The 144,179-nt window shown below is 40.7% G+C and overlaps 4 protein-coding genes and 6 pseudogenes across 13 annotated transcripts; 5 read left to right on the top strand and 5 right to left on the bottom strand.

Moving 5' to 3' along the window:
• Positions 1-7,124: 7,124 nt before the first annotated feature.
• LOC308556250 (tumor susceptibility gene 101 protein pseudogene) lies at positions 7,125-8,512 on the top strand (annotated as a pseudogene). Its single transcript has 3 exons — positions 7,125-7,261; positions 7,445-7,533; positions 7,639-8,512. The product of its transcript is annotated as a tumor susceptibility gene 101 protein pseudogene (transcript).
• A 5,894-nt stretch (positions 8,513-14,406) lies between these two features.
• APELA (apelin receptor early endogenous ligand) lies at positions 14,407-26,221 on the top strand. The gene is made up of 3 exons (XM_081135835.1): positions 14,407-14,670; positions 16,037-16,126; positions 23,844-26,221. Exons 1-2 carry the CDS (start codon positions 14,598-14,600, stop codon positions 16,123-16,125), a joined length of 162 nt encoding a protein of 53 aa, XP_080991961.1. The 5' UTR covers positions 14,407-14,597; the 3' UTR covers position 16,126; positions 23,844-26,221.
• A 12,424-nt stretch (positions 26,222-38,645) lies between these two features.
• LOC308556635 (tripartite motif-containing protein 60-like) lies at positions 38,646-40,064 on the top strand (the record flags this gene model as incomplete). Its single annotated transcript, XM_081136054.1, has 1 exon — positions 38,646-40,064. The coding sequence occupies one exon, from the start codon at positions 38,646-38,648 to the stop codon at positions 40,062-40,064; it is 1,419 nt and encodes a 472-aa protein (XP_080992180.1).
• Positions 40,065-48,327: 8,263 nt separating this feature from the next.
• On the bottom strand, positions 48,328-49,740 carry LOC308556249 (tripartite motif-containing protein 75 pseudogene; annotated as a pseudogene). The gene has a single exon. The product of its transcript is annotated as a tripartite motif-containing protein 75 pseudogene (transcript).
• A 6,008-nt stretch (positions 49,741-55,748) lies between these two features.
• Positions 55,749-57,119, bottom strand: LOC308556248 (tripartite motif-containing protein 60 pseudogene; annotated as a pseudogene). The gene has a single exon. The product of its transcript is annotated as a tripartite motif-containing protein 60 pseudogene (transcript).
• A 20,587-nt stretch (positions 57,120-77,706) lies between these two features.
• On the bottom strand, positions 77,707-79,080 carry LOC308556247 (tripartite motif-containing protein 60 pseudogene; annotated as a pseudogene). Its single transcript has one exon. The product of its transcript is annotated as a tripartite motif-containing protein 60 pseudogene (transcript).
• Positions 79,081-86,502: 7,422 nt separating this feature from the next.
• LOC308556373 (tripartite motif-containing protein 60 pseudogene) lies at positions 86,503-87,873 on the bottom strand (annotated as a pseudogene). The gene has a single exon. The product of its transcript is annotated as a tripartite motif-containing protein 60 pseudogene (transcript).
• Positions 87,874-101,285: 13,412 nt separating this feature from the next.
• On the top strand, positions 101,286-102,692 carry LOC308556246 (tripartite motif-containing protein 75 pseudogene; annotated as a pseudogene). Its single transcript has one exon. The product of its transcript is annotated as a tripartite motif-containing protein 75 pseudogene (transcript).
• A 5,323-nt stretch (positions 102,693-108,015) lies between these two features.
• LOC308556947 (tripartite motif-containing protein 75-like) lies at positions 108,016-110,526 on the top strand. Its single transcript, XM_081136743.1, has one exon. The coding sequence runs from the start codon at positions 109,064-109,066 to the stop codon at positions 110,468-110,470; it is 1,407 nt and encodes a 468-aa protein (XP_080992869.1). The 5' UTR covers positions 108,016-109,063; the 3' UTR covers positions 110,471-110,526.
• TMEM192 (transmembrane protein 192) lies at positions 110,489-127,036 on the bottom strand. 4 transcript variants are annotated; one of them, XM_081136745.1, is made up of 7 exons: positions 126,875-127,014; positions 123,982-124,128; positions 121,882-122,146; positions 117,960-118,094; positions 113,587-113,689; positions 113,110-113,257; positions 110,513-112,005 (listed from the first exon to the last, which is right to left on the bottom strand). In XM_081136745.1, exons 1-6 carry the CDS (start codon positions 126,899-126,901, stop codon positions 113,119-113,121), a joined length of 816 nt encoding a protein of 271 aa, XP_080992871.1. In that variant the 5' UTR covers positions 126,902-127,014; the 3' UTR covers positions 110,513-112,005; positions 113,110-113,118. The 4 variants fall into 4 exon arrangements, 3 of the variants coding, with proteins under 3 accessions (XP_080992870.1, XP_080992872.1, XP_080992871.1); XM_081136744.1 differs by having other exon boundaries at positions 110,489-113,257; positions 126,875-127,036; XM_081136746.1 differs by lacking the exon at positions 126,875-127,014 and adding an exon at positions 126,313-126,752 and having other exon boundaries at positions 110,489-113,257.
• Between the last annotated feature and the right edge of the window lie 17,143 nt (positions 127,037-144,179).

The following is a 144,179-nucleotide window of genomic DNA, read 5'->3' as shown; positions in this document are numbered from 1 at the left end:
GGGAGCAATTGGCAGCAGCAGCTTGTCCAGGCTTACCCCTTGAATCTGTCTCCAAGGTTCATGAACCTGTCTCTAAGGCGCCCTTCTCTCTTTCTGACTTCTCAGGGAGCCAAAGCAGCCAGTCTAGGCTCTTCTGTTACTTCTACTACGCACCTTCCTTGTTTCACTGTCCTAAGTATATTTTTGCTGTGGCCAATAAATTCTTGCTTTCTTTTCTACACTTTGTCTCTTGATTGAAATCTTTCCCCCAAGAAGAAAAGAACAGAGGTCTCATTGTCTCCCCAGTTACTAAGACAGATAGTTAAACAGCAGCTTGAAGCCACATAGTAAATCCTATCTTCCCTAAACCAAGGTCACTGAAGAGTAAATGGTTTGCATTTCTCCTCCCCAACCAGAGGGTCAGTAACTTAAATCTCCCTATTCAGGGAGACAGATAACAGAAATCCAATTAGTGCCATATGCCAACCACACCCAAGGACAGACAAATTAAGAATACACCTCATTTTGGTATACCAGCATAAAGCTGAAGAATATTCTACTGAGACACTCCCTTGAGACCTCCCCTAAGATTTCCCACCTTCAAGAAAGAGATAAATATACTCAGGACAAAGGACCCAGCTCTCCCCCCCTCAGTCCCCAGGGGAGCACCCCAGCACCATCTCCTCCCCTCCAAGGGGACCTCAATAGACTTTCAACCAGGGGAGAAATGGGCAGCGGCAGCTCATCCCGGGCTTACCCCCTGAACCTGTCTCCAAGGCCCCCCTTCTCCTTTCTCTCTCTGACTTCCCAGTGAGCCAAAGCAGCCCAGCTTGGGCTCTCCTGTTGCTGTTTCTGTGCCCTTCTCCTTGTTTCATTGTCCTAAGTATATTTTTGCTGCAGCCAATAAATTCTTGCTTTCTTTTCAACACTGTCTCTTGACTGAAATCTTTCCCTCAAGAAGACAAGAACCAAGGTCTCCTCTTCTCTCTGGTAACACTTTCACTCCCAGGTTGGGGAAGGAAAAAAACATTTGTGTGGAAATAAAAAACTTATTACCTTTCATTAATCAACAGTGGTGGGCAAATGAGAGCAGGAAGAAGCCTGCTACTACAAACCTTCATGACAACCTGAGAGATAAGTATATCTGGGCTATACCTAGCAATGATCTGTGCTTCATTTCTAACCTGTAGGTAGCACTGAAAAATCATTAAAAGTAAAGGAATATGGTCTCCAAAAGAGAGGAGAAAACCACCTCAATAATTCTGCCTTAAAATTTTACTTCCGGCCTATTTTTCTGATGAAAATCCTCCTGCATAAGATGGGAAGAGAGAGGGGAAAAAAAAAACGAAAAAAAAAAAAAACACCACTAAAAAGAAATCAGAAATAGAGCAGAGATTCAGCAGGAAACAAAGTGAAAATGTTGATCAACTTTGTCCATTTTATTTTTAAGGTGAGATTTTAAGAAAAATAACACTCCATTGTCCTTTACTACAATCAGGAGGAAACATCGATATGCTAACTACCTTCTTTGCCTCTCATGCTGAGGTGTGATTAGCAAAGTATTTTCAAAATTTAAAATTGTTTCCATGAGGGCTACCGGTTCGGGACCCCTTTCGCTGCTGCGGGAGCTTTTGTCTCTCCTCTCCTTCAGTAAACTTTTGCTTTCCCTTAAAAAAATAAAAATAAAATAAAATAGTTTCCATGAGATAGTAATTCCAGCTCTATGCTTTCCTTAAACGCCCATAACTTGGCATGGCTTTAATGTTACTTTTTACCAGGAGCAATCACATTGTGTGGTCATTAAATTTACAAAACAGATTTTCCTAAAAGTAAACAAATAAAGACTCCATTGAAATTCCGTAACACTCAAGCTCTCTCTTTTTAGCTTACCCTTTGTCTTACTCTCTTTCTCTCTTTACAGTTTCCCATTTTCCTCTTTCACTTTCTACTTTATTCTTTTCCTTTCCAAATGATTAGGTTCCCATAAACATTTTTTCCTTCACACACACACCATTCACCCAACTGCATCTGCTACTGATTGGCTTCTTCCAAAAGGACAAAGGACAAAGGGTCAGTTAGAGGAGCCATCCTTCAGTTTGCCTGTAGAGATCTGCCAGACTCACTGAAATGGGTAGAAGTAACTGTCATTACGACCCTGCAGACAATTAAGTAATTGGATCCATATGTGCTGGCTTACAGGATTTTAAAAAGAAATTAACTTCAATGTGGAGTTCTGATTTCTGTAAGGAAGGACACACCTACAACTATTAGTCTAGTTTACTTCCTGGAAAGTATACCAATCTTTTATAGAGACTTCTGCTTATGTTATAACATAGATTTTTGTGCTTATATTATAGAGTAATTGGATATTTTAAAGCTATTCACAAGAAAATAGTACCTAAGTAAAAAATGAAATTTCTATAAGTACATACACACATAAAAACATATTCTCCATATATATTTCTATAACCATCATATTTCTGAAAAATAGCATTTCACTGGGAGTTCAGCAGAGTCAGAAATCCAATGACTTGTTCATTTGAAGACAAGAGCGTGAACAAAACTTAAAATTCAAATAAATGTCATTATAAATATTAAGGAAGGCTCCACAAAGTTTAACATGATAAGGACTGTTTTATTTCTGCAGCTGTGAAGAGGTAGCTAGCAACTCAGAACAGGAACTCCAGGATTTCACTGTCTGGGTTCAAATCCTAGATCCGTTTACCAGCTATGCAATCTTGGAAAACTATCTCATCTTCTATACCTAAGTTGCCTAATTTGTAAAACAGGCACAAGAGGGTTGTTGATAAAAATTAAGTTAGTGCCCGACTGGGCGTGGCTCAGCGGTTAAGCATCGACCTAGGATCCAGGCGATCAGAGTTTGATTCCCGGTCAGGGCACATGCCCGGGTTGCAGGCTCGATCAATGACCCTCTCATCATTGATGTTTCTCTCTCTCTCTCCCTCTCTTTTCCTCTCTCTGAAATCAATAAAGATATATTTTTTTAAAAAAAAATTAAGTTAGTTAACTCAAGTATAATTCTTACAATAATGCTTGGAATATAGTAGGTGATACAGGGAGGATCTTTCACGTTAAAATTGTTTCTAACAAAAACCATTACACAGTCGTTCTATTACTAACTTGCTTTGGCCTTCAGCAAGCCATTTAACGTCCATTTTCTCATTTGTATAAAGGAAACAGATTGGACTTCATTTCTAACATTATATATGTGTATTTCTAGGACTTTATTGGACCTCAATGGCACATAAGCTAGTTTAAATATTGGGTGTGATATGGGCTTAACAGTCACAGAAATTGGATAATTGATACAAGCATTTCTAGTTCAGGTGCCAAATTTGGGGACTGCAGAGGTAACAACATAATAATAAGTACAAAACAGCCCTTCCAGCCAGGTCAAGAAGTTGACAGAGAACCATATCCAACATTCTTTTTTCTTTTTTTTTTTAATATATCTTTATTGATTTCAGAGAGAGGAAGGGAGAGGGGGAGAGAGAGATAGAAACATCAATGATCAGAGAGTAGTCATTGATCAGCTGTCTCCTGCATGCCCCCGAATAGGGATGGGGCCCACAACCCAGGCATGTGCCCTGACACAGAGTCGAATCTTCTGGATCCTAGGTCGATGCTCAACCACTGAGCCATGCCTGGCCGGGCCCAACATTCTTATTAAATATCTCATTCTTATTAAATATCTCACTGCAGGAGAGAGTTGGGAAATTGTTCTTGACTAGCTATCAGAAAGAAAGTCAAGCAAAGTAGAACAATGCTAGGCAACTGGACTGAGCATCCTGGGATAACACTAATTGGACTGGATTCTCTGGGAAAGAGAAATGATATTTTGCAGGATGTTACTAGGGAGTGAAATAAGGGTCAGGGTTGAATGGATGAAATGCTTGGAAATTGATCAACAAAGTTTTCTGTACTTTGTCAACCACATATCAATTAGCATGCTACCACCCTAGAGTTATGTTTGAGACATAGATGCTTTGGGCTTATATTTTTCTTTCTCATAACATGCAACAAAATTCCTGCATATACTAAGTGTTTAAATTTTGTATTTATTAAATGAGTTAATGAAACCTCTTAAATTTTCAGCCAAAGGAAATTGAAGCAGAGCCAAAAGTTAGGTTTTCAGAGAACTTAAGAATCTGTAAATTTAAAGACTAAATACCTCATATTTTAAATGAAGGATCTGATAAAATAACTTGACTTACTAACAGGATCCAGTACTAAATATTCAAGTTGCCTGACTCCTAAGGTCATTCTATTTTCATTAGGCCAAACTACCTTCACTTTTGGTGATGAACAAAATCATCACAAGCCAAGATTCAAATACCAGATTTCTATTCTTTTAATGTTAAACTCTAGACCATTCAAGCTTTGTAGTTTTAAAATGATTCAAAATTTCATGAATCTCAAAGTCTTAAATACGTCCTTAAAGAATTCCTACACAAGGTTACTAGCAGGTTTATATTATGTATAATTCATCCAGTTAACAATAATTGTTGCCCGGGAGTCACTCAGATTTATTATAAAAATTCCTGAGGCTGTTTTTAATTTAAAAAATAATAAGTATATAAACAAGGTTAAAAGCAGGGGTACAGAAGATGAACTCAAAATCTTTCACTTGTTTTGTTTTTGTTTTTTTAAATATATCTTTATTATTTCAGAGAGAGGAAGGGAGAGGTAGAGAAAGAGACAGAAACATCAGTGATGAGTCACTGATCAGCTGCCTCCTGCACACCTCCTGCTGGGGATTGAGCCCGAAACCCAGGCATGTGCCCTGACCAGGAATCTAATCTTGGTCTCCTGCATCCTAGGTTGGTGCTCAACCACTGAGCCACGCCCAGCTGGGCTTTCACTTGTTTTTTAAGTGGGATCTCCTACGTCAGTTGGATAAGTTTTACCTAATTTTGTCTTCATTAGAAAAACATGTAAAGATCACCAATATCTCTTTTAATGAATAACAAAAGACTTCTTAATGCCATTTGATTAATCACTTTAACCCAAGGTAAGAATCACCATAATGCAGTGGGGTATCTAAATGTTCCACATATATTGTGACCTCTATTATTTTTGTACTTCATATAAATGAGAGTCTACTATTCCCATGACCATGTTGTTGTTTTTCAAGTTTGCCAGGCATATGAGGGTTAGGAAGATATCCATCCTCTCAAAAGTGTGTGCCTTTTTTGGAATTAAGGTTTCTTGTGAAAATATGTTTTGGCTCAGATATCAGCTTGATGTATCATTTATGATCAGTAATGTTTTTTCAACCAGCACATGTGCCCAAGAAGATCCTGGGAAAATTTCTGAGTGAGCATTGTGCTTAATAAATGCTTTACCACACTCAACATTCTAATTTTATACATGTGATATCTGCAAAATGTCTAATTCACCATTTCCTCTAAGCAGGAAGAATGTCAATTTTGGTCACACATTTTCAAAACCAGTAATTTTTTATTTACTATGTTACAATTTCCTATAATTTTGGTTGTTAGTTTCCTCTTTGGTATTAATTTCGGGCCCAAGAATGGCAGTAGATAATTAAGGGAGCCCTAGGAGAACTAGAGTAGGGAATGAAAACTAAAAATCATAGGATTGATCTAGACCTACAAGTGGTTAAAACTGAAACCAAGGATCAAAAGAAAAATGATGATGAATGTACCAAAACCAAACGTGAATTAACGTATTGGTTTGAAATTCAGAAAGAGTCAGAAAGCAAAGAAATGGAAGGAACGGGAAGCAAGAAGGTAATAAGGCCTCAGGCAGATAACTGAGGTCAAAGCAAGGTGTTGGGAAGGGATAGTCAACAATATCCAAGCAGTCAGGAAATAAATAGGAAATATACTTGGGAAGATAGACTTTAAACCATAATCTGTCTCCACCAGATTAGTCCTAAATGTTCCCATCTGTGCACAGTATAATCCCATCACAAAGAGAGACAGAAATGAAGAGTAGATCCTGATAATATTAAGATCTATTTCCTATACTAGAATACTTAGAGTGGAATTATACTAATTCATTTATTCAATAATAAATTAGATAATGAAGACTTGGCAACGAAGAAAACATAAAATGTCCTACCCTTGTGGAGTTTATATTCTATAGAGGTATGTAAATCACAGGTTACAGAGCTTAGTTACAGACCCATCTTTCAAACTTAAAGGTTTTTCTTTTTTTAAATTTTTTATTTATTCATTTGAGAGAGAGGGAGAGAGAGAAACATCCAATTGTTGTTCTACTTATTTATGTATTCATTGGTTGCTTCTTTCACGTCCCCTGACCAGGGACCAAAATGAAAATATTGGTGTATCGAGACCATGCTCCAACCAACTGAGCCACCAGGCCAAGGCCTAGGTCAAGTTTCATGAACCACTATCCTTGTATTTGCTCTAATTAATTCCTGAACTTATCTAATTTTTTTTCACCTTTTCCAGGTAAATATTTTTAACATATTCCTTCTCCTTATTCAATATTCACTCTGGAGCCATATTGGTTTTAAGTTCTCACCCATTCATTTTTTAATATCTCATAATTTCCATATTCAATTCAATATGAATTTAATATTTCTAGGCTCTAGAGAAAACATCAACACAAAACAGGGCAAGTCTCTCCATTCAAGGAGTTTTTATGTCTGCAGGAGTCCATATGTCCTCAAGAAACTGTCAGACCAGGATGAATGTACTATGGCCCACAAGGGAGAAATTAAGTGCTAAGGTGATGAAAAGGCTATGATAACAGAGGAAATTTTCCAGATCTCCAGAACAGAATTAAAATCACTTTGAGCCCTGGCCTGGTAGCTCAGTTGGTTAGAGCATCAACTTGATATGTCAAGGTTTCAGGTTCATCCCCAGTCAGGGCACATATACGAATCAACCAATCAATGGATGTATGACTAAGTGGAACAGCAAACTGATGCTTCTTGCTCTCCTTTTCTCTCTCTCTCTCAAATCAATCTATAATTTTTTTTTTTTAAGAAATCACTTTCATTTGGCAGGAATGATGAGAAGCTTATAGAGGAAACATAGTGAATTTATTTAAAAATTAAATTAGAGGCAACCTGGGGCAGCCCGGGAGCTGCTGACCCTCTGCCTATGGGATTGAGCCACGAGGTGGCCGTCATGGTGGTATCAGAGAGCCAGCTCAAGAGGATGGTGTCCAAGTACAAATACAGAGACCTAACTGTACGTGAAACTATCATTGTGATTACATTATACAGAGATCTCAAACCTGTATTGGATTCATATGTTGTTTTTTTGTTTTGTTTTGTTTTTTTAAATATATCTTTATTGATTTCAGAGAGAGAAAAAGAGGGAGACAGAAGCATCAATGATGAGAGAGTGATTGATCGGCTAGCCCGCAACCCGGGCATGTGCCCTGACTGGGAATACGAACCCCGATCACCTGGATCCTAGGTCGACATTCAACCGTTGAGCCACAGCCGGCCAGGCCGGGATTCATATGTTTTTAATGATGGTAGTTCCAGGGAACTAATGAACCTCACTGGAGCAATTCCTGTGCTTTACAGAGGTAATACATGTAATATTCCAATATGCCTGTGACTGCTGGACATATACCCATATAATTCCCTTATCTATTTTGTTAAGCTGACTAGTTCAATGACTATTAAAACAGGAAAACATGTTGAGGCAAATGGGAAGATATACCTTCCTTATCTACACGAATGGAAACATCCACAGTAAGACCTTCTGGGGCTTATTCATTCAGGTCATGATTGTGGTTTTTGGAGATGAACTTCCAGTCTTCTCTCAACCTACGATTTCAGATTCTTATATTCCATACCAGGCAACAGGACCACCAAATACTTCCTACATGCCAGGCATGCCCAATGGAATCTCTCCATACCCATCTGGATACCCTTCCAATCCCAGTGGATACCCAGGCTGTCCTTACCCACCTGGTGGTCCTTATCCTGCCACAACAAGTTCTCAGTACCCTCCCCAGCCTCCTGTGACCAATGTTGGTCCCAGTAGGGATGGCACAGTCAGTGAGGACACCATCCAAGCTTCTCTCAGTCAGTGACAAACTGAGATGGTGACTGAAGGAGGAAATGGATCGCACCCAGGCAGAGCTCAATGCCTTGAAACGAACAGAGGAAGACCTGAAAAAAGGTCGCCAGAAACCGGAAGAGATGGTTACCCTTTTAGATCAAGAAGTAGCTGAGGCTGATAAAATCATAGAACTTTTGAGAAAGAAGAATGAAGAACTCAGCTCTGCTCTGGAGAAAATGGAAAATCAATCTGAAAACAATGATATTGATGAAGTTATCATTCCCACAGCCCCACTATATAAACAGATCCTAAATCTGTACACAGAAGAAAATGCTATTGAAGACACTATCTTTTACCTGGGAGAAGCTTTGAGGCAGGGAGTAATAGATATGATGTCTTCTTAAACCATGTACGTCTTCTGTCCCAATAAACAGTTCCAGCTGGGTGGCACTAATGCAAAAGCAAGAAAGACTACCAGTCTCAGTGACCTCTACTGACTTCTCTGATATCAGCTGAAGACTGAACCCTTCTTAAAGCATTCTTTTCTTCTCTTTCTTTCTCTGATCAGTAGTTGCCCAGAATAAGTTATTACAGTTTATCATTCAAGTGTAAAATATCTTGAATCAATAATATATTTTCTGTTTTCTTTTGGTAAAGACTGGCTTTTATTAATGCACTTTCTATCCTCTGTAAATTTTTTATGCTGAATGTTGGGACTGACTATACTAAATAAAATTTGTTGCATAAAAAAAAATTAAATTAGATAAAATTTAATGAGTAAAACATTAAATTCAAAAGTAGGGCCTATTTCTGATTCCTCATTTTATCCTTATACCTAGAATAGAGCCTGGAATATTGCAGTAATTTAAGTACTCAAAAGATATCTGTTGAACTGATCTTGAATGACTGAATTAAACCATAAATAACTAGTAGGGCTTCAATTAAGTAAAATTGGGACAAACAGAGCAGATGTTCCTAAAGAAAAGAAACACACAACATGAGTGAAAACAGGAAAAGAGGGAAATGTGAGCAGAGAGTTGCCTAATTTGAATGGAATGAAGTTTTGACAGAAAGGCCCTATTTGACAGTTTAATGATTTTATGTGAAACACACCAGTGTCAGCAGTGTGGTGAAAGCTGGAGTCCAAGATCAAGGAGATGTATCCTGAGAAGGTGGTGAGGGAGCAGAACAATCTTTATTTCAGGCATCTGAGTGAACAGTGGCTGAATGAAAATGGGCAAAAGGAGAGAATTTTTAGATTGGGGAGAACATGTTTGTAAGGAAGGAAAGATTAAGATGCAAGTGAGAAAGAAGACAAGGTGGATGGGGCAGGTTCTCTTAGGACAAATGAGGGCACGGGATCAAAATCAGAGTCAAAGGCCCAGGACTGGACAAACACAGGCCTTATCTTGGCTTTTTTATTAGCTATTTCATTTAATTTTGGGCAAGTCACTTAATACTGTGAGTTTGTTCCCTCATCTCTAAAATGGAAATGAAACTTACATCATAAGATTATGTCTACATAAAATAACTTCTGTTAAATACCTGGCATATATAGTATGCCAACATAAAATAAGTATATTTTTTTAGAATTACATACACAATGTATCTACTTATAGAATATATGCCCATGTACTGGTTTCCTAGGGTTATTATAACAAAGAACCACAAACCAGGTAGATTAAAACAACAGAAATTTATTCTCTCACTATTCAGGAGGCCAGAAGTCCAAATCCAAAGTGTCAGAAGATTTGATTCCTTCTTGGGGACTCAGAGGGAGAATATGTTCTATGCTTCTCTCCTAACTTCTGGTGGTTGCAGGCAATCCTTGCCTTATAGCAGCATAACTCCAATCTCTAACTCTGTTGTCACATGGCATTCTCCCTGTATGTCCCTGTATGTCACTGTGTCTCTTCTTTTGTTATAAGGACAACCAGTCATATTAGATTTAGAGCGCACCCTACTCTAGTGTGACCTCAATCTTAACTAATCACACCTGCAAAGACCCTACTTCCAAATAAGGTGAGCCTGGCTGGGTGTGGCTCAGCAGTTGAGCGTCGACCTAGGATCCAGGCAATCAGGGTTCGATTCCTGGTCAGGGCACATGCCCAGGTTGCAGGCTGGATCCCCAGTCGGGGGTGTGCAGGAGGGGGCCAATCAATGACTCTCTCATCATTGATGTTTCTATTTCTCTCTCCCTCTCTCTGAAATCAATAAAGATATATTTAAAAACAAAAAAAAAAAGAAGGTGACATTCTAAGGTTCTAGGTTGACATGAATGGGGGAGGGCACTATTCAACCCAGTATAAGTATTTTCCTAATTTATCCTTATTTTTATAATAGCTTTAACAGGCAATTATTATATTATTATAAGAACTAGAATTTTGACCTTTGGGGGATAGGAAAATGGATGAAAGCTCAGGTCATGAACTTTGAATTCCATCTATTCCTCTTCCCCGTTGTGTTGCCTTGGAGGTTACACTCTCCTTAGTTGATAGTTTTCTCATTTAGTAAACAGGGAGTAATGTTTCAGAGTATTTTGAGGATTGAATGATGCAATATATGTAATGCATTTAGCATGGTACCTGGCCCAGAGGGACAGTGCTTTACTCTAAAAGAGGCTGACTTTTGCTGTAGATGGGGTGGAAGTGAGGGTTTCTGTTCAAATAAACAAAGATGATTTATCATTTTAATCTAGTGGCAGGCTAAAAGTCCTGTTTGCAGAGCTACTTGCATTGTTTTGACTTGCCACTTTGCTACCAAGACTCCTCCATGCCTGGCTGTTCAATACTAACATGAATGATTTACCACCATTGTTGACTTGCATGCCATAGAAATGCTGGATCATTTGTCATTGTCCTTCAATGTCTAGAATTTCAGTTTGTGCATCAACTTTATAACACTTTACCACTATATTCCTGAAAGCAACTGCTTAAACATTATTATCTTCTTCCTTGTTTTTTGAAATAATTTAAAAACATATACATAAATAATGTCTTAACTTTCATAAATTTAATACATTATCTCACTAAACCTTTATAACTCTTTTAAGTGAAAAAGCAGGTATTTTATCTCAATTTTTTTTTTTCAATCCTCACCCAAGGATATTTTTTCCTTTTTCAGAGAGTGGGAAGGAAAGAGACAGAGACAGAGATAGAAACATTGATGTGAGAGCGAGACATCGAGTGTTGCCTCCCACTTGCACCCCAACTGGGGCCAGAGCGTGCAACTGAAGTATGTGCCCTTGGCCAGAATTGAACCTGGGTCCCTTCAGCCTGTGGGCCGACGCTTTAACCACTGAGCCAAACTGGCTAGTGCTCTCAATTTTTTTAAAGGAGAAAATTGATATTCAAAGTGGTTACATGACAAATACAACACTTTGCTGTACCCTGGATCAGTGGAGATGTCATAGATCTTGCACAGTACTTGATTACATTGGCCACATTCTAGTTCATTGTTGATCATTTAGTAATAAAATATAAACATTTTAATCAATACATGCAGTCTGTGGTTGTCATTATTTTATTCATAGAGAAAACTCACTACTATATCTTTGAATAGACTTAAAACTTGATTTGAGGTTATATTGTCAAAATTATACTGGTCTTCTATTGGTTTGCTTGATTTAACACTCAACCTTGTTAGCTTGCTGTTTTCCATTGTGTTGAACAGAGAACCCTGCAGAGGAAGTAACAGTCTGAAGCACTGTTTGCCATTCATGAAACACTTTTATGAGTCCAAACACTTATATTCAACTGATTGTATGGAGCGATGCACAAATACAGCACAGTAATGTAGTATCCTTTAACCCTACGTTTCCAGTCTCTAAACAGTCAAATATTCTTTGGATTTTAAGAATTTCTATATGCTATTGCCTGTAATGAAGTGCATGCATAGCTAGTGTCAACATGTTATGCATCAGGTGTTAGACCACTGGGGTCTGACGGACCTGGGTTCAGCAACCCTGGTACTTGAGTCTAGCTAGGAAAGAATTCAGAGTCAAGACTCAAACTATAAGAGAACATTTATTTGGAAATTCACAAAGGTAGAAGTAATTCATAGAAGAAATGGGCTTAGGAAACAAGTTATAGAGGCAAAGGAAGGGCCTTTGGAACTTAGAAGTAAGGAAGGTAAAGGTGACAAGCCTAGGGACATGGGGAGGAAGGGGAAGTGAAAGGCATGGGAGTGCTCCTGGGAGGGAAAGCCTCTGGGTCCTCATCCTAAGGGTTTTAAGGGTGGAGATTTTAGGGAAGGTCCCAGGAGAAGATCTCAGTAGAATATTCAGCAGCTTTCCAGGTATGTCCTTTCAGGGTTGCGGTCTCCACTGATTGATTAGTCAGTGCCAGTGAGAGGTCATTATTCAATTAGGCTCATCCTGAGGTCAGCCTTGGCTGGGGCATTGCCTGTCTGGTTTAGCTGCTTTTCTAGACTTAGAGCTGAAATACAACTGAGGCCTAAATGTTATCCCTAGGGAGGAAAAGACAGGGAGTCCAAACTGCATGACTAGTGATATGCTAGAAGAGGAAAGGTCACCCTGAGGATGAGGTCTCAACCTAAAATTATCCTTTCCTAGGCACCCAGGGTTTTCCACCCTGGTGACCTTCTGTACCTAGCCCATCCCATCGTCCTTGCTCTGCTCATGTCTGTCTAAATGCCTACCACAAACGTAAGAAATGTCCTAACCTGTAATAATTTTTTGTGAGTTTATATGAGCCAAACTGATGACAATTGCAGGGAAGCAAAATGTCAATGGATTGAGAAAATGCTCCAGAAAATGGCAGTTTTACCCCTTATTTTATACATCAGAATCAAAGGGGAAGACATAAGGCGATTACATGAAACCCACTGGTGATAGATTAGAGAGGCAGGAGAAAGCAAAGCAGGGACATCTCTGGGATTGGATGAAAAGGAAAATGGATAGACACATATTTCTTTTACATAGGTGGGTATAGGATAGTTAACTGTTTACAATTAACATGATAATAATAATGAGGAACTGGTGGTCCTCTGCTCTGGTGCAGTGGTTGTGCTCCGAGGGGTCCAGAAAAAAGGAAATTACTTCTATATTCCAGAGGTACATTATCAGGTATGTTATTGTAGATGCAAAAAAAAAAAAAAAAAGACAACAGGTTCGGTTAAGGTAAAGATTTACCTTTGTTAGGGAAAAATACTGGCCTAGGACATGACTACCTGCCATGAACTGCTTTTCTAAGGCCACAAGGCAGGCCTTCCTCTGAGTTTGTCAGGTTTAGTATGCGGCCCCTAGGCAGGCAGGGAATTTTACAGACTGACTTGTAAGATCAAGACAAATCATGCAGGGTGGCAGGGGTCAATGGGAAAAAAAACAGGGGACATTTGTATTACTTTCAACAATAAAGATAAATTTTTAAAGAAGGCAGATCATGCATTAATTTCAAATCTCAGGAAGCCCAAGGTTGTGTACCAACTACCTGAATCTAGAGACCAAATGCAACAAATTGCTGGTAGTTCATAAAAGCTGCATATGCTGTAGATTTGGTAATTTGGCTCTATATGTGTTTCAAAAGTATATCTACACGATTCTTTTGGTTTACTTTATAGTAACTACAATAACTTCCGTTTTACAACAGAGAAGGAAGCACTTTAAACAAAAGGAGACCTTAGCACATGTGTGCAGAAGACAACACTAGATGGTTTTTGTGTCTTCTGAATTTGTTGGGAGATCTCTAATTTCTGAGACTGTGATATTCTCTTAGCCTGGTATTTCACCACAAATAAAATTTTTAACAGAACACAGATTTCATGGTTTTGTGGCTTGTCAAACTTTCTTTTTTAAAAACCCTGAACATATTGCAGATAAAAATGATCATTTACTTTCTAAATTTCACTTTATAAAGTAAAAATATATAAATGCTTTTAAGATTTATTTCAGAACATTCTAAACCCCAGGAATGTTTATTGATATAAACCCACATAGATTAAGCAATTTAGAGATTTAAGATAAACAGGCACCACTTTGCAGTAGATTCGGTAATGAGAAAGCATTTCAGCAGGTTCTGCCACAAAGCATTTGGGAGTCTTAAGTTAGAGCTTCAGAATTCCTTCTAAAAAAGGACAAAAGAGAGGCTTCCTGTCATTTCCATTGGTTTCTGCATGTGGGGCCAATATGGGCAACACATAGTTTAAACAGATGCAAATGGTGAGGGGAGGAGGCAAAACCATACCTAGTTTTACATTTCTCCAAATCCAGATTGAATTAAGTCAGTCTCTCCTAAAAGCTTCCAGAGTAGACTTCCACTGAAGTTACAGCACACTTGAATGGTTTATTTCACCAATATTTGCTTATGGAAATAAAGGGGAGTGACAGAGGGGAAAGAGGAGGGGAGTGGAGGAGGGGTTTGGGGCTGAGGGAGGCTCTGACCACAGCACAACACACCAGTAACCCTGTCTGATGTGATCATTAACCTTTCTGGAAAAGGCAGCTGGCAGTTCTCCGAGGTTTGTCATTAGAATGTGAGAAGAGCCACGCAGATATTGCACAGACTGTTGAAAGAAGTTTGATTTACTTTGAGAGCTACTGCTCCATTTTAGTGTGGCAGAAAAATGAGATTTCAACAATTCTTTTTTGTATTTTTAATTTTTATGATGAGTCTTCTTATCAATGGACAGAGACCAGGTAAGACTTTGATATATTTGTACCAAGTAACTTGTTTTTATGCCTGTTGGTGTCCGTGGGGCTCTGAGCATGATTGTGTTTATGTTGAAAATCACCTAGTTGTGCTTGAGGGTACTGGGAGTGTGTAGGGTTTTAGAAGTATGCTATCTATCCTGCTAGGTCTATTATTTGGATGTTTTAAAAATAGCTGGATATTAAAATGATGATAAATATTTTACCACTATTTTTCTAATTTTAAAGAATATTGATCCCTTAGCTACTGTACATATGTCGTCCTTACAAGTAAAAAGGAATGGAAATGTTTGGTCTATTCATTAGAGGTAAACAAAACATATAGATTTTTAGATAAAATGCAGAATCCAAAGCAGTTTATTAAAAGAGCATGTTGCTGGCTGGAGTGGGGCAACATTAACTGAATTAACAACATATAAAAATCATAATGTGACAAATTGTAGATGAATTCTTAAAATGGGCCGATAACTATTATTTCCAGTTATGTAATTAGATGTGTCACTTAAAACAAAAAGTACAATTTTAGTGTTACTGTACATATAAAGCTAAAAATGTCAAAAATATGTATGGTCAAGATAAATATTAACTTGACATATTTTTCAAAGATGATATCAGTTGTGTTGTTCTTGTCCAATAAGAATTTAGTAAACAGCTATTCTAATGAGCTTTTACTTCAAAACCAAATAGCTAAGATTTCAAAGCACTGGCAAGTAAAAAAATCAGAAAGTTTTCTGACTCAGGAAAAAACAAACCCAAATTTACACAAAAAGGTAGTTATATTTATATCCAAATATGTTATATTATTGACCTGATAATATAATTCTCAATTTAGAACAGAAAATGGTAAGTAACTGGTTAAAAAGTCAGTCTCTGCCTTTTAGTTAAACAGAAGTTTGATCCTTGAGGTAATTTCAAACGGAGTCCCCTGGTGTGCCCTTTTACATAAATAAGAATAAAGTTCCAAATTAGCAACTCAGAAAGCATTCCTTCTTACCGGTCACAGGAATTGCCATTCAAACTACTTCTACTTTTCTGAAATATGGAACACCTTGGACAATGTTCTTGTAAAATATTTGTGATTAACTTACTACATAAAATAAAAGGTCCAGAAGCATTTAGGAAGAAGGCATGTAGGAGGAGGAGATTACTATTAGTTCCTGCTATTAACATGAACTGTTGGGAATGTACCTTGTGCATCTGCATCGCATTAATTTTTTATATCATAATCACATCTCAACAAATAGCAAATAATCACATTATAGTTTGGATCCTAAATATTTCCTTGCATTCCCCAGACTAAAAACCAGTTAATTTTCTGAAAAATGCTCCTAATATTTCTCTTTTTTCCCCTCAGCTAATTTGGCTACGAGAAGGAAACTACACAGATTCAGCTGCCATCAGAGGAGATGTATGCCTCTCCATTCACGAGTGCCCTTCCCCTGAGGTATTTCTGATGGGAAATAGCTTTCCTACTTTTAGGCAATGTTCCAGGTTGGATGTACATACCAAAGAATGTCTATTCTTGTTTTGTAACTTGTGATAATGGCTTTATGGTAATGTCAGTTTAAGCCGCAGGGGTGGAGAACCTTTCTCCTGCCAAGAGACATTTGGATATTTATAAAATCATTCAAAGGTCATACAAAATTATCAACTTTAAAATTACCTGTGGAAAAAAACTCCTAGATTTATTGAATTCCGAGTCCAGCCTGCAGTTGCCTTGACCAAAAGATTTCTTGGGCAATATATGGCCTGTGGGCCAAACATTCCCCAACCCTGGTTAAAGGATTCTTGCTAACAGATGAAACAGTGAAATGACATGATGATTGAAAGTAGTTTAATGGGATAGATGAGGAAAATCTTGATAATTGTTGAATCTGAATGATAGTTATATGGGGATTAATACTATTGTGTGTGTTTGACAATTATAATTAAAAAATCAGGCACCAGTAGAATATAATTATGAAAGTATCTTTAAATATGTGTTTTGAAAAACACTGAATAGCTCCCTATGTTATCCAGAACAAGCGTATTTCCCATTAAGACCACTATGTGCTTGAAAGCACTTAGATGTATTTGCCCAACACTATATGAATGATGTGCTATCCTCAATATACAGTTTATTTTTCCTGAAAATATTTCTTTTAATATGCAAAATCAACTTGATATTAATGGCATGGCAGCTTTACAGCCTCACTCATAGAATTAGTCTTTATGGTTGCATGTTTAAGGATAAATTCTGAATAGAATTTTGCTCCTACCCCCTATTTTTTGTTGAGAGAAAAAAAAAAGATGATTAAAAGACCAATGATGTTTTGCACCACCACCATCATCAGTAATATCATCTGAATCAATTAACTTCAAACACTGACCAAGTTTAAGTTATTTCATACTAAAAATAAATAACTTGGCATTCCATTGTAATAATTTTAAGCTTGTGAAGTCATAAAATATATTTTTCTTTAAAAAACGCCATAGAAATATTCCTTGGTTGTTAACATACACAGGCAATTGCTGAATTAGCGTATTCAGTTGGCCTAGAGACATTAGCATTTATGGCACTATTCACGAAGAAAGAATGGTTGCTATACCTATTGTTTAATACATGCTTTTCAAAACCAATGAGAGTCCTCAGTAGGACATTAAAAGAAGGTTCAATAATAAGCATTTCAGTAATAAGCATTTCTCATGAGGACTAAGACAAAAAGCCAAGTTCTCTATGCCTGTAATCTGTAACAAATTACTCTTTGCTATCAACATATGAAAAATAAATTTGGTGAAGAATCCAAAAAGATATAATAAGTTCTTGAGAAGACAATTAGTAGATGCTCAAACATGCTTTAAATGGATTTTATAGGTTTAAAAAATTATTTGCTGTGTCTTGATAATGCATTTCACTCTCACATCTAAATAAATAATGGTAAAATCTGTGCTGAGAAGTGAAGTTCAAGATTTTCCCAGCACTCCTCCACAAATAACAAAGAGGAGAAGAGGCATTTCACAATAGCAAGGGAATTCCTGCATATACAGAGCAAGATACCTTACATAACTTTGAATAAAAGCCCATAGTTAGCCACAGGTTATATTGACTTTCTCTACAAACCACCTGCCATAAAAACTAGTGTTGCAAGTAAACAAGATAGAGTTGGGAAATTTGAATTGTCAAAGTTAAGAAAAAATTCTGACCTACAAACCAAATTTGTAAACTAAGGGGAAATTTGAGTGAAGGCCATATGAACTATTTAATAATAGCAATCCTTTACAAAATTAGGCTGATCCACTTTAAAGAACTACTCAGCTTACAGCATTCATTTTGTCAGTAGACTAGTCCTACATTCCAGCTACAGTTCTTTGAAGAATGGTAAAAGCCTTATTTTTGAATCCAGAGATAGTATAAGAAACAATGCAAGATAAACATTAGATAATTTCCCAAGATCTTGCTGAACCAGTGCTATAACAACAAGTGCTACCTTCAAATTTGATAGCACAATTCTCACTGTCCTAAATATCTGCACATTTTTAATACATCTTGCAACAAAACATCTTGACAACTTGATAACTGGGTAACGGCACAATAGACCTAGGTAGTGGAACTCTGAGGCAGAACCACCCTTTCATTTATTCCCCTCTGTTTTCCTGCATGCTTTAGATAAAATCACACATGGTTATTTGATTCAGTTAGGGTCAAGTAAAACTGTAAAAGGATAGGTAAGGTAAACAGTTAACTTTGGAATTTTTCCAGATTAACCCGTTAGAATGGTTTAGACTTTTAACTCACTTAATAGAAATGTTCTATTACCTTGAATGTCAACTTTTCCAGCTTCTAGTCCTCTTCAGTGATCCTCAGGAAGATTTCCTAACAATTAAATAGAAATAAACTTAATCAAATAGAAAACCTATGCTGCGTACAATTCATTTTCTTGGTATTTTTCTTCTCACAGAAATATTTCCACATCACATTCAGCCCTAAGTGAATTAGACTGGAGGGAAGCAAAAGAAAAGGTGTCAGGAATTCCAAGCTTACAGTTCACTGTGAGAGGTATAGAGTAGAAAGTGGGGTAGGGGTTTTCGACTCTAATTTCCCCTTTCCAATAGTAAAATCTTACTATAGCATTGCTTTTATTTATAAATGTGTACTCTAGATAACTATAAATCCTGTTAGTACATATTCTATCTAGCTTTTTAATAATAATGGTAATACATTTTCATGGTGTAAACTTTTTTCTAACAATATGGAAGTATGTAAAGTCAAAAGTAAAAGTCTTCCCACCCTCTTGCCCATTTTCATCTACTAGAAGTAATGGCTATGAAAAGAAATTTGGTAAAGTTCCCTTTTATAAATTGAGACCAGCTACTATTCTCTTGCCACCCTTTCAAAAAAAATTTTAAATTTATTGCAGTGACATTGGTTAATAAAATTATTTGGGTTTCAGGTATACAATTCTATAATTGCCACCCTTGATTACCATTCAAAATGTAAGTTTTTCTAGTTCTCTATTTTCTGCCTTATTCTTACGCCTCAAAATCATGGACCTCTTACCTCCTTGACCAAATCTCTGCCCTGCTTCCCAACTCTTTCCAAAGTGTCCTATAGTCTTGGCCATTCTCATTCCATTCTGCCTTTTTGGCTGAGCAGAAAGCCAACTTTGCCTTCAGCACAGAATCTCCACTTTAGTGGAGCACTTGATGTCCAACTTTAGCAGGGCTCTCTAGACAGTGCTCTTCCGCTTATTCTTAGGTGCCTCTGATTCCCATTCATTTATATTTCAAATCTTTAATGACCTCTAGTTTCTTTAAACTTCTTAACCTCTTTTTCCAACTCACAGCAAGAGATAATTCCTCTTCTCAGAGAAAATGAAGATAATCAAGCTGCAAACTCAGACCCTGCCCACAAACTACAAACATCTGTATCTGCAACACTTCCATTTTATCTTCCTAGTCTTTCACTAACAGATTCCTCTCTTAAGAACAGTCAATCTCTCTACATCTCAGGAACTTTGATCCAGCAATTACTCCCTTTCTTCCCCAGAATGTTCCTGAGTCAAAACTGGCCTATTTTCTACAAAAAAAAAAAAAAAAGTGCACCATTGACTCTATTGTGCTCTCATGACCAGCCCATGCTTTATACACACCCAAATTTCTTGAAAAGATGGCTCTTTCCTGTCCTCCCATCTATTGTCAACACACTGTTATCCGTTATATTCTGGGAAGGGTTCCTAGTGACTTTCTTCTTCTCAAATCCAGTGAACGTATTTGGTCCTAATCTCAGTTATCTAGCTGTAGGTAATATCATAGAGTGGATTTTCCTTGGTTTCAATGACACCATCCTTCCTTTTGAATATTTATCTCTGGAACAAATCACTATTCCCTTCAGGACCAGTAATGGTGTCCAAATGCATCCTTGGAATCACCTTAGCTGTCCAGCTGTCCTATGGACTCTTTAAGCTCATGTTTATAGTGTATATGCAAATCTCTACCATGGCTTCTGCACAGCTTACTCCTATAACTCGGTTCTTGATTCCAATATCATAGATGTCATCAAGAAAGACTTCCCTGATGATCCTTTGTACAAAAAAAGCAATACCAAAATAAAGTCTTTTTAAAAAAAAAAAAAAAAGCATACCTCACTCCACCCTGGTTTCTCTTTTCCTGGTTTATTTTTCTTCCATAACACCTAACGCTACCTGACATAACGTATATTTACTTTGTTATTTGTTTAGTGTCTCCCTCTCTTCATTAGAATGTAAGTTCCGTGCCCGGCCGGGCGTGGCTCAGCGGTTAAGCGTCGACCTAGGATCCAGGCAATCAGGGTTCGATTCGCAGTCAGGGCACATGCCTGGGTTGCGGGCTGCAGCCGATCAATGACTCTCTCATCATTGATGTTTCTATCTCTCTCTCCCTCTCCTTTCCTCTCTCTGAAATCAATAAAGATATGTTTAAAAAAAAAAAAGAATGTAAATTCCGTGAGAACAGGGACTTTGCTTTGATCATAGCTAAATGCCCAGCGACTGCAGTAAGTTCTTCAGAAATATTTGATGAATGAACACTTAAAAGTAAACTTAATTCTCCCCACTCAGATATTTCTCCTGTGTTCTAAAAATTTGGAGAATTATAAAAATACTATATATTAGATGTTTACTATAAGATCCCAGATGCGATGAAATATACGTTACTATCTCGATGTGAATTTCCGAACACAGTGCCCTCTCATTTAGTACTAGGATTATCATTTCTACCTTGAAATACTTTTTTAAAATATATTTTTATTGATTTTAGAAAGACATGAAGGAAGAGGGAGAGAGAAATATCTATGTGAGGAAGAAACATCAATTGGTTGCCTCCTGCATGCACCTGGACAGGGGACCAAACCCACAACCTGGGCATGTGCCCTGACTGGGAATCAAACTGGAGACCTTTTGGTACACAGGACAATGCTCAATCAACTGAGCCACATCAGTCAGGGCTACCTTGAAATATTTTTTTATGTTCCCTTCCCTTCATCTGGATTACTACTATCTTAGTGCCTGTTACATCTCCCCAACATGACTTCAATATCTTAACTGATCACTCCAGCCTCCAGTTCTTGTTTTGGAAAGTCCATTTTTTTTATCATCTGATCTTTCCAAACTAAATCCAATCATGTCACACCATGATTAAAGTCCTTAAGTGTCCCTATAGCCTTCAGGACAGTGAGAACTCCCATAATTTAAAGAAGAGCACCTTGCCCGGCCGGGCGTGGCTCAGCGGTTGAGCATCAACCTAGGATCCAGGCGATCAGGGTTCGATTCCCGGTCAGGGCACATGCCCGGGTTGCGGGCTTGATCGATGACTCTCTCATCACTGATGTTTCTAGCTCTCCCTCTCCTTTCCTCTCTCTGAAATCAATAAAGATATATAAAAAAAATAAAAAATAAAGAACAGCACCTTATAAAATGTACCTCTTCAGCATCACCTGCCACCTCTTCTCCCCTCCCCTCTTTCAGAGGGAATAAGAAAGAATTAAGACTGTTTTGGACTTCCTGGATTTGAGCTCTGGCCATATAGTTCACTCACTGGTGATCATCAGTAAGTCATTTATCCTCTCTAAGCCTCCCTCCACTTCCAAGCCTATAAAGACAGAGCTAGAAATGGTACCTAACCTTATCATAGCCATCCCTAGCACAGAATAAGTGCTGAATAGATAGTGGTTACAATTATTACTATTACCATTACTTTAAAGTCAGTCAATTCTTCACCTCTTGCTACACTTCTGCCTGCAATGTCCTTTCTTCTTTACCTCACTATCTATTCATCCTTCAAGAATTGTTCTCTGATTTTGATACCCCTACCAATTGTATCAGATGCCCACTTTTTCCCTCAGCACCATTTGTATACTTCCATCAAAGTACTTGACCCTCTGCATTGTAATAATGTGCTGACTGCACTCTTCCTCTCTACCCTCAGCCTGCTGCAAATTTCCTGAAGACAGAATGTGGTGTTCTGACTTTGTTAAATTAACATTTGTTAAGTGGAGCACCTAGAGCACAGAATGGTGAACCTTAACTCAACAGCTGTCTACAGACAGATTGCAAAACAGAAGTTTATTACTCATGGCATGCCTGGAGGGTTTATTGTGGTTTAGGTGTCATATTAAAAAAAACGCTGACTAATCCAAGGTCACAAATATTTACACCTATGTTTTCTAAGTTTTAGCACATTTATGATCCATTTTGAGTTAAATTCTGTACATGGTGTAAGAAAGGGATCCAACTTCTTTTGCATGTAGATCTTCAGTTTAGATATCTAGCGCCATTTGTTGAAAACACTGTTTTTCCCTCATTGAATTATATTGGTTGGCACTATTGTCAAAAATCAATTGACGTAAATGTCAGGCTATTTCTGGACTCTTGGTTCTATTTCATTGATCCATATGTCAATCCTTGTGTTAATACTATATGTCTTGATGATTGTAGTATTGTACCAACTCTGTAAACTGAGACTGAATCCTCCAACTTTGTAGTTCTTCAAGATTGTTTAGATTATTCTGGTTCCCTTGAATTTCCATATGAAATTTTTTTTTTTAATCCTCACCCGAGGATATTTTTTCCACTGCTTTTCAGGGAGTGTGGAAGGGAGTGAGAGAAACATCAATGTGAGAGAGACACACTGATTGGTTGCATCCTGCACTCACCCCGACCAGGGCCAGGGGTCGAGCCTGCAACCGAGGTACATGCCCTTGGCTAGAATTAAACCTGGGACCCTTCAGTCCGCAGTCCGCCGCTCTAACCACTGAGCAAAAGCAGCTAGGGCTCCATGTGAAATTTAAGGTTAGATTGTCAATGTCTGCAAAGAGCCAGCTATGATTTGGATAGGGATTGTGTTGAATCTGTAGATCAATATGGGAAATATCATCATGTTGACAGTTAACTTTTCCAATCCATGAACATGGGATGTATTTCCATTTATTCATATCTACTTTAAATTTCTTTCAACAATGTTTTATAATTTTTAGGATACAAGTTTTATACTTCTTTTGTTTAATTTATCCCTACATGTTTTATTCTTTTGCTGGTATTATACATAACATTTTATTTCATTTTTTTAATTGTTCATTACTAATGTATAAATACATAACCAATTTTCGGCTATTGACCTTACATCCTGTAACCTTAATGAAATTATTGATTCATTAGCAGGTTCCTTAGGACTTGCTATGTACAAGCACATGTCATATGCAAATAGAGGTGGTTTTAGCTCTTCCTTCCTTCTTAATCTGGATGTATTTTATGTATTTTCCTTGCCTAATTTCCCTAACTAGAACCTCCAGTACAATGTTCAATAGAAGTGGTGAGAACAGACATCCTTATTTCACTCCTTATCTTAAATGGAAAGCATTCTCTCTTTCACCATTAAGTGTGATGCTACCTATGGGTCTTTGTAGATGTCTTTATCAAGTTGAAGGAGTTCCCTTTTATTCCTAGTGTGCTGAATGTTTTTATCATGAAAGAAGAGTGTTGGGTTTTGATAACTTTTTTGTCTATTGAGATTATCATGCGTTTTTGTCCTTTATTGAAGTTGTGAAATTTTCATAACTCTTTGTCCAGTAAAAAAATTAAGCATGGGTAAATTGGTCTGCTAGTTAGTATTTATTATAATGTTCTTTCTCCTTTGCCTTTCAAATATAGATCTTCTCTTGCTAACTTCACCCAGTCTGCCAGATGAAGAAGAAGAGTGAATGAAAAATATCCACCCACACAATAGTGTGCTTGCTTAGAAGTTCCTGTATGAAAAGTAATCCTTTGAAAGCACCTGGGATGTCTTATTAGTTTCACAAGATTCTCTTTTTTCTGTTTTCTTTTTAGAGGGAAAATAACATAAATTCAAAAGCAATTACAGTCTGAAGCACAGTTATTTACCTGCATAACAAAAATCTCTCATCTTTTTCTGCACATTATAATTCTTACTTGGGTTAGAAAGAAAAATACTTTGTAATATCTTGAGACTTTCCAATAGTAAAAAGTGCAAGAATTTAAAATCGGTCCTTCATATTCCTATAATTTTTCAAAACTATTAAAATAACTTTGTATATGTTTGAGTGATTATTTTTAAAAATGCTAAACCTGGAATCAATTTCAATGACTATTTGGCTTTGCAGAATTAAGAAAAAATAATTGGTTCTTCAATTATTTATATACAAAGACTAAGAAAGAAGCTATTAATTGCTACCAATTTTATAGTATAGACTTTCATGTTTATGAAAGTTTTTATTTTGAATAATATTCATTCATTTATACATTAATTGTAGCTCATTTTATTTTAAAACTGAAATGTTCATTTCTGAATCTTTTTCTCATCATATAATTATGAGAAGCCAATGTTTGATTTCCTTTGAAGTTCTGTTTTATGTCCTTGATTCATTTGTACAGTTTCTTAGAAAGGCTCACTTAAATTTGACATTTAAAATATAGTTATGTCACTGAAGTCCCAAGCTGGGCAATATCTCTAACATACGAGTGCTCATCATTCAGCTAGGCTCTGTTTTGGTGCTCTTCAGCCTCCTGTGGTGGTGAGACTTGGGGGGGGGGGGGGTAGAAGTCAGAGGAATTTAGGGATATGAATGATTACCCAAGAAGTGAACTATCCAGACTAAATCTGAATTGTATTGATAATTAAGTGTTCCCAAGTTTTAAATATGCTCTTAATTTGTATTTATTGAAAGACTGTTAGCTCAGTGTCATAAAGTTTCTATTATTTTACTGTAAGTTAATTCCAGGTATAAAATTTACAAATTCATATCCTGACTGAAAATTTTACTTTATAAAAAGGTAGAAGCCATAAACCAATAACTCTTATTTTGCAAAAATAAAAGGTTGGGATTGATATATAAAGAATTTGATATAGAAATTCTGACATCCTAGAGTTTGTCTCCCTTTCATAGCTTATTAATGGTGTCTTTTAGAATGGAAGATGTTTATAAAAAGCATTGTAATTAAATTTACATACAAACAAAAGATGTTTTATAAAATGTGTTACCTCGTTATTTCAATTGGGTATTTGGGAAAATTCTAAATGATTTTCTGGGTAAATTATAATTCTTTTACATAAAGTCATTTTAGTAGAAACATAAGCTATTATCAGTTATACTTATGTTTAAAACATGTACTTATTGATATGTTTATATATTTTGTACAAAAAAAGAAAAAAACAATCTATAGTTCAGATAGATCTCAATGAATACAAGCCTGTACTTTTTCAAGTAGATTCTCACATTCACAGAAAGTTAAAATCCACCTATACCACTGTAAAGTAATAAAAGGTTTATAGATTTCTGCTCATACCACTTCAATAATTGTTCATTACAACACTCAGTGATTTGAGTGTCTAGTTGTCCAGAACTTGTCCTTAGTTTGTATATGTTCAGAGTATTGAGCACAGCATGACAGAAATGTTCCTGACACTTGTCTCTATTCCATTGCTTGTTCCTTTTAATTGAAACATTTCAGACTGAATAGCCTAGTTATATACCCTGCCACGGCAGATTTTTTTACTTAATTCTAGATTATCAAAGTAAGGGCAAAGATTCTCGAAATCTATAAAAACTAAACCAGCAGTGGCATGTATGCTGAAAGTGGCATACTAGAACAAGTCTATGACAAAAGAACCATATTTTATTCTTTGGTGAGGGGGAGCAGTAGACCAGAGGAATGTCAAATATGTGTACTTAAAACTTAACCATCTCTACAATTTGGTGTTTATTATTTTACTATTAAAAGTTCCTTGTAATGTCTAATTTTTTCATAATATAAAAGAAAAAAGATTTTACATAGTTTAACCAAGATGGTTAAGGGGATCAGAAATAATGGTGTCACCCCAACTTGGGGCTGTGGGGGTAAGTCAGTGAAGTAGAGCAGATGTAGTAGTAGACAAAAGAACAATAGTAACCCAGCCGGTGTGGCTCAGTGTTGAGAGTCCACCCATGCACCAGGAGTGGGTCACTGGTTCGATTCCTGGTCAGTGCACATACCTGGATTGTGGGTCAATCACCAGTAGGGGGTGAGCAGGAGGCAGGCGACTGATGTTTCTCTCTTTCCTCTCTTCCTCGCTAAAATAAATAAATAAATGTATGTTGATCCCTTCTTTCTTTGGCTCAGTTCCTTCCAAACTGAAATCAGTCTCTTTGGTCACATTGCTGCATCATTTTCACTTTCTGAAGAGCCAGAACTAGAATGAGTATGTACAAAATATAAGAGTGTATCAAAAGCCTTAGTAATCAAGATTAGTAGTATTTTTATACCATTTAAAAAAAAATTAACACCAAAAAGAAGCATGATGAACAAAATACCAAACTTTTCTGAAAAAGACTGGGTCAGTTAAGCCATGTCAGAGCCTGAGGCAAAAGGAAAAAATTAGTAATGCTAATCCTCTCAGTAACAAGAGCCTTATTTTAGGCATATTGGAGCCTGAGTTCCAGCCCTTTGATTCTTCCCTTCTCACTTTCCAAAATGACCTCACTCCTAAACCCTAGATCTGTATCCCATTTTTCTTTCTTGGCTTCCACCTGGACGGAGTGTTCATGGAAAGTACACTGGATTCTAGCCCTGGCTTTTTACATCTGAGTTTACATCTTACTATAAAATCATATAATTGGATTCCAAGGAGTCCTGGTAAGGGAAGTACTGAGGTTGACAGAGGCTCCTGCTCCTGTTAATTGATCTACAGAAAAGTTCAATCAGTTTCATCTGAAAGTTTGTCATCTGATTGTACACCTAAGAACTACCTACAACTATCTCCTGACCCTATTCTCTTAGAATTATTATAATACATACTCTATTTCCGCAAGTTCTCATACCTTATATCAACTGTTTTGTGGCACTTGCTAGGTAAGTGACTATAATATTCTTCAAAGCTTTTTGTTTGTTCTTTTGAGAGTATATTTATTAAAGCTAGGGACAGTGAAACAGGGAAGGGCTTAGGATAGAGGAAGCAACAGGAGACCCTAGGCAGGGCTGCTCTGGCTCACTGGAAAGTCAGAAAAGAGGGCCTTGGAGACAGGTCCAGGGAATTAGCCTGAGATGAGCTGCTGCTGCTCATTGCTCCCCCTGGTTGCAAGTCGTGGGGGATACTTGCCTGTGGGGGAAGAGAAAGGGGAAGAGAAAGGCTTGGACTTGCTCCCAGGAGGGGAAGAGTGCCTTCTAAGTTTTCAACTGTAATGGGTAATAGTAAAGGAATATTTGGAATGTAGCCATTCCTCAGTTTTTCTATTTTTAATGCAATATTACCTGGTAGAATATGTTAGTATGTCAATTTTCACACTATTTTTTTCTCCAGTGAGTTGTAGACAGTGTGTTTCATAACTCAAATAGTGTTTAATGCTTAATTAAATATGACTTGTATAATATACTGAGCCATATGTGTCATAAAAAGTTCAAATACTACAATTAAACAAAAACAAAAATATTTCCAAATATTAGCTTTGAAAAATGAAAAAACAAAAGTTCTAAAATTGGAATTTGACCAAAAAAAAAACACAAAAACAAACAGGTGTTTTCTGTTAAGATACTTTTCCCTCTGATGAGATTGTGGATGGTACTGTCCATATTATAATTTTTGGAGTTCTGTTTTTAAAGTATCTGAGCCTCTCTTTTTAAATTATTCATGTTTGTTGTTGCTGTTTAATGTAAAAAGTGTACTTGTTAGGAAGAAAGGGAAAGGAGGGGGTGGAGAAAAAAGAAGGGCCTCAGCAAAGTGGCTTCCCAGTAATCCTGTGGGATTAAGTATTATTTTGACTGTCTTTAGATGAGAAAACAGGGACTTAGAAGAGGAACCTAAAATCACACGTCTAGTAAACTGATCTATTTGGGATACAGCTCCATGTGCCTTCCAAAATGTGCTCTTAACCACTAAGATATAAGAGAAGTTTTAAAGTTTTTATTAAAACCACATATTTTGTAATGGAATAAAAAAGTTTCCTGACCTGCACATGAAAAATGTGTATAGGTTAATTGAACAAAGCTTATTCATTCCCTCCCAACCAAACCTCTTTCAAGGAAACTTAAAAATTAGTTTGCTTCAACTCTTTTTTAAAGAGAAAAATAGTATTCATATAAAAGAAAATTCCTTTTTGTTTATCATATTTAAGCAGAATATTTCACACTATTCTAATAATGGTATGGGTGGTGGTGTTTTTTGTTTGGGGAAGGTAGCAAAATTTTGCTCCAGAAGCTATTTTTTGTCTTTGCCAACAATTAATTTAGCACAGGTTTGATGTGGGAATCATGATTTCACAAGCCAATAGCATACAGGATAATATCTCTTAATAAAGCCAAATGGAAAAATAACATACTCCAAGCAAATGACAGATTAATCACACTGGTATCCAGGCAAGGGGAGGTGAAGGAATGAAGTCTTAATTTAATATGAGGTGTATCTTTTGTATAAAGAGAAGGCTCTCTGAGAGTCAGCAACCACCAACCAAAGGGGTGATTTCCAGCTACCATCGAGAAAGTGAAAAATCCCTAATCCTAGATTATATTCCCAGTTACAAAGACCCCAATGCTGGTAGGTGGGCTAATCTCTCACCAGGCCAAGGTGGGTTTATCAACTATCTCTCTGAGGAGTACCTCCCCAGGATAGGAGCAAATGCCCCAAAGGCCTTCAGAGAGTTTTAGGTTAGTAAAGTTGCCTCATCCAAACCGAAACTCAAATAATCCTCACAAACTCTCAGTATTTATAGTCTAAATGTCCCCTTGCCATAGTGGCTTTTCTGTGTTCTTTTTTGTTGTCATTGTTTGGTAAAGACTTTTTTTTTAATTAATTTATTTTTAATCACCTATTTTTAATCCTCACCTGAGGATATTTTTTCATTGCTTTTCAAAGAGAGTGGAAGGGGAAGAGAGAAAGAGAAGCAGAATGTGAGAGAGACACATCGACTGGTAGCCTCCTGCACACACCCTGACAGAGGCCGGGGATCAAGCCTGCAACAGCGGTATGTGCCCTTAGCCGGAATCGAACCTGGGACCCTTCATTCCACAAGCAGACCCTCTAACCACTGAACCAAACCAGCTAGGGCTCCATGTGTTCTTATGATAAGCCCCCAGCAGACGCCCTCAGAAGCTGGGCAGCAGACTGCTTATTAACCAGAGATGTTAAATGATGATATCCTGGCACAACTTCATTCTTATATCAGAGCAACTTTTTTTCCTTTGTCATAAATGACTGGATTAAAACAACTGCGTGTAAGTCATGAACAAGTGGCCTTAAAATCATATAAACGAATACACAACATAGCATCAAAGGAGCCTGAAAAAAAAAGAAACTTATAAATGATATAAAACAAAATGTGACATACCTGCTCCCTCTAACTCTCCCTTCTGCTCTGACATTGTAGATGAATTTATAGGTAATGTGTATGTTCATATATACATACACAAATATACACATTTTCTATTACCTATTTTCACACATTTACTATGCCAGACACTGTTCCAAGTATTTAACTTATGAACTGTCATTTAGTACAAGAAATAGTCATCTAAGAGGCAAGTTGTACTATTATTGCCCCCACCCCTTTTTTACTAGATGAGAACACAGGTACAAAAAGGTAACTTGCCAAAGATCACACAAAGAAGAGGGCAGAGGTTGGATTTGAACTCCTGGGAGTCTGATTCCAAAGCCAGGAAGCTTTAACCACTGCTCTTTGGCTTCCTCAATACATGCAGCAGGACATAGACTGGGTGTGTGTATGCATACAGATACACATCCATATACATGTTTCATGCTACATTTTAAAAGTTTGCAGGTACCCTTGCATATAAGCTAAGGACAGGAAAGGAAAAGCAACTGCTAAAACAAGAGAGGGTAGTCAGAGACAAAGACTACAAAGCATGTCAGAGAGTAACAGGCCTGGAAAATATTCCTTGGCTAAGAAACTAGATCACTGATAAACTTAAAACAGTTTCAGTTCTTACACAAGGAATAAGGGTGAAAATAAGATTGATTCTGAACTAGTCTTGTAGGAAAGAAAATAACAATTCTTAAAGCACAATGGATCCAGAGGAAGAATCCAATGTACAACAATCATTAGGATAATTAGCATCCAGTAGGTAGTCTGGCTCCATCCTGTAAAATTATGCTATACCATACAAAGCACAGCCAGCCTTTCAGAATTCAGTGTCATAATGAAGGCACTCCTGTCTTAATTTTTTTTTCTTCAAAATATATCTTTATTGCTTTCAGAGAAAGGAAGGGAGAGGGAGAGAGAGATAGAAACATCAATGACAAGTCATTGATCGGCTGCCTCCTGCTCGTTGGGGATCGAGCCCACAATCCCGGCATGTGCCCTGACTGGGAATCAAACTGTGATCTCCTGGATCCTAGGTCGATGCTCAACCACTGAGCCATGCACGGCGGGGCCTATCTTAATTTTTTATGTCATGAACTATGATAGGGAATGACTCGTATTTTGTATCTTATAGTATTTAAACTAAAATCATACACTCACCCCACAGTAAATCAACAAACAAAAAGAGAGGAAGTTGCTGCCACCAGTAATTCAAAAGGTTTAGACATTACAACTTTAAAAATATCTGTTGAGGAGTCTCTAATTCACGCCTGTATTTAAATGCTCACCAAGTGTTACTGGATTTCTTTTTAAAAAAAAATATGTTTTATTGACTTTTAGAGGGAGGAAGGGAGAGGGAGAGAGAGATGGAAACATCGACAAGAAACATCGATCAGCTGCCTCCTGCAAATCCCCTACTGCGTATGTGCCCGCAACCCAGGCATGTGCCCCAACCTGGAATTGGGCCGGTAACCTCTTGGTCCATGGGACGACTCTCAACCAAAGGCACCAAAAGATGTTTTCTGAATTGTAGCCAGTAATCCATTCACATTTAAAATTTTATTACAGGCATGCTTTGTTTTCTCATGTTCAGTAAGTGTTGCATATTTTACAAACTGAAGGCAAGGCCCTCCACCACAAAGAAAAAAAAAAGATATTTTTATTGCAATACTTGCTTTACTACACTGGTTTGGAACCAAATCCATGTTATCTCCGAGGTATGCTTTTATATCATCTTAACTGTTTAAAACGCTTCACTTATTTCCTTTAAAGACCCAAATCCTCAGCTTTGCCTGGTCTTGCAGCAGCAATTCTTTCCTATCTCATCAGCCTCACAAAAACCATTTTTTCTTAAATGTCTTTATTGATTTCAGAGAGGGAGAGAGAGAGAGAGAAACCTCAGTGATGAGAGTCCTAGATCGGCTGCCCTGCACGCCCCCCGGGGACCGAGCCCGCAGCCCCGCACGTGCCCTGACCCGGATCGGAAGGGGATCGCCTGCCTCCTAGGCCGACGCTCAACCGCCGAGATCCCTGAAGACATTTATCCTCCAACTTGTCCAACTAAAATTCATTCCTCAAATTTTACCTTTTTAAAAGTATTAGCATTTTATTTACTTAACCCGATATACTTAAAATATTACCATTTTATCACGTAACCAACACAAAAACTCAAATTTTACCTGCATTGTCACTTCCTCGGGTCTCAGCGAGCGAGGTGAGGTGTGGCACAATTCCACGGGGTGGGCAGGCCCACCACTCGCCCACTCAGTTGCAAACTGACCCACAGCGGCGACAGCTCCCACTCCGTTCCAAGCTTGCCTACTTCCTCAGCAACCACCACCGACGAGCGAACCAGCTCCCCAGCCGCCACGTTCGGTTCCCTTGTGCCGAGAGGACGGTGTGGCGGTGAAGCTTTTGAAACCAACGTGGGCAGCTTACTTTTATCAAGGTGCTCAATAGTCAGAATTTGAAAAGCCTGCCATTCAGTGAGAATGAAACGACCAGTTTAAAGCCAACGACAGCTTGATCTTTGAGAGAAACGCCCCAAGCTGTGCTCGAGTTCCCTTCCCGAGCTTTCCCCTCTGCTAAGGGTCATTGAGCATGCGCGTATCCATTACCGGCCCACTTCCGGAGGAACCGCCAATCACCGCACAGGAAAAGTGTGCGCCTTGGACAAGAGCACGCCCGCCCGGGCTTTCCGGCTCTCAGTCCCCTTTGGAACTAGGCTTTGAGGTTCCAGCGCAGTCTCGGTCCTGAGCCGTCGGTTCCAGGTAAGCCGGGAGGCTGCAGAGCCGGGCCGGGCAGGGCTGCTGTAAGGCTTAGCGGAGCACCTCGTGGACGCTTCCTGAGCGTCCACCGTGCGGCTTGTTCACGAGTGGGTCTCCCCAGTCTGGCTAAGATCTTGTGAAATCTACAACTTACTGGTCCCAGACCTGTGGAATCACAATGAGGGTAGTGGGCCTTAATTTGAGAATTGCCATGTTACTGTCTGTTTGGTGGAGGAAAGCAGGGGAGGAAAGAGGAGAGGTGGGAGGTTAAGGGAGTGGAGTGGTAGCCACTATCTTAGAACCCAAGGCCCTACATTGCCCACACCTCCTGGCCAGGGGGGAAGAGAGAGAGACATCAATGATGAGAGAGTCATTGACCGGTTGCCTCCCACACGCCCCCGACTGGGGAATCCGGCCCCCATGTGCCCTGGCCGGGAATCAACCGTGGTCTCCTGGATCCGAGGTCCATGCTCAACCCCTGACCCACGCCCGGCCGGGCACCTCCTGCCAATTTAAACATCCCTTAATCCTCATAAAGATTACAGTTAAGAATTATCAATACAAATTCACAGATGAGCTGAGAATTACAGTTAGGAGTTATCATTACATGATAATTTCATGTTACTATACTGAATAGGTAGTTGTAACACAGTGGCATTTGTGTAATGCCCTTGCGCTATGGCTGTAGGAAATTTTCAGCTCCATTATAATCTTATGGGACCACCATAATACAGTGGGGCAAAAGTAGGTTTGCAGTTCTTCTTATGGAAAATAATACTATAAATAATACAAAGAGAAACTGTTTTACAGTGTATTCACAACTGTAAATTTACTTTTGCCATACCCTATATTTGCAGATTACAGTTAAGAATTATCATTACAAATTCACAGAGGTTTAGGCTCGGGCAGGTTAAGAATCATCCAGTATGAAATGGTTGAAACAGGGCTAGGAATCTACCACAGGTTTTTTAAGTTTTAAGCAGTGGTTCACAAAGGAAGGTTTCCGCGCCAGCATCATCACCTGGGAACTTAGAAATACTACACATCAGCTGAATCAAACTCGAGATGTGGACCAGCAATCTTTTTAACAAGACCTACAGGTAATATGCAAGCTAAGGTTTGAGAACGACTTTCTGAAAGAACCAGTGGAATGTTTTAAGCTGAAAAGGATTATATTTGTATTTAAAAAGATCAGTTTAGCCACGGAGTTAGACAATTGAATGGAGGCACCATTGTGTTTTAGGGTAGAAAAGGGGCTCCTACTGTAATTCTGGGTAGCTTAAACTAGAATGGTAGTTCTAGTGCCTATGAAACTAGTTGTGTTCATTTCATTACGTTTTCTTAATGGCCTGATTCTGAAAAGTAGGGAAGACTGATTTGTATATGTGCTTGCACAATGATACCTGGAGTGAATATCTTCTATGTTCCTTGTACAGTACCAGAATCCTTGTTTTTCTTTTTTGGTACATACTTTGTTAACAGTTATATATTTTTTTCTTTGATTTTAGATTTCCCATTATGCTATGCAGTTTACTAGCTGCATGATATTGGCCAAGTTTCATAAAACATCAAAAGACATTGAGGGGACAGTCAGTTATGGGAGAGTACAGTAAAAGAATGGGAAAAGCACCAGAAATGAGGGTAAGATTTATTGTGCAGATTTAAGTCATTGCTAGGAGATCCTAGAGATAAGTCTTCAGCCCCTTCCTGGCCTAGCCCAGGGAGACACACCTACAAATGAAGTTTCCCTTACAAATGTAAATGTCTTTTACAAGGGTAACTTATTTGGTTTCTGAGCGTCTCCCAACTGTGCTCTTTCTTAAAATTAATTAGCCTATAATAATCCTTATGCCAAAGAGGCATATTTTGGGGTGACAAATTCTGTTCCCCTACAGCTCCTAGGCTGTCAGCCTGTACATCATGTTACTATACTGAATACTGTAGGCAGTTGTAACACAATGGTATTTGTGTAATGCCTTGCCCTATGGCTACAGGAAATTTTCAGCTCTATTATAATCTTATGGGACCACCATAATACAGAGTGGGGCAAAAGTAAGTTTGCGGTTCTTATGGAAACCACTACTATAAATAATGATACAAAGAGAAACTGTTTTACAGTGTATTCACAACTGTAAATTTACTTTTGCCATACCCTATATTTGCGGTCCCTCATTGATCAAAATGTAATGTGGGGCAAGACTGTATTCCGCAAGGATTGAAAGTCACCCAAGCCTTAGTAGCCCACATAATGTGGGCAGGTAGAGTGGCTTGGAAGAGACTCATGCTTTATTTGATGTAGTTCTGTGTTGGAATTTATTAAAAATTGAGTGTATTTTAACATAAAATTAAATGTGTATTTTAAAATTCTGAAACTTGTCTCCTCATCTCCAAAACTAGTGTAGGGAAATTTCCTGCATCATACTATTACAGTGAGCCTGGTGGAAGTTAATACATTTACTAGTCACTGAGGATTTAGCAACTATACTAGACATAGTGGTTTTAGGTTAAATATCAGTGCTTTTTATATGTAAGTAAATAAATGTATATGTAATATACAATGTAATAAAGTATAACATTTTATGGTACAGTGTGTGGATTTTGCTAGATTTCATAGAGCTTTTGAGATTTTATTAGATAGTCTTACAATACTTTTTTTAAAATATGTTTTTATGGATTTCAGAGAGAGGAAAGGAGAGGGAGAGAGAGACAGAAACATCAGTGATGAGAGAGAGTCATTGATTGGCTGCTTCCTGCACGCCCCATACTGGGGATGGAGCCTGCAACCTGGGCATGTGCCCTGACCCAAATTGAACCGAGATCTTCTGGATCATAGGTCGATGCTCAACCACTAAGCCACGCCAGCCAGGATTACAATACTTTTTATTGTGCATGTCTTAAATGCCAGCCCTCTGACATGTGCCTTACATTATTTTCTTATTTAATCATCACAGTGATAGTTATTATGTCTCACTTTGTGTAAAACTGAAGCTCAGAAAAGTTAATTTGACCAAGATAAGTGATAGAGTTGGATGAGAACTCAGTTCTGTCTGATATTGCTACCTCTAGATTTGTGTTATATCTGTTTCACTGTTATAACCCTGGAGTCAATAAACCCTTGTTATTACCCTTAAAAATTTTTTGGAATACGTTATCAAATATGAATAAACATGAACATATCAATACAAAAATTATATGGTGCTTTGAAATAGATGTTGAGGGATGATAGGATGCTGTGGGAGTGAGGAAGGTTAGTGACAGAGTATCGTGCCAGGTTATACCAATTAATGTAATATTGTTTCAGTGTATTCAAATTATTGTAGACTCTTTTTACAGCTCTAATTGATTTTAGCTCCTAACTCATAAGGTTGTTCTAAGAGCTTAATTGAATTAGTGACTGTATAAAAGATCTACCCTTAGTGCCTGACACATAAGAAACCATCCTAGAGAGCATTTCTCTTGGTCTGAGACTCCCAAAGGAGCAAAAGTTAGTCCCAAGAAAGAAGTGAGGAAAGGATAAGCAGTGTGGTTTGTGAAAAGGAAGAACAGCGTGACACAGAATGGAAATAAGGTGGACAGAAAATAAACAGTTTCTAAAAAAATAAAAATAAATAAAGGATAAGTACTTCGAGTGGGCCATAGCCAGGTGAAGATAACAATGTAGGAAGGACTGAATGGTAAGCTGGGGATGGAGCACTTTGTCCTGACTTAGGTAATTGACAGGTTTAAATAAGAGGAAAGATTTAATCAGTTTAGAAAGTGAAGGCTTGAAGGATAAGTTAAATTATATCAAGAAGCAATAGGCAAATGTAAAACTTGAGTAGTTTATAAAAATATATACTATATAAAAAACTTGAGATAGTCTATAGAACAAAGGTGGAGGCAGGGAACACTTCTACACTGAACGATATTAAGAGCACTAATCAAATGCAATGTGTGGGCTATATTTGGATCCATATTCAAATAAATCTAAAATAGCTCCTCTTGGCCAAGAACAGTAGGCATATATTAGCTGCCATTTATATGATATACTTATTTTTTAAAGTCCTAATCTCCATTTTCTAGGTCAAAGAAATGGCATTTTAAAAAAATAGATGCATTTTCTTAAACATACTCAGTAAAAACCAGGAGTAAAACCTACTATCCTTTTACTATAACCCATATGTTGCAAAACACTGCCTCCTATAGCATGTTGTTATCGTAACTTTTATCAGTGGAGACCTTATAGAACTATTGCATTTTTCCTATTCTGCTGGTAGGAAGAGAAAGTCTGGGTAGTAAAAGAACTTGCCTGGTCACCAAAACAAAGCCAATTTCTTTTTTTTCTTTTTAAATATATCTTTATTGATTTCAGAGAGAGGAAGGGAGAGGGAGAGAGAGAGATAGAAACATCAATGATGAGAGAGTCATTGATCAGCTGCAGCCCGCAACCCAGGCATGTGCCCTGACCGGGAACCGAACCCTGATCACCCAGATCCTAGGTTGATGCTCAACCGCTGAGCCATGCCCAGCCAGGCAACAAAAGCCAATTTCAAAAGTCAAAGCCATGCCCATACTATTGGGTTATGAGGAAAGGGAGAAGAAAAGCAAAAGTCGAGAAAGTGTTGGTGTAGGGAGAAGGGAAAGAGTTCTGTATTAATGGTTAGGTGGCTCACAAGCTTGGAGGCATCTGGTTGGTTGAAAAAGGGGTGTGGATGGGTATCTTGAAAACAAGCCAGGACATTTTCTTTCTAACTTTTTATATTGAAATTTTTAATCCTACAGAAAAGTTGAATGAATGTCAATAAACATAGATATACCTGTGTTTACTTTTAGGCTAGTTAACCTTTTGCTATATAGTTGCTTTTTCTCTATTTCCAGAGGTGGGGAACGTCCGGCCAGTGTATGCCAAGGCAACCACAGGCGGGACTTAAAATTCAGTTAAATGTTTGACCAAGTACAGCAGGCTAATTTTTAAGTTGATAATTTCATATGGCCTCAAATGATGTTATAAATATCCAAATGGCCCTGAACAGAAAAAGGTTCCCCACCTCTCATTTATACAGTAAGACCTCACTTAACGTTGTTGATAGGTTCTGCGACTTGAAGCAAAATGTTGTATAACAAAAACAGTTTTTCCATGGGCTAATTGATATAAACAAGAGTTAAGTTCCTGTGGCATCTCATCAACATTATAACAATACAACATTAAACAAAACGATGTTATTCAAGGACCTTCTGTATATACATTTTTAAATTATTGAACCTTCTGAAAGTAAGTTTCGGCCACCAAGATGGTTCCCCCACTATGTTTCAGTATATATTTCTTAAGAACAAGGACATTTTACTTCTTACCTATAATAAGTTAATGTGATAAATGAAACTCAATTTAATACTGATACAATATATATATGTACTAAAATTCTCACATTTGTCCCAAAAATGTACTTTTAGTTGTTTAACTTTTAAGATCCCAGATTCAATCAGGGATCGCACATTTGATTTGTCATAGTTCTATAGCCTGAAATCTAGAATGTTTTGGTTTTGGTGTGTTTTTTTAATCCTCACCAGAGGATATTTTTTCCATTGCTTTTTCAGAGAGAGAGTGAAAGGGGGAGAGAGAGAGAAAGATCGATGTGAGAGAAACACATCAATTGATTGCCTCCCACAATCACCTCGACCAGGGCCAGGGATGGAGCCTGCAACTGAGGTACATGTGCCCTGGGCAGGAATCAAATCCAGGACCCTTCAGTCCCTGGGCCAACACTAACCACTGAGCCAAACAGGTTAAGGTTAGAATGTTTTTTTATTAGATTGAAATGGAATATTTTAGGCAAGAATATTTTATAGGCAATGTTATGTGCTTATTATTGCATCATATCAGGAAGCAAATAAGGTCAGGTTGCTCCATATTTAAAGAGATGTGTGAGTTGAATCTCTACAACTATGAATTCCTGTTTTTCCAAGAACTTCCACCCAATGATTTTAGTATTCATTGAGGATTCTTGTGGAATGCTTTATTGCATTGGTGATTATGGGATAATATTTTAAATTTAATGTCTTTTCTCATCCATAGGAAGGATTCCTTTTCTTGGACCCAAGGCTACTTTCTTGAACAAGAAAGCCGTTATTAAGCTTGATTTCACATCATTGAGTGGGAAGAGCAGCAGTCCAACTAATATGTTCTAATACGCAATAGACTGCACCGGTGATATATATTTGGCAACAGCTAAGGGGCAGAGGGAAGCAAGTTAGTAGAAGCTGCCATCCACATGCCAAGCCAGTGAAACAAAGCTGGTCAGTTCGTGAGGTCTGGGTGGGATATCCACTGCTTATTGTGTCTAGAGCCAGGTCTTACTAAAGGACGCATTACCTTATCTTCCATCACCTTTGTTCACAGCTCAATGGAGTTTGTAACAGCCCTGGCAGACTTTCAAGCAGGGGCTAGCTGTCCCATCTGTTCGGACTACTTGAAAGACCCAGTGACCATTGACTGTGGGCATAACTTCTGTCGCTCTTGCATCAGTATGTCCTGGAAGGATCTAACTGATATTTTCCCCTGCCCTTTTTGCCGATTTTGCTGTTTAGAAAGGAAATTTGCAAGCAACCTTCAGCTGGGCAATCTGACTGAAATTGCTAAGCTACTCAAAATAAGAAGAAGCAAGAGGAAGAGACAAGAAGAGAAGTTTTCATGTGAAAAGCACAATCAGGTTTTGACTTTTTTCTGTCAGAATGACTTTGAGGTTTTATGTTCACAGTGCATTTTCTCCGGGGATCACCGGAACCATTGTGTTTGGCCCATAGAGAGAGCTGCCCCCTATCATCGGGAAAGATTGGAGTACTGCATTGAACCATGGAAGGAGAGAGTGGAACAAGTTGAAAAAGTTATAACTATGCAAACCAGAAAATCATTGGAACTGAAGAAGAAGGTAGAATATAGACGAGAAGAAATAAAGTCTGAATTTGAGCAACTTATGCTGTTTCTCCAAAATGAGCGAGAGACTGTTCTTCAGCAATTACAAGATGAAGAAATGGATATTTTAACAAAACTAAATGAAAACCTAAATAATTTTTCCGGTCATGTTTCCACATTAAAATATCTATTAAAGGAGATAGAGAGCAAATATGTGAAGTCAGAACTGGAATTCCTGACAGATATTGGAAGTATCTACCATAGATGTAAGTCCTTAAAGGCCCCTGAACCTTTTTCATTCCAGTTAAAGGAATATGGCTACCATCTTCCTCCACAATATTCTGGCCTAAACAAAATTATCAAGCGATTTCAAGTTGATGTATTTCTAGATCCTGAAACAGCACATAGTAAACTTACTGTTTCAGATGATAGAAAAACTGTGCACTATGGACCTAGAAGGCAAAACTTACGTCGAAACCCAAGGAGATTTTATCTCGGCCCAGCTATTCTGGGTTCTGAGGGATATAATTCTGGCAGACAGTATTGGGAGGTAGAAGTGAAAGACAAATTTGAATGGGTCTTGGGTGTTTGTAAAGACTCTATTCCCAGAAGAAGAAAGATGCAGGATCCATTGATTTTATTACAGGATGGATTGTGGTGTATCAAGCGCTTTGGTCAGAGTTATGTTGCATTGGGTTCTAAAAAAATTTATCTTGTGCCAAAAGTAATACCTAGTAAGATCGGCATTTTTTTAGACTATGACTTGGGTCAGGTTTCCTTTTACAATTTGAATGACAGATCTCTTCTCTATATTTTTGATGATTATTTTACAGGAGCACTTTGGCCTTATTTTAACACTGGAACTGACTCAAAACCCCTTAAGATCTGTACAGTAACAGATTCTGAATAATAAACTTGTTTCTTCTAAGTCTGCAGGCAAAACTAAGCTAGTGAATAAGTCTCAACAGTTCCCTATATTTTTTCCTTTAGACAACCAGAATGGCTTTTATCTGTTTCATCAACTTCTAAAGAATTTTAACCATAAAATGCCTAGTTTACAGATAACTTACAGGATCCAATTGGAAAGTGGTTTAGAAGAACTTATATATTGTGTTGAATCTTTAAATCAATTTGGGAAGAACTGGCATCTTGACAATATTAAGGCTTCCAATCCATCAACTCTTTTATTTGGGTCTTTAACTTTCTTCTACAATATTTTGTAGTTTTGAGTATACATGACTTCAACATTTTTTGGCAGATTTGTCCTTAAGTAGAATCCATTTGATTTTCTGTAGAGAAGCTTGTGCCATTTGTAAGTAACGACAATTTTACTTTTTCATTTACAATCTAGGTCCTTTTTCTTTTCCTGCCTATTTGCACTGACTAGGACCACCAGTGTTGATTCTTATTTTAATTGGTTTTGCCCCTCATTTTACTGCTCACATTTACTCAATTTCTATACTTTTTTTTCTGTTGTTACTTTTATTACCTAACTTTGATAGCTCCAGTCTTCACATAAAGTAATTTCTTGTTTTCATTCTACTTCTGATGGATATTCAGTTTGAAACTTTCAAAAATGGCTGCTATGAAAATAATACATCTGGTTGTTTTGGGGGTTTTTTTGCAAAGTGAATTGCTGGACCGTCATCTTTATTGGATAATGCAATTTTTTTCCCCAAAGTGTTGTGCCAGTTCACACCCCTACCCACAGCGTATAGATGTTCTTGTTGCTCTGCACTAACAGAACTTGATTTTTTAAAAGTCTTTACTAATTTGCAAGAGGTTAATGTTGTTTCTGGTTTTAATTCCATGATTTCTAATAGAGTATATTTTCATCAGTTTAACAATCATTCCTGTTTCCTTTCTATATAATACCTGTTCTTACTTTTTCCCTTGTTTTTCTATTAGTCTGTTTGTCTCATTGATAAGAACTCTTTGCTGGTCTCTTTTCCAAGTGTTTTTCTTACGGTGTCTTGTATAGAAAAGTTCTTAAGTTTGATGTCATTGATTTTTTAAATTTTATTTTAGAGAGAGAGGGAGAGAAACATCGATTGATTGCCTCCTGTATGCACCCTGACCAGGAATGGAACCCATGACCGTTTGGTGTACAGGACAATGCTGCAACCAGCTGAGCCACACTGGCCAGGGTGATGTAGTTGATTTTATCGGTCTTTCAAGGTTTGGATTCTTGTTTAAGAAATCCTACCCGCCCAGCCGGGCATGGCTCAGAAGTTGAGCATCGACCTAGGATCCAGGCGATCGGGGTTGGATTCCCAGTCAGGACACATGCCCGGATTGCAGGCTCGATCAATGACTCTCTCATCATTGATGTTTCTATCTCTCTCTCCCTCTCCTTTCCTCTCTCTGAAATCAATAAAGATATATTAAAAAAAAAAAATACTACCCTACACCAATGCCATTAAAATACTCTATGTATGCTTCTAAACATTTTAAACATGTAATTGGAGTTGATACTGTTTTGGGGAATAAGATGGAGCCTGCCTATGTATTTAATTATATATAATGAATAAATATCCAGTAATCACAGCTTAATTTATTGAGCAGTCCATTATTTCCTCAACTGATTTGCAATGCCACTTATATCTGATATCCATTCTACTACTATATTGGTCTCTCCTTAGACCACTACTATACTTGGATACTATAGCTTTCTCTTTTTTTTTTTTAAATATGTCTTTATTGATTTCAGAGAAAGGAAAGAAGAGGGAGAGAGAGTTTACATCTCTTTAACTCTTTTAATAACTTATATAACATCCACCAGTTGGATGCCTTAGGTACAATTAAATTTTCTAACTCATATGACTTCCATAGGGCACACATGACATCAAGATTACTCAAAAGGGTTATTGTACAGTAAGCAGCTTGCCAGCAGGTAGCTTCTGACATTTTCGTGGAAATCCTTACAGTAGTCCACATAGCTGAGAAACCCAGGAGTACTTCTCTTGGGTTCCCTACGATATGACTCAAGTGAGAGTAAATGAGACATTGGCAGGTAAGGGACCTGCACTGACTTAAGGAGACCACTACGTCTTGTACCTTCTCTGACAAGTGAGTGGGCTCCATGGACTGAAAGGGACCTGAAATTATACTGAAAGTTGATAAGTGATCTCTGGTGGAAGCACGTATACAAGGCAGCAAAAGTTGCCCTGGCCAGTGTGGCTCTGTTGGTTGGGTATCGTCCCATGCACCAAAAGATTGTTGGTTCAGTTCCCATTCAGAGCACATGCCTGAGTTGCAGGTTCGATCCCCAGTTGGGAGCATTCAGGGATCAGCTGACAGATGTTTCACTCTCATATCAGTGTTTCTCTCCCTCTCTCTAAAACCAAAAAAATTTTTAAAAATAAGGCAGCAAAAGTTTTGGAATTTGAATGTGGTAGGTTTGGAACCAGTTTCCTTACCATTATAATAGAAAAATAATCTACCTCACAGGGTTGATTAAAGACTGAATACTCCCCATCTGCCACCCTCAATAATACCATGACTTCAGACCTAGTCTCTCATTTCAGTTAATGCAGCTAAGCATTTTGTGCTTTAAAAATAGTTCATTTGGTAGCCTTATGATAACTATAATGTTAGATGTTTCTTGCTTTATGAAATTGTGTATGTGTCTGCTTGAAGTGAGCCTTTCACAAAATCAAAGCACCTAAAGGGCAGAATGCTGGAAATACTGAGCTTACCAACAAGACTACAAATGTAGAGTGACTGCCTGCTAAGTAAATGGCTACTTAAAAAAATGTCCCCATGAAGGGCAGAAATTTGAGACTTGATTTTATTATTACCAATTTGGTTTTGCACAATTATTGCCTTCTCTGGGCTTAATTGAACATATTTATTACTCCATTTTATCCTGTATTAGCTTATTATAACTCTTTTTAAACATTCTTAGTGGTTCCTCTATAGTCTACAACATACTTTTTTTTTTTTTTAAACCTCACCCAGGGATATGTTTTTATTTCTTTTTTGGAAGAGACAAACATTGATTGGTTGTCTCCCATACGCACCCCTACCAGGAATCGAACCTGCAACCTAGGTATGCCCTGAACAGGAATCAGCTCACAACCTTTTGGTGTAAGGGACGAAGCTCTAACCAACTGAGCCACCCTGCCAAGGCTACAATATACATTTTTAAGTAATCTAGAGCCACCTTCAAATAATATACCACTTCGCTTTCAGTGTAAGGCCCTTATAATAGTATAGTCCCAATTCCTCTCACCCTGTGTGCTACTGTGGTCATATTTCACTTTTATCTTTTTTTTTTTTTTTTTTTTTTTTGTGAGAGGGAGAGGGAGAGGAACTGATTGGCTACCTCCTGCCCACACCTGGGCATGAATAAAACCAGCAACCTTTTGGTGCTTGGAATGACACCCAACCAACTGAGCCACACTGGCCAAGGTTTATTTCATTTTTATATATGCTAGAAACTATATGTTATTACTATTATTGCTTTAAGCAGCAGTTATCTTTTAAAGCCATTATCTTCATTTATTCCATTTTTTTATATTTCTTTGTGTAGACAGAAGTTGCTGACTTGGCCTGAAGAACCTTGATTAACAATCCTTGTAGTATAGAAGTGGCAATGAGTTCCACCAGTTTATAAGTATTTCTCCTGCACTTTTGAGAAGTATTTTCATTGGTTATGGAATTATGAGTGCAGGTTTTCTGTTTCAACACCTTAAAGATGACACCTTTTTTAAAAAAAATCACACCCCGAATTTTTTTTTCCACTTATAAGTGATACAGTTCAGAATTGTAAAGACTATATTCACTGGTTCAGTTATTCAGTATATAGCTTCTCTCCTAAATAAAAGAAAATAAAGCAGAATGCACAAGAGTTTTTAAATATCTCATCATTATCTATTACTGCACAGACTGTAAGAGGTCATGAATTCTGTCCAGTATGAAATAAGGCCTAAGAATTTTGGTAAAAATAACACTGGAAGAATAGGTATGAAACCTGGCATTCAAATTATAAAATTAAACCTTAACAATTTTAGTCCAGAAAATGCCAGTGCTGCTGGGTTTTACTTTTAGCAGGAAAGAGATTGCCACTGTAAGTACTGCAGGAAAGCTATCGGTTCTGTAGCTGAATTCTACAATATGAATCCTGTGTGGTGTCTTCCTCCTTTCCTGGGAGGATCACTTTTCCCAAATCTTATATCCTGTTCCCATGACTTTGCCCTCCCTCCATCTCCTATTCCTCATAACGCCAGGCTGACTGTCTTGATTAAAGTTTTGCAGTGTATTTCCAAACCTCAATGTCTTTCCTCAGAGTAAAATTTCAGGATCTGGAACCAGGTTTATCATGAATTGATAGTTTTGTAGGCTATAATGTTGTGACAAAAGCCTGTAGTCATCATTCCTTAGTTAAAATGAAAATGCCCTGGAGTTTTTCTCATCTAATAGCTATTGTGGATACCTTTAATATCAGTTATTATTGTCAGTCTGATGCAGTTTTTTCTGCTATCTCAGAGCTCTGAGTATGAAAACATGGTCTGAAATTTTTGTTTTCATTTAGTTAATAAGCATAAATTGCTCAAAACCAGTTTAATCTGTCCTCTAATATACTGTAGCTTTAATGTATTTAATGTATAATAGAATATAATAATACCCTTTACATGGCAGCTCGCTCTGTGGAACAATGGATGAGACCAGTGGGAAACTCTGTTGCAGACAAAAACCCTCTAGGTCCTCACAGAAAACAGTGGCTATCATAGTATTTCCCTTCCGGCCTTTTCCTCGTGCTAGTTCTTATTTGGAGATCAGTGGCCATTTCAGTGATCAAGGTATTGCTACTAAAATTCCTCTTGGCATAGTGAGCGACAGACAAGATGGAGAGAAAGTGCTTAGCTTCTCCCAGGACTGGTGATCGTAAGAGCAGCGGCAGTTGTGCCCAACAGTTATTGCTGGGTCTCTGAGAACGGGCCTAGTCGGGGTTGTCTCACCTCGGGTAAAGTCCATCTAGGCGACTGACGCAATGCCCTGAGCAGGGAACAGCGCCCGTCCAGCTGACCCTGCATGGCCAGCTCTCCAGGCACTGGGTCTAGGTTGGAGAGGACAGCTCTTCCGTCCATTCCGTGTACCTTTCCATCTTCCTGGCGCCTCAAGTTGCCGTCACTCCTGACCTTGTGTCACCCGGAAGCCCAAGTTGCCATCACTCCTGACCTTGTGTCACCCGGAAGCCCAAGTTGCCGTCACTCCTGACCTTGTGTCACCCGGAAGCCCAAGTTGCCGTCACTCCTGACCTTGTGTCACCCGGAAGCCTAGACCCAGAAGGCCCCGCGCGCGCGCCACTGCAAATCGCAGCTCAGCAGGCCGGAATTCCGCCCCGGGTGCCCAGAGCTGCTGGCCTGCGCAGGGCCTCTGGCCTTAGGGGCTGGCGCTGGCTGGAGGTGCAGAGTCCTCCGGGGGAGAATTCCTTTCTCAAGGAACCCAGGGTGGTTGGTCGTTTTCTGCCGCCCACCCCCATGCCCGCCGGATTGTGCACGCCCTCTGCCACCGTCCAGCCTAGCGCAGATTCCTGGCCCCGCCCTTAAGTCTTACTCCACCTACACAGTGACCCCTCCCCGCATCCAGCACGCCCCTCAATTTTTTAAAAATGTATTTCAGAGGAAGGGTGAGAAACATAAATGATGAGAGAGTCGTTGATTGGCTGCCTCCTGCACTCCACGGATTTGGGATCGAGTCCGCCACCCGGGTATGTGCCCTGACCAGGGATGGAACCATGATCTCCGGGATCCTAGGTCGCTGCTCAACCGCTGAGCCGCGCCTGCCCCGGGAGGGCTAACACAGGATTTTGGACATCAAAAGAGCAAAACAAAGTTTATGATACTAAGCCATAGAGATGTCGGGGCTTACTTGTTACATCAGCATAAACTAGTCAAATCTGACAAACATCTTTACCCTGTGGCTTGCCTCCTACTTTTTTTCAATATTGTTTTGTCTATTAGGTGTCTTGCAATACCATATAAATTCTAAGATCAGCTATCCATTTCTGTCTAAAAAGACCATTGAGTGACTCTCTCATCATTGATGTTTCTCTCTCTCCCTCTCCCTTCCTCTCTGAAATCAATAAAGATATATTTTAAAGTATTTAAAAAAAAAAATAAAAAGACCATTGGGGTTTTGACAAGTATTGAGTTGATTCTGTATATTGTTTTGCATAGTATTACTATCATAACAATATTAAGGCTTCCAATCCATGGAATATCTTTCAATTTATTTAGGTCTAATTTCTTTCAGCAATGTTTTATAGTTTTCAGTGTGTAAGTCTTGAACCTCCTTGGTAAAAACTTATTCCTAAGTATTTTATTCTTTTTATGGCTACTGCAACTAGAAGTTTCCTTTCTTTCTTTTTGATTGTCCATTGCTAATGTATACAACTGATTTGAGTTTTGATCTTGTATCCATCCTGCACCTTGGTCTCAGACTGCATACACCTCTTCTCAATCTGTTTAACAGTTTAATTTCCCCCTCTCAGAAGTGGGTCATTCCCAGGTTTCTTTTCCTGTCTTCTCAGTTGACATCTTTGGGTCTTCATCCTAAAGCTTCCAGGCAGAACAGGGTCTAATGGACAGTTACACCCACCATCACACAGAGCTGATACTCAACAGCAGCATGGAGGTGGTAATAGATTCAGGCTTCCCTATGTGCTTACTAGTCAAACCTTTTGGTTGCAATAGACAAAAAAACTCTGGTATGTTCTACCCATTGCTCCTGGTAACACAGATTCTAGGGCCATTTCTTACAGGAGACCCCATTAAAGGTGGGATGGTTTATAATTAAAAAAATAAATGCTTGCCCTGGTCAGGTCTCAGTTGGTTAGAATGTTGTCCCAAAACACCAAGGTTGTGGGTTCAATCCCTGGTCAGGACACATACAAGAATCAACCAATGAATGCATAAATAAATGGAACAAATTGATGTTTTTCTCTATCTCTAGCTCTCTCTCCCTCTCTCCATAATCAATGAATTTTTTAAAATTTTTAAAAAATAAATGTTCAAAGTGCACACTTCAGGCAGAGCCAAAGAAAGGAGAAACCCCCTGAAGATGATAGTCAAGATCTCCATAAACTGGCTCAGAATGCCCAGTGTTAAGACCAGGTTGTAGAGCCAAGATGGATCACCAACCAAAAATATGATTGTCAGGATTGATGATGCCACAAACACCGGAAGGATATGAAAAGGTTTACTACTCATGTATGAGGTTTATGGGGAGAGCAGGGTGGTTATCTGAGTAGGTCCAAAATGATTTGAGGGTGCAGGGAAAGGAGACAAGCTTTGGGGTGTTTATGCTGGTTACTCAGAGGTGGTGGTGGGAGGGTTCTGGCACTAGTAAGAGCTTGCTTGGTTTGAATTTCCTACCTGTACCAAAGGGTGAAGCACCTGGGCTTTCTCATCAGCTGTCCCAGGTGAGAAAAAGGGGATGAAAGAAGGGTGAAACCTAAAAGTCTGATAAAAACACCATCTCTAAAAACATCCTTAAAAATAGTTGGAAGCAATGAGTGCCTTACTCCCAACAAATGCAGAAATAAGAGAAACCCACGGAGTCTCCCCACAATTCTATCTTCTCTCCCACCGGGAATATATAAGGTACTTACGCATAGGACCACATCCTGAAAATGTACACAAAATTCGTAATACAAGTAAACATATCCAAAATTTATTGAAGCTGTGACTTACAATGAATACATTCTAATCCTAAAATATCAGAAACACTTCATTCTCCACATCTCCATTTGTTCCCATAACATCTCTTGCTCTTAAAGAAAAATGAGAGAGAGAGAAAAGAGAAAGAGAGAGAGAGATATGTCCTAAGAGTTCAAGTCATAGAAGTGTACTTTACAAAATTGTGGTGCTAGCCCTGGCTGGTGTGGCTATTAGTTGGAGCATCGTCCCATGCACCAAAAGGGTGGTGGGTAGGATTCCTGGTCAGGGCACATACCCAGTTTGTGGGTTCAATCCCTGGTTGGGGTGCATGCCAGAGGCAACCGATCAATAATTCTCTCACATTGATGTTTCTCTCTCTCCCCCTCTCTCTAAAAATCAATAAAATTAAAAAAAAAAAAAAGTTTTGGTGCTAGATTCACTGATAGTTGTACAAAACTCTACCTACTGTCCATAAATCACAGGAAGAAAATGAAGCAAAGTCACAATTCACCCTGCATAATCTCTTACAGCACTGACTGTAAGAGGTTTGGGATCACATCCAACACAGAAGTAAGGCTTTAGCACTTCAGAAAATGTATCCATGAAAGAATGGATGTGAGACATGTCATTCAAACTATAAAATGAAACCTGACCCAACTCATAGTCCAGATAGATGCCAATCCCTCTGGGCTTTTCCTTCAGCACAAGGGCAACAGGAACAGACCCTTGTGCCACATAATCACCATTCTGTAGCTGAATCGTCCAACATCTGTTCTGTCTTGGTGGAGACTGCTTTCTCTCCTTGGTAAGGGAGTCTTTACAAACCCCCACAGCCCACTCAGGCTTGTCACCCACCTGGACCTCCCAGTAATGTCGGCCACAAGCAAACCCTTCAGAACCCAGGACAACTGGATCAACCAAAAACCCCTTTGGATTCCGACGAGCTCTTTGCTTTTTCCTCATAAATGTCACAGACTTTTTATCCTCAGACACAAGCAGATTAGGATGTGCTGTCTTAGGATCCAGAGTAACTTCTTCTCTAAATTTCTGTATAATTTTCTGCAGGGCCGAGTACTGTGGAGGAAGACTGCACTCTTCTCTCCTTAACTGGACCCAATAGACAGCTGGGGGTCGCAGGGTTTCACAACGGTGGAGTAGTCTCTTGATATCTATTAGCAATTTCACATCTGACATCACACTCTTCTCTGCCACCTCCTTTAGTAGAGCTTTGAGGTTGGAAATGTGGTCTGAAAATGCAGTTGTGTTTGCAATGAGTTTCTGTTGAATGTCCTTCTCTTCTTCAGCTAGTTTTGAGAGAACTTCCTCTTGCTCATGCTCTACAGATTGTGTCAGATGCTCAAATTCAGAGGCCAACTTCGATCTCCGGTTTTCCACCTTCTCTCTCAGTTCTAATAGTTTCCTGTCTTGGGTGGCTACTAGTTTCTGAACATCTGCCACCTGCTTCTTCAGGGGCTCAATGTAACTGTTGAGCCTTTGCCTGTGATAAGAGGCAGCCTCCTTCATGGGCCTCACCTGGTGGCCCTGGTGGTTAGGGGGCTCAGTGCACAGGGGACACAACACCTCTTGGTCCTCCTCACAGAAGAGGGTCAGGACCTGGCTGTGCTTCTTGCACAAGCGACTCCCTTCCTGCCGCTTCTTCTTGCTCCTAGTGATCTGGAGGAGCTTGGTGATGTCAATCATCCTTCCCAGCTGGGTATTGCTTCTCAAGTGCCTCTCTTGGCATGGGTGACGGCACACAGGGCAAGGGAACCTGTCCTGTAGATCAGCCCAGGACTGCTGGATGCAGGAGCGACAGAAGTTGTGCCCACATTCGATGGTGACAGGGTCTCTCAGGTCATCCAGACAGATGGGACAGTTGATTTCTGCCCGGAGTCCTGCTAGAGCTGCTTCGACTGCCATTGGGCCCTAACTAAATGACTGGACTGAGATGAGTTTTCTTCAGGAGGTGGATCTTGGTGAGATCTCTCCAATAAGAAGCAGATGCACCCTTAGATCTCACTGTCCTTCCTGTCTAACTTATGTTTGGGAATTTAAGGGCAGCCCTTGATGTCCTATAAGGTCCTTAGCTACAGAGGTAGGTGCCCAGAGGAGCTGAGCTGTCCACCTGCAGCTGATCAGAGTAGTTGGAGAACTAGCTGCCCTTGGCAGCTCAGAGTATATGAATACAAGCTCAGCAATTATCTTGGTCAGAAAGCAGTCATGACTCTTAAGTACCTATTGGTTCCTGGGGATGAGAAAATATAGTTTCATGTAAAAATTTTAAAAAAGGCTACTTATTATTTGTCTTGCGGCCCTTCTTTCTCACTGCCACCTTTGAGAGAACCACAGATATCACCTACACCCACATTAACCACAGGGGGGTTGCATGGAACTGCAGAAAGTGAGTACTTTTGGTACTAGATTCTGACCCTGGGTTAGGTTTCAGCTTTAGTCACCTATTATCTGGAGGACTCTGGGAAAGTACTTACATCCTTAACATTAAGAGAATCAGGTTAACAAGTGTACAAATCCCAACTTCAATCATTTCAAAATTTTTAAAAACCTCAGAAGAATTTGGCACTTTTTGGTGTAAAACAGTTATTTGTGCCCTGGCCAGTGTGGGTCAGTGGTTAGAGTGTTGGCCCATGCACCAAAGGGTCTCCGGTTCAATTCCCAATCAAGGGCATGAACCTGGCTTACAGGTTCAATCCCCAGCCCCGATGGAGGTGTGTTCAGGAGGTAACCAATTAATGTCTCTCCATCAATATTTCTCTTCCCTACACCCCACGGCTCCCTCCCTGCCCTCCACTCTCTCTAAAAAATTAATAGAAAAATATCCTCAGGTAAGGATTAACAGAACAAACAAAAAACAACAGTTATTTCTGATAACACTGAATTCATGATATATCAAAATTTACTTGTTTTTCATTTACACTTCTCAAATGCAGGGTATATCCAACTATGTACATAAGTGGGTGGGATTTGGACCAGATTAGATTTACTCTGAACACCTCACCAAGTAGGAAAACTGGTTTATCACATGCATAGAACGCAATTCAAGATCAGGAATTCAATGTGAGAAAAAGCTGGGAAGCGCACACGCACTAGCCTTTGCAGTTAGTAAGCTACAACTAGTCAAGATTTTTTTTTTAATCCTCACCTGAGGATATTTTTTCCATTGCTTTTCAGAGTGGGGTGGGGGGCGGGAAACATCCATGTGAGAGAGACACATCAATTGGTTGCCTCCTGCACTCGCCTGATGGGGGTGGGGGGATCTAGCCTGCAACTGAGTTAAGTGCCCTTGGCCAGAATTGAACCTGGGACCCTTCATTCTGGGGGCTGGCTCTCTAACCACTAAGCCAAACCTGTTAGGGCCAACTAGTCAATATTTTTGAGAAGACAGTTGAGCTTTCCTGTGCAATCAGTCACTGACTGATCCTAGTAGCAACCAAGAAGAGGCTGAAGTGACCTCCATGTTAGGTCACTTTGCTTACCAGTGTCACAGAACAGGAAAGGCAATATCATGAATTTTCTTTCAATTCATGTTGCAAATTAACACACATTTTGGAGATCTCAATTCCCCACTACTGTAACCTCCATGTGATCCTCACCATGATTGTCTCTCCAATTATCTCCTCAGTCCCTGGCTAAAGCTGCTGAATGACTAAAATACTGGCCAGGCTGCCCTAGCTGGTTTGGTTCAGCAGTCAAGCGGGCCTGCGGACTAAAGGGTCTGGGGTTCTATTCCAGCCAAGGGCACATACCTCGGTTGCAGGCTCAATCCCCAGCCCTGGTGTGGGTGCATGAGGGAGGCAACCAATCAATGTGTCTCTCTCACATTGATGCTTCTCTCTCTCACCCTTCTACTCTCTCTGAAAAGCAAAGGAAAAAATAAAAATATCCTCAGTTGAGGATTAAAAAACAAAATAATAAAATACTGGTCAGGTCTGTGTGTCTCCTTTAGGGACTGACTGACTTTGGGCCATCTGCTCATACTGAGTGTCTGTCGGCGGGCAGATTAAGGAAGATCAAGTCAACACAGGGTGTGAGTACCTGGGATACGCGCCCATAGCTCTAATCTCTCCACTCCCTTCCTATACACAAACACTCGCACCTATCCCAACCACACGCGAACCCGCCCTCACTCAGACATCTTGGAAGGGATTCCACACCCCGCTCCCGGCCAGCACCGCGAGGCGCTTTGTCCCACAGATCTTAGTCACTCCCTCCGGTCAGGTTGGGATCCTGGTTTCTGAATTTTTACCAAGCATTTGGATGACTTAGTACGAGGCTCACTGAGGGACCCGAACCATAATAAAAGCATGTATCATAAAATAACCTGAATTCAAGTTAGGATTCCCTTACGAAGTGTGGCCCGGGCCCTCCAAAGGCAGCCGCACGGAAACCACGGTTTTTTCCGCGCCCTCCGCGTCCCTCACAGGGCGGCCCCGACTCCCCCGCTCACCTGGAACCGCGGCTCTGGGCAACTCCGTGAGGCCGGGGTTTGACGACACTCGCCTTGGCTTTACCTCATACAAATGTTCCGGTTCCTAACCCCTCAAGGGCCAGATTTGGATTTCTAAAATTTTAAAGAGCATTTGGGTGACAAGACTCCGAGAGGGGCCTCGGACACATAACAAACCGCATGTGTTTTAAAATAAGCCAAACCCGAGTTCGGAGCCCCTTCGGAGGTGTCCGTCTCTCAGCGGGCACCGAGCAGGCGCTCAGGAACCCACCGCTCTTACCTCACTCCCGCCGCCCGCACCCCCTCGGTCGCGGCTCCCCGCTCACCCGGAGCAGGCGGCTCTCGGCAACGCCGGTCGAAAGGCGGGCCTCCCGCGAAGATCTTTCTAGACAGTCCGGCTCAGGACTGCGTGACCCCCGACGTGACCCTGGCATAGATACTCCGCTGGGAGGGTGGAGCTATTAGGACCACGCCCACCGAGGCCCGGTGGCTCCTCCCCCGCGGAGGGAGGGGTGGGTCCGGGGAGGAGGCGGGTCAGAGCTTGCTGGTTAGCGGGGCGGACGTCCTGTGATTCAGTCAGGCCAGAAGGGCTGCCGCTGAAATAAATCTGAAAGGCTAAGGGAAGCCTGCTCTTTTTCTCACCCAAGAGTGCGCGACTCTGGAGCCCACTGGTTTCACCCTCGGCGCAGTCGGCCCTCTCTCCCCACTCAGGACGTGGCATCCCTTTACCCAGAGCTTTGCGCAGGCAGGTTTTGTCCACGGCGGCTCCTCGCCCATACACGTTGTTTACTCCCTTATTTACCGGCATTTTTCTTCAAATCCCAGCCTAACTGTCACTTGCTTTGAGCTCTAAAAATCTTGCATCACAATTTATTTTTGGCAGATTACTTATTAGGCAAATTGGTGTTCATATTGATTGCTAATTTACCCACATTCTTTTTTAAATTTATTTTTCAATTACAGTTGCCATCACCCACATTTTTGAAAATTCAAACATTTATTATATGCTACCAATCTATAAAACAGTGAGTCCCATTGAAGCGAAAAGCTAGTACAGAATCATGGTTGATTCTTGTCAATCTCATGTCAAGAGCAGTCACTAAGCAGAGACATAAAGACTGAGTAGTATCCAAGAGACTTTGCTGCCACATGACTAATGAAATTACTGAAGATTGTTTCAATAGAGCTCTAAGTTCAGGTGTAGGATTGGTTTTGGTTAAAGTGTGAAGAGAAGACCAAGACGTTTCTTCAAATCTCCTATTCTAGAAGATTCAGTCAACGTAGAACAATTCTTTCAGTCAGTTCCATCAGGATTCTGTTTTTCCCATGGTGTATTTCTGTATTCTAATCCATTGCAGGCAATGGAATTTACCAGCCCCACAGTGAGCCCGTTACAAATGAGATAAATCAACCCTACGGAAGACATATTTTCTGAAGGAATATATTGGTAGAAACATGAATGTGAAAGGTCCTCTGGTGACTACTGAGATGGAAATGAGAAACATGTTATACGAGATTGAAGAAAAGGTGATTTTTGTTATAGTGACAGAAAACATAGCTGAATTGTGTACTACCATTGTGTGGAAAGTAGAACTTATAAGTGATGAATTTGGATATTTAACTGAGGAGAGTGATCTGTGTCTGGAGACTCCACATTCTCAGTTAATATGCTGTGGTTAACTGAAATTTGAACCAGTGGGGGACTTGGATTACTTAACTGTGGCAGCTGAATTTTGTATGGATGGGAACCATACAAAGTGTGAACTGCCAGTGTGTGTGTGTGTGTTTCTGGTCTAAACATACCTCAACCGCTCTGCTGGCCTTCACATCACACCAGTCCTTCAAGTACCTCCTGAGCAACTATCTACAGAAGTCTTTCCCAATTGACCTTCCATCCCACCATTCATTCCATTGTGTTTAGACAATAGTTTCAGTTATTAATTTTCTAATGAATCAGTGAAACCGGAAAAACAGTACTTTACATTTCTAACAAATGCAGGTTTTAAAGCCTATTCTGCTTAAGAGGATTATCTCCAATGTTGGGGAAACAATTAAGCCAAAATAATGTAAATTTGTTAATCCCTTTACAAGTTCTAAATGCAGAGTTTTAATTCTAGCAACCGTAATAAATCTAAATTTCACCAAAATCTAATTGGATTCAGTAATTACAGCAAACAGAAACTTTTCACTTTACATATTCTTGTCTGCTTGTATTCTTACCTAACCCTTGGAGATAGTGGGACTTTGCAATTAGTTTTAGAAAATGGAATACAAGAAAATGTGTCAATTCCTGGTATTGGCCTTCGAGTTTTTGTGTGAATCACTCTTTTTTTAGTTGCCACGACCCTTTGCTTTGACATCCAATGACTGAGGGAGTTAGATTCCTGGGTAAGTATTGGAGCAGTGCCCTGGTGACCTACACTGCACTTTAATAAGCACTAGGTTTTGTCTTGATAAGCAACTGAAATTACAACATAGTATGGCTAGTCTGATCAGTGCAGGAGTGTCTCGTACCTCAAAGAAAATTTTCTCAAAAGCTCTGCTGAGCATCTTTTCACATTATAGAGATAGACAAATAGTACAAAGATATGCAAAGTAAAGCTCTATTTCCCAACACTATAAACAATACACATACAGACTTCCAAACAGAAGTATGTTCTAAAATATTGGCAGTTTCATATGTTAAACACGAGTATGTGACATTTGGAGGTTATAAATAAAAATGACTATAAAATATGGGACAAAAGAAAAAGAATTCAAATTCTCAAAAATTTATATGAAAAATGATTAAAAAACGAATATTTCTTATTGAAACTTCTGACTTAGGTCAGTTGAATTTACAACACAGCCTCCTTAGGACTCAGCAAATGCAGCACAAAGCTGAAAGGGACACACTTGCCTAAAGAACCAGAGCCTGTCACAACACAAAACTGGAGGAGAAACCCCTGGTGGGGGTGCTTCACATCTGGATAATCCTGCTCACAATGCCAATGGTGGTGACCAGGTTACATAGTCAAGGTGGAACCCAGCCAAATTCCTTTGAAACCGTAAGGCTGATGATGACTCACCACATTCCAAGAGAGTATGAAAAAGGTTATTACATATAAGATGAGGTTTTAAGGAGAAAGTAGGGTGGATCTCAGAGTAGGTCCCAAAATAACGGAAAGCATGTTGAAAAGCGGCTACCTTGTGGTGTTCATGGCGGTTACTGGGTGCTGCTGGTGGGAGCCTGCTGGCACTACTAGGGGCTTGCTTGGAACTTCCCACCGACACCCAAGGATGGAGCACCTGGGCTCTCTCATCAGCTTTCCTAGGTGCAAGGTAAGGGAGGAGAGAACGGTGAGTTCTAAAAGCTTTCAACAATCAAACATCAAAACTGGGATCAGAATCTTTATTATAAGCATTCCTTCCAATAACAAGGGGGAAAAAATAACCACATACTAAATTTCCTCCAAGTCATTCATCATTTGTCTCTGATGATACTGATTGTAAGAGATTCTGAAGCAGGTGCACTAGAGAAATAGGCCATAAGTTTTTCTGTGAACGTATCAGTGAATCTATACAAATATGACCTGTTATTCATATTATAAAATGAAACCTCTCCCAACTCATAGTCCAGAAAAATGCCAATCTGTAGCTGTTCTCTGGGGCATGGGCAGCCTGTATTAGTCCAGAGCTGATATTGCCAACATCCATTGCTTGGGGATGGTGATGTGAGGGTGTTTCTGGGGAAAGATTCTTTACACACACCTAAGAAGCACTCACCTGTGCCTCTTACTTCTACCTGCCAAAAATGCCTGCCAGCATCAAATCCCTCAGAACTCAGGACAGCTGGGTAAGAAGTAAATTCCTGGGGATTATGAAGACCATTGGCTGTCCTATACGTGACACTTTTTCTATCTCTTGAGGTAATGAGGCTTGGATGGGCAGTTTCAGGATCCAGGGTCAAATCTACCTGAAATGTGCTGATCATTGTATGCAGGCCCAGATAATGAGGGGGGAGAGCAAAAATCTTTTTTAATTCATATGTAAAGACTGCTGGGCTCTCTAGGTTTTCATACCTGTTGTGGATACTTTCAATACCTGTGAGTAAATCCAGGTCTGTCTGCAAATATTTCTCTGCTATTTCACTTAACAGATTGTTTAGCGTGAACATATGGTTTGAAATTTGCCTTCCATTTTCAGTTAGTTTTTCTTCAATATCCTTCTCTTCTATAACTAGGCTGGCATTAATTTCATCCTGCTCTCTTTCCAAGGTACACTTAAGATTTTTACATTCACAGTGCAATTCCCTCCTCCAATTTTCAATCTTTCGCTTCACTTTGAAAGTTTTTGCAAGTTGCTTCTCGCATACCATTTCAGCATCTTCAACATCCACCATCAGGGGCAGAATGTAGCTTTTGAGCTTCCTCCTGTGATGAGCTGCAGCTTCCTCAATGGGCATCAGGGGGTGATCCCTGTGGTCAGAGGAGACCCTGCACTGGGTACACAACAGCTCCAGGTCCTTCTCACAGAACAGGGTAAGAACCTCATGGTGCTTCTCACACAGGGCTTTTTCCTCCTGCAGTTTCCTCTGGCTCTCTATGGTGGGAATCTGCTTAACAATATCAGTCACATGACACAATTGGGTGTTCCTCCTGAAGTTCCTGTCAAGACAGGGGTGGAGGCAGACAGGACAGGGAAAGAAGTCCTGTAGATCTTCCCAGCGCTGGTGGATGCAGGAGCCACAGAAGTTGTGCCCACACTCAATGGTCACTGGGTCTCTCAGGTAACCCAGGCAGATGGGGCAGCTGGCCTCTACTTGGAGCTCGGCCAGGGAGGCTGCAGAGTCCATGGTGCAGTGAAGGCGTCTGTCTGAAGAGATTCTCTACAGTCAGTGTGATCCTCCAGGAGCTAGAAAAAGTGAGAAGCTGATGTCTGCCCAGTCCTTGTTCTCTGTGAAAGGCAGTAGGAGCTTCCAAGAAGAGATCGAGCCACTAGATGATGTCCAGTCTTCCTGTCCCCTTCTCCTTCTGTATTTAATACCAGGTTGCCCCAAGTGAAGATCAGCTGTGGACTCCTTGTGGTCAAAAACCGAGCACAATCCAAGTCATGTGGTTTCTGTGGACATAAAGATATTGCCATTTAAAAGTTCAATCAGCATTAATCTTTCCATCCCTCTATGAAGAGTGTCAGGTAGGATCAAATCATTTATCATGACAATACGTAAGGAAGAGTAAGCAGTAAAGCCTATTTTGCAACTCTAAATGAATTACTCAATTCATCAGCCTCAACCATCACAAAAGTAACCCTGGCAGGGCAGCTCAGTTGGTTAGAGCATTGACCACACGCGTCAAGAATGTAGATTCACTATGGACACAGACAATAGCGTGGGGAAGGCCTGAGGGTGGAGTGGATTCAGGGTGGAGGGGGTCATGGGGAGGGGGCAAGACACACAAACACACACACACACACCTGTAATACTTTCAACAATAAAGACAAATTTAAAGATAAATAGATATTTTAAAAAAAGATTGGGGTTTCAGTCCCTCATGACAGCACATCCAAGAATCAAGCAATGAATGTATAAATAAGTAGAACAAATCAATTTTTTCTTCTCTCTCTCTCCCCCTTCCTCGCACTTTAAAAATCAATAAATAGAAATAAAAGATGTCCCATAAAATGTATACACACTTTGAATAATTATAAAGTCTGTGTCTATTAACGTACTTCATTTTCTAAATTTAAAAGAACCTACAGAAATAAATAAATTTTTTGTCAATGCCTGTTTTCAAACTGATGACCATTCTGGACAAGGCACTGCTGATAATTGGAACCAATGGAATCTCAAACATCCAACCATCAAGATTCATTTCAGCCCTAGCCAGTGTGTCTCAGTGGTTAGAGCATCAGTTCAAACACTGAAGGGTCCTGGGTTCGATTCAGGTCAAGGGCACATACCTCAGTTTAGGCTGAATCCCAGGCCCTGGTCAGGGCCCATGCAGGAGGCAACCAATGGATGTGTCTCTCTCACATTGGTGTTTCTCTCTCTGTCTCTCCCACTCCCTTCTACTCTCTTAAAATAAATGGAAGAAATATCCTCAGGTGAGGTTTAACCAAGAAAAATATCCTTTCACTCAGTATTTGTGTGCCCTCGATTTGTCTACTGTTGCTGGTTTTATACCGTAAGCTTTATCTTTTTGTATTCCCATAAAAAAGTATAGTGGATAAATTTTCTTTGTTCAAAGCTTAGTCAGGCTTCACCCATTATTTCACATCAGTTAAACCTGATATGGAGTAAAAATGAAGTGAGTTAATCAGCTGTTAAAGTGTGTATACATTTTTTGGGGACACACTTTGAATAATTATAAAGGCAGTGTTTGTACCTTCAACTGCTTTTCCAAACTCCCAGTAGCATTTTAGTATGAATTTCTTTTGTTCAAAGCTTAGTCTGGCTGAAAAGAAACATCAGTTGAGCTATCAGCTGTTAAAGTGTTTATACATATTTTGGGTGCTCCTTGTATATATTTTTTTAAAAAAAGAGTGAGCCCTGGCTGGTGTGGCACAGTTGGTTGGACAGGGTTCCCATGCACCAGAAGGTCACGAGTTCAATTCCAGGTCAGGGAACATACCTAGATTTCGGGTTCAATCCCAGTCAGGGCACTTAAGGATAGCAACCAATTAATATATTTCTCTCTTTAAAAAAAAAAAAAAAAAGATGATTAACAAAAAAATGGATATTATAGAACTGTTGAAGGGACTACATAACACCATTTGTGAAGAAGTTTTGCCAGAAAAATGAACCTAAATTTCATCAAGCAGAGATCCAACCACCGATTTACAGGAAACCTAAGGGATGGAGAAACATGTGAAGAATGACCTGGTCCATGTAACGTGTGAACTTGATTGGGCCACAGATAGCTGGGGAAACACAAGTTCTGGGTGTGACTGTGAGGAGACTTCTGGGAGACATTAGTATTTGAATCAATGGCTGAGTTAAGGAGATGGACATACCCAGTGTCAGTGGGCATCATCCAATCCGTTGAGGACCCGAAGAGAACAAAACTTGCGGGAACAATGAATTCACTCTCTGCTGGACTGCATAAGCTAGCACATCCACTTTCTACTCTGGGTGCTCCTGGTTCTCAGCCCTTCAGGCCCAGACTGGAATCTGTACCATCTGTTCTCAGACTCTCAGGTCTTTCCTAGGTCTCCTGCTTGCAGACTGCAGATCATGGGACCTCTCAGGCTCCATAACCTTATGAGCCAATACTTTTAATAAATGTCTTTCTAGATACATACTATTGGTTCTGTTTCTCTGATAAACATTAGTAATACATTGAGTAAGTAACCAGTAAAATCTAGACTATGATAAGCTCTACTGAAAATTTGACCACATTTCTTCAACACAACTATAAAGAGAAAATAAAAAACACATGAAAAGAGGTTATATGAATTTAAATAAACTTAAAAGTCATAATAAACCAGTTATTATGTATAAATCTAATTTCATTTCATTTTGAAATATTAGATCAAAGTTCAATTGCAAAGTTGGATATTTGAGGATTTTAAAAAAACTAATGATAATTACATTACACTGAGATAATGAATGGCATTAGAAGTATGTAAATTGCCCTGTCCTGGTAGCTCAGTTGGTCCAATATGCCAAGGTTTCGGGTCAGATCGCGGGGCAGGGCATGTACAAGGAGCACCAATGAATGCATGAATGAGTGGGATAACAAATCAATCTCTCTCTCTCTCTCTGGAGAAACAATCAAGTAAAAAAATGAAAATAGTCCTCCCAGATGTGGCTCGCCGTTTAGCATCGACCTATGATCCAGGAGATTGAGGATTGATTCCCAGTCAGGGCACATGCCTGGGTTGCAGGTTCGATCCCCAGTGGGGGGACTCTCTCTCATCATTGATGTTTCTCTCTCTCTCTCTCTCTCTCTCTCCCTCTCCCTTCCCCTCTCTGAAATCAATTAAGACATATTAAAAAAAAAAATGAAAATAGCCAGGCCAGCATGGTTTAGCAGTTGAGCATAGGCCTATGATCCAGGAGATAAAGGTTCACTTCCTGGTCAGGGCACATTCCTGGATTTCAGGCTCCATCCCCCATAGGGGGTGTGCAGGAGGCAGCCATTCAATGATTATCATTGATGTTTCTCTCTCGCCCTCTTCCCTTCTTCTCTCTGAAATCAATAGACATTAAGTAAATGAAAATAATTTTTAAATTTTTAGATAGATCTTCCAGAGAAAAAGTCAACACAAAAACAGTAACTCTAAATGGCACAATAAATCAGATAGATTTAATTGATATTTACACAACATTTCATCCTAAAGCTGCAGAATATGCATTCCTCAAGTGAACATGGGTCATTCTCAAAGATAGACCACATGATAAGACACAAAACCAGTCTCTACAAGTGCAAGAAGATTGAAATCATATTAAGCATCTCAGATCACAAAGGCATGAAATTAGAAATCAACTACAGTAAAAACACTCAAAAACATTCAAACACATGGAGCCTAAATAATGTGTTATTAAACAATGAATGAGTTACCAATAAGATCAAGAAAGAAATCAAAAACTTCCTGGAAACAAATGAAAATAAACACACAACAACCCCAAATCTATGGGACACAGCTAAAGCAGTCCTAAAAGGGAAGTTCACAGCACTACAGGCCTACCTCAAAGAGCAAGAAAAATGTTTAGCAAACTAACCCTACAACTTAAAAAATTAGAAAGCTCCCCTGTGAAGCCATCTGGCCAAGGGCTTTTGTTTGCTGGGAGTTTTTTTATTACTGCTTCGATTTTCATCAGTTGTTATTAGCCTATTCAGGTTTTCTGATTCTTCCTGATTCAATTTTACATGATCTCACTCATATGTGGAATCTAATAAACAAAATAGACTGAGGAACAAAGTAGATCCAGAGACATAGAAGCATGGAACAGACTGACGAATCTCAGTGGGAAGGCAGGGGTGGGGAGTGGGTGGGGAGAGATTAATCAAAGAACTTATATGCATATGTGCATAACCCATGGACGCAGACAATAGTGTGGGGAAGGCAGGGGAGATGGGTATGGATGTGGGGTGGAGGGGATCAATGGGGGGAAAAGGGGGATATTTATAATACTTTCAACAATAAAGATAAATTAAAACTCCATCATCTTCTTCCCTGTTTCTATTTCCCATTCCCACACAAAACATCTCCCAAGTGGAGATACAGATTGAAGAAAGACCAAGGCAGGCATTAAAGTTCCAACTGCTTTAGGGTTGGCTTTTAGGTCTGACCTCAGACTACCTGTATCATTGGGATGGGTTTTTTTTAAAAACAAAAACAAAAACATATCTTTATTGATTTCAGAGAGAGGAAGGGAGGGGGAGGGAGAGAGGAACATCAATGATGAGAGAGTCATTGATCGAGCCCGCAACCCGGGCATGTGCCTGACCGGGAATCGAACCCCAATCGCCTGGATCCTAGGTCGACGCTCAACCTCTGAGCCACGCCCGGGGTGGCTGGGATGGGTTTTTGATCCCCTATTGTTTCAGACACACATGGATCAAGGAAAATAACATTCAGTGTCAGTGTCTTTCAGTTTGGTGTCAGCATACACATAAATTTAGATAAATCTCTTGGAAACTCTGGTTTTAAACAATAAGAATTTGACACCAAACACTGAGAAATTCTACAAGAAGATTCCCACAGGCAGCTTCAGACCAGCACCTCTAGGCACTTTGTACTGCAGATATTATCACCCCTTAGGTCAGACTGGCATCACAGTATCTGTATTTTTAGCAAGCATTTAGATGACTTAGGGCAAGGATAATTGAGGGACCTAAACAATAATAAAAGCTTGTGTCTTAAAATAACCTGAATCCAAGTTATGATTCACTTGGGAGGTAAGGTCAAGACCCTGCTAGAGAAGCCACACAGAAACCAAGGGTCTCACAATGCTCCAGCCTCCTGCACCAATATCATCTGGACTCCCAGCTTACCTGGAACCAGCTCCTTTGACTGAATCTGTGAAGTGGGTCTCCAAGAAAAGTCTCCAAAGCCAGTCTCGTACCAGTTGTGTGGTTAGTAACGTGACCCTGGCATATATATACCACTAGGAGTATGGAACTATTTAGGACGTCACCCTTGAGGTGGGAAATGTGGGCCAGGGTGGGTTAGGAGGAAGTTTAAAAGTGCCGGTTGATGGGATCTCCTGTTATTCCTTCAGGCTAGGAGGGACTCACCAGCCCTGTGTTAACCTGCAGGATCTAATTTGCACTTTTGTAATCCTCCCTTGACCTTCTCAACACCCTTTAATCCCATTTTTGCTGCTGAAGAAACTGAAATAAAAAGTAAAATCTTTACTTCCTTTCCCACTTGGGCCCTGAGTAATGACTCCCGAAAAGAAGGGTGGAGAGAAGGGCCTTTCTGCCATCAGCGAGGCAGTGGCCAGGTAACACACCATCCACATTCGCAAGCGCATGTGTGGAGTGGGTTTCAAGCAGCTTGCTGCTCTGGCGCTCAAGGAGCTCTGGAAATTTGCCATGAAGGGGATGGGAACTCAGTGTGTGAACTGACACCAGGCTCAACAAAGCTGACTGGACCAGAGGAATAAGGAATGTCCCATACCTTAGCCGGCTGCAGTTGTCCAGAAAACATTAGGAGGATGAAGATTCACCAAACAGCCCTGGCAGTTTGGCTCAGTGGTCAGAGCATCGGCCAGAGGACTGAAGGGTCTTGGGTTAGATTCCGGTCAAGGGCAAGTACCTTGGTTGCAGGCTCAATCCCTTCCACTCTTTCTAAAAAAAAAAAAAAAAAATCAATGGAAAAATATCCTCAGGTAAGTATTAACAACAACAAATGATTCACCAAACAAGCTCTATGAATTGGTTATACGTACCAACTACCACTTTAAAAAATCTACAAACAGTTAACGTGGATGAGAACTGCTGACTGTCGAATAAAGCTATAAAACTGCAACAACAACAAAGGTAAAATCTTTACAAAAAATGGTAGGAGTACAGTACTGTTTTTTTTAAAAAATCTGAAATGTAATCTCAGTTGGTTTTACACTGAAGAGGAAGAGAATGCTTACAGCAATACATAAAATATATCTATGTATGTGGGTGTGTAAAAAACTTCTAGGTATATTCTTTTGTAAAAAGCAAAGTGTAGGGAGCATTTGAGATCTTGCTTCCCAGCAATTGTCATTAGTTGGGGCTCAAATAAACTCTTGCAAAAATTGAAATTTAAAAAAAAGCTAAGTGTAGAACACAGCACATAGTAGGCTCATGTTTATTATGACAAGCAATATGACATGAGTATCTATGATTGTGTATTGTATAAGAATAGTTTTTTTTGTTTTTTTTTTGGTTGGTCGGAGACAGAAGACACTTAAGGATGGTCATGCTGGAAAGGAATAAGGAGGTTGGGTGACTTCTCTCCAGGGTGAGAGAGCAATTTGCTTTTTAGTGTGTCCTACTTATCAGGTGATTTTTACCAAATTTATCTATAGCATTCTAATATTTATTTATTTATTTATTTATTTATTTATTTATTTATTTATTTATTTATTTATTTATTTATATCTTTATTGATTTCAGAGAGAGGAAAGGAGAGGGAGAGAGAGATAGAAACATCAACGATGAGAGAATCATTGATCGGCTGCCTTCTGCAGGCCCCGGATAGGGGGTCGAGCCCACAACCATGTGCCCTGATCAGGAATCAAACCATGATCTCCTGGATCCTAGGTTGATGCTTAACCACTGAGACACGCTGGCTAGGCCCACACTTTTTTTTCAACCCTCACTCGAGGGCCTGCTTAGAGAGCAGAAGGAAGAGAAAGAGAGAGAGAGAGAGAGAAGCCCCAACCTGGGATCAATCCTGAAACCTAGGTGTAAGCCCTGACCAGGAATTGAAGCTGAATGGAATCACGCTCCAAGCAACTGAGCCACTCAGCAAAGGCAAGACATTTTTAAAACAGTACTTGTGTATTAACTCAGTAATGTTCATGACATATATATTATAGCCAGCTTACATGGAACCCTGAGCTCAATTACATTTTAAGTAGTAGATTCTAACCCAAAAGATCTGGTTAAAGAGCTTTTGTCTTGCCCTAACCAGTGTGGGTCAGTTGGTTGGAGCATAGTCCTGTACACTGAAAGGTCATGGGTTTGATCGAGGTAGTGTCCACGTTTTAGGTTCGATCCCTAGTAGGGGTGCATACGGGAGTCAACCAATCAATGTTTCTCTCACATTGCTGTCTCTCTCTCTCTCTTTCTCCCCCTCTCTTCTGTCTCTCAAATCACTAAGCATATCCTCAGGTGAGGATAAATAAATAAATAAATAATAAAACATCTTTAAAAAAAAAGGAGCTGTGGTCTTTATCCACTAAGTTATGTAGCTTCTTGATTATCCGCTATAAAAGAGGTGTGTTTGTGTGTATGTGTAATGTGTTATTTCTGGACACCTATAGAGCTGAATCTATCTGTAGCCCATTGTTGTTGTTTTTCTGGTTACTGGATCAGCAAGTAATGCCCTTAAGCAATTGGATCTCTCAGCATGCTCAAAGCGTCAGTGCCTGGCTCTGTGAACTGTCAAAAGCCCATTGTGAGATTTTATCAACTGCAAAGGTTTTACTTAACTATGCATTGAGAATTACCGCTCTGTAGCTCTAACGATGACCTCTGTAGCTCTAACTATGAAGTTAATGATTTACAATATTTATTTGGAATATAAACTTAAATATGGAATTACCAAACTAGTTTTTAAGTGTTTCAATGGTATGATGGGATAGAAGACATGATATGGCAGGAGAGCAATGTGTCCAAAAACAAAATAAAGCAAAACAAAAGCACCCTGTGACTTGGAGCCATAGTAGGTTTATCTTTCAGTTGTGTACACTGAAAGTAACAATTACTACCTCACAAGTCAGCTGCATAAATTTAATTGGATTTTAGGTGAAATGCTTGAACCAGTGCATTTATCATGGTTAATGACTCAGTAAATGGTAGCTAATTGCAGAGAACAAGGTGGAGAGTCAGGCACATTGTTAGAAGCAATAAGCTAGAGGAGTGGATTGCCTACAGGTTTTTCCGAAAATATCCATCATATTTATAATACTTCCCTTTCAGGCTTTTCTTAAACTTGGTAACACATTCTAAAACAGAATGAAGTTTATGTGCCAATATAGGACAAAAATAAGTAAAAATAGGCAGCTGTAGAATACATACATTGTTCCCATTTGAAGATATACACAGGGGAATTTTGTACATACAAAAATATATATCATATTACAGTTTGCTTTTATATGTAGAGATTATTTGGGAAGATTCATAAAAAATCCATTAAGAACTATTTTCTCCAGAAAGCCGAACAGAGGAGAGGAAACCACTGTTTAAACATTCTACCCAGAGAGGACATTTCATTTGACTTTTTAAAAACTTTTACAAAAGGTAGTTCTGAAGTATAGGCATTTGTCCTGATAAAAGGAAAATCATTCCACTCTCTTCTAAGTAGATGGTTATCTTCATGAAGAAGAGGCCAACAATTTTTTCTCCTTTTTTTAAAAAAAATATGTTTTTTTATTTCAGAGAGAGGAAGGGAGAGGGAGAGATAAATACATCAATGATGAGAGAGAATCATTGATCAGCTACTTCTTGCACACCCCCTACTGGAGATGGAGCCTGAAACCTGGGCATGTGCCCTGACCAGGAATTGAACCGTGACCTCCTGGTTCATAGGTTGATGCTCAATCACTGAACCACACCAGCCAGGCAAGGGCAACAATTTTATCGCGTTACTCATCATTCTCACCTTCACTCTCACTGCCTGCTGGTGTGGATGTGCTGTGATCAGAGTTCATGGCCCCTAAGCCTCTATAAGTCTGTTGAAAGAATATGTCAATGGCCCTAGCTGGTTTGGCTCAGTGGCTAGAGTGCCAGCAGGAGGACTGAAGTGTCCTGGGTTCAGTTCCGATCAACGGCACGTACCTCAGTTGCAGGCTCGATCCCGGCCCCCATGGGAGCACGTGTGAGAGGCAACCACTCTGTCTGAAAAGCAATGGGAAAAGATATCCTTAGGTGAGGATTTAAAAAAAAAAAGGTTATGCCAGTGAATGAGCTGTGAAAGGAATGTCAGGTAGGCACTACATAATATAAAGATCTTTTAGGATATCAGGTCTGCCCAACCAGTGTGGCTCAGGAACCAAGAGGCCACGGTTCGATTCCCTGTCAGGGCACGTGCCCAGGTTTCAGACTTGATCCCCAGTAGGGGGCTGATTGATGATGTTTCTCTCTCATAGATGTTTCTATCTCTCTATCTCTATTCTTTCCTCTCTCTCTAAAAAATCAATAAAAACATTTTATAAAAAGATGTCAGGTCTGAAGAGGAAAGCTTACTAAATGTGATCGTGAACAACTAGAGAATTCTGCATAAAAACAGATTCTGCGCAGCACATCCCACACCAGCAGGCAACTAGAGTGAATAATTGCCCAGATAGTCTTTTCTAGCTAGGGATTCTCCCATTCTCATCCATAAAGTATAAAGTTGATGCATTTGTAATTACTTAGTCATCAGTGTCCTTCTCAAAGCCTGCATAAGGTTGTACCCTATGGACAAAGTACTATATTCACTTTAAGGAAGAGGTAAATTTAGAACAATTAAAATGACAAGGATTAAAATGACTCAAAGACAACCAAGGGGGGGTGAATTCCACTGAGGTGTGTTCTCTGGTGATAACTTATTTTATTGTGTACATGGTCAAAGTACCTACAAAATTACCCTTCCTCTCCTCATTACTATCCTAACCTTATAGTTGTACAGACTACAGCTGAGTTTTATCGTCTGCACTTGGCCCATAGGACATCTTCCCTAGACAGGCAGAATTAACCATCATCAGTCACTTTGGAGAACTGGGTGCCCAATTACCAACATCCTTATTTAAATTGGACAGTGGTAAATATACACAAATGCATCTTTGGAAATACAGAAAGAAGCTGGCCCTGGCTGGTTTGGCTCAGTGGTTAGAGCATCGGCCTTTGGACCCAAGGGTCTCAGGTTTGATTCCTGGCCAAGGACATGTACCTCAGTTACTGTTTGATCCCTGGCCCTTGTCGGGGTGTGTTCCAGAGGCAACCAATCGATGTGTTTTTATGTCAATGTTTCTCTCTCTCCCCCTCCTCTCTCCCTTCCTTCTATCTAAAAATCAATGGAAAAAATATTCTTGGGTAAGGATTAAAAAAAGAAAGAGGTTGGTGAGATAGAAGTAATTTTGTAGTCTAAGACTTTTTAAAAACTTCTTAATTATCATAACATCTTCATATGTTCAACATTATTAAAAATCTTTTATATAAGAGGGAGATTAATTTCTGACTTTTAAGTGATATCATTAAAAATCTACCAGAATTCCTGGAACGAGTTTCACTCACTGGGTTTCTAATTATTTTATATTATTTTTATGTCATTTTATGGACCCCTCATGAGCAATGTAAAGAAAGTAAAAGAGAATAAACTTCTGATTCACTGTTAGAACACTTATTAGCTGTGTAACACTGGCCTTGGCAACAGTAGGTGCTCAAAACACCACTGCTCTTGCCATGCCCTCTCTCCAGCACCCCAGCACCCCACATATTCAATTTCCCAGCTGTCCTAAGCCAACTGAAGACAGTTGGTCTGGCCATAAATCTTTCTCTTTTGTTCTTTTAAGTGTTTGTTTAAAAAAAAATTTTTATATTCCGGTCAAAGGCATGTATTCGGTTGCAGGCTTGATCCTCAACACCGGTCGGGGGGGTGTGCAGGAGGCAACCAATCGATGTCTCTCTCTCTCCCTCTCTCTCTCTCCCTTCCACTCTCTCTGAAAAGCAATGGGAAAAAATATCCTCAGGTAAGGATTAAAAAATGTTTATTGAATTTATTGGGGTGGCATTGGTTAATAAAATTATATAGGATTCAGGTGTACAATTCTTTAATACATCATCTGTATATTGTATTGTGTGTTCACCACCTTAAGTCAAGTCTCCTTCCATCATCATTTATCCCCCTCTATATCCTCTTCTTCCTCCCCCCACCCCCTTTCTCTCTTTTTGTTCAGATTTCATTTTATTTATTTATTTATTTATTTATTTATTTATTTTTTAAATATATCTTTATTGATTTCAGAGAGAGGAAAGGAGAGGGAGAGAGAGATAAAAACATCAATGATGAGAGAGTCATTGATCGGCTGCCTCAAGCCCACAGCCCAGGCATATGCCCTGACCGGGAATTGAACCCCGATCGCCTGGATCCTAGGTCGGTGCTCAACCGCTGAGCCACTCCTGGCCAGGCCAGATTTCATTTTAGATAAGAAGTATTCTTTTTCCTCCTTAGAATGGAGAAAGTGAACGTCAAGAGTGTTTGATGCACATGTAGAACATGTCACCATGCACATACAGTCATTGGTGGATCATCAGATATCCGGGTACATAAACAATGAGCGTACCCCCTGGACAAGGAAGAGTTTTGTGCAGTTTGTTTACTTGTTGAGTTCCCTGGACCTCAGTCTGAAAAAAAAAAAAATGTAAGCATTAGAAGACGAAGGACAATACCTGAGTACTCCCCAAATGAAACCCACTAAGAAAAGCCACAGTGTCTCTTCACTGAGGAATGTGCATGCCTCAGGAAGAACCCTAGCTTCCTGTGTGTTGTGCAGGATGGGTTGCAGAGGACAAGTAAAGCAAGAGTCAGAGGGTTCCTATTCCAAACCCAAGAGCATGGCCTCATTAGGATTTTCTGTTGACATTTTCCCTAAGGGTGTGGTGGGAAAAGGATGTTGGGAGGCCAGGTGGAGGTTACTATAGTGGTGCAGATGAAGAATGCTATGGACTTGATCTAGACTGATGTCAATGGATTACAAAGTGGATATATACAATTGATTGGCTTTGAAGAGTGAGGGGATGGAGGAAGTCTCCAGGTTCATGGTTTGGACCTTTGGGCAATTTAAACTGACACTTCTGAGGTAGGAAACAGTAGAGAGGGTAGGTTTGAGAAGAAACTAAACTTAAATACTGGTCATATTGGGCTATCATGTTGGACCTCATTGAGGGAGCCAAGCAGAGAAGTTGAGGATGCAGTTGGTAATCCTGACATTTACAAGACACATTTTAGCTAGACGTAGTGTGTGGGAATCTTAATACAGTGTTAAGGAAATTGAAGTAGATGAAATGCATAAAGGATTTTTGATACAGGAAGAGAGCAAAGTGTGTGGCACTTTTAAACACGTTGGCCTTCCCAGTTGCAAAAGGGTCTTATATTGGCTGATCCCTGAACCAAAAAAATAAACCAATATGTTATACATAAATCTATCCCTGTTGTTTTTCAGAACATTACACATGTACATGCTCACACATGCAAACACAGACACTGCTTTCTTGTTTACCCTTAAGGGAGTAACAATCAAGGTGCTACATAATTTAGTGGAAAAAAAGACCAGAGCATCGGTGTGTCAATTTACCACTTGCAAAGTGATTGAGTTTAGGGCTGGCTGTCAGATGACTACAATATTAATGCTATGACAATTAAGTGACTTAATGCAAGACAACTTTTTCAAAACAGTGCCAGGAACTTGGAAAGAACAAATTACATGATAGCTATTACTATTTCAAATGATGTTCATTTCTTTCACCTATAACATGGTTGAGAAACTAGATGCAGTGACTATCATGAGACACAGAAACCTGATTATTTTACTCATGGCATTGTCTTCCAAAAAACCAATTATTCCCACATTAAAAATATCTTTTGGACCAAGAGACTTAAAGAATCTGTTTCTTTGTCTTCTCCCTTCTCAGCAAGGAGCCATTTCTCTTTTACCTCTCTACCACTGCTCTCAAATGATTTTCAAATGTTATCTGTGATTTTGGTTTCCAACACTGAAAGTTTTTACCTGAGTTCTAGTTTTCTTGACCTATCAGGAACTAGATCTTGCTGACTGGTCTCAGACTGCACTTCCTCAGTCTGGTTAACAGGTTTGTTTCTCCCTCTCAGTCATCTCAGATGTGGGTGATTCCCCAGTTTCTTCCCAATGGCTCTATTCTTCCTCGACATTTTTGGTTCTTCATCCCAAGGCTCCTAACATACCAGGCTCCACCAGACATTTGCACCCTCAGTCACGCAGCATGATATTCAAGGGGCAGTGTTGGGGCAGGAGCAGATTCAGGCTTCCCTAGGGGCTTAATAACAAAACCTCTCCATTGGAATAGACTGAGACTCTGATATGTTCTACCTACTGCTCATGGTGACTTTATTCACAAAGAAGCTGAAAACAAACCAATGCGTATTTCCAACCTTGGTGTCCATCCTGACCTCATCAATCCCAGCAGGGCATCTCATTTAGTTATTCATCCAGCAGAACTTTATAAGCATTTGCTAGATGTGAGGCACTGTGTTAGAAGCCTAGATGCAAAGATCCCATCAGGAGTTCCCACCATCAGAGAACTGACAGGCCAGACAACAGAGAGATAATGTGGTGTGAAGCTTCCTCCACGCGGATGGCTGTCTAGTCTATAAGATAATGGGTTTACTTTAATCAGCAACACTATAATCTATAGCAATTTCCCAGTGAATGCCAATAGACTTGCCTTGTTATATTTTTCAAAGAAGGAACTATATAAAAATTTGGCAAAAGTCCACATTATAATAGGGTATATACTGAAAAGCAAATTGTTTTTTGACCCAAGACCAACAGGCTTCCAAACTACTTTTCAGCATTACAATTTTTAAATTTCTTCTCTAATTTCCAGGAACATACTATTATACAAATATACAAGCAAAGAAACTTTTTTTTTTCTCATTGATTTTACATTATAAATGTGCTGTCCTTTTGATTTTTACACTTTTAAAAATTATATCTGGCCCTGGCCAGTGTTACTTAGTTAATTGAGCGTCATCTCTGTTAACGTAAGAAATCATTCAAACCTGTGAAGAATTTTTGTGAATTTATTTGAGCCAAACTGTCGACAATTGCCAGGCAGCATAATTTCAACGGATTGAGATAATGCTCTGGAGAATCGCAGTTTTGCACCTTGCTTTATAGATTACAATTAAAGGAGAAGACGCCAGTGGGTTACATGAAATCCATTGGTGATAGAGTAGGGAAGCAGGAGAAAGAAAAAGGGGAGGGGGAATCCTCTGGGATTGGACAAAGGTAAAATGATAGGCACACACTTCTTTTGCAGAGGTGCAGGATAGTTAACAGTCAACAATTAACATGATAATAATGACAATGAGAAGATTCCGGGTTCTCTGCCCTGGTGCACAGAGGGTCCTGAAAAGGGGGAAATTATTTCATTTTGCAAAGGCTCCTGTTAATCAGGTATGTTATCTCAGATGCAAAAGACAACCAACAGGCTTAGTTAAGGTGAAAATTAACTTTTGTGAAGGAAAAATACTGCCTTAGGGCGCAACTACCCACTATAGACTGCTTTTAGTTAAAAGTTTCCATTTCAGACCATCTTTTGTGTTTATTTTAGGTCTGAGTTTGCAAGGCCGCCATCAGGCCTGCCCTGAGCTTGTCAGGTTTAATATGTGCACCCTTTTCACCCACATCTCACCTACAGAAAGGTCAAGGGTCAGGGTTTAGACAGATGAGCAGAGCAAGTACAATGGGCCAGGTAGAGAAGGTCATCAGGGTGGAAAGCCCTGAATGCCTAGCAAAGGACAATTGTAAGGTGGGACTTCGCCCCCAGGGTGGCCTTTCTTCCCAGTCTGGAGGTTCGGACCCTCTGACCTTTCATCTCTAGATATAACACCTAGGCCTCAGTTGTATTTTAGACCCAGAAAAGCAACAAAACCAGCCACAGCTGACCTCAGGACTAACTGCATTGAATGATGGTCCCCTGCCCTTGCGCCAACCAACCAATCAATCAGTGGAGACCACAATCCTGAAAGAACACACCTGAAAAGCTGCTGAATATTATAATGAAATCTTTCCCTGGGACTCCCCTAAGATCTTTCCCCTTAAAACCATTAGGACAGAGGACCCAGCGCTCTCCCTCCTGGGCGCATGCTCATGCCTTTCCCTTTCTCTTCCCCTTTTGTTCCCCTTCCCCTTCCTCACCAGGCATGTTACCATTTTCTTCAGTCCCAAGCTCCAAAGGTCCTTTCCTTTTCCTTTATAACTTGTTTCCTAAGCCCATTTCTTCTAGGAGTTACTTCTTCCACCTCTGTAATTTTACCGAAATGAATATTCTCTTGCAGTTTGGGTCTTGGCTCTGAATTCTTTCCTAGCCAGAACCCAAGTATCGAGGTTGCTGAACCCAGGTCTGGTCTGACCCCACTGGATTAACACCCAGTGCTGTTCCTGCCACCTAGAACAAGGGCACATACTCAGGTTTCCGGTTTGATCCCGTGTTTCGCTCTCCCTCTCTTTTCCTCTCCCTCTAAAATTAGTAAATATATATATGTATATATATTTTGAAAAGTATATCTAGATATTTTTCATATTTGCTATGTAGATCTATTTCATGTATTGTTTTTAAATATTCACTGCCTCCTCAATGTAAAAAAAAAAAAAAGATGGTAGATTTTTTTTGGAAGTACCAGTGATGTAATAATTTTATTTTGTATAAATATTATAATTGCAAAGAATTTCTAATAGGTTCACATGTCTTTCCCAGGAGAAATGGGAAATCACAAATAAAGTATTATAGATAATTTCAATAAAAGAGGGATAAAACTGCTTGTCTTATGGTAGTTGGAAAACAAACACAAATACACCTGGGAACAGAATACCCCAAGAATTAAACCACAATCATGCCAGGGGGCAAGGCCACCCCTACCGTGGGGGGTGTTCTCCCCTAGTGCAAGGAGTTCCCTCTGTAGCAGGCAGTTACACAGACATGAGCAGAGCAAGGATGATGGGCCAACTCCTGGCCCAGAAAATCAGCAAAACCAGACAAGCAACACCACAGCTAACCTCAGTACTAGCTGCATTGAATAATGTGTCCCTGCTTCGGCTCCACCCTTCCTTTGCCTCTTTGTTTCCTAAACCCATTTATTCTATGAATAACTTCCTCTACCTCTGTGGTTTTCTAAATAAATTTTCTCTTATTGTTTGAAAACAAATAAAATAAATGGATGCCCTAGACGGTTTGGCTCAGTGGTTAGAGCATTGGCCCACACACTGAAGGATCCTGGGCTCTGTTCCAGTCAAGGTCATGCACCTGGGTTGCAGGCTCAATCCCAAGCCCTGGTCTGGGTGCCTGCTGGAGGTAACCAATGTGCCTCTCTCACATTGATGTTTCTCTCTCTCCCTCTCACCCATCCAATCTCTCTGAAAAGCAATGGGAAAAATGTCCTCGGGTAAGGATTAAGAAAATAAGCAAAACACAAGCCACTCAAAATTTGGTTCTGGTGTCAAGATTGCTAGTGGCACAAAAACACCAAGAGGGTATGAAATTGTTTATCACTCAGTTAAAGAGGCTTTATGTGGAGAGCAGGGAGACTATAGGTCCAAAAATGTCTGGAGAGAAGGGAGAAAGGCAACTAGCTTAGAGGTTTTGGGTGGTTTCCAGGAGGCTCTGGGGGGCAGTTCCTCTTCAGGCAGGGTCTGGGTGAGAACCGGTCCCTCAGCCCTCTGAAGGAGCACTCGGCTTGTCCTAATGGCTTGCCCAGATGTGGGGCAAAGGGTGAGATTAAAAGGAATCAACAGCCCGGCCGGGCATGGCTCAGCGGTTGAGCGTCGACCTAGGATCCCTGAGATCAGGGTTCGATTCTCGGTCAGGGCACATGCCCGGGTTGCGGGCTGCAGCCAATCAATGACTCTCCTCATTGATGTTTCTATCTCTCTCTCTCCATCTCCTTTCCTCTCTCTGAAATAAATAAAATAAAATAAAATAAAATAAAATAAAATAAAATAAAATAAAATAAAATAAAATAAAATAAAAGGAATCAACAAAGCCCTGGCCTGTATGGTTCAGTTGAGTGTCTCCCCATGCACCAAAAAATCAGTGGTTCAATTCCCTGTCAGGGCATATACCCGGGTTATGGGGGAGAGGGGTATCTAGCTGATCGATGCTTCTCTTTCACATTGATGTTTCTCTCTCTCTTTCCCTCTCCCTCTAAAAATCAATGAAAATATATATTTTTAAAAAGACACCAGCAAACATCAAAAATGTACTTGGGCTTTTTATTACAAGTACTCTCTATTAACATAGGAAGGAAGTAGAACACACAGGATAGTTTACAAGGTGGTTCAGCATCTGCCTTTGACTACACTCATTGTAAATGATTTTGAAGAAGGTCCAACACAGAAATAGGGCATAAGTTTTCCCGCAAAATTTTCACTGAATGTATACAAATATGATCTATTTTTCAAATTATAAAATGAAATCTCTCCCAACTCATAGTCCAGAAAAATGCCAATCCGCCCAAGGTTTACTGAATCCCCTGTGCCAAATGTACTAGTCCAGAGCTGAATCTTCCAACAGCCATTTCTTGGGGATGGTGACAAAAGAGCATTCCTTAGAAAAGATTCTTTACATGCGCCTAAGGACCATGCACCTGTACCTCCTATTTCCACTTGGGCTGGATCCCCAGTTGGGGGCATGCAAGAGGCAGCCAATCAATGACTGTCTCTCTCAGCATTTAGGTTTCTATCTCTCTCTCCCTCTCCCTTCCTCTCTGAAATCAATAAAAATATTTTTAAAAAGAATTATAGTTAATATACCGGGTTTAACTAAATTTAAAATAGTGGGACACTTGGGTTATTTAACTAACCATGGCAACTGAATTTTGTGCATATTGGAACATTATAAAGTGTGAACTGCCTGTGTGAGTTTCTGGTCTAAACATACCCTAATGCTACCACTGGCCTTCACAATGTCCCACCAATCATTTAAGTAGCTCCTGGGGCCCTGGCCCATGTGATCAGTTAGTTGGTTGAGTGTCATACCATGCCCAGAAAGGTCACCGCTGGATTCTGTCAGGGCACATGCCCAGGTTGGAGGTTCAATCCCAGGTCAGTGTGCATATGGGAGGCAACGGATCAATGTTTTCCTCTCACATTGATATTACCTCGCTGTTTCTCTGTCCCTCTCCATTCCTCTCTTATTAAAATCAATAAAAACATATCTATATTCTTAAAGATCCTAAGAACAATAAAAAAAAAGTAGCTCCGAGGCTACTTATCCACAGAAGTCTTTCCCAATTGAGGTTTTTGCCCCCCATTCATCCCATTGTGTTTAGACTTTAGTCTCAATGATTCGTTTTCTAATGAATCATCAAAATTTCAAAATATTTCTACCAAATAAAGAATGTTTTAAGACTTATTTTACTTAAAAGAAATATCTTCTTTATTGAGAGAAGTTATTGAACAACTGCAACGGTTTAATCAAACCATTGTAAATGTTTATTAATCTATTTATAAGTTAATTAAATTAAAGACTTTTAATTCTAGCACTGGTCACCCAGACGGGCGTGGCTCAGTGTTTGAGCATCGGCCGAGGATCCAGGAGATTGAAGTTCGATTCCCGGTCAGGGCACATGCCCAGGTTGCAGGCTCCATCCCCAGTTGGGGGCGTGCAGGAGGCAGCCGATCAATGACTCTTATCATTGATGTTTCAATCTCTCTCTCTCCCTCTCCTTTCCTTGCTCTGAAGTCAATAAAGATATATTAAAAAAAGAAAATGGAGTAAGAGAAAAATATGTCTCTTTCTGGTGTTGGCCTTCAAGGCTCTCAGTGTGATCCTTTAATGCTCCCTCTTTCTCTAGATGTAGTGACCCTGGGCTGTGACAACCCATGACTGAGATCCCTGGGTCAGCGATGGAACAGTGCCCTCCTGACCTACATTGCACTTTACCATAATAAGTATTAGCTTGTCTTGCTAAGCAACTGAGATTACCACAGCATAGCCTCACTACTCTGATCAGTACAGGGGTCTCTCTTACCTCAAAGAAAGCTCTACAGAACATATTTTCAAATCATGCAGATAGACAAATAGTACAGAGATTTGCAAAGTAAAACTTTATTCTATTTCCAAACATGGTAAACAATATACATACAGGCTTCCAAACAAAGGGGGTTCTAAAATGTTAGCAATTTTACATAATGTTATAAATGACTGTGACATTTGGAGGTTATCCACCAATTGTCAAAGTTAGGTTTACAGCTCAGGCCAGGTGACTCATTTCATTGGAGTGTTGTCTCCTACACCAAAAAGTTTGCAGGTTTGACTCCTGCTCAGGGCACATTAGTTTCAGGATCAGTCTCCAGTCAGGGTGAGGCCCAGAAGCAATTGATTGATGTTTCTCTCTCACATCAATGTTTCTCTCTCTCTCCTCCCACCCTTTCCTCTTTCTCAATATCACTGAACATATTGTCATATGAGGATTTTTTTAAAAAGTAGGTTTACATTTGATAGTAGGGGAAATAGTTTATTCTCACAATATTTTTTATTAATTACTTTATAATTTGTATCACTACTATAAACCTACTTTTGTTCAACCCTGCCCATGAAAATTATATAAAACATGAGACAAAAGCAAAACAATGAGAATTCCCAAATATTTATATGGAAAATAATAAAAAGTAAATAGAATGTGTTCCTTACAAAAACTTCTGACTTAGGTCAGTTAAATCTACAACACAGCCTCCTTAGAACTCAGCAAATGCAGCACAAAGCTGACAGGGCACCCTTGCCTAGGGAACCAGAGCGTTACAACACAAAGACTGAGGAGAAACCTCTGGTGGGGGTGCTTCACATCTGGATAATCCTGCTCACAATGCCAGGTTACATAGGGTGGAACCCAGCCAAAATTGGTTTCAAACGGTAAGGCTGATGATGACTCACCACATTCCAGAATATGAAAAAGGTTATTACATACAAGATGAAGTTTTAAGAAGAAAGTAGGGTGGATCTCAGAGTAGGTCCCAAAATGACTGAGAGCCCAGGAAAAAGAGACTAGCTTGTGGCGTTCATGGCAGTTACTGGGTGCTGCTGGTGGGAGCCTGCTGGCACTACTAGGGGCTTGGTTGGAACTTCCCACCAACACCCAAGAATGGAGCACCTGGGCTCTCTCATCAGCTTTCCTAGGTGCAAGGTAAGGGAGGAGAGAACAGTGAGTTCCAAAAGCTTTCCACAGTCAAACATCAAAACTAGAATCAGGCCCAGCCTGATGTGGCTCAGCAGTTGAGCATCGACCTAGGATCCAGGAGATCGGGGTTCTTTCCCGGTCAGGGCACATGCCCGGGTTGCGGGCTCAATCCCCAGTCGGAGGCCTGCAGGAGGCAGCCGATAAATGACAACTCTCACATCATTGATGTTTCTATTTCTCTCCCTCCTCTCTGAAATCAATAAAGATACATTTTTTTTAAAAAAACAAAAACTGGAATAAGAATCTTTATTACAAGCATTCCTACCAATAAGGGGAAAAAATAACCACATACTAAATTTCCTCCAAGTCATTCATCATTTGTCTCTGATGATACTGATTGTAAGAGATTCTGAAGCAGGTGCACTAGAGAAATAGGCCATAAGTTTTTCTGTGAACGTATCAGTGAATCTATACAAATATGACCTGTTATTCATATTATAAAATGAAACCTCTCCCAACTCATAGTCCAGAAAAATGCCAATCTGTAGCTGTTCTCTGGGGCATGGGCAGCCTGTATTAGTCCAGAGCTGATATTGCCAACATCCATTGCTTGGGGATGGTGATGTGAGGGTGTTTCTGGGGAAAGATTCTTTACACACACCTAAGAAGCATTCACCTGTGCCTCTTACTTCTACCTGCCAAAAATGCCTGCCAGCATCAAATCCCTCAGAACTCAGGACAGCTGGGTAAGAAGTAAATTCCTGGGGATTATGAAGACCATTGGCTGTCCTATACGTGACACTTTTTCTATCTCTTGAGGTAATGAGGCTTGGATGGGCAGTTTCAGGATTCAGGGTCAAATCTACCTGAAATGTGCTGATCATCTTATGAAGGCCCAAATAATGAGGGGGGAGAGAGCAACTCTCCTTCTTTAATTCATATGTAAAGACTGCTGGGCTCTCTAGGTTTTCATACCTGTTGTGGATACTTTCAATACCTGTGAGTAAATCCAGGTCTGTCTGCAAATATTTCTCTGCTATTTCACTTAACAGATTGTTTAGCATAAACATATGGTTTGAAATCTGCCTTCCATTTTCAGTTAGTTTTTCTTCAATATCCTTCTCTTCTATAACTAGGTTGGCATTAACTTCATCCTGCTCTCTTTGCAAGGTACACTTAAGTTTTTTACATTCACAGTGCAATTCCCTCCTCCAATTTTCAATCTTTCGCTTCACTTTGAAAGTTTTTGCAAGTTGCTTCTCGCATACCATTTCAGCATCTTCAACATCCACCATCAGGGGCAGAATGTAGCTTTTGAGCTTCCTCCTGTGATGAGCTGCAGCTTCCTCAATGGGCATCAGGGGGTGATCCCTGTGGTCAGAGGAGACCCTGCACTGGGTACACAACAGCTCCAGGTCCTTCTCACAGAACAGGGTAAGAACCTCATGGTGCTTCTCACACAGGGCTTTTTCCTCCTGCAGTTTCCTCTGGCTCTCTAAGGTGGGAATCTGCTTAACAATATTAGTCACATGACACAATTGGGTGTTCCTCCTGAAGTTCCTGTCAAGACAGGGGTGGAGGCAGACAGGACAGGGAAAGAAGTCCTGTAGATCTTCCCAGCGCTGGTGGATGCAGGAGCCACAGAAGTTGTGCCCACACTCAATGGTCACTGGGTCTCTCAGGTAACCCAGGCAGATGGGGCAGCTGGCCTCTGCTTGGAGCTCGGCCAGGGAGGCTGCAGAGTCCATGGTGCAGTGAAGGTGTCTGTCTGAAGAGATTCTCTACAGTCAGTGTGATCCTCCAGGAGCTAGAAAAAGTGAGAAGCTGATGTCTGCCCAGTCCTTGCTCACTGTGGAAGGCAGTAGGAGCTTCCAAGAAGAGTCCCAGCCACCATCTGATGTCCAGTCTTCCTGTCACCCTCTCCTGTATTTAACGCCACAGTGCCCCAAGGGATGTACAATATGGGTGGTCAAAAACCCAGCACAATCCAAGTCATATGTGGATTCTGTGGACAAAATAATAATGCCATTTAAAGGACAGGTTAATCAGCATTCATTCTTCTTTCCCCGTATGAAGAGTAAGTCAGGTAAACAAAACAATTTATCATGACAATATTTACGGACAAGTTAGCTATGAAGACTATCATCTATTTTGCAACTCTAAAGAAATTAATCCATTTAGGCAGATTTATCATTGGCCTCACCAATCACTGAAAGAATGACTAACAGTTATCATAGAACTATAGATGTGACTGCAGAATACTATTTGTGAAGAAGTTTTGCCAGAAAAATGAACCTAAATCCCATCAAGCAGAGGTCCAACCACCTATTTACAGGAAATCTAAGGGATGGAGAAACATGTGAAGGATGACCTCGTCAATGTAACGTGTCAACTTGATTGGGTCCCCGGATGCCCAAATCGCTGGTGAAACTAGCCCTAGATGCGGCTGTGAGGGGCTTTCTGGGGGAGATTAGTATTTGAATTGGTGGGTGAGCAAAGCACAGGGTGCTCTCTCCTGTCAGTGGGCATCATCTAATCCACTGAGGGCCTGGAGAGAACAAAAACTGAGGGAATGTTGAATGCACTCTCTGCTGGACTGCATAAGCTACCACATCCACCTTCTATCCTGGGTGCTCCTGGTTCTCAGCCCTTCAGGCCCAGACTGGAATCAGTACCATTTGTTCTCAGATTCTCAGGCCTTCCAACTACACCACCATCTTTTTTGGGGCTCCTCCTTGCAAACTGCAGGTCATGGGACATTTCCATAAATTTGTGAGCAAATATTTTTTAATAAATCTCTTTTTGATAAATCTTTAAAAAAAAATAGAGTGATGGAAAGAAACATGACAGGGTGATGAACACACAATACAATATACAGATGATGTATTATAGAATCGTGCACCTTAAACCTATATAATTTTGTTAACCAATGTCACCACAATAAATTCAATAAATAAATAAACAAACAAATAAATAAATAAATAAAGCCCATGGAGGGAGAATATAGAAATTAAAATACACTTAAAACCATACTAAGAAATTATTATGTATAAATCTAATTTTATTCCATTTGGAAATACTTTATCAAAATTCAATTGGGAAGTTGGATATCCGAGGATTAAAATATTGACAATTATGTTCGATTGAGATAATAAATAGCTTTAGAAATATTTAAAATAAGAAAGTCTTCTATGAAACATGTTACAAGGGAATTTGTATGATGTTTAGCGATTTCCTTCACAAAAATGGAAAGTGGTTGCCCTGGCCAGGTGCACCGTTGGTTGCAGCAGCAGCATCCTGGACACCAAAAAGCTTTTGGTTCCATTCCTAGTCAAGACACATGCCTAGGTTGCAGGTTTGATCCCCAATCTGGGCATGTATGGAAGGCAACCAATCGACGTTCCTCTCTCACACCAAAAGAGTAAAGGATTCGGTAGGACTATAGATAAGCAGTGGCAAAAAGTTTACAGTTTATAGCACATGGGTTTTCCATACCTGGGTTCATGATTATCCCTCTCTCCTATTATGGATGCCTAAAATATTCTTTGATTTAAAATTTTTTTTCCTTAAAGACTCACCTTTTGAATTCTATTTCAGTTCTTTCTGCTGTCTTCTAGCCAAGACAGCATCTCCTACTCCCTTCTTTAAGCTTCATCTATTTCTCTTCATGTCAAAGCTCTCAGCCCCACTCCACCTCCTTTCCTCCTCACAGCTGTTTCAAAGCGGTCCCCTTTCTCCACTCTAAATCCATCGTCTTCTTTCCTGTTCCCACTTGTCTTCCCCACCCAAGAAATCTCCCAAACCGAGATAAATTGAGACTGAGGAAAGACCAAGGCAGGCATTAAAGTTCCATTTGCTTGTAGGTTATGTGGGTTGGATTCCAGGACTTATCTCAGACTACCTGGGTCACTGGGGATGGGCTTTTGGATCCCCTGTTCTTTCAGACACACATGGAACAAGGAAAATAACACTCAGCACCCCTTTCAGTTTGGTGTCAGCATACACATAAATGTAGACAAACTTTTTGGAACCTCTGGATTTAAACAATAAGAATTTAACACTAGACACATGAGACACTCTGGAAAGCAATTCCACAAAAGGCTTCTGACCAGCACCTCTGGGCACTTTATGACACACAAATACTAGTCACCTCTTTGGTCAGGTTGGGATCAGGGTACCTGTATTTCTAGCAACAACTTAGGTGACTTAGGACAGGCTCACCTAGGGACCCAAACAATAATAAAAACATGTGTCTGAAAATTACCTGAATCCAAGTTAGGATCAGCTTGCCTGTTGTGGTCCAGGTCCTGCTAGAGTAGCCTCAGAGGAAACCAAAGTTCTCACAGTGCTTGCACTTCCCATACACGGATCCTCTGGATTCCCAGCTCACCTGGTACCAGCTTCCTCTGGGAAAGTCTGTGAAGTGAGTCTCCAGGAAGGGTCTCCGAGGCTAGTCTTGGCCAGTTGTGTGGTTAGTGTTGTGACCCTGGCACATATATACCGCTAGGAGGGTGGAGCTATTAGAACCACGCCCACCAAAGACTGGTGGCTCCTTCCTCAAGGAGGAGAATGTGGGTCAGGGTGGGGGTTAGTGGATCTTCAAAAGTGCAGGTTGATGGGAGGCGTGGATCTCCCATGATTTAATCAGGTCGGCAGAGGATTGACACTGTTAACTTGCATGATCTAATTTGTACTTTTGGAATTGCCCCTTGACCCTCTCAACACCCTTTAATCCCATCTTTGCTGAAGGAGGAAATGAAACCTGAAAGGCTAAGGGAGGCCTGTTTCTTTTCTCACCTTGGAATGTGTAGCTCTGAAGCCCACCAGTTTCACCCTCCTGTCATCTCCAGCACTGTGCACTCCTGCCCTCTCTCTCCACACTCAGGACGTGGCACCCTTCTGCCTCAGGACTTTTGCAAAGGCAGGTTTTGTCCATGGCATCTCCTTGCCTCATATACATTGTTTACCCTTTGTACTGCCTATTGTTATTTTCTTTGAGAAGCAATCTTAGCTCTAAAATTCTGTATCCCAGTTTACTTGGGGCAGATTGCTTATTAGGGAAACTGGTATTCATATTGATTGCCAAAAATTTACCCAGTGTCTTTTTTTAAATTTAGCAATTATGGTTGACACCATCTTCATTCTTTTATTACTATTTTTTTAAATATATCTTTATTGATTTCAGAGAGAGGAAGAGAGAGGGAGAGAGAGACAGAAACATCAATGATGAGAGAGTCATTGATTGGCCCGCAACCCGGGCATGAACCCCGATCTCCTGGATCCTAGGTCGATGCTCAACCGCTGAGCCACGCCAGGCTGGGCACAATCTGCATCCTTTAAAATTCAAACATTTATTATATGCAACCAATACCAACCTACAGAACAGTGAGTCCTACCAAGCAAAAAACTAGTACAGAATCACAGTTGATTCTTGTCAATCTGGTTGCCAAGAACAGAGTCGTTAAGCAAAGAGACATGAATAAAGACTGACTAGTCACATTCAAGTGACTTTGCTGCCAGATGACTAATGAAATCACTAAAAAACATTGCAATGGAGTTCTAAGCTCAGGTGGAAGACTGCTGTTGGTTAGTGTGAAGAAGCCAACATACAATTTCTTGACATAGCCTATTCTAAAACAATTGTCTCTTTAAGTAAGTTCCATCAGGATTCTGTTTTTCCTCACAGAGTATTTCTGTATTCTAACCCTTACTCCATACAGAAGTGGGATTTACCAGCCCAACACCGAGATCATTACAAATAAGATAAATTAGCCCCAGGGAAGACATATATTTTCTGAAAAATGTTAGTAGAAACATGAATGTGAAAGGTCCTTTGGTGACAACTCAGAATGAAATGAGGAACATGTTATATGATACTGAAGAAAAGGTGATTCTTGTTATGCAGTGACAGAAAACATAGCTGAGTTGTGTACTGCCACTGTGTGGAAAGCAGAATTTGTAAGTGATGAACTTGCTGAGGAGAGTAATCTCCTGTGGCTGGAGAATCCATCTTCTGGGCCCATATTGTTTCTACCTTAAGAATTATAGTTAAGCTTGGCCTGCGTGGCTCAGTGGTTGAGCATTGACCTATGATCCAGGAGATCTGGATTCAATTCCTGGTCAGGGCACATGCCCAGGTTTGGGGCTTGATCCCCAGCTGGGGACGTGCTGGAGGCAGCCAATCAATGACTCATCATTTAGGTTTCTCTCTCTCTCTCCCTCTCCCTCCCCCTCTGAAATCAATAAAAATATTTTTTTAAAAATAGAATTATAGTTAACATACCGGGTTTAACTGAAATTAAAACAGTGGGACACTTGGGTTATTTAAGTAATCATGGCAACTGAATTTTGTGCATATTGGAACATTATAAAGTGTGAACTGCCTGTGTGAGTTTCTGGTCTAAACATACCCTAATGCTACCGCTGGCCTTCACAATGTCTCACCAGTCATTTAAGTAGCTCCTGGGGCCCTGGCCCATGTGATCAGTTAGTTGGTTGAGTGTCATACCATGCCCAGAAAGGTCACTGCTGGATTCTGTCAGGGCAAATGCCCGGGTTGCATGTTCAATCCCAGGTCAGTGTGCATATGGGAGGCAACAGATCGATGTTTTCCTCTCACATTGATATTACCTCGCTGTTTCTCTGTCCCTCTCCATTCCTCTCTTATTAAAATCAATAAAAACATTGCCCAGCCGGGCGTGGCTCAGTGGTTGAGCGTCGACCTAGGATCCAGGAGATCCGGGTTCGATTCCCGGTCAGGGCACATGCCCGGGTTGCGGGCTGCAGCCGATCAATGACTCTCTCATCATTGAGGTTTCTATCTCTCTCTCCCTCTCCCTTCCTCTCTCTAAAAAATCAATAAAAAAATATATTTAAAAAAATAAAATCAATAAAAACATATCTGTATTTTTAAAGATCCTAAGAACAATAAAAAAAAAGTAGCTCCGAGGCTACTTATCCACAGAAATCTTTCCCAATTGAGGTTTTTGCCCCCCATTCATCTGATTGTGTTTAGACTTATTCTCAATGATTCATTTTCTAATAAACCACCAAAATTTCAAAATAGTATTGCTTTATGTTTCTACCAAATAATGTTTTAAGGATTATTTTACTTAAAGAAATATCTTCTTTATTGAGGGAAGTTATTGAATAACTGCTATAAGATTAAGTCAAACCGTTGTAAATGTTTATTAATCTATTTACAAGTTAATTAAATTAAAGACTTTTAATTCTAGCATTGGTCATCAAATTTCATTAATGTCTAATTGCAATCAGGAATTATGGCAAACAGTAGCTTTTCACCTCACAATGCATGCATTCTTCTTCAAACCTTGCAGATAAGTAGGGCCTTGAAATTATTTTCAGAAAATGGAGTAACAGAAAAATGTGTGTCTCTTTCTGGTGTTGGCCTTCAAGGCTCAGTGCGGCCCTTTAATGCTCCCTCTTTCTCTAGTTGTAGTGACCCTATGCTGTGACAACCCAGCCTTAGATCCCTGCGTGGGAAATGGAACAGTGCCCTACTGACCCTACATTGCACTTACAGGGATAAGTACTAGTTTGTCTTGCTACGCAACTGAGATTACCACAGCATAGCATGGCTACTCTGATCAGTGCAGGGGTCTCTCTTACCTCAATGAAAGCTCTACTGAGCCTCTTTTCAAATCATGGAGATAGACAAATAGTAGAGAGATATACAAAGTAAAACTTTATTTCCAAACATTGTAAACAATACACATGCAGGCTTCCAAACAGGAGCATGTTCTAAAATAGATGCAGATACATGGAAGCATGCAACAGACTGACAAATCTCAAGGGAAGGAGGGTTGGGGTATGGGAAGAGATTAACCAAAGAACTTATATGCAGATATGCATAACCCATGGACACAGACAATAGTGAGGTGAAGGACTGAGGAGGGAGCAGGATTGGGGTAGAAGGGGGTTAAGAAGGGGCAGGGGGACATCTGTAATATTTTCAACAATAAAGATAAGTAAAATTTTTAAAAAGCAATAAAGGAAATAAAAAATAAAATGTTGGCAATTTCACACAATGTTAAAACTAGTATGTGATATTTGGAGGTTATACAGGGGTTGTCAAAGGTAGGTTTACAGCCCTTGCTGGGTGGTTCAGTTTGTTGGAGTGTGGTGTCGTACACCAAAAAGTTTATAGGTTCAATTCCCAGTTAGGGCACATACCTAGGTTTCGGTTAGATCCCGGTCAGTAAGAGGCAATCAATTGAGGTTTTTCTCTCACATCAATGTTTCTCTCTCTCCCCCCACCTTCCTCTCTCACTATATCAATAAACATATCCTCAGGCGAGGATTTTTTTTTAAAGTAAGTTTATAGTGTTTAGTACTCAAAATAGTTTATTCTTCTATTATTTTTTATTAATTATTGTATTATTTGTACCACTACTTTAAACTTACTTTTGCTTACTCTTGTATATGAAAATTACTTTATAAAATATGAGACAAAAGCAAAACAATGAGAATTCCCAAAAATTTATATGAAAATAAAAAGTAAATAGAATATGTTCCTTATCAAAACTTCTGATTTAGGTCAGTTAAATCTACAACACAGCCTGGGTAGAACTCAAACAAATGCAGCACAAAGCTGAAAGGGCACCCTTGCCTAGGGAACCAGAGCCTGTTACAACACAAAGACTGAGGAGAAACCCCTGGTGGGGGTGCTTCATATCTGGATAATCCTCACAATGCCAATGGTGGTGACCAGGTTACACAGTCAGTATGGAACTCATCCAAAATTCGTTTGAAATGTTAAGACTGATGATGACTCACCACATTCCAGAAGAGTATGAAAAAGTTTATTACTCACATGATGAGGTTTTGGGGGAGAGAATAGGGTGGATCTCAGAGTAGGTCCCCAAATGACTGAGAAAATGGACTACTTTGTGCTGTTTATGGTGGTTACTGGGTGCTGTTGGTGGGAGCCTGCTGGCACTACTAGGGGCTTGCTTGGTTGGAACTTCCCACCTGCACCAAAGGCTCTCTCATCAGCTTTCCCAGGTGTGAGGTAAAGGGAGGCGAGAAGGGTGAGTCCCAAAAGCTGTCAACAGTCAAACATCAAAACTGTAATCAGAATCTGCATTACAAGCATTCCTTCCAATAACAAGGGAAGAAAATAACCACATACTAAATTTCCTCTAAGTTGTTCATTCGTCTCTGATACTGATTGTAAGAGATTTTGAAGAAGGTGCACTAGAGAAATAGGGCATAAGTTTTTCTGTAAACGTATCAGTGAATCCATACAAATATGACCTGTTATTCAAATTATAAAATGAAACCTCTCCCAACTCATAGTCCAGAAAAATGCCAACCCGCATGACATGTCCTCTAGGGCATGTTCCGCATATACTAGCACAAAGCTCAATGTGCCTGCAGCTATTGCTTGGGGATGGTGATATAAGACTATTTCTGAGGGAAGATTCTTTACACACACCTAAGGACCATTCACCTGTCCCTCTTACTTCTACCTGCCAAAAATGCCTGCCAGCATCAAATCCCTCAGAACTTAGGACAGCTGGGTAAGAAGTAAGTGCCTGGGAATTATAAAGACCATCAGGTGTCCTATATGTCACACCTTTTCTATCCCTTGAGATAACGAGACTTGGATGGGCAGTTTCAGGATCCAAGGTCAAATCTACCTGAAATGTGCTGATCATCTTATGAAGGCCAAAATAATGTGGAGGGAGAGAGCAACTCTCCTTCTTTAATTCATATGTAAAGACTGCTGGGCTCTCTAGGTTTTCATACCTGTTGTGGATACTTTCAATACCTGTGAGTAAATCCAGGTCTGTCTGCAAATATTTCTCTGCTATTTCACTTAACAGATTGTTTAGCATAAACATATGGTTTGAAATCTGCCTTCCATTTTCAGTTAGTTTTTCTTCAATATCCTTCTCTTCTATAAGTAGGCTGGCATTAATTTCATCGTGCTCTACTTCTAAGGAACACTTAAGTTCTTTACATTCATAGTGCAATTCCCTCCTCCAATTTTCCATCTTTTTCTGTACTTCAAAAGTTTTTGCAATTTGGTTTTCATACTCTGTTTCAGCATCTTCAACCTCCACCATCAGAGGCTCAATGTAGCTTTTGAGCTTCCTCCTGTAACGAGCTGCAGCTTCCTCAATGGGTATCAGGGGGTGATCCTGGTGGTCTGAGACCTTACAATGAGGACACAACAGCTCCACGGCCCTGTCACAAAAAAGAGTCAAAACCTCATGGTGCTTCTCACACAGGGCTTTTTTCCCCTGCAATTTCCTCTGGCTTCCCCTGGTGGGAATCTGCTTAACAATATCAGTCATGTGACATAATTGGGTGTTCCTCTTGAAGTTCCTGTCAGGACAGTGGTGGAGGCAGACAGGACAGGGAAAGATGCCCAGTAGATCTTCCCAGCACTGCTGGATGCAGGAGTGACAAAAGTTGTGCCCACACTCAATGGTCACTGGGTCTCTCAGGTACCCCAGGCAGATGGGGCAGCTGGCCTCTGCTTGGAGCTCGGAAAGGGAGGCTGCAGAGTTCATTGTGTAGTGAAGGCGTCTGTCTGAAGACACTCTCTTCAGTCAGTGTGATCCTCCAGGAGCTAGAAAAAGTGAGAAGCTGATGTCTGCTCAGTCCTTGCTCACTGTGGAAGGCAGTAGGAGCTTCCAAGAAGAGTCCTGGCTGCCACCTGATGCCCAGTCTTCCTGTCACTCTGTCCTGTATTTTATGTCTTTTCCTCCAATTAAAGATGGGCTGTGGACTCCTTGTGATAAAAAAAAACACAGCACAATCCAAGTCAAAAGTGGTTTCTGTGGACAGAATGATATTGCCATTTAAAGAACAGTTCAATCAGCAATTAATCCTACCATCCCTGTATGAAAAGTACCTCTGGTAAACCAAATTATTTACCATGACAATATTTAAGGAGTTAGCTATGAAGGCTATCTTCTCTTTTTCAACTCTAAAGGAATTAATTGTTCTAGGCAAATTTGTCATTGGCCTCAACTATCACAAAAAGAATGACTAATAGGTATCATAGAACTGTTGAACGGACTACATAACACTATTTGTGAAGAAGTTGTGCCAGAAAAATGAACCTAAACCTCATCAAGCAGAGGTCCAACCACCTATTCACAGGAAACATAAGGGACAGTGAAGCATGTGAAAGTTGACCTGGTCAGCTTAACGTGTCTATTTGATTGGGCCACTGGATGCCCAGATTGCGGGTGAAATTAGTTCTAGGTGTAGCTGTGAGAAGATTTCTGGAGAGATTAGTATTTAAATTAGCAGATGAGCAAAACAGATGGCCCTCCTCAATGTCAGTGGGCATCATCCAGTCCTCTGAGGGCCTGAAGAGAACAAAAACTGGGGAAATGTTGCATTCACTCTCTGCTGGACTGCATAAACTAGGACATCCACCTTCTATCCTGGGTGCTCCTGGTTCTCAGCCCTTCAGACCCTGGCTAAAATCTGTACCATCTGTTCTCAGATCCTCAGGCCTTCCAACTACACCACCTTTTCTGGGTCTCCTCCTTGCAGACTGCAGGTCATGGGGCATTTCAGGTTCTATAACCTTGTGAGCTAATACTTTTTATAAATCTCTTTCTAGATACATACCACTAATTCTGTTTTTCCTATAAACCATTAGTAATACGTAACTAATCAGTAAAATCCAGACTGTGATAAACTTCACTGAAAATTCAACCATGTTTTTTGACACAAATGTAAACAGAAAATAAAAAACCCATGGAGGAAGAATACAGGAATTAAAGTACATGTAAAGAAAATACTAACCAATTTCTATGATTCTCTGCTCTATTCTAGCCAGTTTCTACTACTCCCTTCTTCAAGCTTCAGCTCTTTCCCTTCATCTCAAAGCTCTCAGATCCACTTTATCTCTTTTCCTCCTCACAGTGGTCTCATACTGGTCCCTTCTCCACTCCAAATCCATCATCTTCTGTGTTCCCACTTCCCATCCTCATCCAACAAATCTCCCAAACTGAGATAAACTGAGTCTGAGGAAGGACAAGGAAGGCATTAAAATTCCACCTGCTTCTGTTACATGGGTTGTATTCCAAATCTGATCTTGGACTACCTGTGTCATTGGGGATGGGTTCTCTGATCCCCTATTCTTTCAGGGACAAGTGGGACAAGGAAAATTACATTCACCTGCCCTTTCAGTTTTGTGTCAGCATATATACATAAATTTAAATAAACCTCTTGGAACCTCTGATTTTAAACAATAAGAATATGTGTGGCACAGAACTTAAGAATTTCTGCATAGTATTTCCATTTCTCTTCTGTGGTATAACAAGAAATATACTTGTCTTTGTCCCTAATTCCAGGCACAGAGCTCCTAAAACCCTTGAAATTTCCTGAGTGATAGGAGTATATTTTAATAGTTATTAGGAGCCTACTTGGAGCACATCTGAGTTTACACTAATGATGTGACAGCATGAGGCAAGATGTACACACTGTAGCCTGGTCACCAGAAAGACCAATTGATGAAAAGATTAGAACTTTCGGCCCCACCCATTGAATTCTGGGAGGACAGGAGGGAGCTAGAGATTAAGTTCTGTGAAAACAGTAAAAACTGTTAAAGGAGATTTGAAGAGTTTCTGTGTTGGGGAGCATGTCCAAATCCCAGGAGGGTGGGAGACTCTGGTTCCACAGGGATAGAGGCTCCTGCCCTCAATACATTTCCAGATTTATCTCTTTGTACCTCTTCATCTGGCTTGTCATCTGTATCCTTTATAATAAAAGGGGTAAACTTAAGTAAATGCTTGAGTTCTGTGAAACACATTAGCAAATTAATGGAACCCAAATAGGGGGTTGTGGGTGTCTCTGATTTATAGCTAGTGGATCAGAATGAGGTACGGGTACCAACCTGAACTTTAGACTGGCTTCTGCGGTGGGGCCAGTCTTGTGGGATCTGATGCTGTGGGTTCTGATTCAATTCTAGATAATTTCACCCTGTCAGTGTCTACTGCTTATTGGAAAATTGCTTGGTGGTGCATCATCCTTATTTGGATGGTTTAATTGTAGGTCTACGGATTTTTCTCAACACTGTCAAAATATGTTTAATGTATAAATTCACTTGTAAGTCCTTGGAACACCGAAAACCTCATGATTTCACCAAAGCAAATTTCACAGTTTGTTGCAGAGTAAAAAGGGAACATATGTACCTATTAAAATATCAGTAAATATTTAATCTTCAATTAAGTAATCAGCCCGGCCAGCGTCACTCAGCGGTTGAGCATCCATCTATGATCCAGGAGACCGAGGAGATCGAGGTTGGATTCCTGTCAGGGCACATGCCTGGGCTGCAGACTCGATCCCCAGCAGGGGGCACACAGGAGGCATGATCAGTGACTCATCACTGATGTTTCTCTCTCTCCCTTCCTCTCCCTCTAAAACCAATAAAAATATATATATATATTTTAAATTACATACAGCCCGGCCGGGCGTGTCTCAGCGGTTGAGCGCTGACCTAGGATCCAGGCGATCGGGTTTGATCCCCGGTGGGGGGCGTGCAGGAGACAGCCCATCAATGACTCTCTCATCATTGATGTTTCTCTCTCTCTCTCCCTCTCCCTTCCTCTCTCTGAAATCAATAAAGATGTATTTTTTTAAAAAAATCACATACACATATAAAACCTTAAATAGGGAGTACATCGAGAAAGAAAATGGAAGAGCAGTGCGCAGAGGGCCTGGCCCACGGCGGGGCCTCACCCCGAGCCCCTGGGACCTTCCCACAGCTCCCTTGGGTGTGGTCCCGGGCAGGGGCAGATGTCGGGTCACTTCCAACCGCAGTAGGAACCTCCCCTCCCCCTCCCGCCTCCTCCTCTGAAGCCACTAAATTATCCGCTCTACCGCCAGAAAATCTGTTCCAAAATACCCAGTGAGTACCCCCGGTCGTCCTGCAGCCTCCCAAACCACTCTGACTCGGGCGATCCCCTCATGGCCCCCGCCACCCTCCCTGAGGGGGTGCGGCCGCCCCACCCTCTCGGTCGCCCGGGCCGCACCACCATCTTATCTCGTCGTCGCCGCTCAGCGGGGCCCGGGTTTCGGGTGGTTCCTCGAGGCCGCCCTGAGACGCTCACCTGCGGGCTCGCCCGGGTCCGCGCTCCGTGCTGAGGGCGCCGAGCTGCGTCCCGCCGCCTAGGGGGCGCCGCGGGCTCCCTCCTTCCCGCGGAGCCGAGGGTCTTCCACATCCAGGTCAAAGGACACGCCACGGTGCGAGTTTCCCGCCGCCGTTATGCGCGGGGCAGGAACGGCTGGGCTCCGGCGGCCCCTCGGCCGTGTCCCGGAAGTGGCTGGCCCGGCGACACTCCCCGTCGTCCTCTCGGGTGGCACCTTCTGAGTTTCCACCTCCCTTCGCTGCTGCACTTAGTCTCCCTCTGCTTCCACCGGCCAGCTGGTTTCTGGATCCGGTGAATATTTTGCGAAGTCCTCATCTTGTTTTTCTCAGATGAAATTGACTAGAAGTCTCAGCCTGTTTCTTTAGAGGTTGTCTTAGTATCGTCTACCCCTTAAAGGTGTTTCCGCAACCTGTCCTTGTCTTCGTTTTCTTTTCTTTTTTCCCTAAGCTGTTTTTGTTGTTGTTGTTGTTCAAAATATTACAGATGTCCCTTTTTCTCCCCAGTGACCCGTCCACCCCGTCCCACCCCCTCCCCAGTCCCGCTCCCACCACTGCCCGTGTCCTTGGGTTGTGCATATATGCATGTAAATTCTTTGGTTACTCTCTCCCCCTCCACCCACCCGCCCTCCTCCATCCCTCTGACATTCGTCAGTCTCCTCTATGCTTCCATGTCATTGAATCTGTTCTGTTCATCAGCTTATTAAGTTCTTTAGATTCCACGTATAAGTGATTTCATGTGATGTTTGTCTTTCTCTGCCTGGCTTATTTCACTCAGCATAATATTCTCCAGGTCCCTCCATGCTGTCCCAAAGGGTACGAGATCCTTCTTCTTTACAGCTGCGTAGTATTCCATGGTGTAAATGTCCCACAGCTTTTTTATCCACTCATCTACTGATGGCACTTGGGCTGTTTTCAGATCTTAGCTATTGTAAACTGTGCTGCTATGAACATCGGGGTGCATATATTCTTTCTGATTAGTGTTTCAGGTTTCTTAGGATACATTCCTAGCAGTGGGATCACTGGGTCAAAAGGCAGCTCCATTTCTAATTTTTTGAGGAAACTCCACACTGTTTTCCATAGTGGTTGCACCAGTCTGCATTCCCACCAGCAGTGTACCAGGGTTCCCCTTTCTCCACACCCTCACCAGCACATGTCGTTTGTTGATTTGTTGATGGAGCCATTCTGACAGGTGTGAAGTGATACCTCATTGTGGTTTTAATTTGCATCTCTCTGATGATTAGCGACCTTGAGCATTTTCTCACATGTCTCTTGGCCATCTGAATGTCCTCTTTGGAGAAGTGTCTATTCAGGTCCTTTGCCCATCTTGTCTTCGTTTTCTGATTCACAAAGTCATCCTGTAGTTCACCTCCACAGGCTCACACTGCAGCAGACAAGCTCCCAGGAGCAGCACTTCTCGTTTCCCTGCTCATTGAGGAGATGCAGACTTTGTAGGGGTGTGGAAGGGGGGTGAGGGAGGGAGGGGCTGTTACAGGCCCAAGGTTCCTGTGCCTGGTGCCTCAAAAGAAAGGCCAGTGCTGGCTTGGGCAGCACATATACTAAAATTGGAAGGATACAGAGAAGATTAGCATGGCCCCTGCGCAAGGATGACACGCAAATTCGTGAAGCATTCCATATTAAAACAAAAACAAGAAAACAAGAAAAGGCCAATATTCAATAGATCAGAGTTTGGAGCAAGGACAGATTTATCGATGGAGAAGATGGGAGAACTAATTCTCAAACCCATTTTAAGAGCGTCTGGAATCCAGGCATCTTTTACTGTTAAGGGAAGGGAGGAGGGGCCGGTGTGGGGGCTGGACCTAGACAAGTAGACAGGTAGGTGTGGGAAGGGATCCAAAGAAGAGTGGGAATTTCTCAGTCCCTTTGTTTCCCTTTGGTGTATCGACAAACACCCAGCTGCTCCCCCACCCCCCACCCCGCCCCCCTGCTGATTTCTGTAAATTTTTGAAAAACAGCTCCCAGCTGTGTCAACAAGGGAGCTTCTAATTCCTCTAGTTACTTAGCATATTTATAGCTGGAGCTATTAGCCTGCAGGCCATTAGAGAGGAAGCATTTCATTCTCTTACAGGGTTATGACTGGGCAGTGCCAGGACAGGTATAGCAGCAGGCTTGTCTGAGTGTAATGTATCAGAATTTTGCCTTTAAGAGACATAAGATGTAACTTATTTGTTTGTCTTTTGTATTTGTTTTTGTTGCTTTAAATATTTTTACTGATTTTTAGAGAGAGAGGAAGGGAGATGGATAGAGAGAAACATCAATGTGGGAGCAACACATCGATGGATGGGCTGCCTCCTGCACACCCCGCACCGGGAATCAAACCTACAACACTTCCATGCTCGGGACCATGCCCAACCGACTAAGCCACACCAGCCAGGGCTGTTTGTTTATTTGTAAGTAAATATTCCTGGTGCTTCTGACTTTTGTGAGTTCCTCAATAATTGTGAATCTACACATCTAGACTTGATCTTGTAGGCCATGAGAGAGGCACTAGGTGTCTGACTGGGAGTCAGAACAGACCTGGGTTCAGCAAACTCCGTACTTGAGTTCTGGCTAAGACAAGAATTCAGGCCTGGCCAGGCGTGGCTCAGCGGTTGAGCTTCGACCTACAATCCAGGAGGTCGGGGTTCTATTCCCAGTAAGGGCACATGCCCCACTTGTGGGCTCGATCCCCAGTTGGGGGCATGCAGGAAGCAGCTGATCAGTGACAACTCTCTCATCATTGATGTTTCTATCTCTCTCCCTTCCTCTCTCTGAAATCAATAAAGATTTTTTTAAAAATTCAGAGCCAAGACTCAACTTGCTAGAGAAGATTTATTGGGCAAGCAAAGAGAAAGTGCTCTTAAGAGAAATTTTGAGTGAGCGGCTCAAAGACCTGCCCTGGGGAGAGGGCTAGGACTCCTTTTAACCCCTGGAGAGGAGAGTTAACTGTTTAACTGCTTTCTTCTTTAAACTGACCTATTGGGGCTGTCCCATCATCTTCTGTCCTTATTTGGAGGTTAGATGGGGCTTTCCTCCAGCCCCCTTGTTCTCTAAGGGTGGGGGTCTACCACATGACTAACCTCATGCCAGGGGAGAAAAGGTCAGGAGAATCTGACCTGCATTACCAGAGGCATTCTAGGGTGGAGAGGGGGGGTCTCAGGGGCGAGGTCTTGAATATTTCCAATATTTGCTCTACCAGCTCTTTTTCACTACTAGGTATCTGGGACGTTCCGCCTGGTGACCTTCTGTAACTTGCCTATTGTCCTTGCTCTGCTCATGTCTATCTAACTGTCTACCACAGTCTTTCTCAGGGTCTGTATGTATATATTCTACATGACATTCCCTTCATCAACAGCTCAGTCATTCATATATTCACCCATCATACTTGTAGAGGGCTTACTGTCCATGGACTCTAACAGCCTGGAACACAAGGATCACATCCCCCAGGAACAGGGGGAGAGATGAGCCAAAAAATGGTTTTGGCTTCCTCTTTGTGACAATAGCCATCAACTTTGAGGAGAGCATAAAGATTTTCTTTAATCAGGAACAAAGGTGCCTTTACTTCAAAACTATCTTCTCTAAAGGTTTTTATTTATTTTTAAAAATATATTTTTATTGATATTACAGAGAGAGGAAAGGAGAGGGAGAAAGCGATAGAAACATCAATGAAAGAGAAACATTGATTGGCTGCCTCCTGCATACCCCGAGCCCACAACCTGGACATGTGCCCTGACCAGGAATTGAACCAGAGACCTCTTGGTGCACAGGAGGACACTTAATTCACTGAGCCGCACTGGCAGGGCAGATACATGCCGTTTTTTTAAAATCTTCACCCAAGGATTTATTTTTTTTCCATTGATTTTTAGAGAGAGTGGAAGGGAGGAAGGAGGGGGGTAGAGAGAGAGAGAAACATGGACATGAGAGAGACACATCAATTGGTTGCCTCCCACACGCACCCAGACTGGGGTGAGCAATTGAGCCTGCAACCCAGGTCCGTGCCCTTGGCCAGAATCGAAGGACCCTTCAGTCTGTAGGGTGCCGCTCCAACCACTGAGCAAAACTGGCTAGGGCAGCATGAAGTCTTTGTAAAAGTCAGTCTCATAAAAAACAAAAACGGAGAGGGACAGGATAGCTTTGGAACAATTGTAGAAATGAATATTATGTGTGAATTTAAATCATTTTGTTTCTCAATTTATAATAATGATATTGTGATCCTATAGGAGACATCCTCATTTTTAGGTTGTCAAAGCTTAAGTGTTTAGTGGGAAAGTGTTATGGTGTTTGAAACGTCAAATATTTTAGCAAAACAAAGTCACAGATAAAGAAAATGGATGTATAGAGAGAATTAATGCAATAAGGCAAACATATTCATTGGGCAGTTTAAGGGTATATATGTGTTGACTGTACTATTCTTTTAAATTTTATGTGCTGATTTAAAATTTACAAAAAAGAATGTGTGAAAAAATAGGAGTGTTTGCTTCTAGAGAAATGGATTGGTGGAATTAAGTGAAATGTTGAGTTGGAACAGACTCAGACACTCATGTTTTTTTGTTTGTTTCTTTGTTTTTTTTAAATATGTCTTTATTGATTACGGAGAGAGGAAGGGGAAGGAGAGAGAAAACATCAATGATGAGTCATTGATCGGCTGCCTCCTGCACGCCCCCTACTGGGGATCGTAGGGAATCAACCCTACGGTTGACTGGGAATCAACCATCATTTCCAGGATCGTAGGTCGATTCTCTATAAGAGGCTAGAGTCTGGCCAGCGTGGTTCAGCGGTTGAGCATCAACCTATGATCCAGGAGATCTAGGTTCAGTTCTCGGTCAGGGCACATGCCCAGGTTGCAGGCTCAATCCCCAGTAGGGGGTGTGCAGGAGGCAGGCAATCAATGACTCTCTCATCATTGATGTTTCTATCTCTCTCTCTTCCTCTCCTTTCCTCTCTCTGAAATCAATAAAGACATATTTTAAATAAATAAATAAATAAATAAATAAATAAATAAATAAATAAATATTTTAAAACACACACACAAAAACCCAGAGCACAGGGTCTCCAATAATAGTAAAGTATTCAATAAATGGTAGATTTTATTTGAAAATGAGAGAGTAAAAAGTACTGAAGGAAACATTGATCCAACAGAAAATATAGCCTATTGGTTCTTTAAGAAAGACATTCTTTTTCCACCTTAAATATAATATTTACCACTAAGGTTTTTGCTCACATTTGACCCCAAAAAGTGAAATATTTGTACTGATAGAGGAAAATTTCTAAGACCATATGTTAAGTGAACAAAAGGGGCGAGGGGAAGTTTTAGAACACTTGTCCTCTCATTTGTAGGTTAAGAGGAAATGGACATGTGCATCTATGTACATAGACCACTCCAGGGTTGACCAAGAGCTGGAAACATTACAGCTGCATGATCTTGGATGTGTGCTGCAGTGGCCATTAGAGGACTGAATATCCCTGCATCATTTTTGATCTATGTGAAGTTTTATAACCATGTATGTCACTTTGATTGTTCAAAAGTTTCCAGCAGATGGTGCTAGACACTATTCAGCGCACAGGTCTGGAGAACAGGAATTGTGTTCTTGAAGAAAAGCCATAGCCTCTCTCCTGAATAAATTGTCATTGACACTAAAACATGTAAAATCTGCATTGCTCTTTTATGTCTCTTCTCCCTGGATGGTCAGGTGCGCAGGTTAGACACTGGCTATTGTCTCTGTGCTCCAGGATTCTAATGATCAAGTTATTAAGTGAGCACTTAAAGTTTGTTGAGTGGAGGGCTCAATGAAGGAGCTGATAAGGAGCTGATTGGATCTTTAAGAAGATCAAGGTGAAGCACAGGATGAAGTTCAAGTTTTAGCAGCTTTTCTACTTAGGTAGCTGAAAAGAGAACTTTGTGTTTGAGATTACCCAGGATCCTTCAATACATCAGAATGTTTTGAAAATTACACACCCTACTTCTGCTGTAGGCAGTGGGAACGGCACCAGGTGTCTGACTGGTGGGGTCAGACCAGACCTGGATTCAGCAACCTCAGTACTTGCGTTCTGGCTCCAAAAGAATTCAGAGCCAAGACTCCCAACTATAAGAGAACATTTATTTGGTAAATCACAGAGGCAGAAAAAGTAGAAGAAATGAGTTTAGGAAAAAAGTTATAGAGGCAAAGGAAGGGCCCTTGGAGGTTGGGAGTGAGGAAGCTAATGGTAATGTGCCTGGGGGGAGAGGGAAGGGAAAGGCACGGGCGTGCTCCCAGGAGGGAGAGTGCTGGGTCCTCTGTCCTAAGGGGTCTTTTTTGGTTGTTGTTTTTAATTTATTTTTATTGTTGAAAGTATTACGGATGTCTCCTCCCTCCCCCCCATTTACCCCCTCTACCCTGCACACCCCCCACCCCCAGGCTTCCCCATATTATTACCTGTGTCCGAAGGTTATGCATTTACTCATATAAGTTCTTTGATTAATCTCTCCCCACCCACTCCTCCTCCCCCACCTTCCCTCAGATGGAGGAGATTTTAGGGGAGGTCCCAGGGGAAGATCTTATGGAATATTCAGCAGTTTTTCAGGTGTGTCCTTTCAGTCTTTACCCAATGCAGCTGGCCCTAAGGTCAGCTGTAGCTGGTTTTGTTGCTTTTCTGGGCCTGGAGCTGAAATACAAGTGAAGCCTAGATGTTATCTCTAGGGAGAAAAGGTCTGGGGGTCCAAACCACATGACTGGGGATATGCTAGGGGAGAAAAGGCTACCCTGGGGGCGAGGTCCCATCCTACAATTGTCCATTGCTAGGCACATGGGGCTTTCCACCCTAGTGACCTTCTGTACCTAGACCATCATCTTTGCTCTGTTCAGGTCTAACTGCCTACCACACTTCCATAAATCCAATTTTCAAATTAGCTCTCTCTAAACAAGTCAGCTTTTACATACTTCCCTTACTGTGCCCTGCCTGGGCTTCCCTCTTCCCCTGACCTTTGTAAAGGCCCCAGGAAAAGACACTCCTTACAGGAATTTATAGAGAACCAGGCAGGTTCTAACCTTCTGGATGAACAACCAATGGGCAGGCTCCAGAGGGAAGGGATGGGCTGTCAGTACCAGGTGGGTGGTCCTGGCAGCAGCACCCAGGCCAGGGGTGAGCGCCCCACAGCTTAAGTGAGCAGAGCTCTGGAAAGAGCCAGAACTTCAGAGCCTTGTACAAACCCAAGCAGGGCTGGGAGTTGGGTGACCTAGTGAGAGGACCTCACCATAGCCTCAGGATGCAGTGTATGTGTGTGAGGGATATCAGAGTTACCGAGAAACAGGAAAGGGTCCCCAGTCTCCTGACAGGAACTTCAATGGAACACCTAAATATGTCACATGACTTGATACTGCCAAGCAGCTTCCATCCAAGAGGAGCAAAAGGAAAAGTCAAGAAAAGAAACCCCTATGTAAGAAACACCATGAGGTTCTGGCTCTATTTTGTGAGAGGGACCTGGATCTGCTGTGTCGCCAGTGCACGGTCTCCTCCTCGAGGCCCACTGAGGGAGCTGCAGCTAGTCATAGGGGGGAGCTCAAAGGCTATATTGAGCCCCTGAGAGAGCAGGTTGAAGATGCTGCAAAGGGGTTAGAAATGCAGGTTTCAAAATCATTTGAATTGCTTTTGAAGGTGGAGAATCAAATGAAGGAATTACACTCAGTTGAAACAATTTAAGAATTTGCTAGGAAAAGAGAAGGAACTCTTCAAATCATAGGTCAAAGACAAGGCTGTTGAAGGAAAACGGAGTGAAAACAAAGCAACCGAAACCACCAGCAGCTGCACATCTGTCTCCCTGGCTGGGACTTCCCAGTTTCTCTGCCTGTGTGCCAGGCGGGTCCAGAATCAGCCTGTATAAACTGCCCCTGTCTGGGGCGGAGGAATTCTGCAGTCATGGAAACGGGTTACAGCTTGTTGGGAGGATGCAGGGAGCAAGGGATGGACTCAGACCCCTGAAACTGAAGGGGTGAGTCCCTTCCTTGTCTTGCACAGTGCTGCTGGCACACTCTGAGGGAGGGTGACACCCAGTGTTACACATTCCTGGGTGAGAAAAGGAAGAGGCCTTCCTGAGCCTTTCAGATCTCAGTTTCCTCAGGAGGAAAGATGGGGTTAAATGGCTTTGAAAGGATGGTGGGAGGATTAAAAAGGTGCAGGTGAGATTACGCCTATGAATTTAAGGCCTGATTGAATCACAAGAGGCCCTTCTCCACCAGCCAGCGTCTCAGTACATCCCCTGGCTCCTACCCAGGCCCACCTCTCCTTCCCAGAGGGAGGAGCCAACATCTCCTATCAGCTCCACTCCCCTGGAGGTGCATATAAGTATAGGTCAAGGTCTCATCATCGAGCACACAATCTGGTGTCAGACTGGCTTCAAGGACACTTCTGGGAGGCTGGTCTCAGCAACCAGATTTACAGACACCCCCAGGGCCTATTGCTCAGATGAGTCAGGAGATGGCACCATGTGGCTGCAGGAGGTAAGGCCGGTGGCTTCCTGAGTACCCAGCTGAGACAGGCTGAGGCATTGAAAGGGAATCCAAGCTCGAGTTTGGCTTATCTTTTTATTTATTTATATTTTTCAATTACAGATAACATTCAATATTATGTTAGTTTCAGATGTACAGCATAGTGGTTAGACATTTATATATGTACCTTATGAAGTGATCTTCCATAAGCATAGTACCCCCTACACCATACATAGTTATTACATTATTGACTATATTCCCTGTGGCGTTTGACTTATGTTATTTTTATTTATTTATAGATTGATTGATTTTATTTTTTTTAAACATATCTTTATTGACTTCAGAGAGAGGGAGAGAGAGAGAGAGAAACATCAATGATGAGAGTCATTGATCAGCTGCCTCCTGCACACCCCCAACTGGGGATAGAGCCCGCAAAGCAGGCATGTGCCCTGACCGGGAATCGAACCTTGATCTCCTGGGTGATAGGTATTAGATGCTCAACTGCTGAGCCATGCCGGCGGGCTCTGTTTCATTTTGCATTGAAACCCTGATCTTCAATTTTATTCTGAGCATCATGTAAAAGTCAGTTTTTTAAATTGGAGGGTCCTCAGAGGAAATCTATTCTAGTCTAAATTCCATCTACTTTTCTGTACAGAGCTTGATATATCCTGAAGTTGAGAAGCTTAAAGGAAAAACAAGTAAACTTTGATCTATTATGAATTCAGCACTATCAAAAATAACCTGTTTAAGCCAAAAAGGGCCAAATCCTTTTCTTAGGTTTTTCATGAGATTGAATGATTGAAGTTGGGAATTTTATTCTTGTTTGCCAGATTCTCTTAGAGATAAAAAATGTCATGTAACCTTCCCCAGGTTTCCCAGATGGTAGGTCACTAAGGCTGGAAGCTGCCCCAAGCATCGGTGATCTAGCCCCAAACCCATATACTTGCCACAGTCCCATACAGCATCCTTGTAGATGACTTGAGTTTACGTGGGTTGTGATGGTAGAGAGACAAATCAGTGGTTGCTTCAAATGTGGCAGTGAGCAGGACCACAGGACAAATGGTAGCCTATTTCACATGCAACAATATTTTCTCATCCCCAGGAATGAATAGGCACTTTAGAACCAGGTCTGCTTTCTGACCAAGAGAATTTCTGAGTTTGGATTCAACTACTCTGTGATCAGCTGGAGGTGGTAAACGGAGCTCCTCTGGACACCTGTAGTCTCATAGGAATGAATCACTGAGGAAAGCAAGGACAGTGAGATCTGAGGGCGCATCTACTTCTCAGTGGAGAGATCTCACAGAGCCCAATTTCCTGGAGAAAACTCACCTCAGTCCAGTCCATTCAGGGCCCAATGGCAGTTGAAGCAGCTCTGGCAGGACTCCGGGCAGAAATCAACTGTCCCATCTGTCTGGATGACCTGAGAGACCCTGTCACCATCGAATGTGGGCACAACTTCTGTCGCTCCTGCATCCAGCAATTGTCACCTGATCTACAGGACTGGTTCCTGTGCCCTGTGTGCCGTCACCCATGCCAAGAGACGCACTTGAGGAGCAACACCCAGCTGGGAAGGATGATTGACATCGCCAAGCTCCTCCAGATCACCAGGAGCAAGAAGAAGCGGCAGGAAGGGAGTCGCTTGTGCAAGAAGCACAGCCAGGTCCTGACCCTCTTCTGTGAGGAGGACCAAGAGGTGTTGTGTCCCCTGTGCACTGAGCCCCCTAACCACCAGGGCCACCAGGTGAGGCCCGTGAAGGAGGCCGCCTCTCATCACAGGCAAAGGCTCAGCAGTTACATTGAGAAGCAGATGGCAGATGTTCAGAAATTAATAAGCATTCAAAGCAAACAACTCTTAGAACTGAGAGAGAAGGTGCAAAAACAGAAACAGAAATTAGCCTCTGAATTTGAGCATCTGACACAATCTGTAGAGTGTGAGCAAGAGAAAGTTCTCTCAAGGCTAGCTGAAGAAGAGAAGGGCATTCAACAGAAACTCATTGCAAACACAACTGCATTTTCAGACCACATTTCCAACCTCAAAGCTCTAAAAAAGGAGGTGGCAGAGAGGCGTAAGATGTCGGACGTGAAGTTTCTGATGGGTATCAGGAGTGTCCTTCACAGCTGTGGAAGCCTGCTACCCCCAGCTGTCTATTGGGTCCAGTTAAGGAGAGAAGAGTGCAGTCTTCCTCCACAGTACTTGGCCCTGCAGAAAATTATACAGAAATTTAGAGAAGAAGTTACTCTGGATCCCGAGACAGCACATCCTAATCTGCTTGTGTCTGAGGATAGAAAGTCTGTGACATCTGTGAGGAAAGAGCAAAGAGTTCATTGGAATCCAAAGAGATTTCTGGTCGATCCAGTTGTCCTGGGTTCTGAAGGGTTTGCTTGTGGCCGACATTACTGGGAGGTCCAGGTGGGTGACAAGCCTGAGTGGGCTGTGGGGGTTTGTAAAGACTCCCTTACCAAGGAGAGAAAGCAGTTCCCACCAAGACGGAAGGGCAAATGTTGGATGATTCAGCTGCGGAATGGTGATTATGTGGCACAAGGGTCTGTTCCTGTTGCCCTTGTGCTGAAGGAAAAGCCCAGAGGGATTGGCATCTATCTGGACTATGAGTTGGGTCAGGTTTCATTTTACAGTTTGAATGACATGTCTCACATCCATTCTTTCATGGATACATTTTCTGAAGTGCTAAAGCCTTACTTCTATGTCGGATGTGATTCCAAACCACTTACAATCCGTGCTGTAAGAGATTATGAAGGGTGAACTGTGACTTTGCTTCATTTTCTTCCTGTGATTTATGGACAGTAGGTAGAATTTTGTACATCTATCAGTGAATCTAGCACCAATAAAAAAATATTTAATGCTTATTTGATTTACCATGTATGAAGAAAGTTTTTCTTATTTTGTTTTCTATTTTTTTAAAATTTTGTTTCAATAACAATGGAGATGTAGGAACTAACAGATGTGGAGGTTAACAATTAAGTGTTACCAGAATTTAACAATGAAGCGTATAAATCGTGCTTTCACAGCTGCAATAAATTTGTGAACATTTACCTATTTCCTACACCTATGCATTTACCTGTTTCATAATTACCTTACACATTCCAGGTGGGAGAGAAAACAACTGTGGGAAGATAGTTTTCAGTGGGCCTCTCAAGTTCCTGCTGTTTGGGGAGCAAGGAACCGAATGCTCCAGACAATATTTTCAAGGAACAGTATTTTATGGGAACAGCTTTGGAAGATAGAGATGGTGTCTCCATACAAAACAAAGGGCAGGTTTGTTTAGTGTCCCATTTAACAAAGTAATGTCTCCGTCCAGGGCATATCTACAGTATTATTTCCTATAGGATTCCACTATACATCATACTGGATTCACATGAAGAAGAAAGTGTTTCCAGCTACAAAAGCTTTTTTCCCCACCCAGTGTTAAATCTGTTTTAAATCTTGTTATTAAAATTTAAAAGTTTAGCCCTAGCCCATTGGGCTCAGTGGTTATAGCGTCAGCCTGAGGACCAAAGGGCCCTGGCTTTGATTCCGGCCAAGGGCATGTACCTCGGTTGCAGGCTTGGCCCTGGTTGGGGCGCGAGCTGGAGGCAACCACTCGATGTGTCTTTCTTACATCAATGTCTCTCTCTCTCTGAAAAAGCAATGGAAAAATGTCCTTGGGTAGGGATTTAAAAAAAAAAAATTAAAATAAAATTTTAAAGTTTACGAAATAGAGATGAATCGCCGTCATTATTAGTATAACAACTTAATCGCTTTAGAATTCTGTTCTATATGTATCAGATAAAAAAACATAGATTATGTCTCAAGAATTTCCTTATAAAATCAGTTGGCATCTATGAACCACTGCTTGTTTCATACGGGCACCCTCAGTGTTAACTTTCTGTCAAGATCTTTCAACAGTAACCCCGCTGGCAGGCTCTGGGTTGAAATCTCTTTAATATCTTTTTGACTTTCTCAACTTCTCTGTTCCTTGGTTTACTCATTTAAAAAAATGTAAATAACAGAAACAGTCCCACAGAGTTATGAGGAAGACAACTCCAAGTTCTTAGATCAAGGCCAAGGACACTTAAGTGCCTTCTATAATTACAGGAGAAACCCCCAGCCTTTCCCCCACCCCCACCTCACCCCTCCCATTTCCCGGAGGCACAGTCTTGGCTGGGTGGAGTCCTCACCACACCCACCCACCTGTACTTTAGTTCAGGTCCCCTGTGTGGCTTCTTGCACTGAGAGAGGGATCTGTCCCAGAGCCCCCTGCTCCAGGTAAGTGGAGAGATGGGAGAATGTGGGTGCAGGAGGCTGGAGTGTGGTAAGAGGCTTGGCCTCCTGAGGAGGTAGGTAAATGGTGCTCCGGAGAGATCGTACCTCTCTAGGGAATCCAAACTCGGGTTTGGCTTATTTCAAAACACATCCTGTGTATTATGTTCCTGGTCCCTCAAAGAGCCTTGTCCAGAATTGCCTGCAATATTTGTTAAAAACCCAGATCCCAGCCTGCCCTAAAGGGGAACAATATCTGTGTGTGACTAAGCCCTTCAAGGTGCTGGTCCGAGGCCGAGTGTGAAATCAAGGATGTGTCAGTGAGGGGAGGTTTGTGTAGAATTGGAAAGTAGAGGGATGAGAGCCACGGTGCCTGTATTTTTTTTTTTTTAAACACGCTTTAAAAAAATTTATATAAACTCATTTGTTTTTAAAAACATTAACAAGAGAAAGGAAAACAGAAAAGGTATGGAGAAGACATGCCCCTTAGTAGTGTTCAGTGTGGTGCCCGTGTTTCTGATTCTCAGGCCCTATATGGCCTTGCTCTTCCTTGTCTGACGAGTCTGCCTTCTCATAGCGGGCTGAGGCTCACGGAGGTTAAGTAGTTTACCCAAAGCCACAGAGCTTATAAGGGAGCACCAGGTATCTAATGCAACAAATATTTGATGAGTTCCTGTTAGGTGCCAGATCCTGAGCTGGATGCTTAAGGAAGTTAAAAGAAGGCTATAGTCTCAATGCTTTGGCGGTTAGTGTGGAAGACAGATCTGGACCTCAAAGAAAATGACTACAGTGATTAAGTTTTAAAGGTGGTGTGTGTGTGATACTGAACCTTAATATTGGATGTTGAGGGGTGGGGCCTGTGAGCTCTTAAGGAAGAGGAGCTAAGGAAGGAGACTGATGGGGGTGAGCTTTGCTGGGCTCCACCTCAGCAGTATTCAAATACCCTGGCATCAATTATATCTCAAAAAAAGTAGTATTTGCAAGCTGCATTGAGGGAACGGTTATAACAGTAAACGTTTAAGGACAATTGAAACAAAGAGTTTCTAACACCCTCCCCCCTCCACAAAAAGCTCTGGGGCCTGAGGTAGGTCAACCTGGAGAAAGGAAGGAAGAACTGGGACTGAAGCCGGCCTAGAGTGGGCATGGTGCCAGATAAGGGACAGACATGAGTCTCATGGGCTCGGTGAAGGATGTGGGGAAACCTGGGCAGGTTCCAATCCTGTACCTGTGTCAACAGAGGCAGGAATGGCAGGGGCCTGGTTGACGCTAGTCCCAGGTCACAGAGTCATCCTACAGAGCCCACAAGTCTGAAACCCAAACTGCTGTAAAACAAGTTTTTGATAAATTTGGTGCAAAATGTATTTGGCAAAACATCACCTGACGAAGCTTTTTATATATAGTCTTTATCCCATTTGGTTTGAACACAGATGCAGTCTACTCCGTAATTATTGTGTTTAATTAGGAAATGTTTCCCCTGATCATTCTGTGGGCGTTTACGTACTACAAGATCTATGTAGCATATTTGTTTTCTAAAATACAAAATTCTCAATATTGTAGTCCAGTGGTCTAAGGGGAAGAGACAGTAGCTGGGACTGGAGTGGAGTGGGAAGTTACCCGCTTTCTTCAATCTACAATGTATTATGTGCCTCTTTCTATATCAATACATTTGGCGCTACCATATTTCTTTAAAATCTGCTTGTAGTCTCTTGAACAGAATGCGTTTAGCACGTTTGTAATGTAGTTTATTCAGTCAACACCAACAATGAGTATTTCCAGTGTTTCTACTTTTTTGAAGTTTAAACCTGTGCTGAAGAGAACGTCTTTGTATATATTTTTTGTTTTTTCCCTTTTTTGTATATATTTTTGAATATTTGTTCAAATTATATGTGTGTTAAAGGAACAAAATTCAAATGAGTAAATTTTAAATATCTTATTGGCTTTATTCAACGATTCAAAAGGCAGCATACGGCCTAACCTGTTTGGTTCAGTGGTTAGAGCGTCAGCCTGTGGATTGAAGGGTCCTGGGTTCGATTGTGGCCAAGGGCACGGACATTGGTTGCAGGCCCGGGCGAGAGGCAACCAATTGATGTGTCTCTCTCACTTTCACTGTCTCTGAAAAGCAATGGAAGGTGAGGAGGATTAGGGAAAAAAAAGGCAGCATCCAATCTTGCAGGTAGAAAGGAGCCCCGCAAAACTATTCAAAAATGAAAGGTGTTTACAGGCAGAAGAGAGCAGGAAGTTATAGGCAAAAAAGCTGGTCGGTTATTGCAAGGTTACTTTCCTTTAGGGGATGACAGGGGCCTGCCAGGCAGATGACCTCTCTAGTGCTGATTAGGAGATTCCTGACTGGTTTAAAATTCAATTTCTGGGAAAGCTGAATTTAGTTAAGTCGAGGTTTGATGACATGGAGCTTAGCATAAGACATTTCTTTTGGGGCCTGTTTTCTTGTTCTTAATGTTTTTGGGTCTTTTTAGGATTAGCATTTGTGGAATTACAGGGCAAAGATTTTTCATTTGTTTATGGATAGTTCAGCTTTGCTTTCTTTCTTTTTTTAAAATATACCTTTATTAATTTCAGAGAGAGGAAAGGAGAGGGAGAGAGAGAGATAGAAACATCAATGATGAGAGAGTCATTGATCGAGGCCGCAACCCGGGCATGTGCCCTGACCTGGAATTGAACCCCGATCGCCTGGATCCTAGGTCGATGCTCAACCACTGAGCCACGCCCGGCCGGGCCAGCTTTGCTTTCTTAAAAAAGCACAGTTGTCTACAGTGCTGGAATAGCTACCTCCCCAAGCCAAAACAGGGCATTATCAATTGTTTTCAATCTTACCAATACAATGAGCATAGTAAATGGGCAGATTTGTAATTCTTAGATTCTTTAATATTTTTTGCGTTTTCCCATAACTGTTGCTTCTCTGCTGCTTTTTCTACATGGGGAGTTTTTTTTTGTTTGACGTTCTGGTGTTGAGGGTATTGTTACTTAGAGATATCTTACTAGTAAATACAGAAAACGTATTTCCTGGTTTTGTTTCCTGGATCTCATTTCACAAATGAGGCTTTTGCAGCACATACAGCTGTTGAATGGGAACAGAATATGCCACCCCAAAATATGCCTCTTTGGCATCAGGATTATTTGGGGCTGATTATTTTTGAAAGGCTACTGGTGCTGGAGAATCCCTGAAAAGTGTGGAAGTTGCCCTTTTGTGAGGGAGATTTACATTTACAAGGGAATTCTCCATTTGTAAGGGTGTTTCTTTCTCTACCAGGCAAGGGAAGACTCTAAAGCTCTAGAAATTCTTTATCAATGGAGAAGGCAACCACTTAAATCTGCCTAACAATCGTTCCCTTGTTTACTTTGCTTTGCTTGGTAACCTCCCATAACTTCCCCACCCCCACCAGCCTTTTATTGTCTTTAGCTGAAGAAGGTATTTAAGGTGATGGCTTAGGCGATTTGGCGAGTTACTCAGTGTTCCTGGGTCTCTCCCATGTATGTGGGAGGTATAAATGGTATTAAAATTGTTTTTCTCTTGTTAGTCTGTCTTTTTATCACAGGATGTCTCAGAGCCTAAAGATGAGAAAAACAAACTAAATTTGGTAAATGTGACTTCTGAGCCATTATAAATACTGTGTTTCAAGCCTCGGAATTAATGGGGATTTCCTTAATTTCTATATTCTCATAAGACAAAGATTTATAGTGATGTTATTATTCTTATAGACCTGATTCTAGGAGTTTGGGATTATAGGGGAGGAAAAATTTTCCCTTTGACCATTCTAGGTTGTGTGGTTGGTGTAAGAATTAAATTGACATAAAAGAGATTAACAAGGAATTTTAAAAACCATTTTAATTACATTTTTACATGCAGGAATTTCACAAAGATCAGAGACTCAACCGGCAACCAGACAACTGAGACTTCTGTATCATCCTGAGGTGAGGAAAGGGCTAGGGGCCTGGGGCTTCTGGGGTTTTGGGAGGCAACTCACTGGGAGATGCAAGGAGGAAATGTTTGGTAAACAAAGGTTGTCCTGTTAAAGTCTCTGGTAATAGCTCTCTTCCTGCTAGAAAGGTCCCCTTTCTAATGTAAATTTCCTTTATAATTGCTGACTCCCCCCACAAATGGGGAAATTTATACTTTTTTGGGGGGCAGTTAAGGAGAAGCTAAAGGGGTTTTCCTGAGTCTACTAGGTCTTGATTGCCTTCAGCTCAATATAATCTGCATCCAAAATGGCATATTTTGGGATGGCATGTTCTGAACCTGTTCAGGATGTAAAATAAATTCTCCCAAGTTGCACGGATAGGTGACCAAGGCTGTGTTGTAACTTGGGTGTAGTATATCCATCTGTCCCAGAGCCTACGCCCTTTCCTTTGCCCCAGGTGGGGTGAGTGGAAAGTAGATGGGATGTGTGGGTGGTGGTGCCCAGTGGGTGGGAGTAGATAGGGCACAATGATAAAAGCGTGAGAATGAAAGATTGGGGTTAGGAGAGGGTAATTCTGTGCTTGACTGCAATATGGTAGTGGGTAGGACCACTTGAAATAAATCCAGGGTTTTGTTTTAAGGAAAAAATATCTTCTCACCCATAGCAACTAATGATTTCAGGTAATCACTGTTCTCCTGACCAAGAAAGCTGTTTAGCTTGGCTTCATTTTTTCCAAGCTTCCAAATTCTGGAGGATCAGTGGTCTAGTTGAGCTGAGACGGCTGCAGGCTGGGGAAAGGGCTTCTCTTGGCAGCTGGAATTAAAGGTCAGAAGAGTCACAGAACTTACAGGCTACCAGCAAAGTGAAGACTGAGATTTTCGGGTATATCCACTTCTCACTGCAGAGCCCAGCTTCCTGAAGAAACCCACCTCAGTCCAGTCCTTCATTCAGGGCCCAATGGCAGTCGAAGCAGCTCTGGTAGGACTCCGGGCAGAAATCAACTGTCCCATCTGTCTGGATGACCTGAGAGACCCTGTCACCATCGAATGTGGGCACAACTTCTGTCGCTCCTGCATCCAGCAGTCCTGGGCTGATCTACAGGATTGGTTCCCTTGCCCTGTGTGCCGTCACCCATGCCAAGAGACACACTTGAGGAGCAACACCCAGCTGGGAAGGATGATTGACATCGCCAAGCTCCTCCAGGTCACCAGCAGCAAGAAGAAGCGGCAGGAAGGGAGTCGCTTGTGCAAGAAGCACAGCCAGGTCCTGACCCTCTTCTGTGAGGAGGACCAAGAGGTGTTGTGTCCCCTGTGCACTGAGCCCCCTAACCACCAGGGCCACCAGGTGAGGCCCATGAAGGAGGCTGCCTCTCATCACAGGCAAAGGCTCAGCAGTTACATTGAGCCCCTGAAGAAGCAGGTGGCAGATGTTCAGAAATTAATAAGCATTCAAAGCAAAAAACCCTTAGAACTGAGAGAGAAGGTAGAAAACCAAAGGCTGGAATTACTCTCTGAATTTGAGCACCTGAAGCAGTTTTTAGAACGTGATCAAGAAGCAATTCTTTCAAGATTAGCTAATGAAGAAAAGGCTATTGGAAAGAAACTCAGCGCTAATATAACTGCATTTTCAAAGTACAATTCCACACTCAAAGGTCTACTAAGTATGGCAATAGAGAGCAGTGTCCTGCCGGAAGTGGAATTGCTGTCACAAATCAAAAGTTTCTATGAGAACTCTGAGGAGTTGAGCCCATCAATGTTCTCAGCCCAGTTAAGGAGGGAAGGCTGCAGTTTTCCTTTCCAGTATTCTGCTTTGCAGAAAATTAGAAGGAGATTTAGAGTAGATATAATTCTAGACCCTGAAACGGCACACCCTAACCTGATTGTCTCTGAGGATAAAAAATGTGTGAGATATACAAAGAGAAAACAAGATGTTCCTGAATTTCCAAAAAGATTTACAGTCAACACAGTTGTCCTGGGGTTTCCATACTTTCATGCTGGCAGGCATTTCTGGGAAGTAGAAGTGGGAGACAAATCCAAATGGGCTATCGGGGTTTGCAAAGACTCTCTGTCCACCAGGTCAAGGAGGACCCCATCAGCCTGTCTGGGGTGCCGGAGGTTTCGGCAGCAGGGAAGCGGCCATGGCGCCTCAGGAGCCAGCACAATCCTGCCACTGTCAGAAGGGAAGCCCAGAGCCATTGGCGTTTTCCTGGACTATGAGATGGGGGCGGTCAGTTTTTATAACATGACTGACAAATCTCATATCTACACATTCACTGACACTTTTAATCGACCTCTTAGGCCTTATTTCTATGTAGGACCTGATTCAAAACCTCTCAGAATCTGTACAGGAACAGATTGTGAATGAAAAGATTCTAATAGCCTGGACCAGTTTAATAATTTCTTTTTTAATGGAAGGTGGGTATTAATACAACAGTGCGTATGGTATAATATGACAGTAACTCTAGTCCCTCTTCACAGTTGCCACCCCTCAAGAACAAAGTTTCATTTTGTTCCAACAACACAGGGCAGATACTGGTAAGGCCCTCCAAGATCGGAGCCTCTCCGCCTCTTCTCCCACGTCCTGCCGCACACTTCTGGTTCAAGCCCCACACAGTGCTTGTGATCTGTAGCTCTTTGCCTTCTTTACTTGTGACTTTGCCTGGAGTTCCTAAAGCCTTCTTCCCCTCTAGGGTACTCTCTGACCTGGAGTTCCTATAGTACCTTTGGGCTTATTGCCATTATTTCACTTAGCCCAGAGCCCAGAAATCCCAGTCCTCTGTAAGCTACAAACCAGCCTATTTAGTAATTTATTTTTCCCCCCAATGTATCTTTATTGATTTCAAAGAGAGGACAGGAGAGGGAGAGAGAGAGAGAGATAGAAACGTCATTGATCAGCTGCCTCCTGCACGCACCCAACTGGGGATTGAGCCCACAACCTGGGCATGTGCTCTGACCGGGGATCAAACCATGATCTCCTGGATCCTAGGTGGATGCTCAACCGCTGAGCCACGCCTGGCCGGACTGTTTAGTAATTAAAAAAAAAAATTTTTTTTATTTTTAGAGAGAAAGGAGGGGAGAGGGACAGAAACACTGATCAGCTTCCTCCTGCAAGCTCCCCACTGGGGATTGAGCTGTAGCCCTGGCATGTGCCCTGACAAGGAACTGAGCTGGCAAACTTGCAAACCAACTGAGCCATATCAGCCAGGGCTGACTCAGTAATTTTTGTATCCATGGGGCTAGCACAGTATTTGCCTGATGAATAGCATGCTTAACATTTAAATTGCTTTGGTCATTCTTGTTTTGCTGGTTCTGGTACTTAGTTCCATCTTTTATTGTTTGCAATGTTCATTATTGAGTTTTAAAAAAGTGTTGGCCACCTAGGAGACACATTAGAACCTGAGCTTCCTAACTTTTTAGCTCTACTTTTTTCTCTGTAAACCAAAGTCATCCCATAAACCTTAGAAACTGACTAGATCCAAATTGAATTAAAAAATAAGAATTAATAATCTACCATCAGTGTTCTCCTTTTGAAAAAGAAAACAGCTGATGGCCAAATGTATAGACTCTTCCAAAACACAGAGACGTATTTCCAGAGAAGGCAACGGTTTTGAGACATACTAAAAAGGGGTGGGAGTCAGAAAACAGACAATCTGAATTTTAAAAATACAATTTGGCTTTAGTTTGTGAATCCTGTCATTTTGGGGACTCAATAGTATTGCCTGCAGGTGACACATCATCACCTTTACCTTAGAAAATGGTTAGAGTGCCCCCACAATGGCTGTATCTAAAGGAAACAGGTGTTTGCCCTCCATAAGTAAGTGGGTGTGACCACATGACTACTCCCTTGCCAGATACTTGCGTCTAGGTGAAGGGTTTTCAAACCACATGTTGATTATTCAGCTAAATACCAAAAAAAAAAAAGAATAAATAAAATAAATTAGCAGCATACATTATCACAGATATTCCCTCCTCCTCATGTTAAGCTTTCAACCAAAGGTCTCTAAGGCAGCATGTTAAGGTGCCAAAGAGCAAACTGATACAGGAGCACACATTTGGAAAACTGCAGAAGTAATGCCATTTACTCATAAAGATGCTTCACTTTATCTGGAGAATTAGACTTGTTTAATATCAGTACAGAAGTGGATAGGACATTTTATACCCATCATAATTTTTAAATATAATCCAAAACTAAAAGGTGCCTTTTTTTTCTTTTAGTCAAACTTAAAGGCAGAGAAGATCCCTTTCCTAGCACTGAACTTATTGATCCAGTGAAGATATACAGTCAGTACTGAAATGCATGGCAACTACTTGAAGAAGGGTAAAAATAAAGTTAAAGGTGTTGCCAGTGGAAGGTGCTATTGAGGGAACAGACAGCCATGGTTAGTCTAACACTGATCCAAGTAACCTTCATATCTTATTTCTGGAGAATGAAAAACTAGGAGTTTGCATAGTAAATCACCTAGTGAGAACTCAGTGAGAAAATTCTTTATAAAAGCTACAAGGGGCAAGCTGCCATCCAAAACCACACAGGCATATAAAATATATGATTAGGCTCCATAGGAAGAAACAACACAAGAAATGACTTCCCTCATCAGTTTAAAAGTGGAAAGGACATATTTGAACAAATCCCTGTTTTAAATACATTGGCATGTCAGCCTCCCTCTATAAATAGCCAAATTATCACAGGGTTTTTATGTCATGTGGAAGAAGTGTTGGCCCGGGAGATGTTTAAACTCTACCTTTGGTCCTAGGATAATCAGGCAGTTAAATAACTTTAAAATGTGCAAAACAGACATTCTCCTTGAGTTATCAAGGCTCCACATATCACCTTCACATAATCCACAAGACCTGTATATAATATTAAACAGCCCCACAGGTGAGAACCAAATTCAGGTTTCCAAAAAAACTGTAAAATGTCACTTGGCAAAACTGCAATTTTCTATGACGGCTTGTCAGGTAGTCAGTCTTAAATTAGTCTGGATCCTTCGCAATTGCTGTCTTTACCTTGAACTCTCACATTTTACTTGGATGAGAGCCTAGGTCCGAGGAAGTGAAAGCCAACAACCGCTTACTCAACAGTGCATTGTGTCGCTTCAGGTAAACTATTATGTCTCCTTGCTTTTCGACGATTTCTTCTAGGCTTGAAACAGTCCTGCAAAGAATCAAGATATTAATGGGTCACACATACCAACACTTGTTAGTCTCTTTGCAAATGGCTCCATACCAGTTGAAAATTGGTGAAAGTGCAACATATTGCATGTCACTTTTTCTTAGATGTTATAAGCCAGTGCAATATTCCAAAATGAGATTCTTTCATTCGACTGGGTTTCACTACAGCCAGAAGGAAGTAGCATCAAACTTACTTCTAAAGGCATAGATGCACTGTCAAAATCTCCAAGCAGAATGGTTTCTAAGGTTCCGGAGGGGTGGGGGGGACTCAATTCTCTTTCTCTCAACTTCTACTCCCCACCCAAAGCTTACCTGAATCCAGTCTCTGAAGTAATATTGCTGGGGTAAGCGTGGACTTTTTCTTCTTCAAGTATATCAGGCTGTGGTTTGGCTTTATTAAACTTTCGAATCTTCACTAAAATAATAAAGTCATTATTGTCAGGTTATTTAATTATAAAGATATTTCTATTTCTATTCATTCAAATTACATTAATTGGCTATTTCAAAAAAGGTAATATGCATACAAATGCTTCATAAAGAGAATAAACAGGTTTGTTTATTGATGTACTTAAACATTTGAAATCTACCATGTACCAAGCCTGTACTAAGCACCGGGAACACAGTGATCACCCTTATTACTGATAATAACAGGTATCATTTTTGTGTGGACTAAAAACACAGGAGGCACAAGTGAACTGTTTTACGTGGAACTCATTCTACTCAGAACCAGCCCCTGAGGAGGGTGCTTTTATTATTACTCCTATTTTCTACAGTTGAATAAAGTGCAGCGCAAGGAAGCTAATCCAGGAAGCAAGACTCCAAAGCCTCTGCTGTGGACACTACCCTGTAAAAAGAGCTACTAGTTCAGGGGAAAATGCAAATAAACCTGCATTCCAAGACAGTATGAAAAGGACCATAAACTGGAACTTGCACAGGGGCTAGCACAGCCCTGGAAAGCAGCCCCTTACTCAGCAGGAGTGGGATGCGGTGGGGGGAGGTTCAGAGAGGAGGAAAAGGGAGGGGCTTCCGTCCAGTCTTAACAAAACCCCAAATTAATCACAGACTATTGGAGTGGAGAAAGTGTTTTAGGCGAGGGAAGAGGCAGAACACATAGTTAGGATCCTGAGAGTGAGTGAGGGTATGTGTGTTTTCTAATGAAATACATTTATTTAAAACTTACATTGAGACAGTTAGCTTTAACACAGAATAAGATAGCTTTAGAAACATAAAACAAGCTATTTTACAATGTAATGTCCCAGTGTCCTAAATTTCCTATCTCTGACTTTAAAAAGGTAGTCAAGATTATACTTTCAGTAGAGTAGGGGCTTGGATACTGCTAGCCCCTGTATAGCAGCTTGAACTAAAAACATTTACTTTACAAATAACTCAGTGAGCACTAGCACAAGGTTCAAATCTGGTAAGTACCACTTTCAGGAGTATTATGCAGGAGACAGTTAACAAGTGCTCTGTTGTGCCTGTTTCTTCGTCAGACATTCAAAGTAATGGTCAGATAGAGTGAGACAAAAGCCCTATAAATCAGTCAATCAACAAACAGCAGTGATTTGGCCATCTAAATTCCTTGAAGCAAAATTACTTACGTAATTGTATATCATTCAACTGTGACCTCTTGTTTCCAATGAGTAGGGGTGGGCACAGACAAGGGGTAGGGCTGGAAAGGTGGGCAGGGAAGATGCGAGTGGCTGGTGTGCCATGCTAAGGCATTTGGATTTTACCCCGAGAGCAAATGGCAGTCATTGAAAGGATCTCATCATCTCCCCTGAGGAACAGGGATGGGTAGGAGCCAGTTCATAGAAAGCCTTTTATGCCACACTAAGATTTCATATTTTCTTCCTTAGGCCCTTAGAAAACTCTGAACAGGGAAGTTGTTAGTGATGAGTTACCTATAAACAATCACACTGGCAAGAGTAAAGAATATGAACTAGATGACAATTTTACCGGCTGCTGGAAGGCTGACAACTGAGTGGCCTTTATTGAATCTTTTGCTTATTTTTAAATGAACAGAGAGCTCATCAAATTTAATATCTTGGAACTGTTTCAAGTTTTACTTTCCTAGTTTTCTTTTTCTTTTTTAATATATCTTCACTGATTCCAGAGAAAGGAAGGGAGAGGGAGAGAGAGAGACAGAAATACCAATGATGAGAGAGTCACTGATCGGCTGCAGCCCGCAACCCGGGCATGTGCCCTAACCGAGAATCGAACCCTGATCGCCTGGATCCTAAGTCAACGCTCAACCGCTGAGCCACGCCTGGCCGGGCTCCTAGTTTTCTTTATATAGGCAGTCAAGCAAATTAGTGCTCAATAAGAAGAGTCCATCTTGGTTTCTAGGGATTAAATACTTGCAATGCAAATATATTAGTCAAGTTAGGTTAGAATTAGTGTATCAAAGAATCATGTCCTAAATAGTTACCATCAACATTGATCAACACTGGCTATCTTTTAAAGTATAGAGAAGCAAGAAAAATACATTATCAGGGAACCAACCTTAAAGTTTCTGTGACACTGAATAAAAGCAACATTTGACCCTAGAAGTGACTCCCTAAATCTCTCTTGTCAGACCCTAAGGTATATTGAAAGGAACATTATAATTTAAAAGGTAGTCCTGTTATTGCCCAGCCAGCATGGCTCAGCGGTTTGATTCCCCGACAGGGCACATGCCCCGGTTGCAGGCTTGATCCCCAGTAGGGGGCAGCCCATCAATGACTCTCTCATTGATGCTTCTATCTCTTCCTCTCCCTCTCTCTGAAATCAATAAAAACATATTTAAAAAAATAAATAAAAAGCAGTCCCATTATTGAAGACGTGGAGGGAATATAATAATTATAAACCTTCCCTATGTAAATCATCTATTTATTTTGCAAGCCTGAATTATCAATTATCAGGTTTTCTTAAAATAGGAATCATGTTAATTTGAAATTTAAAAGGACAATTTTTAATGGTGTATTTGCATAAAAGTAAAAAATTAATGTAAATAAAAATGAAATATGCTTCTAAGTCTTTGACTACAGACCAAAGCAATTCTTTCCAATTAGGAAGACAATGGTACATGATAAAGGAAAATTCTCTTTTTGTTCAAGTTTAGGTGTCATGTAACTAATATAATTGTGCCACAAAATTAGTTCTTCTCAGAATTCTTGGAACATCTGCTTCTTCCACCTCCTTTTAAATGGTCTTGGTTTTAGTCTTTTTCTTTTTAACATTACCTGTCTTATTTATAGCATAATTAATTTTAAATGCTACAGCAAATCCTTTAAAAATGGATTTGTAAACCCTAGAGAAATAGATCTTGAACTACATTTTAACACTTAATTTCCCCTTTTTACATGATGACATTCACATGATCTTCGGAATATTATTGTCACCTTCTATGCTGTAAAGCATTCTTTATCAGTATTACTGAAAATTCTTGACTGAGGGCTTGTACACCTTGTAGTACATAACAGTTGTAGAGATACTATAAAATCACATGCTAATTGAATTCTGTGCTTAGATCTAAATTAGAACCCCATTTAGTGCACTTCACAGACATGATATGTCAAAGAATGAAACTGATCAATCAAGATAATTCAATGTTCATTTCTTTCACCTAGATCACTTTGCTGAAGTATTGAGCTGTTTCCTATGTACTGAAAAATTAACCTTATTTGAAAACTCGTCTCATGCTTTGCTATTAAATTAAGTGGGTGGTATACATTTTTTTTAGTGAGGGTCAAATGTAATCTTTTACCTACTTTGGCTAATTATACGCTGATAACTGCAGAAAAATTTATAAAAGTCGATTCAGATGTGACACCATTCACATCTGTAAACTCAATTCATATTCTAAATACTTTTCACTGGGCCTCAAGAAGATGAACAGAAAAAAATCAGTAAAATGAAACACAAGCTAAGATCCATGTGACTTATTTCTTCATAACTAGAGAAATGATCTCTTTCAAAATGGACAGATAAGGTATTTTATTGTTACAAAACATGTTGCTCAATGCCACAAAGTGAGCTACTATTGTGGACAGATTTTACCACAAGTCAACACTGCAGCAGGACTGGAATCTAGATTTCTCTGGGGCTTGAATTTTTTTCTGTTTAAGTATCCTTTCATCTATTTTTCATGTTAACATACCTGAAGCTTACTTTAATTTTCCCACTGAGTGTCTTATTTTTATTTATACATTTTTTTTAACCACTGAGAGTTTTAAAAGAGACAGACAGACAGGCCAACCCTCAGATAGCTCTAAATTTCAAAAGAAGTAGGTTCTTAAATGATTTATCCCAAAGCAATTTTGGGCTTAATGCTGTTTTGTATGCATTATTTATTTACTTATTTTATAGTTTGTTACTTTTAATTTCAAATGCCAGATTTATATTTAAGGTGACTTTGAGGAATCAAACATTTGTGGGCTTTGGGATTTTTTTGTTTTATAACGGAAAGACTTCACTTTAGTTGACAAAAACTTGTGGATTGACACACATTTAGAAACGAGATTCACTGGTATCATCCTGTTGGTCTGAAATGAGAGAAGTCTGGATGTGGTCAGCAGTGAGAACTATAGATGCTCAAGAGGCTCTCGGCTACGCAAAAAATCTTTGAGAACAATTTCCTTGTTGCGAAGATAATGGGCTGGGTTTCAAGCAGGTCTTAGTAAGAACAGCCTAGTTGTATTTCTCACCCGTGTAGATGAGTAGACACGTCAGGGAGCAGATCAGCTCCAGGGCCAGGATGGCCAGGATGAGGTCCAGATACAGCCTGCCGGGCTCGGGGAAGGAGTGCTGCACGCACAGAGTGAGGAGAAGCGCCGTGCTGCCTGCGGAGGAACATGACCACGCTGTCAGCCAGGGCCCAGGGGGCAGCCAAGGCCGCGCGCACCCACACGAAGGAAGCTGAAGGATAAAACCCAAAAAACTGCTCATCTTTTGACTAGGGGTGGGGGTGGGGTAGGAACTCACATCAAAAAGTTAATGGTGTCTTATAATGCAAATATATAAGAATCTGGACTTTCTTAATACTATGGAATGATATTTTGCTTTACAGAATTATTAACAGTGACATTCCCTTGGGTGTTTGTGTTTAAAAAATGATACACTTTTTAGAAATCTGAATTATCCCAATGTTTCTGGATTCACGGGCACTTGAGGACCCTAGTACCCTTTCTGGTCAAGACATGTTCCGCCTGTTAGGAGAGCTGCAACGCTAGACACCTGGATGGAAATCCAGGACATGCTGCTAACCTTGGACAAATGACTGGCTACCTCTCCTCCTTGACTTTCTCATCTGAAAATGGGCATAACAGTACCTTTCTCACAGTGCTGTTGTTTTTCGTTTTCTTTTTGGTACTTTTATGAACTAAAGTCACTAATTCACTCTGACCCCAGACTCCTCCTATTTAAATTTGGGGACATAACACTTGTTACACAAACCCTGAATTTAAAATGTATTTGGATCTAAGGAAGGAGAACCGGTAAATTAGATAAATATTTTCAACTTACTTGGAAGAAAAACAAAGCCCCTTCTCCCATTTCCATAAAATAAATGTATTTTCCTCTCTCTAGAGAATAACAAAAAGTATCAAATGAGAGTAATCAATATCCAGCAATACTATCACATGATTAAAAAATGATTAGCTGGACCTTCTATATCTTCTATGATTTACCTTCTTGTTCTTCAAATGAGAAAAAATATACTTAAAGAAAAACAGAAACAAGGTAAATACCTGCTTCAATCTCTTTGATTTTCTGGTTCTTTATATGAGCAACATACAAATGATGCCATTAGTGATTACACTAAGGGTTCAATTGTTTAGAAACAGATTATGATTAAGGATCACATGTTTAATAAGAATTTGAAAGTCAGAGGAAAGGTAAAGTCAGATACTCTTTTGTTGTCCTCAAAATGACTATTTACAGAAAAGTCACTTATGAATGAACATTATTTTGGTCACACAGTATATAAGGTCTTTCAGGAATTAAAAAAATAGGTTTCTGCCCCAGACCCTCCTCACTCCCCAACTCTGGGGAAAGGTGATAGTGACATCTTTTGGCCAAAAGACAGTACTACACATAAAAGCTGAACATATAAAAACCAAGCTCTTCCGCCTGGAGCAAGCAGTAAACATTGCCCCCTTCTGTAAAATGCTTTTTTCTCTGCTATAGCATGTCCTCCATCTTCCACTAAAAATGTCACAGAGTGGATGAACCTTCAGTGTACTAACAGAACACAGAAGAAAATAAGATTTAAATTCTGTTGGGCTGTTTGGCGAAAATACTCATTTCTAATCTGGGTTCAAAATGTTTAAAGATTTATTCTGGACTCACAGTCAAAGAGGGTCTTTTAAGATGATAGACATTTTAGTAACACTAAGCCAATACTACTTAAAGAAGTTCAGTTTGAGCCTGGCCAGGTGTGGCTCAGCGGCTGAGCATTGGCCTAGGATCCAGGTGATCGGGGTTCAATTCCCGGTCAGGGCATATGCCTGGGTTGCGGGCTCGATCCTCAGTCGGGGGCGTGCAGGAGGCAGCCGATCAATGACTCTCATCATTGATGTTTCTCTCTTTCCCTCTCCCTTTCTCTCTCTGAAATCAATAAAGATACATTAAAAAAAAAAAAAAGTTCAGTTTGATTTCATTAAGCCTTTAAAATGTCTAAAATGGTAAAGAAAAGCAGGCACTCATGCATTCTAAATCCTAGATGGGCTTTCTGAACTTGCCTTCATAATTTGTTTTTCTCTTTTCATTTTGGATAATGCATCTTATTACATAAAAGTATCTCTCTTACTGCAAAAAAAGTACTGAGTTTTATTTAAAGTAAAACAAGTCCCTCTTCTTACCTTGCAAGTATCAAAGAGCAGCAGCATTTATTATCTCCTTGAGATGAATAAGGAATAGAGGGGAATTTCTACACTGCACACAGGAATACATGGACATCATGTTCATAATGAAGGGGAGCAGAAAATCCCACCCAAAAATATAACTCTTTGGCATAAGGATTATTTTAAGCTGATTATTTTTAAGACAGCAGACCCAGGAAAAGCTCTGAAAACCTCGTAGAAGTAAACATTTACATTTGTAAAGGAATTCTCCACTTGTAAGGTTGTCTCCCTCCCTGTACCAGGAAGAGAAGGGTGACTAAATCTCAAGAAACTCTTATCAATAGAGAAGGCACCTACTTATTTCTGCTTAACAACCTTACCCTTCCTTGTTTACTGTGCTTCTCCTGGTAACTTCCTATAACTGCTTCCCCACCCCCAACATCTTCTTTTGCCTTTAGCTGGAGATAGTATTTAAGGTGGTGGCCTGGGACACTTTGGGGTGTTACATAGTTATCCCGAGTCTCTCCTATGTATACAGGAGGAATATATGTTATTAAACTTATTTGTTTTTTCCTGTTAATCCGTCTTTTATTACACTGGGGTCTCAGCCAAGAAACTGAAAGGGTAGAGGGAAATTATATTTCCTCCCCTATAATAATGAATACAAATTTCAAAGGAAAATTAAACTTGTGTATAAGAAAAGCTTCGAAACATTTAGGTGATCCAGCCCGGCCGGGCGTGGCTCAGCGGTTGAACATCAACCTAGGATCCAGGTGATCAGGGTTCGATTCCTGGTCAGGGCACATGCCCGGGTTGCGGGCTCGATCCCCAGTTGGGGGCCTGCAGGAGGTGGCTGATCAATGATGACTCTCTCATCACTGATGTTTCTATCTCTCTCCCTTTCCCTTCCTCTCTCTGAAATCAATAAAGATATATTTTTAAAAAACCCACAAAAACATTTAGGTGATCCAACACATATCAGTCTCACAAAAATGAGAGAATCTACAGTAAGTCCTGACTTAGCGTCATAAATAGGTTTCTGCGACTTTAAGTGAAACTGTTAGGGGCAGAAACAAAACAGGGTCTAGCTGTAGTTATAAGAAATATTAATCACGCTCTTCTCATTAAAGAAAGCACATTCTAACCTGGCTGAGAGTTGTATACCCCCGGGACATGGGGATTACCCTTGGAATGTGGTCCATTCTCCTTTTCTAAGAACTATCATCATGGAAAGATTAACAGCCTTGTTGCCGAAAACAGTGGAGTCCCTGAGGCGGCCCCCCTTTGCGACCCCCAGCCCACATTGCCTGTAACCTGGACCATTATACCTTGCTTACTTCCCCATGCCTGTAATTCCTACTTTCCCATGTAATCTTTGTTCTTCTACCGAATATAAGCAGCTGGTTTATGGGGGGCAGTAGAGTAGATTTTATGTGGAAGGATCCTGCTGCTTTCCCATACTGCTGGCATAATTGGAAGGAATGCTCATGTACCCTGTCTCTGCTTAACTAGCTCAAGTGGTGACAGGCAGCCCCAACCCATTGTTGTCCAGTGGTTTCAAAACAGCATATAAAGAAACCAATCTGACCATAGGCTGTTGATATAAACAAGAGTTAAGTTCCTATGGCATCCCATCAACATTTTAACAAAATGATGTTGAATAAAACAACATTACTCAAAGACCTGCTGTATTTTGTTATATAATCAATCTTCACATTTTCTTTCTGCTGTCATTTTTGCTACTCAACGAAGCCACAGACAAGCTGAGAGAGACAAACAGGCTTACCAGTGGAGTGTATCATTAGTGCAAGTCTCTTAAGATGCCTTGTTGATCGGTAGATCATGTTATAGCCTCGGTTTCTTACTTTGCTGTGGTGATACTGAATGTAGCGTTCAAGAAGGAAATGAAGAATCCACAAAATAACTTTTCCAAGGATTATTACAGTCTGAACTTTCAGTGGGTTGGTGTAGTTTCCTGGGCACTTGTCCTCATTTGGATTAGGGTAAGAACAAATCACACCTGTTAAAAATGCTAAAATAACAAACACCACCTGGAAAGGAAAGCAGGTTTAATATTCAATATTTGGATTTAAGGAACTTTATCACCACCCCAGCACATACTCTTAAGCCTATGACTTTTGCTATCTAATTTTTATAAATAAGTTTAAAAACATATTTTTACAAACTTTTAAAACAAAACTTGAGGGAAAATTTGCAGATAACTTGTAAAACAAATAAAATCACAAGGGGGAAAAAAATCACTCTAAATCTGATCTTAAAAAAATGGGTACTTAACGTTAAACAGTTTCCTGCCCACTTCTCTTTTACTAAAGAGTAAAAAGTTAATTAAGTGCCTTAAAGGCAGCTAATAAAAATCATGGTCTAAAAAGTTTATTTCTATGGGTCTTATTTGCCTAAAATCCAGGTGTCATAAGTCTGTGCTCCTTCTGGAGACTCTAGGTGAGAATCTGTTTCCATTCCTTTCTCAGCTTCTAGAGGCCACCTGCATTCTTTGACTCATGCCTTCTTCCTCCATCTTTAGAACTAGCAGTGTCACATCTGCAAATCTCTCTCTTTCTGACCTCTACTTCCATTGTTACTTCTCTTTTCCTTCTTTTTTTAATCCTCACCTGAGGATATTTTTTCCATTGCTTTTCAGAGACAGTGGAAGGGAGAGAGGGAGAAACATCAATGTGAGAAAGACACATTGGTTGCCTTCCATACGCACCCCAGACTGGGGTGGGGATTGAGTCTACAACCAAGGTACATGCCCTTGGCTGGAATCAAACTGGGACCCTTCAGTCCATGGGCCAACGCTCTAACCACTGAGCCAAACCAGCTAGGGTGTCACTTCTCTTTTTCTGACTTTGATCCTCCTGTCTCCTTCTCATAAGGACTCATGATTACATTGGGCCTACCTGTATAATCCAGAATAATCTCCCCATCTCAAAAATCCTTAACTTAAGCATGCTTACAGAATCCCTTATGCCATGTAAGGTAACGTGTAAGGTCACAAGTTCCATGGATTTGGGGGGGGTGGGGTGGGGGAGTTTATTTCTAGTTTGTCTTCAGAGAGCAATAAAAACTATCCAATTGGATTGACAAAAATTTAAAAGATTGGTGCCAAAATACAGGCTAACATTCTCATATATTGCTGACTGGTCTGACAATTACTGTGAAAAATAATTTGGAAATATCTTGACCCAGAAATCCTATCTTAAGGACTCTATCACTCAGGAGGAAAAGCACCAGTACCTAGTATACATCATGGATACAAGTATTTACTGCAGTATTCTCCATATTTGCAAAACTTGAAAATTGCCCACATATATGTGTCTATCCACAGCAGAATGTTTGAGTAAATGAAGGTACATCCACTCACATAATAGAATATTATTCAGCCATAAAAGAATTAACTAAATCTCTGTGTGTTAGTTTAGATGGATGTTTATGATATGTTAAGATTAAAAGAAATAAATTACAGAGTAGTGGTTCAAAAGTGATTTCCAGACCAGCATCATCAGTATCACCAGAGGCCCTGCTAGAAATGCAAATTCTCGGGCCCCACCCCTTAGTGGCTGAAACACAATGTGGGGGGCGGGGCAATGTGTAGTTCAACAAGCCTGCCAGGACATCTGATCCACGCTGAAGTTTGAAAAACACTGCTGTAGAGTAGTAACTACAGTATTATCTATTTTTTGGAAAGAAATCGGATAATACTGCAAATACAGACAATACTACAATAAGTTCTTTGAAGTAGAGATATGAATGAAAAAGTATGTACATTGTAAATGTTGATAAATATAACCAAATTGCCCTCCAAAGAGCTTACATATTTTTTAAGAGTGTCGCCTCTAGATGGGTCACTTTCTCCCAGTCAACTTACATGTACTAACAGGAGGAGATTTGCTATGAGGACCGTAGGAAGAGGGTGGAACCTGGGTCTAAAATGAGCGTGTAATGAGTAATGCGAAAGGTGCTCGGTGTCCAGCAGGGGGTCATCTTCAATACTTTGGGATGGATCCAAAGAACCCTGGGGAGCAGAAAAAAAGGAAGCAAAGCTGTAATTATCACTTTCTGGATTATGTTTCCAAGACAAATTTACTAAACTAAAAAGCTCTGAAAAGCATTACACAAGTTAGAGGCAAAAAAACATACTCCCTACCAATGTTGAAAATATACCATAAACCTGTAGATAACTTCTGTATGCAAACTGGTAAAAACAATAATTAGTAAAATAGGCAGAGATATCTTAATTCATTTATCTTCAAACCAGGTAATACATAATAAGATTAAAGCAAATAATTTTCTTCAAGCCCTCAAAACTTATTGACTTTTTAACATTATTGATATTATTGACGAAATAATTACTTATGTTGCAATTCTTCAACTATGTCTCTGTGTTCCATAAAATTTTGGAAAGTTGGTGGGAGGCTTTATTAAGAGATCTTAAAACAAACTTTCAGTTATGATAGAAATATTTTAGAGTACTAATTGAAACAGATCACCCTGATAGACCTTCGAGGAGACTAGTTTGTAGATGTGAGATTCTCAATGAAAACAATTACTTGCAATGTCACTGAAGTAGTTCGGAAAAAGTTCAGCCTAAATTTAAAAATCTAGTTAGTCATGTTTAATGGTATTGTCTTGACAGGAACAGTACTTGTCCGTCTCTGGTGCATACAACAATCTATCTCAGATTCTTAGGGAAAACTACATTAGGCACTTTCCACAAGACAAAAGAGCACAAGACACAGTCCAAAAGGAGATTGGGGAGGTTAGGAATAAAGGCATGCAGGACTAAACATACAATAGAACATAGTGCAAGCAATACTATAGGGAAGTAATAAATTAGCAAATGAATAGCATAGACAATGCAACAAATTTAGGTTAACTAGGGGTACTAGAATGAGAGGGAAATGACGCCTTAATTGTAAAAGGGAAGCCTGAGGATAGGATTAGGAGCCAGAGAAGAGCATTCTACTTTGGAAGGGGTAGAGGGTGGTGTGTTGGGCACTAGGATTATATAGATAATTCAGTAATCTGGGGAATGAACCAGATCTGGGGTGGGCTCCTTGATTTCCAATCTCAGACATTCAGTGCTGCTCTACAATTTTTTAAATTATTTTTAAAAATCCTCACCCAAGGTTATGTTCCCACTGATTTTAGAGAAAGGGAGGGAGAGAAACATCAACTGGTTGCCTCCCCTAGGCACCCCAACCACCGGGGATCAAACCCTCAACCTTTTGATGTGCCAGACAATGCTCCAACCAACTGGGCAACCTGGCCAGGGCCCTGCTCTGCAATTTTTAAAATTCAATGCCTAGCCGTGGCCAGCGTGGCTTGGTGGTTAGAGCGTCGGCTTTCACACTGAAGGGCTGAGGGTTCAATCAAGGGCACATGCCTGGGCTTAGAGTTCACTCCCACCCCCCATAGGGGAGCATTCAGGAGGCAACCAGTCAATGTGTCTCCCTTACATCGATGTTTCTCTCTCTCTGAAAAGCAACGGAAAAAATATCCTCAGGTGAGGATCAACAACAACAAAAACCAATGCCTAGAGTTTCCTGTTTAGTTTGCCAAAACTCATGATGTGATTTTGATTATTTCTCTTCTCTTCAAGGCTCCTTTGCCTCTAGCTCTTTCTCGGTCAGCAGATGTCCTAGTTTCCACAGCTCTTCGCTTAGCTAATGCCCATGCAGCCGGGGTCCCGGGCTCATTGGGGCAATTCCCACAGGTAGCCCTCCTGGGCAGCCAAGCATCTGGATCACGTCACTCCACCCTGTCTTCCCCAGCATCTGGTGCTTACCTCCTCTACCATACTTACCCGTGATGGTCTTCTTACTTCTCTCTCTTCCCCCATAGACTTTGGAGTCCCACTGTCTCCCCACTTGCTATGTCTTAATGCTAGTGCCCAACAGCGACTCAGCTGACATGTAATGAATGAATGAACATTCCAAATCCGCCCTTGCAATGCTCCCTAACTCAGTTACGGTATCCTCATAACCGGGGGAGGTTATCAAAAGCTGTAGGGAATTGTGCCAAAAGGGTAACTCTGTTCATTCTGGGCACAAATATATTTCCCCTAAAAATGTTTTAATATATGTAAGAAAAGATTTTTTGCAATTATGCTATCACTGCGTACGCTGTAAAATAGGGGGCTGGTTTTTTGGTAATCTGGTTTAGATTAAGAAAGATTTAAAAATCCTTTCATTCCTACCATGCCTAGGTTCAAAACATCACAACACTGTGTGTCTCCAAGGTCGGCTTCCGGGCGACGATAGCGACGGGTCTGCACGGGTCGCCGCGGCCGGCCTGCGCGTGGCAGCCGCTCCAGGTCCACAGCCCCCGAGCGCAGGCAGGCGACCCGCACCGAGAGGAGACCCACCGCCGGCGGCCGCGGGGCGCAGAGCGGAGCCCAGAGGCCCGAGCCGGGGCAGCGCGTCAGGCGCGCGTCACGTGAGGCCGAGTTCCGGGATCAAAGGGGCGCGCGGCACGTGCGCCGCCCTCCCGGACCCCGCCGCCCAGCAGCCCGCCCCCACGGGGACGCGGGAAAATCATTCCGGAGCCGGCGCGTCGCGGACCCCGCCCCACCTCGGTGCCGTCTCCGACAGCCCCGCGCCCCGTCCCAGCCCGGCGCAGGGAGCGCCGCCTCCCGCCGCGGCCGCTCCGGGTGCGGGTGGCTTCCCCGCGCAGTCTCCGCCCAGCTTGCCCAATACCGGAAGGAGGGGATTCGGGGGATCCGGGGGATCCGGATTCGCCCGCCGCTTTCGTGCACTCACATCTTCCAGCCTGCCCCCCGCCGCCATTTCCCGACGCTGGAGGCTGAAGCCCGGGCCAGCCCGGCCTCCACCTGTTCCCGGGCGCCGAGGGCCCAGGAAAATTGCCACCTTCGGGGATCCTGCGCCAGCCCCGCCTCCGCCGTCCCGGGGCCACGCCTTCTTGCTTCCGATTGGTCGAGGCAGAGGGAGGGGCGTGCCCCTCCCTGAGGGCCTGATCTGTCGCCGGCAGCAGCGCCTGGACCCTGGTTCCTAGGGGTTCCCTCCGTTCCCGCTCAGGTCAGCTGTTAGGCAGAGACTTGGGCATTAAAGGATAGATTCCAAGTCCAAGAATTTAATTATTTTCGGCTGCCACTTGCTTCTTTTTAAAACTTTAACTTTGTTCAGTCTTCCTTAGTTTTTGTTTGCAGGCATAGCTCCATGCATAAGTGGGACCAGCGGTAGCATTTTAGGGGTTCCCATTTTTAGCTCAAAGCACCAGTAGAGGGACAGGAACAGAATAAAGATTCTATACCCCATGACATATTTACAGATTTCACCAGTGGGCAAGAGTAAATAAACCAAATCAGAAGCCAGTCTCAGACAGCGCATTGGTAGCTCCCTCATCTGGCTCTGATTCAGTTCTGAATAAGTAGGCGTCACCTGCTTTCAGGAGACTCACTCTACCTGAATCTGAGTCTTTGCTTGTATAACACTTCTAGGCGTAAGAAGGTTTTATACCCCTTTTCAACTTGAACTTTATATTACTTTCTTTTTTTAATCCTCACTTGAGAATATTTTTTCATTGCTTTTCAGAGAGAGTGGGAGAGGGAGAGAGAGAAACATCAATGTGAGAGAGACACATTCATTGATTGACTCCTGCACAAGCCCTGACCCGTGCCAGGATGGAGCCTGCAACCTAGGTATGTGCCCTTGGCTGGAATCGAACCCTGGACCCTTCAGTCCACGGGTCAACACTCTAACCACTGAGCCAAACTGGCTAGGGCTACATTTCTTTTATAAGTACTCCCCAGTTAACATATTATTTAGTGAATGATGTTGGGAAAACCAGCTAGCCATTTGGAAGAATATAAAGCTGGATCACTCCCATATTCCTTAAGGCAAAATAAATTTGTAATAGTTCAGAGATGTAAACATAAATATAAATCAACGGAAGTTCTAGAAAAAAATTAGCATACTCTTACAGTAAAGATTGTTCATGCATGACCCCAAACCCAGAAGCACTAAAGAAAAAAGTGTAATAAATTTGACTACATAAAAAATTTGAAATTTTTTCTTGTATACCAACTTTACCACAATAAAAATGTTTGAAATTTCTGCATGGGAAAGACAACGTTAAGTTAAAATCAAAATACCAAATAACTGGAAGCAATGTTGCTATCCATTACTTGTAGAATAGTTAAATAAGCTATGGTATCCATACTTCGAACATTATCCAGTAGTTTTTAAAAAATGAAGTAGATCTATATATGTTGGGGGGAGGCTCTAATATAGTGTGTTATAAAAGCAGGTTGCAAAATAATTGTCATGTTATAACTTTGTAACACAATACAAAAAGTATTTTGATATTTTGATATGCTAATATATGCTATGAAAGTATATAGAGCTAAAGGAATTAGTCAAGAAAAAGAGATAAGCAAATTAACAGCTAATAAAGAGTTTGCCAGTTCTTCAAAAAGCTAAACATAGAATTACCATAAGATTCAGCAATTCCAATCCTAGGTATATAGCCAAAGGAATTGAAAACAGGCACTTGTATTGCCAATGTCCATTATAGAATTGTTCACAATAACCAAAAGGTGGAAACAACTCAGGTCCATCAGTAGACAAATGGATAAACAAAATGTGATATATCCATACAACATTCTGGGGACAATTGGCCAAATCTGTCAAACCTACCAAATCAATGTTTACCCAATTTTTAAATACTTATCCTTTGTAGGATTTTTTTCCTGCGGTTATACTGCAAAAAGTGAGATATTTGTTTATGCATATCTGTTGCAACATCATTTCTAAAACTTCCTCTTTAGTAAAAACAGTAACAATCTAAATATCTATCAATAGGGGACTAGTTAAATAAAATATTGTACCAATGGAAGTTGCTATTAAAAAGCTTAGGGGTAGATCCATATGCATGGATCTATATGTACTATAAAATGATAGCCAGGTAAGAACAATTCAATTTGCAAATATATATAAATTTTTCCATTTGTGGGAAAATACCTGTTATATATTTGTTTTTGTACAATTATGAAAATTTTCTGTAATAATATACCAGAATCATTCATAGTTACCTACTGAGTAGGACTGAGGATGTAGAAGAATGTTTTCTTTCTGGTTTAAATTTTTCCACACTCTGAAATTTTTACTATGTTTTACTTTTTAAAGATAATTTAAAATTTTTATTGATTGATTGATTTTTAGAGAGAGGGAAGGGAGAGAGAGAGGAAGGGAGAGAAAGAGAAAAATATCGATTTGTTGTTCCACTTGTGCATTCTTTGGTTGGTTCCTGTATGTGACCTGCCTGTGGATCAAACCCACTACTTTAGCATATCCGGGTGACATTCTAACCAACCAAACTACCCGACCAGGGCTGTAACAACCCTGAATTTTTAGAAAAGATTTATTTTTCTCATACTATTCATATTTTTAATTGACCTTTATCCTTTAGTAAGAAGTGAGCAAAGGTTAAGCCAGGTATTCAGAGTTTAGAAGGTTATAGGAAGACAAGCCTTTCTCATCTATTTACATTCTAGTTCCCTCCATTTTTCTAAATGACTCCCAGTAATAATTATTTCCTGTCATCACTAAGAGTTTCATGGTTATTCCGCATTCCCCCAGCTAAACTTCACACTTTAAGGTGTAATTCATCACACACAGCCCAGAAGTGCATGCTCAACAACTGGTCATTGACTTGAACCAAAGAGAAATGAGGGGAAAGGTATAAAAATCAAGATACTAATGGAAGGTCGGAGGTGAGATAAATAGAGCAAAAATATGGTAGAAAGAGACATGTGGGAAGGAGGAAGAGAGATGAGAGAAATGTAGGGAGAATAGGAGAGAGCATTTGTAAAACCTGAGAGGTATGAGGCCCGAGGGACATTGGCAGGGCAGTCACACGTTTTGTATTAATTAGATCAAGATGTATGTGAAACACCAACAGGGCTGGTAGGGGGCACAGGGAGATAAATAGTTGCCCTGGCTGGTGTAGCTCAGTGGCTAGAGCGACCGACAGAGCACCAAAGGGTCCTGGGTTTGATTCCCAGTCAAAGGCACGTTACTGGGCCGTGGGTTTGCTCCACACCCAGGTCAGGGCCCCTGTGGGAGGCAACCAGTCCATGTGTCTCTCTCACATCAATGTTCCCCCACCCCCATCCCTCCCTTCCACTCTTTCTGGAAAGCAATGGAAAAAAAAAATATCCTCAGGTGACAACAACAACAACAACAACAAAAGTGTAAGGTGGCTGAGGCAGGGCGGTGGAGGTACCAAACACGCAAACAAATGCTGGCAGTGAGTGGCAGACCTATGCCAAACACTGAGCAAATGGCTCCAAGGGTGGCAGGATCCTCAGCGGGGCCTTCAGCACATTGTCAGCTATCTCATTGAGCAGATCTCTCATTAGGGTAGGTTTGCTGTGGATTCTGCCAAAAACTTGCAGCTTTACTCCCAGAATGCCCCTGGATCTGCGATAGATTGTCTGAAGTATAAGCTTTAAATCCCAAGGGCAGTCTCAGAATCTCTAAATGGGGGTGGGGAGAAAGGCAAGTACTCCTCAGGCCCCTGCTTTATGGTCCACCTCGAGCCTGAGACAATAGCAGTGTTTTGCATCAGTTTTGGGGGTCTGAATTAAAAAGTCTTTTTCAGAATGTCTACAAAACATAATTCCTTTGATCTCAAGTTATATGACTTCCTTTATTTCTGCCTTCTGTCCCCAAATGCTTGGAAGCCATCTTATTGTTTTAAGGAGTACTTTTATTCTGAGCACATATTCCTTGCCCTCCCAGAGGCTATGTCATGTAAGGGAAAGAGCCTTGGAGTCAGAAAACTCAGCTCGAATATTCCAGTTCTACAACTTACCTCCTGAGCCTCACTAGTCTTTTTTTTTTTTTAATGTCTTTATTGATTTCAGGGAGAGGAAGGAAGAGGGAGAGAGAGACAGAAACATCAATGATGAGAGAGAGTCACTGATCGGCTGCCTCCTGCATGCCCCCTGCTGGGGGTCGAGCCCAAAACCTGGACATGTGCCCTGACCTGGAATTGAACCGAGATCTCCTAGATCCTAGGTCAATCAATGCTCAACCACTGAGCCATGCCCTCTGGGCTGAGTCTCACTATTCTTGTCTATAAAATGATACTTACCTCCTAAGCTGACTGTAAGTATTAAATCACAAATGAGGAACTCGTGAAATAGTGAAATTTTAGCTTCCTTCCTGCCCCACCCTCCACTTCTCTAGACTAAAGGGCTGGAGAGGAGGGGCAAGGTACACAGGGTTCTCTCCTTGAGCATCCAGCACAGCACTGCATGTAATTAAGTACTTAATAAATGCTTTTTGATTAAGTTCAGGAGCATCATAGCAGGCGAAAAGCACTTTGCTCAATCACCGGGATTAGATGTTTTTCCTTGGCAGAAATTCAGATGGCACCAATGCTAAATTTAGAGTGTTGTTTTGGAAAATCACATAATGACACTCCAATTCATTTCTCCTGAGGACAGACTGATAACTCCCACAACTTTGCTTCTATGCCCTTGGACAGTCAGATGTCTAGAATTTGAGAGGGCCTGCTTTTTAGTCAGCAACATAGTTCTCTAACAGAGAGGCAAAGAGATTGAGAAGCTAGGGGCTAGTCAGAGAGACTGATGAAGTGATTTGTCACTTGTTGCTGTTACCCACCCTGCCAAAGGAAGAGAGGGTCAGCTGGGGAGATAAAGCTTTCAGCAGAAACTCAGGTGTTAGCTGGGATCTTTTTGTCTTTCTCCCTTCACTAAGTTCTACAAAAAGCCCATTTACACCAATTGTTTGTGAATTCTGTAGAATTTTCTGAGGTTTGGGGGAAGTGTAGGACTCCCTGTTGTCCTACTAGCTCAGCCCTTTTCCTCTCCTCTGCTTTCCCCTCCATCTCAGGATCAAAAAAAAAAAAAAAAGTTTCACCTTGCTTTATGCATATCCATTCAGCTTACATCTTTTGTTGCTTGGGTAGGCCCTTGATGTCTCACTCTCCTCTCCAAGCAGCTTGCGAGAGTACTTTTCCCAAACAAACTCAGAAATCTCCCTAGGAAATCACCTCATTGCTCTTCCTATTTCACTTCCATACCACACCCCCTACGCCAGCCACACCGGTTGCTGTTCCCTAGGAGCAAGCAGTGAGGTTTGGGCAGGATGGAGAGCCCATCCCAATGCTTTTGGGACCGCAAGCTATCCAGACGCTTTAAGGAACTGACTTGTTTCCTAATAGATAGACTATTGGTTTTAAGTCCCCCCCAAAACACACTTGCATTTGGAGGTGTAGTTCTTATCCAGCCCACTGAGTAGTGCTGTTCCTCTATTAATAAGATGGAGACAGTGATGATAATCTTTTTCATCAAGAGCGACAAATATTTAGTGTTTCTGGCTAAGCATTTAAAGACAGATATTTGTTTCCTTTTAGTGACATATATGAAGAGGCTCTCTAGTGGATACTAAATAAGTGGGCTATGATTTGAATAGCATCAGGCATTGTGCTAGGAGGTTGACGTACCTGAATAGCTAAAGACAGAATTTTAAAATGTGAGATCTTAACTAACGTGCCTCAACTATCTTCGTCATCATCATCATCATCACTGTCGCTAAGGTCAGACCCTTGAGTACTCCATTACCCTGTCGCTGCATACCTGAATATTCCTTTGTGCAGATGGCAGGAATGTGAAGCCAGATAACATAACCCAAATTCTTTAATGGTGAGTTTGAGAAGAGACATTGAGTGTCTTTATTTTTCCTTTCTCAGGGAGGAGAGCAGGAAAAGGAGATTAATATTTATTAAATGCCCACTATATGGACAGCAAAGTTATCTCATTAAATCACGTAACCTTATGAGGTAAGTGATATTATGGTCACTTTACAGAAAAGAAAACCAAGGTTCAGATAAACCAGATGACTTGACCAAAGTCACACAGCCACACCAAGGTGTAAACTCAAGTATATGTGACACCAAAGTCATCACTTTCACCCCACACGTGCAACAGCATCGGCAACAACAACAAAGGGAAATGCAGATGTTTCGGATGGGAGAGAATGCTTTCAGTTTTCTGAAATTATTTTAAAATCACAAGATTAGGATACTTGAATGAGGTTTCTACGTTGTCTAGAAGTTAAAGTTGCCCATTCATTCTTTTTTAAAAACTATTTTCTTCAATATTACCTTTATAGAACTCTTAGATGATTGAGGATTTTAAACTAAATGCAAAGCATATAAAACTGTTTCATTGAAGATTTTTTAAAAAATATGTTTTTTATTGATTATAGAGAGAAAGGAAGTAGGAGGGATAGAGAGATAGAAACATCTATCGGCTCCCTCCTGCATTCCCCCTGCTGGGGATCAAGCCCACAGCTGGGGCATGTGCCCTGACCAGGAATCAAACTGGTGCCCTCTTGGTGCCTGGGATGAGGCAATCGACTGAGCCACACTGGCCGGACTCATTGCAGATTTTGAGTTCCAGGTCATTCTTCTAATTTCAAGCAGCTATCATATTCAAATGGATTCTGTAAATTTTAGGGAGGTTCATATTTTTGCTCTAGGGAGAGGTTAAATGACCTTTACGTGCTAACACAGCAGCGTAATGAGGACAGAGGAATCATTACTTTTGGTTCTCTGCATCAGGTTGTCTTAAGTTTATCAAGAAAGAGAAAGTTAAGAAGGGAAGAGAAGTTGTTTCCTACAAGAGGATCTGACTGCTCATTATTAGGATATTTTATTCTCCCCCATTGTTTCGTGCTACACCTGGGAGCCTGAGGGACTGGCGGTATTTGATGCGTGTTGCCGACGTCCTTAGCAATTATGGTGACCATTTCAAGCACGTAGTTCTGTTATAACTAAATAAGAGCGATGAAATCAATCAGAAACAGAGTCTGTGTAGAGTCTAGGGATCGCAGATGTCCTCTTTTGCTTCAGAAGTTTTGAGGTTATGGGTTATGCTCCCCAACTAAACCTCAGGCGTTCTAAGGTGTAATCCATCACATACAGCCCAGAACTGAGCAGGCAGCAAGTGGTGCTCGAGTTAAACTCAGTCGAAGTGAAATGAGGGGAAATGTGTGAAAATGAGATACTCATGGAAGGTGGGGAGTGGGATAAATACGATCCAGAAGGTTAGAAGGAGAGAGATGGAAGGAGGAGGAGAGATGAGAGAAACGGTGTGAGGCATATGAATGAGGCTCTTTTGGATTTTCAGTCTCATTCAAGTTTCCAGATGGCCGCATGCAATATTGCACAGAGAAGAACCACCCAGCTAAGTTCAACCCAAACTGCAGAATTGTGAGCAAATAAATAGTTGTTATTTTAAGCCACCAAGTTTTGGGTAGTTATAATTGTAACAGATGACTGAAACAGAGATTTACATATGGAGAGTTTTATTTCAGGTATGGCTAACAGATCAAACTTCCTGCAGATAACAATTATAAACTCTGGGGCATAAAACACACACAACTACCCGAGGGCCATGAAGACTGGACAAAAGCAGTAAGTTTTTGGAGAAAAGCTTAAACTTGGTAGAAGTTTATGCTATGTGACAGGGTGACTTTTCTCTGTTTATTTGCTTGCAGCTTTGCCCTGAGCGTAGACTACAGTCCCAGCAGGGCACAGAGAAGTTAAAACTCCAATAGAAAGCCAGCTATCTTTCTGATCTGAAGAATAAGTTCAGATTGCAAATAATAAGCTTGGGGCAGCCAGAGCAAGGCAGAGGAATCCCAGAGAAGAAAGAGAAGGGAGCCAAAAATTTAGTGTGTAAACTTTGTCCAAGATGCTAGTTGACTCCTGAACTATGTATGTATGGTGTGGGACTGCAAGCAGTGAAGCTAAAGATAAAAGAACTGAGATTTGAGCTGCCACCCACCACAGGTGAGATAAAGTTTGCATTGAGTCTAATCAAGTCGATTGTGTGCTAAAACAAACCTGTCAACACTCTTCAGAGAAATAGAATAGAATCCAGAGTTTCTAGAACATAACATCCACAGTGTCCAGGATATAATACAATACTTAACATACAAAGAACCAGGAAAATATGAGCTATTCTCAAGGGAAAGAAATACAATCTACAGAGGCCAACTATGAGATGATCCAGATGTTGGAATTAAAAGAGCTTTAAAGCAGCTATAATAATTATGTTCAATGCAATAAGTGAAAATATGCTCCAAACAGAGATCTGGATAAGATTTGTAGGTAGAAGAAGAAAATAGGGGAGAAAGAGGGACAAATGACCTACAGAGACAAATTCTTCCCTTTTCTCTGTCAGGCTCATAGAAAGCATTTGATTGTCCTTTCGCCCTCAGCAAAGGTAAATATCTTGGCAAGAGCAGTGCATTGTTGAAAAGGCTTCTATTGTTAGAAAAGTTAACATTTCAGGACAGAGAAAAAAGGGTCAAATTTGAGTGGGTATTGTGGGTTGGGAGAAGGAAAAATGCAGAGACGCAACATGATATGGAATCTGAAGAACTGGACTATAGTCTAGTTTAACACCATCAACTGATCATCTAATCTGAGGTATATCATTTAACCTTTTTGAGCCTCAAATTTTCTCATCTGAAAGTGGGGATATTAATAGCATTTGCTCCAAAGGGTTGTTGTAGAGATCAACTAGATAAATATAGTGTAGTATATTTTGTAAAGCATTGTCTTAGGCATGTTAGTTAAACACAGCACTAAATTTAGTGCAAGATATAAGATAAGGGTTTTTATTTTGAAGAACATTTGGGACTAACAAACAATAATGTAAAAATAAAATAAGAGTGGTTCCAGTCATGTTTCCGTTGGATCATTTTGAAGATAGTTCCCTTTTCCCTCCAGCTATAAACCCAATCACAGAAATTTAATTTAGCTATTGAGAAATATGGTTAACTTTATTTTAAAAAAATATATCTTTATTGATTTCAGAGAGAGGAAGGGAGAGGGAGAGAGAGAGAAACATCAATGATGAGAGAGTTGTTATTGATTGGCTGCCACCTGCACGCCCCAGACTAGGGATGGAGCTCACAACCCAGATATGTGCCCTGACCGGGAATCAAACCACCATCTCCTGGATCCTAGGTCGCTGCTCAGTCCCTGAGCCACACCTTGCTAGGCTGGTTAACTTTAAGAAAACTGTGTTTCTCTCACATGTTCTGATCTAGTGCTGTGATTTTTGTGTCTTTATGTATTTCCTGATAAAATTTCAGCCTGTGAAAATATTAGCTCCCTCTCTCCTTCATCCATATTAAGTAACTAATGTCATTCAAGGAGCAAACGGAAGTGAGTTTAAGCACAATTTTTACCAACTACCCGTTTAATCTGAGAACATATTTAATCCAAGAAATTTCTTTGCAAAGTGGGAAATGTCGAGGTACTCTTTGATATTTCTATAAGGGTGTCTATCTTTGGAACATTGAGATTACCGTGGGGACTGGCTATAAAGTACTATAAGTACCTCCTTAGGAGATAGGACCCAGCAGCACTCAGAAGCCCTTTTTATTCACCCTAAATTGAAGTAATATGAATGTCTGAAATTTTGCCACCAGAAAATGGCATAACACTTTGTTCCTTATAAAATTAAACTATTTCTAGTGGGAGGATATATAAAATTTCCACCATAATTTGTAGCTTGATATGAATTAAATCTTTGCCTGAGAACACAGTGGGAGGAAGGAGAAAAAAAAACGAGGTGACTTTCCTGTAAATTACAGATTCATATATTTAAATGTCGACTTTATATTGCCACTCAACATCTAAAGGGCATGTCAAATGTAAAATATCCAAAAAAGAACTCTCGATTTTCTACCCTTCTCCTCATGGACTTCTCCATATTATTAAAGAGAAAAACTACCTTTCAACCAGTTTCTAAGGCTAAGAAGCTTGGAGAGAGCCCACAGTAAAGCCATCAGCAAATCCTAATGGTTCTAGTTGTGAAATAATATTCACTACATCCGCTGCTACCTCTCTAGACCAGACCATTGTTTCTTCTTACCTGGATTGTTTCATTGGCTTTCTAATTGGTTCCTCTGTTTCAATCTTTACCGTCATCCTAGTCTAGTCTCTACACACTAGCCAGAGCGACCTGTGAAAAGCAAAAGCAAAATCGTGCCACCCTTCTGTTCAAATGCTCAGATGGCTTGCCATCTCCCTCTGAATACAGTCAGAAGCCCTTTCCATGGTGTTTAGGTAACAAGGGCAAAGTGTCAGAATTCACTTTAGTCTGGGATATTCTAGATCTATACCCACAGAATTCATATAGAATCATGACACTCCTAGGGCATCTGTACAAGGCATTTAAGGTAACAAGGCTTAGAATTGATGAGACAAACCCCAGAACTGCCAAGTTTTCACACTGAAAGGAGAATTTTTAGGGAGACAGGATAACTAATCAAACCCATTTTGGTTCCTTGAATTTTACTTTAGTATTATTATTATTTTTAAATATATCTTTATTGATTTTAGAGAGAGGAAAGGAGAGGGAGAGAGAGAGACAGATAGAAACATCAATGATGAGAGAGTCATTGGGGATTGAGCCTGCAACCCGGGTATGTGCCCTGACTGGGAATCGAACCTTGATCTCCTGGATCCTAGTCGATGCTTAACTGCTGAGCCACACCCGGCTGGGTGCCTTGAATTTTACTTTAAATTTGGGATCTTCCTGCAATTTATTTACTGCTGGCACCACCATGTTGGAACCTTAGTTTTCTCATTTTGTAAATGGAGATACTAATAGTCCTATTTCACAGGGTTGTGATAAAACTTTGAATGAGTTAATATGTGTAAAATGCTTGGAACAAATCCTGGTGCACAGCAAGCACTTAGTAACTTTTAGCTGTTATTATTATAACAATTCTATCTCAGTACCTAATCATTACCATTGCATTCACGGAATATAATTTATCTTAAGCAGTAGCTAATTCCATTTACCAATCCTGGCTCATAGGCAATTATTTACATGAGCAAAGATAAAAGCTAGGACAAATTCATCCCAAAACATTTGGATGAGAAAGGAACATGTTATCTAAACTCTCTATGCACATACCGAATTACAAAGTCATTACTTAACCCTCTACCTATAAACTCACTTTAATCTTGGATGGGAACACTGATACCATATTATTTAATTTTAAAAGATTAATAAAAATTGTTTTTAAAGAATTCTTTTTCATTGTGTTTTCTTAAAAGTGTCTTTGAAATAGGGTCTGTCTTGGTGAAAACTTCAGTGTTGGGCTGCGTGTGTAACTAAGACTTACCCACCACACCTCCATTCAGGAAACTCCATCCTGTCGTTCTGTAATGTGGCAAGAATTCAAAAAGCTCCTGTACCGCTCGGAGAACCAAGCGAAATGTAAGCTGCGTGCTCAGCAGTTAACACGCAAAGGAGAACAAGGGTGCTGTCAGAGAGATAAAAAGTCCATTTTGTTTCAGGGACCATTAATAATTTGGTTTTGTTCTAAGATTTGTCTTTGACATCAGTTTCCATGGAAAGTGCTGAATTCTGGGAAGGAGAATAACAGACTGGATCCATTCCAGGCCAATTATAAGGGAGGGAAAGTGTGGCTTAAATACTTTTCCACACCCCCGCTGAGAACTTCTGTTTTGTTGTTGTTGTTTTTTAAAAATATATCTTTATTGATTTCCGAGAGAGGAAGGGAGAGGGGGAGAGAGAGAGAGATAGAAACATCACTGATGAGAGTCCTTGATCGGCTGCCTCCTGCACACCCCTACTGGGGATTGAACCTGCAACCCAGGCATGTGCACTGACAAGGAATCAAACCTTGATCTCCTGGATCATGGGTCAATGTTCGACCGCTGAGCCACGCTGGTCGGCTCTGTCCTTTCTTTACACTCCTCTTTCCTCTTCTTCCTTCCGCCTACTCCTAATTGATCCCTTATTACTCTATCATGACCCTAAACACTAATGCTAATTTCTAGTTGCTCAGAACCTAGCATCACATAGTCCATTCTTTGACCATTTGCGCACCTTCTCACCACGATGCCTTCCCCCACCAACTGTGCGCACTGAAAAGAACTTATTCTTTCCCATCCTGTTATCTCTCCTCAAGGTCCTGATAAGTGCCTGCTGCTTTCCACATAAGTTAACTAAAGGAGTGAGTGGCCAGTACTAGTTTTTTTATATACTCCTGTGTAATGCCAGAGACTCTGGCCAGGTGTCGTGCAAATGACATATAGCTAGTTGTTGTGGACACTCAGGGCCAGGGAGGTTTACTCTAGATCCGGACAGTCGGAAGGGACACTGGAGCTGCAGGAGGATGAGGCATTTCCTTTGTTATTTGGCTGTGGCAGGCCAAACATAGAAGACAGACAAACCCACACTTTCTCCCGGTGGCTGCCAGCCAGGCACTTGGGGGCACCCTGCACCCCGGGACAACAACCCGCACCTCTGAAAGTCCTGGGCCAGTCTTATAGGCGCGAGAACAAGAGTGGCTCTCAGCCAACATGGGTCAGACATTAGTCAGCTAACAGGGTATCTGCTATGTCTATGCTATATCATGTTTATAGAACTGCGGCCTTCTGCCATGAAAAGGTGGCGAGGAAGACTGTTTTCACTTTCCCTAGACCCTGCAAAATGTATTTGTTTATAAACAGGGGTTTCCAGAAGTGACACTGCCATAACTAAAGGACCAATTTCTCTAATAATAGAAGAATTTTGTCATAACAGTTGGGGAGAGATTTCTTTTTTTGTATTGTATATTCAAGAAATTTAATTTTATTACATCATATTCTAATTTAAACATGTATTACCCACTGTGGCCAGGTTTGTGGGTTTTTTAATTTTTTAATTAATTTTTATTGAGTTTTAATTTATATACCATTAAGTTCACTATTTAAAGTGTATAATTCAGTGGTTTTAAAAAATATATTTATAAAGTTGTACAACTATCACACTATCAAATTCTAGAATGTTTTCATCACCCTAAATGGGAAAATATTTTTGAATAGGAAAATCTTTCAAGAGTATGTCTCAGAACATACCTACTTTGCATCATAAGACTGTGCCTAGAAAAATAATTAATTGGAATGCCCTTTAGAAAATTTAGAATTCTTTTGAGTAAGAGGAATATTCAAGGCAATCACACAATAATACCTTCCTACAATTAAATTGATCACATTTACTAATTGAATTGATCACATTTATAATTAAACTGATTGCATTTATGAGAACACTGTGATAATAAGTTGCAAGCATTTTGCTCTGCTAAATAAGAGCAAGCAGATGGGATAAGGGCAGAAGGGGAGAAAATATATCCTTTCCTCAGCAGTTTAAAATAACTAGCATGTTGTTTATTTTCAGGTAGAGTGGTAGAAAAAGGGATTTGGGTTGTATTATTTATTTATTTATTTATTATTTTAAAAAAATATATCTTTTTTATTGATTTCAGAGAGAGGAAGGGAGAGGGAGAGAGAGAAATAGAAACATCAATGGGAGTCATTGATCAGCTGCCTTCTGCATGCCCCCCACTAGGGATCGAGCCTGCAACCCAGTCATGTGCCCTGCCCGGGAATCTAACCTCCATCACCTGAATCATAGGTTGAGGCCCAACCGCTGAGCCACGCCTGACCAGGCAGGGTTGTATTATTTAGAATTCTCTTGTCTGCAAGCAGTAGAAACCAGCCCTAGCTTGAACTAAGAAGAGAGATGGAGATGAGGAGGGGGAAGAGGAGGGAGAGAGGGAGAAATATGAAAGAATGTATTATAAAGATACCAGCAGAGTGGGACTACAGCCTGCAGCATTCTAATGAACCAAGGAAATAGTTTGTACCATTTTTCATTTGCCACCTTTACGTGCTCACCAGATTTCTCTGTTTCCACGTGGCAGAAAACCTGGCTGCCAAAACATCTCAAATTTTTATTAGCTTACAGGTCCAGCCACCCGGTGAGAGAGTTTTCCAATTCCCAAGGACTGCGGATGGCCCAGTTTTGGACAGTTGTCCACAGCATAAACCAATCTGTTGGTGCTAAGTTAGATAGACTTCAGGGGTGTGAAGAGCAGGAAAGAGCTCCCAGAACAAGAGATATTTGGGCAATCAAATAGGTTTTCACTATAGCAATTTTTGTGGTCTTTAAGTGGGATGGTTTCTGTTTGAAATTCCTACAGTTCCCTACCCTTACCATCACTAGCTTTGGGAAAAGAAATAGACCCACTGCCTTGTTTGAAAATTAATTACGGTCAACACTTCCAATGTTCAATGTCTTATTTTATGAAGAAAGTGGTGGTGCTTAATCGTAATAGTAGTAAGATATACAATAGAGAGCCTATTCAGCATAGCCTTTCGATGAACTGCAATGAAGACGGACTAGAAAACAGCGTTCAGGAGAAGATAACAAAGGCTCTGTTACTGACATAGTCTCAGATGTCCACGGGAGTTTTCCATCCCATCAATTAAATAATGAAGAGCTATTGGGAGTCGAGGCCAAATGCTCCTGTTAGCCAGCTATAAGCTTGAAAGGAAATAGAACAAAGTCCTGTTAAGATTTTACAGAAAGTATTATTTCTGAGATTCTAGTAATAGTATTTGAAAATGGGCTTCTGTGATTGTCATATTTTGCCTTTAAAAGGCTGTTTTAAAATTCTATGAAAAACAAATGGTCAATAAGAAATATATATAAGTGTGCAACCTCATTAATAATACAATAAATGAAAAATAAAGCAAAAACCATTGATTTGGTGAGCAATTTGGCAACATATTTAAGAAAATGATCATTATCCACTGTTTTTTTGTGTGTTTTTTTAAAAAAAAAAAGTTTTTATTGCTTTCAGAGAGAAGGGAGAGAGAGATAGAAACATCAATGATGAGAGAGTCATTGACTGGCTGCCTCCTACACACTCCCTACTGGGATCAAGCCGTTAACCTAGGCACGTGCCCTGAGAGGGAATCGAATTGCGACCTCCTGGTTCATAGGGTGATGCTCAGCCACTGAGCCATGCTGGCCAAGCTCATTATTCCTTGTTGATGTAGATGTGTTGAAATGGGCACTGTCAGGCTCTGCTGATGGGGTGAAAATTGGCACAAACTTTTTGGAGGCAAATTAGGCTGTCTGTATCAAGTATTTTGTTTGCTTTTTTAGTTTTTTAAAAGGGAATTTATCCCCAGAACACACACACAAATATATACAAGTGTGTTCATTATGACATTGTTTCAATAAACAAAGATTAAAGAGGAAAAAATATCAAAATATCAGGTATAAAACGATTAAATGGCTAAGTAAATCAAGGCTTAGCAACACAATAGAAGGCTAGGCAACTTTTTGAATGATGCAAAGACATTAGTACCACAACTGCTTTGGCTAATGCTCTGCTTGCTGAAACCTTCACTATCTGCTGGATCTCTCCTGCCTGGCAGGGGTTCCCATTTTCTGCTACAACTGGGTCAACCTCTGCAGTGTTTCTTATGCCTGGGCAATTCCCTATGCTTCTGATTATCATGATCACCTAACTAAATAAATGGCTTTCAGATAAAAAGGTCTAGCACTTGATTCTCACTTTTTCCAGATTTATACCACCTTATAAGAGTTATCCCTGATTATTTATTTTCTAATTTTTTCAAATAGCTTAAGTATTTTATTTGTTTGCAACTAAGCTTATTAACACAATATAATGAAAATGTACAAAGAATAACGTTGCATTTTTGGGTTAGATTTAAGTCAAAGACATTCATTAATAAGGAATCTTACAATGTGAATATTCCACAAATTTCTCTAAGTCACTTGATCAGAACTGTCTCTGAATATTACCTTACTTTGGGAGGTATTGGCATACATTTGACACCCTTGATTATTGACACTTGAAGCTTTATATATCGGCAACTGGCTGGGTCACCTTTACCCACCCTCTCAGCATTTCCACTAGTTACTAGCATCACTGCCACTCTGGTGAACTTGATATAAAATCTTGGTGTATATCTTTTGGCTCATTCTTCACCTTCACTCACAGTCCCAATGGTTTTTCTTTCCAGGGCCTTGAGAATCGTTCTGTGCTCGATATTTCTGATTCTCATAATCTTTTGCTATACAGCCCACTCTCATTGTTTTCAATACACCACATTTGTTTCCTCTTTTGCTGAATTCTTCAAATAATTTTCCTTAAACATTGTTTTCATCCTGGCTTTTCCCTTTCAAAGTTCTACCATGGCATTTGATGGGCTTAATCATAACAGATAAAAAATCCTCCAGCTAAATCAAGACTGCTCATTCTCTCCTTTCTTTTTTTTTTTTTTTTTTTTTTTAATATATCTTATTGATTTCAGAGAGAGGAAATGAGAGGGACAGAGAGAGATAGAAACATCAATGATGAGAGAGTCATTGATTGAGCCCACAACCCAGGCATGTGCCCTGACCGGGAATCGAACCCTGATCGCTTGGATCCTAGGTTGATGCTCAACCGCTGAGCCATGCCCAGCCGGGCTCTCCTTTCTTTACATGCTTCCTCAAGCTTATTTTATAAATTATTTTCTATCCCAGTTCCTCTACTCCATCTAAAACTACCTACTTTCTTTCTCCTGTACTAAGACAGAAACACTGTTCAAGGAAAGATCAAAGACATTAGCAATCTCTGCCTGAGAGATCATGGGGGTGGGCGGGACACTGGAGTCAGCAGTCGTGGATTTGCATCCCAGCTCTGCATTCACAGAGGGGACCTTGTTGAAGCTGTTCCTTTGAACTACTTCCCACTTATAAAATAAAATCAGCAGCCCTAGTCCTAGGCTTCTTTTTGTGCAACTCCTGAAATAATGCAGGAGAAAGTGTTTTATAAACTGCTAGGTAATGTGCAAGGATAAGGGGGCTCGGTGACATGGGCAGCTAAATATCTGGAAAGTTGCTTTGGCCTCCCTTCCATGTGATCTGATTTTGACTGAAGAAGAATGTATCAAATAATTTTTTAAAAATATGTCTTTATTGATTTCAGAGAGAGGAAAGGAGAGGGAGAGAGAGAGATAGAAACATCAATGATGAGAGAGTCATCAAATAATATTCTTTGAAATTTATTTATTGACTTTAGAGAGAGAGGGGAAGGGAGACACAGAGAGAGAAACATCAATTCATTGTTCCACTTATTTATGCATTTATTGCTTGCTTCTTGTATGTGCCCT

This window comes from Miniopterus schreibersii, assembly GCF_964146895.1.
Source record: "Miniopterus schreibersii genome assembly, chromosome: 4".
Lineage (NCBI taxonomy): Eukaryota > Metazoa > Chordata > Mammalia > Chiroptera > Miniopteridae > Miniopterus > Miniopterus schreibersii.
This window is presented reverse-complemented; position numbering and strand designations above follow the sequence as displayed.

Coding starts and splice junctions, on each gene's coding strand:
- APELA (XM_081135835.1), top strand. CDS start 14,598: ATGAGATTTCAACAATTCTTTTTTGTATTTTTAATTTTTATGATGAGT. Junction 14,671..16,036: donor TATCAATGGACAGAGACCAG/GTAAGACTTTGA, acceptor TTTTCCCCTCAG/CTAATTTGGCTACGAGAAGG.
- TMEM192 (XM_081136744.1), bottom strand. CDS start 126,901: ATGGCGGCGGGGGGCAGGCTGGAAGAT. Junction 124,129..126,874: donor CGGGGGGCAGGCTGGAAGAT/GTGAGTGCACGA, acceptor TCTGCTCCCCAG/GGTTCTTTGGATCCATCCCA. Junction 122,147..123,981: donor ATCTCCTCCTGTTAGTACAT/GTAAGTTGACTG, acceptor TTTCCTTTCCAG/GTGGTGTTTGTTATTTTAGC.
- LOC308556947 (XM_081136743.1), top strand. CDS start 109,064: ATGGCAGTCGAAGCAGCTCTGGTAGGACTCCGGGCAGAAATCAACTGT.